Here is a 144,179-nt window from a genome sequence, read left to right on the forward strand (position 1 = left end):
CAGCCTGGTGGCCACTGGCAAGTAGACTATTTCGCTATGGAGCAGATGTACCCTAGTTAACTGTCAATCCCCCCTCCCACCCTCAAGTACCACCACTCTACCGAGATTTTTACTTTTACAGAAGCTTTCAAAAGCTTTCTTAACCTTTTGATAAGGACGAGGAGCCGCATTTTATTTCAGTTCAGCATTCAAGGTCCACCAATTCTGTGTGCTTACCTTTCAAACTTGTAGCTATAACCATTTTGTTAATTATTCCCATTCCCTTTTTTTTCACTGGACAACAATTGCAGCCTTAAACCTTCAGCCTGCAAAAGTTCCTTCTCAGCTTTTTCTTTTCATATTTGATTTTGAAAATAGGATTACCTTTAAATGAAAATAGGATTACCTTTAAAATAAATTATAAATGATATATACAGTAAATATATAATAAAAACCATATCAATTATAAATGATATATAAACGATAGCAACATTCATAGAAAAGCCCAATCTGAGCAGTGCCTCTCTATGTAATAGAATCATCACTGCATATGTTAGTAAGATAAACTTGAGAGCCAAACATGTTTTTTAATTTGTAAAATGAAGTTACATATTGTTTATTCCATACGAAACGTTCTGCCTCATACTGCTAAGTATTTTATTTAAAAATTCAATTTATTTATTTATCCTCCTTAAGTCCCTACTTTTGGATATTAAAGCACACTTGACAAATGACATGGTTGTATTTTTCCGCTGAGGCAGCGTCCTCGGTATCATTATGTCTACATTATTAAAATGTACGTTTTCTGTTCCTTGATTGTCCAATTATTTTCTCAATAATTTTGAGGAAATTTTTTTTTTCTCTTTGGACACTCCTCTTTTTTGGACTTTTCCTTTTTTGGGTTAGGTTCTTCTTCTACACAGCACCACCACGGCAGCCAGAAGGGCCCTGCAAACTCACTGCTCTCACTGGTACTTCTAGGAATTGTGTTCTCTAATTGATGTGGTGAAAATTTTATTTGGTTTTTATGGGATGAAGCCTCCCCTGTAGTACTGCTGAAGTCAGGGAGACTACAGCCACCCAGCTCAACTATTAGCCGATTTCGGGAAGCACACGGACACGCATCAGGACAAGAGGCTGGCCGCCCTACTGCTGCTGGTGACACGTTCCCGCCTCCCCGCACTCCCAGCTCCGGGTAGGCACAAGGAGGCAACGGAGAAGCACGGGACAACTCTCAACCACCTTACACCCTCTCAACACCTCAGGGCAGGTGACCAAAACGCGATGACGGCGCGGGCGGCCGCCATTCCGGGGGAAGCCGCAGGCGGCGCGGGGGCCTGTGAGCAGCGAGGCTGTCGCCGGCCCAGGCCAGCCGCCACCTGCAGCGGTAGGCGGGGGTTGCCAGGCAGCTCCGGGCAGATCGGCGCCTCCCCCGGCCACAAGCCCGACGGCGAGGAACCCGAGCCCGCATGAAGAAAAGGCGACGGCCGCGCCCCCTCCGCTGCCGCTCCGCCTCCCTCTGGCTTCCCTGCGGAAGTGACGTTAGCCGCTGCCGTTAACAGCAGCCGGAAGCGCCGTCGGGAGCAGTAAACAACCTCGCCGAGAGGCTGCCGCGCTTCCATCTTTGAGGAGCCGAAGCGGGAGCCGGAGCCCGCCGCGAACATGGGCGGCGTCCTGGGCCTCTGCTCCATGGCGAGCTGGGTAAGGCGGGGGCGGGCGGGCGCGGTGGTTCCCTACCCCTCCTTGCCTGTCGCAGGCCCGGGGGCGGCGGCCGGTGCTGTCCCCCCCCATCCCCGGGCCTCGCCCGTTGCCTGCCCGGGCCTTTGTCCTGCCGGGGCGGGACCGTCTCTGGCGCTGCCTTCCCGTCTCCTCAAGCGCGGGGAGGCTGCAGGCCCCCTCCCCGCTCGCACACAGGCTTTCTCCGCCCCGAGCGGCTGCCGCCCCCAGCGGCTGCCGCCCCCGCTCCGTTGAGGCCGGCCTGGAGGAGGTGGGCCCTGAGGCGCGCCCCCCCGGTGGGTGTCGTTCGTGTTCTCCCCCCCCGCCCTGGGCTTCTCCGGGGATCCCCAGGGATCCGCCGAAGCCGTCTCCGTGGGGCGATGGGGAGCTTCGGTACTTATTTAGGCAGGCCGGCCTGTCGCGCCGCTAGTCGCTGCTTAATGCGCGTTACTGGGGGCGGAGGCGTTACAGTGAAATTCCTCCTCCCCAAATCTGTGAAGGTGTCAAAAATCTAATTAAATGCTTAGAAAGTTCGGCGTTTCTTTCGGGAGAAGTAAAATTCACGCGTTTCCCTGATTGTAATGACTGTATTTCATTTCTCTTTCTTACGGGTTTGTCTTGAGCAGCTCCACCCTTTGTAGCATCTTTGTCTTATCGAGGCATCGTTTTCGCGCTGCACAGTAGTCTGCGGTGGTGTGTCACCATCGTCAGGTGACTTTTCTTAATGGGAAACAATAGTTTGAGGTGTTTTTAAAACTGTTAGCACCATGTATAAAAACACAGAAGTGAGAAGAGATCCTGCATAGCAGTCCTCAGTTGAGGCATTGCAGTTTTAAGGTTAAGTGATACGTTTTTCCAAATCTAGTCCTTATGTAAATAGACACAATCAGCTGGATTGTGACTCTTTAGACATTTGGCTTAAAATGTCAGTGGGATTGTGAAAATCTGAATTTTCCGTAGCAAAAATATTGTACTGTGCTCGGATTAAATGAAATTACCTATATTTAAACAGTTCACGCACACAACTTAGTGGTCTAACAAAGCCTCATATTGATCCAAGCTCCTATTTTCTGTGCTATTAATATATATGAACTTTGGTTCCCCTTGATTGATTGTACAGATTGATATTTAATTAGATAATACTTAACTCCTTAATCTCTTATACAAACTCTATGAAATGATCCTAGAATTGGTAAATTTGTATGAGCGAAGCTTCCAGGCCAATACGCATATAAATAAGCGACTAGAACACCGATGATATCCTGTTAACAAAGTACTGTCAGTTTTCATTTTGCTTTAGTTAACATTTTAAACACTACTTAATGGATCAGCCAGTTAGGCTTTAATTACTAGCTGAATATAGTTAACGTTAACATTTTTAATTATTGTCAAATACTAAGTGACAGTATAACTATAGGTTTTAACTCAAATACTTGAGTTAATACGTACTGGATTTTCAAGTGCATAAACAGCCTTTCTCATAAGTGGCTGGTGTTTGTAGTGCATGAAGAATCCCTCTAACTTGCTCTTGGTTTGAGTGTTTCTGTACAGAGAAATTCAGCTAATGATTTTTTAGATAAAATTATTTACATGAGCATGTAATCTTGTTTAAGTCAGATTTACTGTGGGTAACTAACCCTCATACACCCATCCCTTCCTTTAAAGTGCCCAAACAAATCAGGGAGATTTTCTGTGTGGTGGGTTTTCTTGGTGTTTTTTTTTTTCCCTCCTCCTTCCCCCAGGTGGCTTTTAAGTGTTTATTTTCTTTCCACTTATAAAACCATAGCTAGTCAGCACTTAAAGCCTCTAGCATAGTTCCTATAGGATAAATCTGCGCTGCTCTCCAAGGAGATGTCAGGATACACAGCATTTGTGGCTCTGAAAGAGAAGCAAGCTGTGAGGGTGAGGTAGCAGGGGAACCAGATGTAGCAATGCTTGTGGCAGTGCTGACTGTGGCACCGCCAGGAAAACTGCTCCTCTTTTGTCTGGGAAGACGCTGCTGCCAGTATTGTTTCAGCTGTGTAGCTTCTCTGAAAGGCTGTGTGTTGTGCCATGCAGAGCTGCCCGGGTTACCTGACCTTGCCTCATACCTTTATTTCTTCTCGATTTTTTTTGCGTGGTGTTACTGCTGGTTGTAGGTCTGCCCTACTGTGGGCTCATTCGGCAGTGTTTCAGTTTAGTGTTTTTTAAGAGTAAAGATGAGCCTGTTAGAGATGAGGGGAAGGCCTTAAGAGCACTGTCATCTCACCAGAAGCCTTCTGATCCTGGCAACCTAGATTGGTCAGGCAGTGCTGTTGTCACTCTGCTGGGTCTTGCCTCTATTGCACTGTTCTCTGAAATAGCAGAGCTGCTGCTTCTCTCACTTAAATATTCACTATAAAGGCAAAGATCTTGATTGAATCGGTTCCTTTAAGCATATGAATAGGGATGATGTAGCTAAAACCTGACTAGGCCCAGTGAGGGGCTTAGTGTTTTTGCAAATACTTAATCCAGTGTATAATAACTTAGTCATTACCCCAGTAAGAAGATTATGTTTGATATTAAAAATCTGTTTGGTGTGCATCAGGGGCAGTTGACTTTCAGTCAGCGCTTTTGTGGAGTTTTCTCTCTCCTCCTCTCTCCTGCAATATGCATCTTGTTATGTGTTCTTCCGGCAATTTACACTGTCCTAGAGATTGAAGTGACTAGTTTAGCAGGCATGAATTGACTTGTCTGCCCAGATGGGTGCTCCCAAAATAGGTGTGTGGGTCATCTTTTCATATTTGGCCTCAGTGAACACCACTGAGCTGCTTATTTTTCTCAAAAATGTGCAGGGATGTGAGTTGGTTGTCAGGTCCAAATGTTACTGGATGGCTATAGGTTTATGTGGTCATGACTTAGTAAATGTTGTCCAAACTTCCTTAAGAAAGCAAGCTCAAAAGTAGTTGTAGAGTAGCTCTTTGTCTGCATCTCTGACTAAGCTGGGCTGCACCTGGGGATTTACTATTAAGCTTTGATTGTGTTGTAGTATCTTAGTCTTTGTACTGTAGTATTTTTTTGCGGGAGACATACTCTGAATTTAGGAAGAAAGTAAGTGACACAAACTGTCCTTGACTCTTCTGCTGATAAACTTAATTCCATAGGTCAGATGTTCTTTGCTCTCTGTTCTTTTTGAATTCTGTTACTTGTTAGAAGTGTTTTTGCCAATAGTACAATAGTATTATTTTATTGGAATGTTACATATTTTGTTCTGCCTGGATAAAAGGAGGGAGTTGGACTGTAATGTGATTCCTTGTAGAAGTGCCTGACTTGCATAAACAGTATCAGTAGGTGTCTTGTTCAGAGACGTGCATGATCACGGCTTGTAAAGATGAGCAGTTTGGGGGCAAAATGTTTTAAAAGCTGGTGGTGGAGCTCAGACACTTAAATGAGGTATATTGCTTTGTTTGAGGCACATTGTTTCCCATCGAGGGGAAGACAGTCATTCAGCCACTGAAATAAAGTGGCAGAAGCCTCCCCTGTCTGTAGAAAAACGCATTCCTCTCTGTTCCCCTTGACACACTCAGGAGGAAGCTGCTTGAATTACTTAGGTATTTAAAAAACAATTTAACCCTGATGACTTTATGCCGGACAGTCCTTGCTGTAAATGAGCTTAGGCTTATGTTCTACTCAGCCCAATTCAACCTTTTATTCAAAAGTATCTTTAAAAATATTAATGCAGATAGAATTAGTTCGAGAAAGTAATTTTTTTTGAACAGACTAGACATATTCTTCACTAGGAAGGTTATTTGTGTGAGTGGAGGAAATACTGCAATACATTAGTACTGTAAAATCCTAATGCATTCTAAGCCAATATTTACTTTATGTTTCCTGCTTACCAAGCATAGATGTCCCTAATATAGTTGGTTGCAGTCATAGAACAGCCTCGAAGGACCAACCTTTCATGGGAAGGGGAGCCTAGATGAGATGATTTAGCATCTTGAAAACCTCCAGTGGTGGGGACTCTACCACATCCTCGGAGACTGTTCCAGTGGCTGATTGTTTTCACTGTAAAAAAAATGTCTGTCCTACATCGAGATGAAACCTCTCCTGGAATCAACACCTTCATAGCCTTTGTGCTATAATGATACTGAGTGGAGGAGGAGGTAAAAAAGGGCAATATATTATCTTTTACATACTGAAATAGTTATAATGAGAATCTACCTAGATTCAGTTTTTTAGCAAGACAAGTTTAATGGTGAAGTTTGCTAATTTAAAATGATTCTGTAGCATAGCGGAATGAAAATTCTTGGCTCCTCCATTCTTGGAAAGGAACACACTTACAAAAAGAATACAAGGAAATTATTTAAAAGACCCTGTTTGTGGGTTCAGCGTGTGGGTCTGGTTGAACGTGTAAGAACTGATAATCTGAGCCTTTTCCTGAGGGGTCCTCAGGAGGCTGCCGAGGGCACAGTGGCAGTCTGTCTGCTCTTCCCTGCCAGCCCTGGGGCCTTCCCTGTCCAGTCAGACTGCTGTCATTTTTGTTTGTCATATGACTAAACTTGTAACAACTCACTCTGACACATGGCAGTCCTACTGGATGATTGTCATGGCATTGGTCATGTGGCCATGTAACTGGTTATGTTCTTATGTGGTGTCTTTGACGTGGTGATTGACATTTACGGCTTTTGTCACATGGTGGAGGTGTCCCTGCATATGTGCTGGGGAAAAAGCTGGGTTTTACCACCATTCTGTGTCTTTGTCACTAGTTGCACAGTCTCTTGTAGCTCAGATAAGGCAGTGCTCACTTGGTAACTTTACTGTACCTGAAAAATATGTGGCCTCCAAAACTTAGCTGTTAACTGCTCTCTAGGATATGGTCCTCTAGGCAGAATAATTTATTTGTAAACAGAAAAAAAAAAATCCCAACCCTCAAACATTTTGATTGTACCTTTCCTCTTTTGGTTTAACTTTACTTGCGGAATCTTACCCTTCTTCTCCTTCCTGAATTGTCATTCAGCAAGTGTCAGAAAATTGCAACAGGATGAAGTTCGTTTGTGGTGGTTTTTTTGTTGTGTGTCTGGGTTTTTTTTGTGTGTATGTGTGTGTTTTGTTTTGTTTTTTTAATCTTCTCACCTGATGAAATGGCACTATCTGCTCCCTTTCCTTCTTCCCACAATTTTCAGTTTTAAGAGTTGAATTCAAGTGTTGAATTGTCCTAATTTTTTCCCTCATAGTGTTACAGCTGTACAGTGTTCCTATCCACTTTTGCCGTTGGTATTTGGTAGTGATGATAATATGTGTACTGTGTGTTTGCTTTGTTATTGTGGTTTGTAACTTTGTCATTTCATAAGTTAATTTTGCCATCTGACAGAGAATTATGTGATACATGAGTAGTTGCTAAATATGCAAAAATTTGCAACATAAGTTTTAGGCTATTTTACCTGTTGTTTGTGCTCCAGTAATGTTGATGGCCCCAGTGACAGTTGTGGCCCTACTCTGTCAGATGCTGAAAGTGTACCTAGATCCTAGTGGCACTCAAATTTTGTTTCTGTGGTGTATTTATTTAATCTCTGCAACTGTGGAAGGGAGGATATAGTTGCTAACTAAAAGCAATCCTTGCATCTTACTTAGCTGAAATTAAATAAAATTCAGGAGAACAAATAAGCCTGAATCCAGCCTTTATTTCCTCTGAATGGATAAATGATTACTTTTCACATTGCACTAATTCCACTGTATGATGGTATGTTAGGAAGCGCTGCCAAGATCATTAGGGGGCTCTGTAACATGTTGGAGTGACTTAGTCTACACTAGTGATGAGATGCACAGGAGAATCATTTTCCATCATAACTTCTGATGATCTAGGCAGCCTGGTTAAATACTGAAATCTAGTAATGCAAGACTCTTTAAAGAACTTGTTTTGTGTTTTGTCTTTCTGTCAGATACCGTGCTTGTGTGGAAGTGCCCCGTGCCTGCTCTGCCGATGCTGCCCCAGTGGAAACAACTCCACCATAACGCGGCTGATTTATGCATTCTTTTTACTTCTTGGTGTGAGCGTTGCCTGTGTGATGTTAATACCGGGCATGGAAGAGCAGCTGAAGAAGGTCAGATTACTTCTTTGCTAACATGTTGGTAGAACAAATGTCACAGATAATTGTAAACAACACCTTGAAAGCATGGGTTTTTTTTGGAAATACGTAATTTTGCTGTCACCTGTGCTTCACAGTCACCATTAATTTGATTGTAGAACAAATAAGCAAAGAACTCGTGAGACAGTCACTGCATAGATGAAAAGCAGTATTCAGGAATAAAGTCACACCCCTTCTTTAATATCTCAGAGCAGAAAAAATAAAATATTGTGTCAAACAAGAAAATATAATTTATATATGTTGAGATTTAAGTTATATTGAGATGCTTTTATTTGTGGCACTTGATTAATTTTGATTGCTGTTAATAAAAGAATGAAAAATAACCACAATCTAAGATATCTTATAGTTTCATTGTACTGTACTAGTTAAAATTCTATTTTAAAGTCTGCAAATGCATAACAAATATTTTTCACTAATGATAGTAGCATATTTTTCACTAAGAATAATAGGAAGTGCTTGCAGGATTTTACAGTTTATTATATGAAGATATGATGGTGTATGTAAAATCATATACACTATAATAGAGGAGAGCTTACAGGTTCACTGAACTTGGGTTGCATGTGCTTTGGTTCTGTTAGGCTTCTTTTTGCAGTCTTTAATTTTTTTTCTAGTAAATAGTAACATCTGTTAGGTATGCTTTTGATTTTTGTCCCCCTAAGTGATTCATCTGTAAATGTTTATTTCAGTGTAGCATAGTAACCATTATTATTTCTTCAGATCGCGCCATGCTAGTCACCTAGGAAGGAAAATTACAGCCTTCGGGAGTATGATTTGATTTCAAAAAGGTGTTACTGATGTCCTGGTATTGACTGGAAAGGATGCTCTCAGCTGTTTCATATGGAAGTTACAGATACTTCTAATTGATTGTGATGTTACTTTTTTTTAGGGAGGCTGTCTCTGCTTTAAAGAAATGTAAACAGGCTGCCTTCTCCTAGCTATGTCATGAACTTGATACTAACTGTCAAGTCAAGTTTACCAAGTCCCAGATCTTTTATTTATCCCTGGATTCAGATCAACAAGTGAAAACTGCATTTCTTTGAGAAATTCTGAAACTAATAACAAAAACCCCGACCTCGCTGCTGTTAATAAGATATATTTTTGGTTTTGTTTAGAATTTGCCTATGAGGGATTTTTTTCCTTGAATGTGTTGAATATTCTGTTTAGACTGTAACTAATAGTACCGCTCTTCAGTGTCATATTTTCTAGCAATGTTAATAGTTTGCGTAAAGTTACAATATTAATGAGTTATATATTAATAAATTGCTAATGCATATTTACTCACAGAAATATGTGATTTATAGATCACTGAAGTATCTTGTATTTATCACAGATTCCTGGATTTTGTGATGGAGGGATGGGAACAACTATTCCTGGTGTGCACGGCCACGTGAATTGCGATGTACTAGTTGGTTACAAAGCTGTGTACCGTGTGTGCTTTGGTATGGCCATGTTCTTCCTTCTCTTCTCCTTATTGATGATCAAAGTGAAAAGCAGCAACGACCCAAGAGCAGCAGTGCACAATGGGTAAGATACAGAAATGAGAACTGAGATGGGTGGTGTGTGGGTATGAGATACAGCTACTGTGAAAATAAAGCCTGTGGCTGAGCACACTGGTCAAATTTACTGTTCCACATACAGAGAATTTGATAGTGGCTAGAGGAGTGTTGTTGCAGTAGAGGGTATTCAAAGACATTAGAGTTTTAGACATGGCAGATTAATTTTTGTAAGAGGAAAAGATACACATGGCTGTCATTTTTCAGAGCCTGAATTATGTCAGTGGATAATCTGTTCAGAGGTTTCCCAAGATTAGAGGTTCTGCTTTTGTCCAAAGATGACAAAATTCAGACATAAATAATGGTGCTAAGTTTCATTCCACTGAGATGTTTTCATCAAATAGATTAAAAAGCCAGATCTGTCCTCTAGGAATTACGTTCCTCCTGACTTTGATGTTTTTAAGCGCTTGCTCTTTGCTGAACAGTTTTATTTTAAAGATGGTAACAGTGATATATAGGTGTCTATACACACACACAGAGATATCTAACATATCTCCTCCCCTCTGCTGGCTCTTCTTCACTCTTCTGTTCTGCATAAAGAAGAGTGAGTTACGTATTTATTTCCTGAGCTTCACAATACATTTCTTTTGTATTTTATTATAGTTAGCATTATCAGATGGAAGATAATAGTGGAATTTCAGCTTGCAGGTTGACACAAGTGGTATTTTTCATACAGGCTCAGCCTACATGTAATGTAGCTTCTTGAACGAGGGAGATGGAAATTTTTATACTAAGGCATGGCACTAGAAAGCATAAACCCATTTGTGCTGTCTGCTAGTGTTGATGGTCACAGTGATTGCTTAGGCTACTACTTCTTCAAGGTGATTATATTTAATGGAAGCTATTAACAGCTAAGCCATAAAAATTAAGAAGGCATTTTTATTTTATGTTCAGTATAATAAGATTAAACATTTCTAGCATAAAATGAGGAAAAATTTCAGATTATTTCTGTAGGGGAAAAGAAGATAATTAAGACTGAGCAGAATATTGCTTTGTTTACTCTTTTGTTTGTTTCTGTCTAAAGACTATGAGGCTGGGTACAGTATTAAGATGCGTTAGCAGCAGTAACTCAGTTCGGCCTTTCCCCCTGCCCTGCTTTGCTGAGGAGAGCATACTTGTTACAAGCAGGAGGAAAATGGTTCGGGTACATTCTATGTCAACACTTCGTGTTTTTTACAATAAAAGGCCCCTTTTACATGACGTGGTATCTCTACCTAAAACCGCATCTTAAGTGTTTGGGATCTTCTTGATACCCTTACCTGGAGTTGTGCTCTACAAATTTGGGTGCTATTTATGAAACCCATAGCAGTTCTCTCTTCTCAGACAATCTAGCATCAGCGCTAGGATAAACGGAAAAATGACACTTGTTAATTGTTACTGGTGGAATAATTAATAAAGTTACTTCCAACACTTCTGTAATAACTAGTTGCTTCAATAGTAGTATTCATTACAGGTAGCTTTATGAAAACCATGGTTTTATGATTTTTGAAATTGTGATCTTCAGTAGTACGTTGCAATGTAGTCTTTCTGTCACTGGCTTGAAATACTCAGAATATTAGGTTTTCCTTTTTCATACTTGCATACAAGTTAAGCCCAATAATGTGGTCCAGTGCCAATGTTCACCTTCTTTTCTTCTGTAACAGCAGTCAGAATGGTTTCTTGCCTCAGGTTAAGGGTAATAGAAAAAAACCAGTTACAGTGTATTCACGGGATTGTTGCTGGCTTGCACAGAATGCAAGGTTCTGGAATTAGAGGTCAAGTTTATACAAACTTGAATCTGTTCTTATTTCTACAATGGAGAATGACATTGACGTAAAAAAAAAAATAATTCCGCATGTGGATTCCAAAACTAATTTTAGTGGGATATGTATTACACCGTAAATGTTGTAAGTTAGTTCAGCTTTGTCGCGGTTTTGACCGGATTGGCCAATCAGAATGACACATGGCCTTCCCCCCACTCTCTCCTCAGAGAGGAGAGGAAGAGATAAGGAGATTTATGAGTTTAGAAGAAGAACTAAACTACTTTAATGAAAATAATAATAAATAAGAAAATAGTAAATAATAATAGAATAATAAAAATTAAAGAGAAAAAAGTATACAATATATACAAAACCGTATCATAGAATCATAGGGTTGGAAGGGACCTCTGGAGATCATCTAGTCCAACCCCCCTGCCAGAACAGGTTGCACAGGAACACTTCTGGGCGGGTTTTGAATGTCTCCAGAGACGGAGACTCCACCACCTCTCTGGGCAGCCTGTGCCAGTGCTCTGCCACCCTCAAAGTAAAGAAGTTCCTCCTCATGTTTAGGTGGAACTTCCTATGTTCAAGTTTTTGCCCGTTACCTCTTGTCCCGTCACTGGGCACCACTGAAAAGACCCTGGCCCCATCCTCCTGACACCCACCCTTTAAGTATTTGTAAGCATTGATAAGATGCCCCCTCAGCCGTCTTTTTTCCAGACTGAAGAGACCCAAATCCCTCAGCCTTTCCTCATAAGAGAGGTGTTCCAGTCCCCTAATCATCTTGGTAGCTCTCTGCTGCACCCTCTCCAGCAGTTCCCTGTCCTTCTTGAGCTGGGGAGCCCAGAACTGGACACAGTACTCCAGGTGCGGCCTCACCAAGGCAGAGTAGAGGGGGAGGATGACCTCCCTTGACCTGCTGGCCACACTCTTCTTGATGCACCCCAGGATGCCATTGGCCTTCTTGGCCACAAGGGCACATTGCTGGCTCATGGTCATCCTGTTGTCCACCAGGACTCCCAGGTCTCTTTCAGCTGAGCTGCTCTCCAGCAGGTCAGCCCCCAACCTGTACTGGTGCATGGGGTTATTCCTCCCCAGGTGCAGCACCCTACACTTGTCCTTATTGAGTTTCATAAGGTTTCTCTTTGTCCAGCTCTGCAGCCTGTCCAGGTCTCTCTATATGGCGGCACAGCCTTCTGCTGTGTCAGCCACCCCACCCAGCTTGGTGTCATCAGTGAACTTGCTGAGGGTGCACTCTATCCCCTCATCCAGGTCATTGATGAATATATTGGACAGGACTGGACCCAGTACTGACCCCTGGGGAACACCACTCGTCACTGACCTCCAACTAGACTCTGCCCCTAATCACGACCCTCTGAGCTCTGTCTTTCAACCAGTTATCTATCCACCTTACTGTCCATTCATCAAGCCCACTCTTCCTAAGCTTCCCTATGAGGATGCTGTGGGAGACCATGTCAAATGCCTTGCTTAAGTCAAGGTAGACCACATCTACCACCCTTCCCTCATCTATCCATCCAGTCATTCCATCATAGAAGGCTATCAGATTAGTCAGACATGATTTGCCCTTGGTGAATCCATGTTGAGTACTTCTGATAGCTTTCTTTTCTTCCACATGCCTTGAGATGACGCCCAGAACAAGCTGTTCCATCATCTTTCCAGGGATGGAGGTGAGGCTGACCGGCCTGTAGTTCCCCGGCTCCTCCTTCTTGCCCTTTTTGAAGACTGGAGTGACACTGGCTTCCTCCAGTCCTCAGGCACCTCGCCTGTTCTCCAGGACCTTTCAAAGATGATGGAGGGTGGCCCAGCAATGACTTCCACCAGCTCCCTCAGCACTCTTGGGTGCATCCCATCAGGGACCATGGACTTGTGAATATCTAGTTGATCACTCACTTGATCCTCCTCAACCCAAGGGAAGTCGTCTTCTTTCCCTGTTACTTTCCCCAGTGCCTGGGACTCCTGAGGGCTGGGCTGAGCAGTAAAGACCGAAGAAAAGAAGGCATTCAGTAACTCTGCCTTCTCCGCATCCTCTGTCACCATGGCTCCTGTTTCATTCAACAGTGGGCCCACAACTTCTCTGGTCTTCCTTTTGCTTCCAATATACTTGTAGAAGCCGTTCCTGTTGAGCTTGACATCCCTGGCCAGGTTTAATTCCAGGGTGGCCTTGGCTTTCCTTGTTTCATCCCTGCACGCTCTGGTGGCATTCTTGTAATCCTCCCAAGGGGTCAGTCCCTTCTTCCACTTATTGTAGACTTCCTTCTTCCGCTTGTGCTTTTTCAGAAGCTCCCTGCTCAACCGTGCAGGTCTCCCGCGTCCCTTGGCCAATTTCTTTCTCTTAGGGATGCACCGATCCTGAGCTTGGAGGAAGTGGTCTTTGATTATCAACCAGCTTTCTTGAGCCCCTTTGCTTTCCAGAGCCCTAGCCCACGGGATCTCTCCAAGCAGTTTCTTGAAGAGGTCGAAGTTAGCCCTCCTGAAATCCAAGGTTGTAATTTTACTTCTTGATATTTTCTGCGTGGTACCCGTGATCCTGAACTCTATCATTTCATGATCACTACAACCTAGGGTGCCCCCAACCTTAATGTCCTCCACCAGTCCCTCTGTGTTTGTCAGTATCAGGTCCAGGAGTGCTCCTCTCCTTGTTGGCTCCTGCACCACCTGTGTCAAGAAGTTATCATCAATGCACTGGAGGAGCCTCCTGGACTGTACATGCCTGGCTGTGTGGTCTTCCCAGCAGATATTGGGGTGGTTGAAGTCCCCCATGAGAACCAAGGTCTGCGATTGCGAGGCTACCTTCGGCTGTCTGTAGAAAGACTCATCAGCTTCCCCATCCTGATCAGGTGGCCTGTAATAAACACCCACAACAGTGTCCCTTATATTTGCCTGTCCCTTAATCCTCACCCGTAAGGTCTCGACCCTCTCTTCATCTGCCCCTAGTGAGAGCTCGATGCATTCCAAATGCTCTCTCACATAGAGGGCAATTCCACCACCACACCTCGCAGGTCTGTCTTTCCTGAAAAGGACGTAGCCATCCATGACAGCATTCCCGTCATGTGAGCTGTCCCACCATGTCTCAGTAATTGCAATGAGATCATGGCCCTGCAACCGCACACAGATCTCCAGCTCTTCCTGCTTATTCCCCATGCTGCGTGCATCGGTGTATAAGCATTTCAGAGAGGGAGTCGTGTGTGTAGTTTTGACCCTTGAGATGTGGTGTGCCTTCTGGCTTTCAGAAATACTGGCACACTGGCCCACGAGCGCTGAGCAACTACGCCCTGGCACCTTGCCAGCAAGCCCAGTACCGTCCCCACCCACCTTCAAATCTAGTTTAAAGCCCTCTCAATGAGCCCTGTTAACTCTTGTCCTAGAACCCTTTTTCCCCTGGAAGTCAAGGTGTTCCCGCTGGTTACCAGCAGGCCAGGTGTTTTGTAGATCAGGCCATGATCAAAGAACCCAAAGCCCTACCGATAGCACCAGGCTTGAAGCCAGGCATGGATCTGCTGGCTCCTCCTATTTACCCCCTCGTCATTCCCCGCAACTGGGGGGATGGATGAGAACACAACTTGTGCTCCTGATCCCTTGACCAGGTGTCCCAGGGTCTTGAAATCTTTCTTCATTGCCCTTGGACTTTTTCTTTTTACCTTGTTGCTGCCTACCTGAAAGAGCAAAAGTGGGTAGTAGTCTGAGGGCCGTACCAGGGAAGGAAGCATCCTTTTCATGTCCTTGACCTGGGCCCTAGGGAGGCAGCAGACCTCCCTATGTACCGGGTCCGGTCTGCATATTGGGCCTTCTGCTCCCTTCAGTAGGGAGTCACGTGTGACAAGGACCCGTCTTTTCTTCTTTACCATAGAGGTTTTAATGTGGGGGGAGGTCTGGCTAGACATCGCTGACGCCTCCAAGGTAGAACTATTGTGCTCGTCATCATCCAGGTTCCTCTGCAGAGCACTGTACCTGTTAAATAATAGCACCTGGGAAGATGGGGTAGTCACAGAATCACAGAAACTTCAGAGTTGGAAGGGACCTCTAGAGATCATCTCGTCCAACTCCCCTGCTAAAGCAGGATTGCCTAGAGCACATTACTCAGGACTGCATCCAGGCGGGTCTTGAAAGTCTCCAGAGAAGGGGACTCCACAACCTCCCTGGGCAGCCTGTTCCGGTGCTCTGTCACCCTCACTGTAAAGAAGTTTTTCCGTGTATTTGAACGGAACTTCCTATGTTCTAACTTGTGCCCGTTGCCCCTTGTCCTGTCACTGGGAACCAATGAAAAGAGTCTGGCACCATCCTCCTTCAACCCACCCTTTAGATACTTGTATGCCATAATAAGGTCTCCCCTCAGCCTTCTCTTCTCCAGGCTAAAGAGTCCCAGCTCTCTCAGCCTTTCCTCATAAGGGAGATGCTTCAGTCCCTCGATCATCTTCATTGCCCTACGCTGGACCTGCTCCAGTAGTTCCCTGTCCCTCTTGAACTGGGGACCCCAAAACTGGATGTAGTATTCCAGTTGCGGCCTCACCAGTGCAGAGTAGAGGGGGAGAATGACCTCCCTCGACCTACTGGCCACACTCTTCCCTATGCAGCCTAGGATTCCATTGGCCTTTTTGGCAACAAGGGCACATTGTTGGCTCATGGATAATTTACTGTCTAGTCGCCGGGCTGTCTCGAGTGCGGTGCCTGCGCCGTGCAGGAACTTCCTGCCATTGTCCCCTGTCCTCCAGGTTACCACCTTCAGTTGAGGTGCCAGCGGATAGGGAGTTCTCTGTTGCAGGGGTTCTGTCTGCCTGCTGGGTTTCTGTCGTGGGATGCAGGATTTTATTCCAAGAATCTATCTCCCTCTTGCATTCCCTGATGCTTCTCAACCTACTTACCTCCTCCCTGAGCTCCATGACTAATCGGAGGAGATCCTCTACCTGGGCACATCTCCCGCAGGCGTGCCCATCGCTGCCATCCGACACCTGCGTGAGAGCAGGGCACACCCTACAGCCTGATGTCTGTGTTCCCACAAGAGTTCTGTCTGAGAGGCTGCATCATACCTGGTGGTTGTGGATCTCATGGATGCCACAGTCTTCTTGCGAGTAGTTACCATTGCTACCTGGCTGGGTTGGCAGTCTTTCAACTCTATCCTGCGCGAACTGCTGTGCAGACTGCTGTGATTGGACTGGTGTGTCACTCCCTGTTTGGCTGCCCTTTTCTCCAGCCCAGGAAGTACACCCTTGTCATGGTGCTCCCGGGTGGTTCTGCAGGTGACACCCAGGGAACGCCCACTCGCTGCTCGTTTGCCCAGTGTGTAGCGACCTGGTCCCAGGATGATGGGATCCAGCTCCCAGGATGATGATCGCATCACCAGCAGACACAGGGAAAGTCCCAGACTGGAGTCAGTGACGGACAGGAGCTGAATTCCGGACCTAGAGTCAGGAATGCTTGGTTCGGGATCAAAGGCAGACGAACAGACAGGGTCCTCCTCAGACGTCGGCCATTGAAGAAAGAGCGAGCCAAAGCAGCCTTGCCCCTTTGGTCCCTCAGCTTTTATACTGAGCGTGATGCATATGGGATGGAATACCCTGTTGGTCAGTTTTGGGTCACCTGTCCTATCCGCTCCTCCCTGCAGGTGGGACCTCTCTACGCTTCTCCACTTCCGACCCTCTAACGGGGCAAACAGCGAAGCGAGCTGACCTTGGTTGTTATAGCAATAAGTATGAGCAAGAGCCTCTGTGCATACCGTTCCTTGGTATAATCAGGTCTTATCACTCTGGGAGTGAACAGTTTCTGAACAATATGCTGTTAATTTCAGACTTCAGTCAGTTAGAAGAGGCACAGCTAAAAAGTAAAATTACAAATCAGAAAATTGGTTCTGTTTTACCTCAAACCAGGACAAGCTTTCAAACTGAGTTTAGTCACTTCTCTGTATCCCAGTGAATTCTGCCCTTCTGTAATCTCACATAGTTCCTCTCCACGCCATTAGAATTTATTCCTCTGGTCACCACCACCCAATTCTAACAGCCAGAAGGAGAGATTAAACTTGCTCGAAGTATAGCGGAAAGAAAGGGAAGGGACAGAAAACTTGAAAACTGTGCAAGGTTTGACATTGCAGGGGTGTGGTACGTGTCTTTGTGCTATATTCAGTTTTGAAGTACATGTAGATGGTACTGTGTCTATATTTGGAGCTGGCTGGCTGTCTGATCAGAAAAAACAATCTTCACTTTCTTGTAGTTTTGGCATAACTCTTTATTTAAAGTTCCGTATGCAGGGTATATTTGTACATAGTCTGTATTTGGGTGAGTTTGGAGAATGGATGGATGGAGATGGAAGAGATGGAAGATATTTCCTTATCTCCTTTCTAGGAAACATCTGATCTGTTTTGTTTGGCCATGAGTGTGTATTTTTTACTGGGGAAAAGAATCCAATTCTACTGCACTGGAACAGGGACTTAGAATTTGATTGTGTCTTTTCTGTGAAGGATAAATCCTTTGCTTTTGTTGTTGTGATAAAACCTTATGAGATGTAGGCCTAAAGAGTATGAAGTTAGGTGGGAAGAACGCAGGCTTTGGTACATCTCTCTCTCTTGTAGGAAATCAATCGAGACTAGTAGTGAACTCCAGCATTACGTTTTCTGTCATTGTAGGCACCAATCAGATCTTCTACCTTTTTTTGGTTTTGATATGAAGAACAGTTAGGTATTTTTTTAACCCCTTTTTTCTGATATGCAGGCAGTTTAGTAATCTCACTGCTCTAGTTAAAAACCTTTTAAAAAAAAACCCCAAACCCCTCACAATTATATTCCACCATAGCTTCAGATGTAATACGTCAATGAGATATCTCTGGGAAATGCATCAAACTCTGTGTCAGTCTAGCACAGTTTAAGCGTAGCTTTCTGGAGAATAAAAATCTTGAGCAGATAAAATAAGATTTTTATCCTACTTCAAAAGAAGCAAGTTAAGAATGAGTGATTTACCAAAGAACTCTTAAGGATGTGCGTTTTATGTACTTTTGAGTTTTTGTGAACTAGATCAGACTTCAGCAGTTGCCTGACTTTTTTTTTTTTTTTTAAATTTCTCTTTAGATTCTGGTTCTTTAAATTTGCGACAGCACTTGCAATTAGTGTTGGAGCTTTCTTCATACCAGAGGGACCATTTACAACTGGTAAGGGAATATTATCTTCCACTGTATCGTGGTGCAATCATAACTGGTTTTAAAACAAAACTAAATGCATGCTGATGTTTTACATTTTTATTGTAGCTGTGTAACTCTTCAGTGTTTAGGAACATTAAGACATGGCTGTAAATTATCTGTGGTTCTGAACTGGGTTTGTTTTATTTCTTTTCTAGTGTGGTTTTACGTAGGTATGGCTGGAGCATTCTGCTTTATTCTTATTCAGCTGGTCTTGCTTATTGACTTTGCCCACTCTTGGAATGAATCTTGGGTTGAGAAAATGGAGGAAGGAAACTCAAGATGCTGGTATGCAGGTAAAGGACTGTACTACAAACAAGCTCTAAATTTCATTGTGCATTATGTTAAATATGTTATTCAGTGAGTAATATGTTTTACCAGAGTGCAGAAGGGCTGCTTTGTGCATAAGTATTGTATTCTCAGATGGTGTAGTTCAGCTCCATTGTGTTGCTGTCCTTTTGATGTCAAGTTAAATAAGGGAGGGGGGCAGCAGCCTCTGAGTAGTAAGATCTAATGCCTGGGAGCAGGGCATCAGTTTATGGTAGCACAGCAGTGGCAGTTGTAGGTTTTTGGTTTTTTTCTTTTTTTTCTTTCAGCCACAGGGTTTGCTACACCTCAATGCTGATTAAAAATGAAGTAGCCTGCTTCTGCTTCATGTTGAGCATAGGCATCTCAAATAATTGTTTTTTCTTCCTGTCTGCCAGTCGATCATTCTTGGAAGGTATATGCTGAGTCAAAGGCTGAGATGGTGAAGAACAGTACAAGTGATCTCACAGGAGAAACGATACGTTAATTTTAATAAAGTGTTTCAGATGTGATAATTTAGGTGTTTCAAAAGACAGCACAGCCTGTCCTCATGCAATGGCCACCTCACTCTTTAGTGTTTTTAATAAGATGGAATTTGGACATAAGATTTTGTTTTTCTTTCTACTGGAGAAGTAATCCCTTAGTTTCTTTTTTTAAGGTTTTAACCAAATTGTATGTAGTATAATTGTATTCCCTCATGCTTGCTCTTCTTGGTTGCTGTTACAGAACTGGAGAATCAAGTATGGCTTCAGGCTTCCCATTTATTGTGTTCTTTTTTTTTAACAGGGTATTTATTGAGAGGAACTGATTTCCTTTATGTTTCAGCGCTCAGAGCTGCTCTCTAATTCCGTCATTGTATACCATATCCAAAACCTGATAATCATGCAATATTATTTCAATTTTAATACTCTCCCTTGTTAACGAGTTTAACTCTGTTTTTGTCTCTTTTCACAGCTCTGCTGTCAGCTACAGCTATCAATTATCTGCTGTCTCTAGTGGCTATCGTCTTGTTTTATGTTTATTACACTCATCCAGAAGGTTGTTCTGAAAACAAGACATTCATCAGTATTAATATGCTGCTGTGTATCGGTGCTTCTGTAATGTCAATTCTGCCAAGGATTCAGGTATAGTTTTAATTCCATTATCTTTTGTTTTTTCTGTATTATCAGTCCCAGAAACCTGTAATATGATCATGCCTGAGATCATTTAATTTCCTAACTTTGCTATTTCATGACTTCTTCTATAGGAATCTCAGCCAAGATCTGGTTTGCTGCAGTCTTCTGTGATCACAGTTTACACAATGTATTTGACTTGGTCAGCTATGACCAATGAACCAGGTAAGTGTAGTAGCGATACGTGGCTTTTTGGGTAACCAGTTCAGCAGTAAATACGTAGAATACCAAGTTGGAAGGGACCTCAAGGATCAGTCGGACCAACCTTTCCTGGCAAAAGCACAGTCTAGACAAGATGGCCCAGGACCTTCTCCATCTGAATCTTAAAAGTGTCCAATGATGGGGAATCCACTACTTCCCTGGGGAGATTGTTCTCATTGTGAAAAATTTTCCTCTTGCGTCATCAGAATGTCTCTAGGAGTAACTTGTACCCATTACCCTTTGTCTTTTTCATGTGACTCATTGTAAAAAGGGAGTCTGTCTTCTTTGTAGTCACCCTTTAAATACTGGAACGTGGTGATAAGGTCTCTCTTAAGCCTTCTTTTCTCAAGGCTGAACAAACCCAGTTCTCTCAGCGTTTCCTCATCTGGCTGGCTTCCCAGTCATTCAATCATCTTTGTCGCCCTTCGCTGGACCCTCTCCCACCTGTCGACATCTTTTTTGTCTAGCGGGGACCAAAACTGAACACAGCATTCCAGATGTGGCCTGACAAGTGCTGAGTAGAGTGGGATAATGACTTCTTTATCTGTGCTGGTGATGCCCTTGTTGATGCAACCCAGCACGCTGTTGGCTTTCGTTGCTGCAGCAGCACACTGTTCATTCATGTTGAGCTGCTTGTCCGCTAGGACCCCCGGGTCCCTTTCCACAGAGCTGCTCCCCAGCCAGGTAGATCCCAGCTTGTGCTGCACGTCTGGATTATGTTTTCCCAGGTGCAAGACCTTACACTTGTCCTTGTTGAACTTCATAAGTTAGCCCACTCTTCCAGACTGTCTAGCTCTTCCTGCAGGGCAGCTCTCCCTTCCAAAGTGTCCGCTTCTCAGTTTGGTGTCATTATCAACCTTCATCACTTGATCCCATTTTCCAAGTCAGTTATGAAGACGTTAAACAGCATTGAGCTCAATATTGATCACTGGGGACCCCACCTGTGGACAGGTTGCCAGTTTGAAAAGGAGCTATTTACCACCACCCTCTAGATGTGGCCTTTCAGCCAGTTCCCCACCCGCCACACAGACCACTTGTCTGGACCGTAACACATCAGTTTCTGCAGCAGGAGGCTGTGGGGAACTGTGTCGAAAGCCTTGGAGAAATCCAGGTAGACAATGTCCACTGGTCACCCCACATAAACTGAGCAGGTTACTTTGTCATAGAAGGCGATCAGGTTTGTCAAGCATGGTTTTCCTTTGGTGAATCCATGCTGGCTTGTCCTAGTCACATGCTTCATTTGACTTGTGAATGGTCCCCAGGAGGATTCATTCCATAACTTTTCCACGGACTGAAGTGAGACTGATGGGCCTGTAATTTCCTGGATCCTCCTTTAAGCCCTTCTTGAGATGGGGGTGACATTAGCCTTCTTCCAGTCTTCTGGCACGTCCCCTGATCTCCCTGACTTCTGAAAGATTATGGAGAGCGGCCTCACAACATCAGACAGTGCTCCTAACGCTCTTGGGTGGGTATTGTCAGGGCCCATCGATTTGTAGGGGTCAAGCTTCACATAGTTCACATACCAACTCTTCCTTCACTGACGGTGGGTCTGTGTTTGCATCAACCTGGATTGCTGTTCCCAAGGCCTGGGCCCCAGCAGGGCTGGTAAAGACAGAGGTGAAGAAAGTGTTGAGAACCTTTGTCCTTCCAGTGTTGTTGGTGACTAATTCACTCTCCTGTTTAACAGTGGGCCACTGTTTTCTTTCTGCTTGTTGCTTATGTACCTGAAGAACCCTTTCTTGTAGTTTTTTGACCAATTGGCCAATTTCAGTTCAAGCTGAGCTTTTGATTTTCTAGATGTATCTCTGCGTGCCCTGGCAATGCCCTTGTAGTTCTTAATGGGTATTCAGCCACTTTTCCACCTCTGGTATGCTTCTCTTTTGGTTTTGAGCAGACTTAGAAGCTCACAGTTAAGCCAAGGGGGGGTCTCTTGCTCCACCTACTTCCCTTACCTTTAAAGGGGATTAACTGTTTTTCTGCTTCCAGGAGAGCATTCTTTAAAAACTCCCTGCAATCCTGTATTCTCCATTGAGGCTTCCCATGGAATCCCTCCCAGCTGAGCTCTGAGTGAGCTGAAGTTTGCTCTTCTAAAATCTAAAACCTTTGTCTTAGTACTAACTCCACAATATTGTGATCACTGCAGCCAAGGCTATCACTAACCGAGATGTTATGGAGCAGGTTTTCTTGGTTTGTGAGTAGCAAGTCCAGCAGTGCCTCGTACCTGGTTGGCACATCCAACATTTGTATGAGGAAACAGTCCTCTGCTCATTCCTTAGCTCCTGGAAGGCAGCACACCTCTTGTGATCCCTGTCAGGACAGCAGATGGGCGCCTTGGTGCCCTTTAACAGTCACCCACTACAAACACTTGGTTCTTTTTGTGGTATCCACCCGTGTGCTTCTTGCAGACCTTGCTCGTGGGTGTCAAAAGCTGTTAAAGCTTCACATTTGGTTTTGGTTTTAACGCTGGAGGGTGGGGACTGAAGCAGACTCCTGGTTCTGTGGGTCATCAGGGTCCAAGGTGCCTCATTCTCTGTGCTGTCCGCCCCAGGAGCATGGTTCCCAAACCACTTATCTATCTCCATCTCAGCCCCAATGATACTGTGCAGCCTTTTAACTCTTGCCTGTTCTCCAGGAGAAGGGTCTGGGCCCTCGTTGCAATCTGTCTGTACTGAAGTCTCCTCCTTACCAGTTCCGTCTGGGTGGTAGTGTCAGACATCTCAGGGGCTTTCTCTCCAAAAGCACTGGTTTAACTCTGAGGCGAGAGTTGATTTCCATTATCTTCACCTTTTTGCGAGGCAGTGTTAGGATGGGATACTATAATGCAGGCAAGTTATAGGTAGGACTCATTAGTTTATGTTCTCTCCCCCCACCCCAGCTTTCTGTAATAATACTGAAGAAATAGTTCTTCTGAAGATAACATGTTTTTCACTTGCTCCTGTGCTTATCATGTGGAAAACTTTCTACCAATTATCTGTAGGATTGCACTATTCGAAAGATGAGATTTTGCAGATTACTACAATTCTTCTAAGGTGTCTGGAAGGTTCATCTCCTACCAAGTGTCAAGTTCTTACCTGGTTACTGAGATGCTAATGATTGCATTTTTCGGAATTGAGGATTTTTAAAAATCGTTAATATTTTCAGTGTGTCTTGTGTCTGAAGACAGCCGAGCATCTCTAAATAAATAAATCAATAAATCCATAAATTCTGGTGATTAAAATAAACTGCTAAATATTGATTTTTGGTGTTTTTAATGTGGTCTCTGATGCTTTTATCTTAATTATGGATAATCATCTGTGCTTCTGTATAACAGCATAGATGAGAATGGTATCTAATTCCTGCACTAATTATGGGGAAATAAGCTTGTCCGCTACTTTCGGCTGTTTCATCTGTGTTACCTGTGGATGCTGTGGGTTGGGAGCTGTTGATAATATGATGCTGACTTTGTAGCATTCTTTTCCAACTCTGAGAGAACTCTGGTACCCCATCTCTACAGAGTATTATGTTTGTCAAACTTACTTTCTGGCGGTAGAATTTCTAAAGCTTAATATGCAGAGCACTTTTATTTTGTTGCATCTAATTATATGAGATGGAACAGTGAAGCAGTTGATGCAGATCTTATATAAGTTTAAAATCCTTTTATCTCTGCAAAGAGACAGATTTTTATGCCACACTGTCATTTGCCTGCTTTAGAGAGACTGTAGGCTAAAATTAGATTCAAAGCTTTTTTACTTTGAGACTGTCACGGTCACAAAGTTCCTTTCTATTCCTGTGCATTCAGTGTGGAAGTGTACTATTAAATATTTGTTCTGTTCTTGTTTTATGTGAGTTCCAATGTAATTTCCCCCCATAGACAGGCGCTGTAACCCGAGTTTGCTGAGCATCATTGGTTACAACAGCACCACCATTCCAACCCAAGGCCAGGTAGTTCAGTGGTGGGATGCCCAAGGAATTGTAGGACTGGTTTTGTTTTTGCTGTGTGTTCTCTATTCAAGGTAAGATTCCTTTAAAAATACCTATTAACTTGTATTACTTCCCATTTTCAGATACTAAGTTGCATTTATTTGGGTAACTGTACTGTGTCCTTTCCTGTCCAATGCAGCATCCGCACATCCAACAACAGCCAAGTTAACAAGCTGATGCTGACCAGTGATGAATCAACACTGATAGAGGACGGAATGCCCAGGAGTGACGGCTCCCTTGACGATGGAGATGATGTTCACCGCGCCATAGATAACGAGAGGGATGGAGTTACTTACAGCTACTCCTTCTTTCATTTCATGCTTTTCCTGGCTTCACTGTATATCATGATGACACTTACCAACTGGTACAGGTATTTACGTTTGATAATATATTGTATTAATAAGGAGCATACAAGACGCTATCTTTTGCTGGACAGGGAGGCATAAGTTGTGTGCTGTGAGGAATGTAGGTCTGACAGAACTTCTCAAGGGTAGTATACTGTTTGATCTGTATTAAATGAATTGAAAATTGGCGTAGCCAGCCTTGTTCACAAGTGCCTATCATAATTTCTAGGATAATTCTCATGATTCACTAGACTGCTGAAATACGTCCTGCTGAAGTGAACAGGATAGAGTCTAAAATTCCATAACAGATAAAAATAAGTAAATACCAGGCCCATGTCTGGTACAGAAAGCTGCAAAAAGGAGAGATAGGAAGTGTTACATCGGCAGGTTCAGGGAGAGGTGATCCATCCCATCTACTCAGCACTGGTGACACCACATCTGGAGTGTTGGGTCCAGTCCTGGGCTCCCCAATGCAAGAGAGACTTGGACATAACTGGAGAGAGTCCAGCAAAGGGACTGGAGCATCTGTTATACTAGGAAAGGCTGAGGGAGCTGGGGCTGGTCAGCCTCAGGGAGATCATATCAATGTATATAAATACCTGAAGGGAGGGCGCAAAGAGGATGGAGCTAGGGTCTTTTCAGTGGTGCCCAGTGACAGGACCAGAGGCAGTGGGCACAAACCGAAACATGGGGGGTTCCCTCAGAACATCAGGAAATAGCTTTTCATTGGAAGGGTGACTGAGCACTGGCACAGGTTGCCCAGGGAGGTTGTGGAGTCTCCATCCTTGGAGGTATTCAAAAACCATCTCAGCGTAGTCCTGGTTAAGTTGGCTTTAGGTGTCACTGCTTGAGCAGGAGCGTTGGACCAGATGACCTTCACCAGGTCCCTTCCAACCTCACTCATTCTGTGACAGCCAGGGTCTGGTGGAAGGAAATTGGGCTGTCTGCTCCCGGAAAGAAATCCTCACAATAGAATAGTCCTCCTGTGTGTGAATTGTTACTATGTTAACAGCCTGAGCAGATGTTCTTCAGAATTTAAAAAAAAAAATAAAAAAATTATGGTCTGTAATAATTTGTTAAAGGATATTTTGTATCAAAACAGCAACACCAGAGAAGTGTTCCCTTCAAAAGTAACTCTTAATAGATAATCCTGCTGTGGATTTGATTTGTGGCCCTGCTAAGCTCAGTATGACATCAAGATTATTAATTCTAGGTGGTGTCTTTTGGCAAGGTGAAATGCATTATTTGTGTAAGTGCTGTCCAGTTCCTGCATTTCCACAGATTTGCTTAGAGATTCCTTGTAATTTTTTCTGCTTCTTGACAGCTTCTCTTACTAAATATTTTTTGGGGCTGCTGTTGCTTTCCACCTTGCTGTGACACCAACTTTCGGATGGTGTTCTTGTATAGATTGTTGTGAACTGATGGGAAGAAGGAGGGTAGAGATGTCCTTTGAGGTGTGGAGCTGAAGTGAAAGTGATCCACTGTGAAAACAGTGTTGAAGAGTGGCTTACTACACAAAATATGTCATACCGAAGCAAAAATTGCAACTTATCTCTTTTTCCCCCTCCCCCCCTTCTTTCACAGTCCGGATTCTTCTTATGAGACAATGACCAGCAAATGGCCGTCTGTTTGGGTGAAGATATCTTCCAGCTGGATTGGCATCGTGCTGTACGTGTGGACTCTGGTTGCTCCGCTGGTTCTTACAAACCGTGACTTTGACTAAGCTGTGCTGCTCTCTAGGGATATTGTGCTTGCTTCACCCTGTCTTTGAAACAAACAGTATTCCAGAGAGTAGTGCAGTTGTAAATACGTGTGTGTGCGCGCGTGTGTGCGTGTGCTCTCCATGTAGTATGCCCTGCTTTATTCTGCATGATTACCGTGAATCATGTCTTTTGGCAATTCACTAAATGACTTTTTCTAGCTGAGCTCAGTGACAATTGCTATAACAATGGTTTTCATAGGATTACTCCTAGATTGAGTGCTTCAGGAGCATTAATGTAAGATCAAGACCTTTGGAAGTAGGGTTTTTTTCCCCTCAATTGCATTAAATAGTTGTAGGAAAAAAAGTGCAAGTGTTAATTAGGGTGACAAACCAGTATTAGATCAGGCTTTGCAAGCAAAGGAAGGGGCTGCCTTTGATCCTTGTTGCCTTGATTCCAAAGTAAGTCTTGAAGTAAGCATTCTTAGACTCAAAATTGTGTATGTTGGAGTTCATTGGACGTCTTGCAGCATTTTGGCACTAAAGCCTGACCTGTTCCTGTTTGGAGGACAGTGCTACCTGTAGGGCCTGTGTTCAGCGGGGAAACCTGCACCTGAAGCTGGAGGAGCCGATGTCCTCCTCGGTGCTGCTGGGTCCGGTGTGTCCCATTGCAGGCAGGAGGACAGACACCCTGGGGGGAAAAACATCCTGGTATCAGATGCTCAGAAGCATGTTTTTAAGGCACCTGTTTACAATGTGCATCTATGTATTATTATTTTTTTTTAAAAAAGTAGTTTAAATGGGATAGCTGTGCTGTAATTTATTGCTGTTTTGTGTGCCACTTATTTTCTTGGCTAAGCTACAATCATGGAGCTGCAAAGAGCCAAGTGGTGGAAACTGTGTAAGCCCTTCAGAGGAATTTTTTGAGTATTGTGGTTAAAAAAGAAATTGAGGGAAAGGAGCACTGAAATTACAGTAACAAAAAGAGGCTTGCGTTAACTAAAGCTTCAATAAAAGTGTTTCTTAATATATTTTGGGCTCTAAATTTTGAAATCTTTTGATGTATTAGGTATTTTGCTTGTTGTCCATTGCCAGAGATGGACTTGAGCCTAGAAAGTCTAAATCTAGGCATGAGGTAAGACATCAATCTGTTTGTTTGATTAAAATACGGTATAGTTCCTGTGCAGTTATGAAATCCTAAATGCTTTTGTGCTTGCTGCTTTGTAACCAAAGTATGTAAGCTACATTACATTATCTCTCTGTTACTTGCTGCAGCTTGAGACTAGAGCAGCCTGACTGGGAGTGACCCTAGAACCCTCAGCAGATGTCGTGCTGATTTGTTACCGTGGTGGTTAGACCGTTACTTCCTGTTGCTAATTATTCTCTAAGCTTTTATTTTAATTCTGCACCTAAACACTGATATTTTCTGCAAAAGTCTGACAGGTCAGTCAAACTTGAGATGGCAATGGAAGGAGGATTAGTAAAGACTTGTAATAATTTTCAACATGTTGTTACCTTACTAATAAATAAATTTGGATGAAGAGGTCCAGTGGCTTTTGGTGTCTCGTACTCCTGCCAAGTGTGTGGATAGGGCTTAATCTTGTCTTCTCATCTCTCTTCCTGGCATGTTTTGTAGCACTTGTCATCTGAGCAGTAACGGCTGACAGTGATGCCCAGGGCACCTGTAAGGCAGTTCCTGGTGCTTTGGGAGATCACACGTAACCCCCTGTATGGAGTTTTCTGACAGTTCTTCTCTTTCTGCCCTGTGCAACCTCCCTCTGAAAACACAAACACGTGTCACGCTTGTAAGGGCATTCCCACTGCATCGTGTTGCACTGTCTGTGTTCAGTTTGGGTGACACACCCAGACACCAGCTTTAATACAGCAGCTCCTGTCCCCTGTAACAAATAGCTAGTCACTGCATTAGGAAGATGAACAGAAAGCTGGGTCTACAGATTCAGCTCCTTGTACAAGTGGCTAGGCTGCTCCTTTGAAAAAGGAAACTTTGGCTGTGGAAGGTGTTTTTCCTGTTGCCATGTGTGAAGTTTCTCCCTTCAACAGGAACATCCTACACACTGGAGCCTCTCAAACCTCCCCATCTACAGCTTTGAGGGCAGAGAGGGAAGAAAACTTCTATATTTAGTTACAGTTTAACTTACTGTTTATATTAAATCAGGAGCTGAGGGCGAGATGATTCAGTTACAAGTGAGTCAGCTGCACCTTCACCTAGTGTTGTGGTAACCCCTCTGGTGTTCAGCTCTGTGATGCAACTACAGTCACTTCACTTAATAAACACAGAAGGCTTTGCTAAAAGCAGCAATGAAAGCACACCTTTTGAGTAGCAGAGCTCTTCCAGGGGAAGGAAAGTTACAGGGCTGTGCCCCAGCTTGCAGTAAGAAAACAAAGGAGAAAACATTCTTTTGCATAGTAGTAAAAGAAAACAGTTTGCTGCATTAACTACATGTGTTGGAGGCTTATAAATAAACCTTGAAGTTTGGAGATCATGAAACTTTGCCAATAAACATGCATAGCAGCAGCCCTCATTGCACAGCTACTCAGGCATGAAAAACACAAGCTGTTAATTGACATCCACTAGGCATGTGGAATAAGAGGCAACTCCTAACCAGCATCACACTTAAGTAACATTTATTTTATCAGAGTAGATGGTCCAAGTTAAAAGTACTCATGCAGTCAAGGGGCCTGGTGGCTGTAAAGAAGAACTCTTCCCCAGTTTGTGCTATGTGTGAGCACTTCCACTGAAGTGAAAGTAAGGCAGAACCAAGATTTAGCAAGGTACAGGCACTTTGTTCCCAGTTTAAGCAGGGAAAAAAAAAGCCTACATCAGGTCCTGGTCCCCCCCACCCCAAAAAAGCCTCATGTTTGTTAAACAAAATGTTGTAAAAAATAGAAAAAATCCAAGATACAGAAAGTCAGTGCTCCCTAACCATACACTACTAGTTTACGTCATCATATGTAGACCAGAAGTATAAGAAATCATAAATCAAAGCTTACTATTAACAAGTGTTGCGTTACCTGGGATATTTAGCGATATGTGTAATACCAAGTATTTGACAGCAGCACAGTAACAGTCTGACTTGGTATTGCCAACCGTGTCCAAGAGCCTGTCTAACCCTGGGGTTAAACAACTGCTTACAGGAAGTAACACAGGAAAGGTATTTTAGATCCCACGTTATCTGGTTACATAAAACAGTGATTTACAAAAAAAACTCATATACCAAACAATATTCTAAATAAATAGTTCATCTTCATGACTATATACAGAGTCCCCGTTACATTAGTTATCCAAGAAGGGCATGTCTGTGTCCATGGGCGCTGGGGCAAGTTCACATAGATAGAAGAGCGTGGCTTCGCTTGCTTCCGCCTCTGTCAGCGGCTCCAGCCGCACCAGTTTGCTCTGGGTGGGCTCGGGGTCCAGACTGCTCTCCAGGAGCTCGTCCACTTCCAGGGGTTTGTCTGCAGAGGAAGGAGTTTCGGCTGTGGAGCTCCCACTCTCAATGGCGGAGCCTGGGTTCCCATCGAGGAATGCAAGGAGTGGAAACGCAGTGTACTGTATGAGCTGCTTATCTAAAGGGGAAAAAAATCCCAAAACATTATCATCAGTTCACATGCCTTTCTATGTGCAGAAAGAAAAAACAAAATCCAACCCAGAGAATTTATTTAAAGAATAACTAACAGAAAAGATTATTGGTGCTAGTGTTTATTGAGTGACTAAAGAATAGTTACATTCATGCATAACATTTGTTCAGATTCCCTGGCGCAGTGCCAAAAAAACCTAAAACCCAAGTATAGTAAGTATTTTGTTTTGGTTATTTGCTTATCAGCGTGACACAAAACCTGACAAAGAGCAAATAACTGAGATGGTTTTGAGGACAATGCTAGTTCAACTGTTAAAACTGTTTCAACAAAACACTACAACTAACCTGATTTAGGCTTAGAAACTTGTGTTTCCTGTGAAGCCGCGGGACCAGCATTATTCTTGGTAGTTTCTATTCCCTTTGTCTCCATCTGGAAACAAAAGCAAAATCTTTAAGCATGTGTTTTAAGCCTTTTACAATGCCACTAGAACACAGATGACCAACTATTAAAAAAAAAATAAATTTTTATTTGTGAAGGGATGCAGTGGTATCCGTTACCCATACTAACAGACGTTGGCTGAGAAAAGGTGAAATGGAAACACAGGCTTACTCAAGCAAGAACCAAATCTAATGCTCATAAACGAACAGGACAAATTCAAAGAGTTAGATCTGCTTATTCTTGTGTTTCTTTTCCCACCAGACGACATGGATGAAACCATTCTGACAAAGTGTGTACCATGTCTGCAAGTACTAAAATCTTAGAGGATACACAAGTCAAGAGACTGGTACAATGTAAAGGCATTGGCCTCAAGGCAATATGAGTTTTAAAGGACATTATTAATTAGTGTGCTTTTCCCTTTTCTGTTTAAAACCCAATCAACAGGATGAATTCAGCTGCAGCCTTCCTATTCTCATGGAAAGCTTCAAAGCCAGAGCATGAAAAAAGTGCTATTATACCAGTAAAGAAAACAGTGAAGGATGAATCAAGTTTGCATCTCCCACTACTGTGTGCATGGAACAATGGATTTAAGACTTACTTTGGGATTAGTGATATGATCTGTGGGATTCATCTGTACGGAGCTTGTAAAAAGCTAAATAAGACAAAACATAAAGTTTTAGGTATCTCGATGCTGTTATTACAAATACAAGAATATCACATCTGCATGTGTGAGAATAATCCCTGTACTTAATGTTTTCACCCTCTATTTGGATTAGAGTTTATTTACAGGTAGTTACCACTTTTGCAAAGAAAACCTAGTTTTGGTGCATAATGGCTTAGAATTCCTCGGTCACAAAGGAAACAACTATATTACATCTAACTTAGACTAACATGTTTTGCGGCAGGAATCTTAAAATACTGATTCCTTCTGCATGGAGAATTCTGTGTACAATAAGGAATAACGCATCCTGATCATCAAGTTTGCAAGTGCCACCACGCTGGAAGAAGTCATCAGCCCATGGGAGAGGAGAGCTGCTGTAAGAGGGATCTCGGCAAAGTGGGAGAGGGGCCAACAGCCACTCCATCAGGTTCCACAGCCAAACGCTTTGAGGACACAATAACCTCATGCACTGGCCCCGGCTGGGGAACAAAGGCACAGGACAGGGAGCAGCTCCTGGGAGAGGGGACCTGGGAGTCGTGGCCTGGTGTTGTCTGCCATGGGCCAGCAGCAGGGCTTTGCTAGAGGGAGGCAGGCTCTGCTACAGGCAAAGCGTAGCCAGCAGGTCACTGGAAGCAACCGTTTCTCTCTGCGCAACACCTGAGCCCACTTGTGGAAGAGTGTCCAGTTTTAGGCCTCCCAGTACAAGAGTTTTCAAATTAGAGGGCATCCAGAGGGCCGCAGATGTTTGGGGGCTCATAACACCCAAGAGGCTGAGGGAGCCTGGCGAATCTTGGCTGGAAAGCACAGACGAGGGAGGGTTACTGCACTCTCCCAATGCTTCTGAAGAGGTGTTACGGAGAAGACAGACTCCACAGAGGTAGGCTACGGACAAAAGGCAAGAGCTACAAGCTGTGGCAGGGAAAATTGTGACTGATATAATGAAACTCATCACAAAGAAGAGTCAAGCACTGGAACATGCAGCCGAGAGGCTGTGGAATCTCCCATCATTGGAGATTTCAGAATTTGAGTCAAGGTCCCGAGCAACATGATACAACTTTCAAGCTGGCCATGCTTTGAGCAAGGGGGCTGGACTAGCTAACATAACACACACAGGCCCCTTACAACCAAGGCCATTCTACTTGACATAAATCTGAAGAGAACGTATACATACTCCTAAGAAATAACCTGAAATGGCAGAGAAACTTGTAAAATAAATGCCAAGAGTCTTTCTAATCCCAGTTCATTGAGAAGACCACAGATGATGTGCTGAGCTATTTCAAAGCAAGAGTATTAATCTAATTGCTGTCTGAGTTCAGGTAGCAACAAATATAAGCATTGTTTCATTAAGAAAGCCATTATTCAATCAAAAACTTAAGCATTCACTTGAGCAGTGGTGTAGCACTGAGAATTATACCAGTGCCCCAGGAGCACATATTTACAAATATTTGTAACTTTTCTTTTTTAAATGGGAGAAAGGAGAAAAAAAATATCTGTTGTGTTTTAAATCAATTTTAAACAGTAACAACCCACACAAATACTTTTTGTAGTGTATTACCAAAATACTTAAAATAAACAGTGAAAATTACATCAACCAGGAGATCTGGATCTATGCTGAACTGTCGTCCTGATAACATAGCTTGGAAGTCCTCTAAACTGCAGTCGATACTGTCAAGATAATCCAGAAGTTCCACTCTAGAAGACAAACAATATTTTATTGCTGTATCCCTTAACAGAAGGAAGAGAAATCCACAATTAAGCTTTACACAGATGTACTACATGCATCTAAAAATCTCCACCAGAACGAGAACGAAACAAGTCTTTCATTAGAAACAACCTCTGGAAAAAAATGGAAACTTTTAGCCTCTTTAGAGGAGAGCCCAAGTAAAGCAGACAGGGTGCTCCGAAACAGATACCACATCAGCATAACACTATGACATGACATTAGCAGAGATGCGATTCTTGCACCCAGGTAGCCCTAATGAGTCCCATCCGCCTGCAAGAGCTACACGGATAAATCCTGTCAGTTTGAACAACGATATCCACAACATTACACTGTCAGATTATGCACCCCAACTCACTCACTCGACAACAACAACCTGAGGTCCCAACTTAAAATAGAAGGATCATTAGGATCTGGCTAGAATAAAGGTGACCTATAAATTTGAAGTTCTCAATAGAAACTACTATTCAGTTATTTTTACTTCAGTAAAACAATCAGTTCTAATACTTGAAAAAAACCAAAAGACCAGGCTACTCACTTTCCAAGAAGATTTATATTCTGTGAAATTACTCCATTCTCATTGAGTATGGAATCCATCATTGAGACCGGATCTTCTGCAGTTAAAGCTGACTGGTTATTCAGCTGTACAGCACTTGACATCAGTGGGCTTGTACTGTCACTGACAGGGCTGAGGGGATCGTTAGCTGGGACAGCAACTGATTCGGTGCTTTTGTCCCCTTGAATTACAGGGGCATATTCTTCTTCGTTATCATCTTCCACAATTACAATATCGGGAGAATGACTACAGCTGTAACACCAAACAAATGAATAAAAGCATTGTGTAATGTAAAACATACACTCATTTAAATTGGTGCTATTCCACAGGTTTAGTTACTTCTCATTTCAGTCAAGATACTAGAAGGAAATAAACTTTTCTACTGCTTTTTAGTACATAACACACCAAGATACTCTCAGTATCTTGCACTGATATGGTGCTGTACTGCTCAATACAGTTAATGCAGCTCAGCTAGTAGACACTGTGTGCTAGAACACAATTGCAACTACTAAAAAGATATATGAACACTGATATTTTTTACATTAGAAACAACTATAAGCTCGCATATAAATGTAAAGTATGTACAAACTAAACCGATAATATATATGCTATTTTGCATCTTTCCTGTTGAACAGTATCAACTCTGGAGCATCCGTAACACAAAGGATCTCAGTCAACAATGCTGTAACTAATTGACCTTGTTATGTAGACCAGGAAAGCAATCTAAAAACCAACGTAGAACCTCAAATAACTTGCTTTTATCCATATTCTGGTTTTCTTAACCCTTAAGTAGCTGTAATTGTGCTGCCTTTCTATTGCAGCCTTATCTTAATGAAGCTTTTCTATTAGAGAATGCATTTCCAGACATCAGCTGAAAAAGAACAATGGTACTAGTTCAAGTATAAGCTAGAAATATCTAATTTTTATTCCTTGAGGCATAATACAGGCCCTATCAACACAATGCACCTCAGGAAGAGAGTTGCATCTCAATCCCTGGACCAAGTTTCAACTGCTCATAGCTGAAAGATGAACTACTTCTGCAGTGCTAAGTACAGACAGGAAGGAACACAGTCACAGAATATTTGAGACTCAAAAAAACCTCCTGATATTAACTGGCTTAATAAATTTCAAAGACCACACCAACACTTAACAGACAGCACACGCAAATTTTTCTCCGTAACAGTCTGTAAGAACAGGGGAAGTCATACCTGTCTGTATTCATAACCAAAAGTAAGAAGACGTCACTTGCTCTGTCTTTGGACAAGTCGTATATTTAACAAGAGTGCAATAACACTGATTGCTTCTCACTAGTTTCTATCCTCCACATATTAAAACTCCAAAAGCCAATTAACTATTTGGAACAAACCCAAAGGTCAATAAATCAGAACCTAGTGTGAATTCACAGATGAAGCTTCTGTATGTGCAAGAGTACTGAATAATTCTGATCACTTCATTAAAAAAAAATTATCCAAGATATCTGAATTACTGCGTATTATACAACACTGAAAGCCAATTATCTATATAGACTTCTAGAGACTGCTTACTTGGAAGAATCTGAAGTGGTATCTTCACTTGCTTCTGGTGTAACAGGAAGATTTTCTTCATCACCCATGGGATTTTCTTCATCACCCACATCCTCAGTGACATCATAAATAATGATGTCATCTGAAATCTGTTCCCTTTGTTTTAAGCCCTCATTTCTATTCAGAGGTACCTAAGAATTATTTTAAAAAGAGTCAGGGGACAGAAGGACAATGAGCTTCAGCATTCTGGCAGTTATCATCGTATCTTACAATGCTCCAATTCTTATGACGTGCAAGAGGTTTCCTACAACTCAGAGACTACAAACTGTTTGTATAGGTCTACATTTAATAGAAAAAACACAGAAATAAATGAACAAGCTAGAGAACAACAGCTACAGAAAGAATTCCAGAATCCCAGAATGGTAGGGGTTGGAAGGGACCTCTGGAGATCATCTAGTCCAACCACCCTGCCAGAGCAGGGTCACCTAGAGCAGGTTGCACAGGAATGTGTCCAGGCAGGTTTTGAGTGTCTCCAGGGATGGGGCCTCCACCACCTCTCTGGGCAGCCTGTTCCAGTGCTCTGACACCTTCAAAGTAAAGAAGTTCCTCCTCATGTTTAGGTGGAACTTCCTATGCTCAAGTTTGTGCCCGCTACCTCTTGTCCCGTCACTGGGCACCACTCAAAAGAGCCTGGCCCCATCCTCCTGACACCCACCCTTTATGTATTTATAAGCATGTTTGGCATGCTATGTTTGGCATATGCTACAACCATATGTTTGGCAAATGCTGCAAGCATGGAAATAAAAGTATACTAGCACTGTCAGCAAAACCAACAACAAAGCTGTGACAACAGGACAACACGAGAACTAAAAATATTAAAGCAGTGACTGCCATTTAAATAGTACTTTGTTTTAAAGCTATAATTCTAGTACTATGCTACAGCACTCATTCTAATGATTTCCCCACCAACCATTATTTGGACAGCAGAAAATAACTTTCGGTGGCCTGACGCATTCAAATGGCACAGGAACTTGACATGATTTTGCTGGGTTGGATGCTGCCTTGCAGAGCAACACGCTGGATCCCTGTCACTGTATGGGGCTAGGGGTGCCTAACGCCCAGAGATACCAACACAGCATACATATGCTAACGTACTTCTAACAGCACCATTATTAAAAGCAAACTGCTTTCAGTAGGATCACATCAAGCTGTATTTAATCTACAAGTAACTGGCTTATACATCCTTATATTGAAAAGTGATTATCAACACTCGGCTTCTGAAGGAAACACAACAGGGCATATCACTTCTAAAAGTTGATACCTCTCAGTACACAGCTATGTTTTGTTCCCATAAGACAAGCTACTTCATCCGTCTGCCACCCTCCACTCCTTCCTTCATCATAACAAAGAGTACGCATAAAAGAAAACTTACATGATGGTTACTGTCAGCTGGTTCTTTCACAATTTGTTGAAATACATTTGACTTTGTAGGTCCATTAGTGTTCAGAAGTAGAGGCCTAAATGAAAAAGAGTAAAGGAAGTAAGTCATTGCAGAACTAATTCTTTGGGTTTAGTCAACAAAACATGTCAGTATATTGACTGGGCAGCAAGTTTTCAAGACCATATTTACCTCTTGCGTTTTAGGCTCACTAGTTGGTTATTCTGCACCAAGGTAACAATAAATTGTACAATCTGTAAGGAAGAGAACACTTTTGTTAGTCACTCTACTCTGTAATTGTTTCTCACAGAGTACCAAGATACTTTACGGCAGACAACTTGAATAATAAAAATCTATATATAAACAGCAGAACACTTATTTTGTGTAGTAATTCTCATTTAGAACTGTTCTGAAGAGTTAAAAAATGTGGTAGAGTAGAAAACACTGCTGGTAATATCTAAAAGGAATAGTTATTCAGCTGTCTGAGAAAGGCTTTTCCCATAGCCGGCAATAAAGAGTAGGCTTTTACACTACATCATACAGTACACAGAAAAACATCCAGTAGCTCAAAGAAGAACTCTAATAAGCAACGACAGAAGGCACTAGGGATGTTGACTGTAAATATAACATGCATCTGTAAACAGTGGTTCTGGTGAATGGCATTTTTGTCAGACTCAGAAAAAATGATACGGACACTTAAGAGTATTATTAGCTGCCTTTCCTTTTGTAATGTTAGACTTTCTTCCCTTATGTTTTAAATTTAAAGATTAAGTGCATTAACCTGGCTTCAACAAACTGGAGGAAAAAAAAAAAAAATCAGTAAGACTCTTTGCTACAAGGCTGCTTTCAGTGTTGCTATTTCTGATACATTAAGAAAAATAAACAAAATCTGTAAACTCTTTGCATTTACATCCGTTTTGGTAATCATAAATCTAACTGTTAAACTAAGCTAAGCTAACATAATCAGCGTGTTCCACTCAATGATCTATTATTCTTCTGATAACTCCAGAAATATACAATCAGTGGGTCAGTTAAGTGGGACAGTAGTGAATTTCCAATACAGAACTTTGCAATTCTCGCAGCGAAAAAGAGTTCTTCCTGAGATCACCCAACACAGAATGTTAGTCATCCAATTCCTGAAGTAATAAAAAAATGGCTGGACCATTTTTTAAGGATACCTTAATGAAAGATGTATGACGTTCTTGAACCTCTTTCTTTGAAAATGTTTACAACAGTTTGGCCTTATCTTCTGCTTATGTGGTGAGAACACTGAATGTTTCACAAAGATTTGTTCACCATACACCAACCTTTACCCCCCCCCCCCCGTGGAATAATTACTAAATTGGCCAAGAATACAAAAATACAGCATTGTTCACACATTAAGGAAAGTCATAAAATCAAGAGGCTTCTGAGGTAGAATACAGCCGCAGCTAGCACACGAAGAATGCAACATCTGTGATTCCCTGTACAAGGTTGTTTGCGAAACTACATGAGGGATGGAACGGAATACGCTTGTTCCGTGGCCTTCCCTTGTGACGAATAGCAGATATGGGGACGAGATGGTACTACGGAACTGATAAGCGGCCTACACGCTACCTGAGCCAACATTTCGTCAAATGTTGATGAAATGCTGTCCTTTTGTGCGAACTTTGCTCACCACAATGTACCAAAACACACCTCCATCCCGGAGGCTATCCGCCCCCGAGGTGTGAACACTCCTCCTTGAATACATTAATCATAATAAAAGTACGTATGACTAAAGTCACTCAAACTCCACTTTGAAGATAAAAAAATAATATAAAAATAGCCCAAGAGAGAGGGGATGTCAGGGAAGACACCATCGCGAAGAATTCCACCGCTGATTTCCGGGATCAGTCGACGGGCTGAGCCTCTCTTCCCCCCCATAGGGACGCCTTTGGGTAAGACTTCGATTACACCGAGCGCTTTCTCGGGGACTTAGAAATTTCTCTAGAGAATCTCTGCCCTACATTTATAGCCAGGCTGTATCGTTTATAATTTTGTCGCGCGTTTGTATACTTAGCAATATCTTTATTTGCACGTGCTTTGCAGACAGTGTATTTATCACCGGCAATCCTAAAGAACCTGTATATCTGTTGTTTAAATAAACTGCACTGTTTAAGTAGCTAGTCGTTCCGCTTTCTCACTGAACGCGACCAAAACTACAGAGAGGCCGTGCTAGTTCAGGAGCACGACTAGACTGAAGGTGCAGCCCACTATTAGTGTATCCAAATCGTAGTAGTTTAATACATATTAAACGCGATTGGACTGATAGTGCTGAATTGGGCATCACTCAGAATTTAAACCTAGCCGCACCTAGCCTCCCACCTCGGTGAGGAGTGTTAGAACGCAAGGGGGTTTATCTTCTGCCAAAACCGCTTGGCCCCGTTTCACGCAACACCCCCCCCCCCGCATTAAAAAGACATACCACAGACTACAAAAAAAAAAAAGAGTGAGGACAAAGTAAGGTAACATGCAGCACAGCATTCCTAGTTCAGAAGCACTCACTCACTCATTCGCATATGACACTTGAATGAAGCCTTACCTTCCGAATAACTTGCTGCTGTTGCAAGTGTTTTGCTCTCAGTTCTGCCACTTCCCTCCAAAGTGATTCATTCTCCCTGTTTGAAAAGGATGGTCAAAGTCAAACTAAAGCTAAGTTTTACAATATTTACATTAATCATTTTTGTTAAAGATTAGTTGGCTTCATTAAAGCTCTTTGAAATGTGTTTTTAAATTTGGGGAGTAGGCAGGGGGGGAAGTCACACAGTCATCAACCTTCACAAATAATTACAAAATGGAGACCCAAACACAACAAACAGCCTGCAGAGAATTTCCAGCCCCCTTAAAAAAATAAAATAAAAAAAAAAAATCCCCAAATTTGGCAATAGTTATTACACATAGGTTCAGCATTTAAAAATTAACTATTTTGTTTCCTTTCCTGTAACAAAGTTACCTTTTCCTCTTCCTTCTAGTAATTAAATCCTAAGGAATTAAAGAAAAAAAATAATAACAAATCAAGTGTACAACTGGTCTCTGGCAGTAGCAAAGGACCAAACAGCATAAGAATGTTGCTTCCTCCCACCACGAAAAAAGAGAGTTCTTCATCTATATCAAGCCTGTTTGTCCTCCCTCACACTCCTCTTGTTAGATGCAAGCCACCTGTCAGCAACAGTACATCCACCTTGAAAGCATCTTTACAGAACAAGCTCTGAAGTCACACATGCAGCTGTACGTAAGCCTAACAGTTGCCTCTATTATCTCCAGTAAAGGTGCATGTTAGGTGCTAAAAAATAATAGGAGCGCAGCAGAGATGGCAGTTTTCATGAAACACTGCCATTTTACAAACCTTGGTTGTTCCAGTACTCACTGGAGTCCAGTTACTGAGACAGTATAAAAACTGCTGTACAGTGGCCCTTGCTATTGTATCCATGAACCTCCTTGTTTCCAACAGCATAAAGCATATTAAGAAGTAAATAATGAATACTGAAAGCTTCAATGAATAAGGAAAGACAACATACCACTCTCATCTCTTTTGCAGTTTAGTTTTCAACACAGATGTATGCCAAAAAAAGAGGAAAATCTCTCCACTGGTGTTAGTGTTTTTAGGAAACCTTAAGCTCAGTTTTCAGAAACAGCTGCTTATATGCAGTGTGATGAAGCTTATTATTCACTCCTCAAATTGCTCCTATGTCCAACATACAATTTAAGAGTACAGTTCCATAACAAACTTAACAAATGAGGTCAGAGATTCTGAATTTTCTCAATTTCTCACCAGCTTTATTAACATATTTTGTTCTTCTGACTTAGTTTCGGTTTCTACCTCAACCATTTTAAACTCAAGGGACAACAATATGGATGTCAAAGACCGATCATTCTTTCTTCTCATCTCTACAAACTATCAGGTCGTTAGCAACCAGATGTCATTTCAGCCAAAGTCAGCTCTGCTCTGGGCAGGGGTTTGGACCTGACAGCCTTCTGAGGTTCCTTACAACCCAAATTCCTCTATGATTTGAAAAAGGTGCTTATGAACATTTTTCAACGTTTTTACTCTAGACTGCACAGATTTTAATAAAGACTGTTCCTAGACAAAATAAGTTTGCCTTTGAATTTTCTACCACTCGAGTAACTAGAACTGAAGACTAGAAATGACAGCATTTACATCTTAAAACTTGAACTAATCAGTGACCTCTGCCAGAGAGGTACACAATCATTTACGTTCTCAAGTTAACATAAATTAAGGAGTCCTGAGGTTGAGTTACTGTTGAGGTGCTGTGACTTACAGTGCATGAGCTTATGCTCATATATCCTGTCTGTATCTACATACCCTAAAGTGTTAAGTAATTTGTGACACACATCTCTCTCATTGTTGAGAATAAATCGTAATTGCTAAATAGGAAATAACGATATTCTAAAAATACTCTATTTACATTTGGATTTTAGATTCTGTACCTCTGTCACTGAGGTAACTAATGAATTTCCAAATTAGATTTTAAATAGATTTTCACAGGCATTAACTCTTCTGCAATTTTTAGCAGTGGGGGAATGAAGAAAACACCAGGAAAATAAAAAGCAACAAGCAAAGACATAAACTGTAGTAAGAAAGTATTATAAGCAATTTGCATAAACCAAACTCTGCCTCAAACTAACACAGTAACTACTTCAAACTTGAAGATGTAAAACAGCATACCTTATGCTAAGAGCCGAGTTGAATATTCAGCCTCAGCAGCATTATGGAACTATTATTAAAGATGTTATTTAATTGCCCACTACTACACAGTTTTCCAAACACCAAAACTGCCTATTAATTTTAGCGATATCAGAATATTAAATTTTTAATGCAATTCTTTTATTGAAATTTATTTTCCTGAAGCACTATTTAAAGTTAGGCAGTAAGAAATCAAGAGACATCTAAAATTAGGTCTTTTTCTGATATCTATTACCAGAATTACACAATTTTAGGGATCAGTTGTTGATGGAGCAACTTACCTCTTCAAAGCAGATAATCGAGATTCGATAGTCTCTTGTTTAATTTGCACCTTTTGAGCACTACTTATTATTTTGGAGAGATCTTCCTGACGTATCTTGTTTTCTTCAGGTCTTGAAGAAGAAACCTTTAAAGAAGATTAGAATCCAGAAACAACACTTTCCTTTACTCAACTACTAATTTTTTTTGGTGATCAAGTATATTTTCTTCTAGTGTTGATAAACTATGTATTTAAGTTAATAATAAACCAAGCATCAAAATAAAAAAAATACAGAAACACACAGGATTTTCTTCTTACAGCTGTCGCCCCATTAGCTTTAGCTGTTACAAACATTTGCATACATTCAGATTCTCCAGGCATCCTCCTAACCGCTCTACTTCATCGTAACTGCTTCACAACCACCCAGTGTTAATGAGTACATCCCTCTCACCATAGTTTAACTTGCCATATTTCTATTCAATATCTATACTCCTCTGGCTCGAAGTAATGGCAGAGCACATTTCAGAATCACATTTAGAAGCAAAACAAACATGTTTGTCCCCTGTCTTCTTTGGTGGAAAGTTTAATGCTTAGTAGCTTTGTTCTGAAACAAGCTACATAAACAAATGGATTGTTATACTACTAATGGTAAAGTCAAAGCATGCTCTGCCCTTCTTCTAATACCCATTTGCAAAATGTCTTATTTGTGTAACTCGCTCATTTTTGCCACCTGTGAAACTTGCTATAGTGACAGCAAAGCAGGTTATATAAAGTAGCCTAGTTAAATCCCCCAAAATATCTTTAAACAAGTCAAGATATACATGACAGCAGTGCAGCTTGCTTCCCCAAGCTCCAAAATTATTTGCACTCACAATCCTGCAATTAAACTTGACACAAACTTTGCTATTCATTCATACATACTAGTACAGGTTTTCCACATACTGAGTTTTCACTGACCTTCCTTTTAATGTGTTCCAACAAGTCTTCTCGGCCCTGCTTAAAATACGGGTGCTGAAACTCTACTGGACCATCTCGCTCCAGTTTGACAATCCCAGAATCAACATGGACAACTTTACGGAAGCCATCTTTAAAATAAGAAAAAGAAAAAAACCCATAACTCTCAAAACCCATATTAAGAAATTCAAACTATGCTGTTCCAACTATCCTGATACCAGTTTTGAGGATAAGACAATATCCTAGTTGCAGAGAACACGGGGTCACTGCTCGAAGGAAATTGCCTATAACTAAACACGTACAGGATCTAGAACTATGCTAGAAATCAAAAACTTACACATGTTCAACTGTCGGACAAAGCTTGCCATGTTGTTGTGCTTGAAGTACTTGGGAAGAATCTCTTTTGCGAACCTTTGTTCATCCAACACCAAGAAACTCTGGCCATTCTAAAATGAGAGAGACACATTAAGCTACTTAAAGACCGTTGTAGAAAACACGCTGCACTTTTAGAATTAATCACCAGATAGGAATGTTTCCTTTGTGCACGCAGTACGTAACTGATCTGCTTGCCTACAATTTTCCACAACAAAAGTGTACAAAGCCTGCAGTTGCAAAGCGACAGAGTATTATCAATTTACATGCCTATCCATATTTGAAGGGAAACATCTCTATTGCTACTCTTTGCTTCGTCAGAAAGTGAATTAATTGTCTACCAACAATTACCACAGTTTCACTACAGGACAACACTGCCAATTTTCTACGTAGCTTCGAAGTATTGGGAAGGAATCTAACAAAGAGACTGTGCAAGGGGTAAAAAAGCAATGACCATCTGAGAGTCCCTTCTGCTTTCCAGTATACAAGCATGATTAATTTGATAGGACTTGTAGAGCAGATGGAGCTGGCAAAGAGCTGAGCGGGTCCACTGGGTTTTGGGGTTACCAAAAAGGTAACCACCCAAGGCAATATCCCTCCTCCTCCTGGGATGCCAACTGCAAGGGAGAACTGATCTTTTATTTCATCCACAAGCTTTGACTAAAATAGAAGGCTCAGCTCTTTGTTCTTCAGTGACTGTGCTCCATTAACTAAAGGACAAATAATTAATTGGCAGAATCCAAATTAGCTACTTCAAAATGGTGTAGGTTTTGTCTGTACATCCACAGTACTCTCACCCTGTATTTAACAAAAAGCCTATCATCTTTGACAAATGTCAACAGTGATACTGCATCTTCTTAGAAGCCCTTTAGTTCAACAAGTCACATTTGTTTCTTACCCTTAAATGCCAGCTCTATGATCCCAAGAAGCCCAGAAAACCAACCGTGAGACTACGTGAAAATCCTTGCCCAAGAGCTTGTTTATGACAAACTAGCAAGGATTGACAGAAACAGGATATATAAACAGCTCACCACTGTATGGATTAGGAGCTTAAAAGTGAGGGGAGGGTAGGAAGATGAAAACTTCCCAGTAATGCCTGCCTACCTCCTGATGAGAATCAGTCAGCAGAAGGGAAAGGGGAAGCAAAAGAAAGGGCAGGAACAGATCATCTTAGCCAATGCATTAATGAAACTCATCAGCTACAAGTGCTCAAACAGTACTACAGTGACCTGTGACGCCAAGAGACAGCTTTCATGTGGCCTTCACTCTATAGTCACTTTGACATTGTTCAGACCTAGAGCAGAAAAATCTGGGAAACACATCTACTAGTTCTTGGTGCCCTGACAGTCATTTACAGCAAAGCTGCACAGTTGCCTGACTTGAACTCACTGAAGCCTTACTACATAAATACTGTATATTATGTAGTATTGTATATATAGTATACTATACATATATATAGTGTGTGTATACATATGTAATATCTATATTACTGTACTAAATAAATTCACATCCTAGTGTTGCTGACTGCAGCATACAGCAATCTTCCAAGTACTTCATTTGGTACTCCTTGTATGTGTTGCCATGGACAACACATACCCATGGCTTCACCAAGATACGTATGCAGGGAGATAAAATTTGGCTGTTTGGTTTCAGATGGCGCTTATCCTTACAGTCTAAGGATATGGATTTGTATAGGAGGAAAGTGAAATATTATATTAAGTGTACTCTTCCTTCCCTGTTACACTTGGTACACTTTCCATACCCCATAAGGTTGACATGGTGTATTTTTAAAAGACGTCATCACTCATGTACTAAGTGATCCCAATACCTTCCCCCCCACAAGAACTGCTGAACGCTGGTAACATCAACTGTGATTAGTGGATCTTCCTTCCACAAACAGCCTTGTAGAATCTCAAACAATTAGTCTTTATTTTTAATTAAGAAACTAATACCTAAGGATACCTAATAGCAGCCTTGGTGTGCTTGTGTAAGGTGACAAAAAAATGGCACTTCTTAAGCTAGACAACATCTGAATCTCCATATAGCCCTTAGCACCCCTCCTCCAGAATAGAGAAGGAAAAATAAATCAGAAGGAAAAGCTGCTGTAATCTACCAAGTCTACCAGCTTCCTTCCTCAGAAGTTCTGGCTGAAGCTACTGGTAACTCATTATCAGTAAAATGTTTAAGATGACATTTTATCGTTGCTTGAACATTTAAAATAAACTCAGCTGAGACCTGCTATCTCAACACCACTTGAAGAAGTTGATACAGCTGGAGAACAGGCTTTTTAAAATATAAGTTACTTTATAAACATCTAAGAACTAGAAAAAAAATGAAATTATTAAAACTGCTTAGCATTTATCATAAGAACTAACAATGCTAACTGCAGCAAGCTTGCCAGCCCTTCATTACTTTGTAAGAAGGTGGTTATTTCCTGCCTTCCATTATAAGGCACTTATAAATTTTGTGCTCTGATAACACTTCCTTATTATTCACTACAGCAGCCTGCATTTGAATATAAAGGATTCAAGACTGAAGGACATCCAACCCAAGTTTTCCAGGTTTTTTTTTTGGAAAAACAATCAAAGGATATACACATGGCCACCGTACACGTTTAACCTGCAGCTCCCAGGAAAGGGATCTCAGTTACTGAAACAAAGAGGCAGATCAACACTTGTGTGTCGTGTCGTGCGTCCCCCCCAAGTCACTACTGACGGGTCCCCAGTTTCACTTCCTCCGGAGAGATGCCCGCGCTCCATCCCCTCCACGCCGCTCCCCAGCGGACACGGCGGGGGGGGAGAGGCGGTGGTTTGGGGGGGATAGCGTGTGCCCGCTCCCGCAGGTGGACCCCACACCGGGCCTGACGCCACCCGAGAGCAACAGTTGTCGTCCCCACGTGGCCGGCCGCCCGCCCGCCAATGAGCGCGGGCCGCTCGCGGCCGGCCCGGGCCCCGCCGCCCCTGCGGGCGGCACACGGCGGACCCGGACCCGGCCCGGGCCCGGCCGAAACGCCGCTCCATCGGGTCGGTGTCACGCGTGGAACGGCGGCCCTGCCCGTTTCGCGTACAGAACGCGCGAACAGCCCCGTTTCCCTACGTTCTCTCCCACGGCGGGACGCTGCCCCGCAGCCGCCGGCTCTCCGAGGGCAAGCCCTGTTATTTACCGACTCGCCAGCCCGCAGTCCCCCCACTATGGCTTCATAAAAACGGCGTGTCAGCGCTCCGCAAAACCCGGCCGCCGTCGGATCCCCGCCCTCGGCCCCGACCGTCTCCCGGGGACACCCCAGCCTGCTGGGTCGGGGCCGGCAAACAGCGCGGCAGCGGAAGAGGACGCGCCTCCCCCCACCCCCTCCCGCGGCGGGCACCGGCGCTCCCACTCCCCAGGTACCCGCCGCAGGGGCTGAGGCCGGCGAGGCGAACCGGCCTCTCCCTGGGCTGGGAGAGCCGACACGGCGCAGAGCGGCCGGGGGGCGACTGGGCAAAGGCGGCGGGGCGCTCCCTCGGGGAGCCCGACCGAGCCCAGCACGCGTGCCCGGTCTTTCCGTCCGCCGCGGGCCCGGCGGGAGGCCCGGCCCGGCCCAGCCCTCCCTCCCAGAGCAGGCCCCGGGTCCCCGCCGGAGGAACGGGGACAGGACAGACGGATACACGGACGGACACGCACGACCTCCCGCCGCCCCGCGCACGCGGGCGATGGGGGGGTTGGGGGCAACGGCCGCGCCCGCACCTGGCTCCAGGTGATGAGCTGGTTGCTGGGGGCCTCGCCCACCAGCGCCCACAGCTTGCTGAGGAAAGCCGGGACCCCTGCGCCGCCGCCGCCAGCGGAGGAAGAGGAGGAGGGCGGCGGCTGGCGCTGGGGGGGCTGCGACGGCTGCTGCTGCTGCTGCTTCATTGTCGCTCGGGAGCCTCCGCCGTCTGCCCGGGGGAGTGTGTGTGTGTGCGGGGGAGGCCGGGCCCGCCCCCGCCCCGCCCGCGCCTGCGCACCAGGAGGCCCCCGCATGCGCGCCAGCCTGCCGCACGTGCGCCTGCGTACCCACCCGCCGCCTTCCCCCCCGCGCGCTTTACATAACGGCCCCCACGTGCGCCGCCCTCACGTGTCACAACAGCGCGGGCCCGGCAGGGAGGCGGGGCGGGTGCGGCCCATGCAAATATTGAGGGGTCGCGGCCCAATGAAGGGGCGTCTCTCGCTGGGCTGGGCGGGGCTACTCAGTGGGCGAGGCCCCCGCTCGTGGCGCGGTGCTGCGGGGCGGCCGAGGCGATGGCGGGGGGCCGGCCGAGCCCCCAGGCCCTAGGGACGGGCTTCCCGCCGCCTTCGCAGAGGTCGGGCAGGAGAGAGCGGGCAAGCGTAACTGGAGGTAGTGGGGCTCGTCGGTGTCAATCGCGTTGCTCTAGGCATGCGGAGGGCTGCTAAGGTGTTCATCAAGCCCCCGGCCCAGCCCCACACAGCTGACAGGATGAACACCTACTGTATACATATCAGCTGTGTAAATTGTTAAGGGCAGTATTGCTTCCATATGGGTCCCTCAGCTGGAGAAAGTTTGTGCGATCCCTTCCCTTCAGAAAGTGTCAGACATCCAGAGCAGATTGACACTGCGCCAGACTCAAAGCCTCAGCACCATCCCCTTCGGCCTAAGGCACGGCTTCCATCTTGGCAGCTTCCTCGCCAACGTAGGCAGAGCTGGAGACACCTCATCTGTTATCCTCAAGCTTCTCATGGTTGTAATAATAATAAGAATAAATAAATAAATCTGACTTCAGGGTTTTCAGGTTCCTCAGTTTGATGTCATTTTCAGTGAAAATAAGTATAAAGTTGTTCAGGTTTTTCAAAGCTGGTTGAAACAGTCACTTCTGCTGCCAGTTCTCTCTCAGCAGTCTGCTCTGGCCTGTGACTGGGATCCGGGGAGGGCAGCAGAACAGGTTGGCAACTTACAGGTGCAAAGAACATGCATTTTTAAAGACTACCCAATCCTATGTTTTCAGAAAGGTCTGGTAGAAAGGTCAAGAAATACCCAGTCAACTGAAGAACATGGGCACGCATAGCACAGTAAATCATTATGTACATGACCTAAGAAAAAGAACATATAATAATATAAGCACATGTACAGCAGAAACATCCAAGCTATCTAGAAAGAAAGTCTGGCAGTCCCTAAGCAGACCTTCTTGCCAAGGCAAGTTGTGTTTAGACTTCAGGCCCATTGGTTAGAGAGACTCTGAAAATAAACTGATTTAAATCAAAAGGATACCTCTAGAAAACTAGTTACCTTAATGAATGGTAAAATGCAATAAAATGAAATTGTTTCCATACTCTACCAAGTATTTTGCAAATTTAATCACAGACTTAATGGCAACTAATTTTTAAGAAATTGTTCTATGGAAGTAAAACTAGTATTTTCACAACAAATTCTCATCAATTGACGGTATTACAGATGTTTTATCTTGTTGAGAGTTCTCAAAAAAGTCTCAAAAGAATCAAGGTCAGCTTGATCTGCTTCAGTTTACAATGAGAAGAAAGTACAATGGCACAGGAAAAAAAAATTGAGAACCTTTCGCCTGGTAGCCTGCAGGAAAATGAATTTTACTGTTTCCATTTCAAGATGTGTATCACACAGCTTCTCTTTTCTCTTAGCGTTGTCAGGCCACAACGGCCTGTAACAAACTCGTTGACTGATACTCACTAGACCATTCCTGAGAGGAGAAGTCACAGTTACTAAGTTTATGGCTTAGCTTGTCAGAGTCAGCATTTGGAATGATAAGACTTAAAAGAATGCCTTTTAAATTTAAGCACAAGTATACAGTAATTGTCCAAGTAACTTTTGATCTTGTCATACGTGCAGCAAGCTCCTAGCACGTTCCATTTATCTAGCTACAAATGCTAGATAAGCAGAGCGAATATGGTTGTGATTTAATCTGGACGCAGTATTGCCCTCCATCTTACATTTGTTACTTACAACATACATTTGAAAATAGAAGTTGACTTGCAGAATTGTTGGGCAATATTTCAAATTGTGCTTGTAAATGTTCAATTATTTCAAAAGGTAAAATGTTATATTGATAACTTTTGCTCAGCCAGAAGTGGAACCATGCACTTAGTTTTTTGCATTTCGCTAGTAGCTTGAACATCGTCTTGGTGAGAAAGACCATTGTATAACTTGATTTCCAACATCTTACAGTTGAAGGAATTCTTTTAAGCTTTCTTGCTAAACCTCTTTTTAGGAAAAAAAATTTCTTCTGAAGCCTTAAGGCTTAATAATTGGAAGTTATTAATTTAATACTTAGCATAAAGTGTTAGCTATGTACAACTCAAGTAACCCTTCAATTAGTTTTTTATTATCTTACAATGTCTGAGCACAAGGTAATTGCTTGCCCATGTTCATGAAGCTTCCCATTAATGTTATTTTACAAGTCAGCAATTGTAGAACTCACCAGTCTTTAACCCGGAGCTGTTTGACTTCCCAGTATCTTCATGAGCAGTGCTATCAATCATCTTTTTCCCCTATGCAGTAAAGTTTCCTCCATTCAGCTCGCAGAAATCTGGTAACTATCAGTTTGAGACAGGTCAAGCTATTTAAATCTTTCACAATACAGGTCTTGCCCTCTCCTCACCACAAAAACTTAACAATGTAAAACTTTTTGGGTATTGTGAGATGTTGGGAATTCAGAATGAACAGATCTCTTCCCATACCCCTCAACTAACCCCTCGAGCCCCATCAGATACTGTTCCTCCCCTGCCTCGTCCCCCCTGACCAGTGCCCACAGTCGTCCCCCCCTGCCCATGCAGGAGTTCCAACTAAGACCTAGTGCTCGGGGACTAAGAGTGCTGCCAACAGGGAACATCTCATTTCCAACACCCTTTCTTACAGCTTTATCATAGAGAGGCTACAGCAGCAGCCGCACCTCAAATCTGTGCAGGAAGCCAAGGGAATAAAGCTAGGTATCTGTTCACATCACTACCTGTTTATTTTGACATCGCATATGCTTGGAATCACAACCGCTACTGGTCTTTTTCGCTCATGCTAGATCATCAAGCAAACCGCACAGCAGTCCGATATTCTCTTAAAGGAGCTTTGGCCACTGATAGTCCAGCTTTGATGTGGTCTAAGAAAAATAATTTGGGATGGCAATTCTTTATTCTACGGCATACTTACAAATAGAGGTCACAAAACAGCCCTCATGTAAAAATACTTTTCTGATATGAACTTCACCTACCTTCTCTCACTTTCTATTTTCTTCCACTATAGTGGGATCTACAGCAAGGGTCAACAGCCGCGCTTTCCTTACGGGCTGCTGCTATGCCTGAAGTGCAACCTGTGTGAATTCCTGTTACATCAGACCCTGAGTAAAGCCTACAACAACTCCCCAAAGAATACCACTCTATAGATTTTCCTTAAGACAAGCAGCATGATGCAAAACAAGCAACTGAAAATCACAAGGGAGCCAAAGTTAGGGTGACAGATTTCAAGGTGATACTCTCCTTTTTCTGTGACCACTATTTGTCCCGACTAAAATGCACGACATTTGAAGGTTCTGGCAACAATAAGGTAGTAAAGAATGACACAATCATCCTGTAACTCTGAGAGTTACATGCTATAATTTATGTTTCAGATCCAGTTGTCTTTATTGATTTGTCTATCTTGATCCCCGTGAAAGCAAAAGACAAATCAGTCACTGGGCTTGCATGTATGTTTCCCTTGGAACAAACACAGAAGGCCACAAGTAAACCTTCCTGGAATGTCTGTAATATCAAATACTGTGCATGGCACTTCACAGCCAAATTCGATGCAAGTCTTCCACCTCGAAAAAAGGTATTACGCCATTTAAATAACTGGAAGTGCTTCTAGGAGTCCCAGCTCTGCACATGTTAGGAGCTGCTTGAATTAGAAGTGGCCCTAAGAGACCTAGCTTTAAATTAATCCTCCTTGAACCTCGGACAGCCTTGGAGATTTCTATGTTCATGATGAAACTGGCTAGAGTAGGCAAGAGAGCTTCTGAAGAGACTGTTCTTCCAAAGCCAATATCCTTTCAGTTAGCTTTTTGCTGTCCTTGTGCATCTGATTGAAGTACTGTTCAGTTTTTTTAATAGCGAAGTGATTAATTGTCCTTCTTTTCTCCACATGCCCTGCAGGAAAAGCAGATGGCACAGTCAGCACACCGGATATCTAATAGACAATGATACAATAAAGACTGGCAGTAAGTTTTAAAATTAAATTATGATAAATGTTGCCCACAGTATATCTAAAATTAAGCTATGGTAAGTGAAACTCACTTCCATTCATGACCAATGGCTTTTTTTCTTGAAAGGAAAATTCAGACCTACGTTCATATTTACTACTAACCCTTCGAGATAGCTTGCTATGGAAATGGCACAGAAATGGTATCCATTTCTTATTTGCTTATGTATGAGGAATATGTGATTTAGGCTTTTCCTAATTAGACAAGATCCTCTATACTCCATCAAAATGCTCAGTGTATCTTAAAAGACTATTTTCTCGTACTATGAGGAAAAGAGTTATAAACTTGCAAAAGGTGTATTTCAAACAAGCTAAGATAGCATTCAATTAAATGCAGTCAGTGTCTTTAAAGAATTCCAGTCTTAAAATGCTTGAAGCCGTACACGACCCCCCTTGCACACCCCTTTAAAAAGGGGACCAAAAACATACCCAAGTCTAAACCCATTTCTTAACATGCTTAGAATGAGTTCCAATTCAGGCCAGATTATCTGATTTTAGGGGTTTTCTGCAAAGTTAATCTTTTTATTGAAGCTTTTGGAAGAATGGTAGATATGGGGAAAAAAGGAAAGAGGCTTCATAGGCAGCACGGCTGGCAGAAAACTTTACCAAAGTTTTAGAGCAGTTTGCTGTGGTCATGTGTTGGTAATTGTGGAAAAATAGTTCCTATGGTAAAAAACCCCTAAGCATATGTGCTTATTGGTTATCCAAACTCAACACTGTTTTATTACAAAATGAAAAGCAGATACCACAAAATGTTAGCACAGTTTTCTCAAGATTTCATTTCTTCAAGTAGGATTTCATAACATAGATGTTATGAACATTATAGCAATGAAGGGCTCATAAATCAAACCAAGTAAGGCATGAAAAGCAGATTTTATCTAACCTGAAGCTAGTTTAGCAAGCACATACTACATGATTTAGTTATTCAAAGGCCTCCATTTCATGCTATTTCACTTTAGGACCTCCTTAACATAACTGTTCTGCCAGCTCAATTCCAGAGCTTCGAAGAACATCCCTTGCATCGGTTTACTCTTATCAAAAGCACAAAGCACAGTAGAAATTCTTCACAAAGTACCCATAAGCAACTTTAACCATGTATTTGACATGTAAAATTAATGGTGTTCTTATTAAGTTTTAAAATTAAGTTTATTTTCAAGAATAAATTATATTAGATTAGTCTGCTTCTTAAGGCCATTCAGAGATATGATTTGAATGGACAAAAAACACCTGCTCTGTGGTTGTGCAGTCTGTCATGTCATATCTCTCTCCATGCTAATGGCCATTTAACAATCTCTTCAGGATGTTTAAAACTGGAAAAACCTCAGACTGAAAACAGAACACAGCAAACTGGTTAACCTCAGTCTAATTTACCTGAATCTGAACAGGTGGAACTGTAATCTTCCATGTCTGTGTCTAATCCCCTGTTGTTCATTGCTTTTTCAGATTCCTGTAAGTTTTTTTAAAGGAAAAAATAAATTACTTGATTACCAAAAATGTGACTGAAATTACTAGTTTTCTTGTATTGTGAGATACTACGCAAGGTAATGACTTGCTGTAGTTTTCACAGGATTCTGCTATTTCCTTCCCAGTTTGCTTAAAACTACTGCTGTAGCAGCTACACACCACAGTTCACTGGACAGCTGGTGACTGAAATGCAATCTATGCTGCAACTGCAATTGCAGCTGTCATCACCTTTGTTTAGTTAGTTAAATGTAATAAAGCTATTTTTGAATTTGCACCAATGTTTTTTTCCTTGCCAGGCTGCTTGTTCTTCCCCACACAAATTGGCTGTTATGCTGAGAGCATATGTCAAAAAAACAAAAACAAAGAAAAGGACAAACCCACAACTGGTAGTCTTCTGTATTTTGCAGATGTAAGAACTAAATACAGACAGAGCATCTGGACTTCACCGTTCTGGCAGATTCTGTCTGTGGTTTGCACATGCTTGGTGCCTTATCCTGAAACTCTACAGTAGCCTCAGCAACGTATCACTTCCTCCTCTTCTCTCCTCTACGTAAGAGCTACAATCACATCCCCAAAGTCACCTCCTTTAGGGACATTACAAATAACAAATTAATATTTCTTTAATTTCCCTACTCATCATTAAGGTCTGTCACTCAGTGCTGAGGAACAAGTCTCAGGCTATGGTGCTCTGTATTAGTGACAAGTACTATTGTCATTATTGGGAGGGGTGGCTGACACACCAGAAGGCTGTGAAAGCAGCTCTACAGAGAGAGACCTGGGAGTCCTGGTGGACAACAAGTTGACCATGAGCCCAGAAATACACCCTTGTGGCCAAGAAGGCCAATGGTCTCCTGGGGTGCATTATAAAGAACGTGGCCAGCAGATAGAGGGAGGTCATCCTCCCCCTCTACTCCACCCTAGTGAGGCCACATCTGGAGTACCGTGTCCAGTTCTGGGCTCCCCAGTTCAAGAAAGACAGGGAACTATTGGAGAGAGTCCAGTGAAGGACTACGAAGATGATCAAGGGAATGGAACACCTCTCATGCGGAAAGGCTGAGAGACCTGGCTCTGTTTAGCCTGGAGAAAACAAGACTGAGAGGGGACCTCATCAATGCTTATAAATATCTCAAGGATGGGTGTCAAGAGGATGGGGCCAGACTCTTCTCAGTGGTGCCCAGCAACAGGACAAGGGGCAACAGGCACAAACTGGAACACAAGAGATTCCATCTCAACATAAGGAAAAACTTCTTTACCCTGAGGGTGGCAGAGCACTGGAACAGGCTGCCCAGAGAGATTGTGGAGTCTCCTTCTCTGGAGATACTTAAAACCCACCTGTATGCGTTCCTGTCCAACCTGCTCTAGGTGACCCTGCTTTGGCAGGGGGGTGGACTAGATGATTTCCGAAGGTCCCTTCCAACCCCTGCCATTCTGTGATTATGAAACAGAATCTGTACTCTAAAGCTGTATACTAAATTCTTCTTTTACCAAGTTAGTCACACACACAGAGGACCACTACGACGTTCCACTTGCAGATTTACTAGTTATATTACTAAAGAAGCCCCATAAACATAATAATCCCTCCCCCCGCCAAGAAACAAAGCCTCTTCCCCATGATACTGTTCAAAAACTGCTCTCCTCTTCAGCTAGGTGCTGCTCCTTCAAAAACAGAGAGAACACTGCAAGCAACATCAGGACATAAAATGCTCTGGTTTGATAACATTTTTCGCTCCCTACCCTCCGCCTACAATGCCATGTTATTCAATCCTTTCCACTCCCTCCCTGCTGTGTTACCTCCTGCAATAACTATTCCTACTGCAGTAACTATTAGATTAAGACAAATTAGATTAAAAAAAAAAAAACCACACACACACAAAAAAAATACCTTAAACACCTGGGGGAGAGTAAGTTTCTAAACCGGTTCTTTAATCCAGGTAATTCAGATGCAAAAGCAGTTGCATCATCGCAGCTGAAAGAACGGTCTAGGAGTGGATGTAAAGAGCAAAGAAGCTTGCGTTAGGACATATTATACCTTGAGATTCTCTCCTCCCAGTGAAGGATTTATGAAGAGGGGTAAAGTATAATAAAAGCAAGACAACTCTGTTTTCAAATACTTTAAATCATAGATGAAGCATAGGTTAAAGCATATTCCAAGTGCTTGGTATTTTCCTGATCAACACAGACACGTGCCAAAACAAAACCTGTGTCAACAAGAAAAAGAAAGTATTAGAAACAATATGGCCTTGGGTTATAAGAAATCTCTTTATGTAAACAAACAGCAGGTAAAAGAATACAGTATTTTTTCTTACTAGATGTTCTTGATTTTCACAACTTCTATTCTGATGTCTGAGCACCCAATCTGTATTGGATGGATATATTCCAGAAAGAGAAGGAAAACCTGAGTGTAAGCTGTGATAACACAATGCATAATTTCAGCCATGGAAAAACCATACTTTTAAACCAGTTTTCTTCAAGTTTGTTTTCACTGCTGGAAAAAAAACATAGGAATTAAATCCGAGCACATGACAACTCTTCCACTAGTTTTAGAAAATACCTTAAGTTGTGGAAAAAAATCAGGGATACTTCCCATAGTCATACCCTTGCCCAGCTTAAAAATATCACTGGTGTGCTGCCTTACTCTCACTTTCTCACATGCTTCCCCTACCATTTCCAGGTAAGTTACATCTGTTCTGAGGCCAGAAGAAAGATTAATTTTTAAGAGATTCATCCAATCCCATAAACTGTCCCCTTAGCAAGCCTTTACACTTAAAAGATTTTCTGCCCCTTTAGTTTGCCAGTTTCCCTAACTTTTCAAAATCTTGGTTTGTCAAGATACTCTTTCCTCGTTAGTGAGCTTGAACATTTTTATTGCAGTTTGCTTTAGTCTGTCCCCGCCTGAAGAAGATCTCAGGCTTAGGATCTTTATTATACTGACTGGTTTCTTTTCACAACCATGCAGCAGAGTACTCCAAGTCCAACTGGGCTAAAAAAAAAAATAATATCATCTTCAAAAACAGTTGAAAATTTTGTGATTACTGCTATAAAAGCTATATTTTTAAGAGGACAATTAAAATGGCGTTATAAAGCGAAGACTAAATCTTATTTCCTGTATGCCTCAATTTCTATTGAAGCCTGCAGGAGATATTGTGGAAGTAAAATGAAAGCTTTGTTTGTGTAATAGTTTTAACGCTATACTAAAAGCAAAAGCAAAACACAAATGTACTCAAACATGCAGCCAGGGTAACCATCAACAAAATACAGAAAAAACACCCCATTTCTCTATGCCTACAGAGCTAAAATTACAAGTCTGTTGATATTTCATTTAAAGTTTACAAAAACTTGCTGTTAGATCTGTGGAGTTTTGCTGGAAAAAATGAAAAAAAGCCAACAATTTTAGAACCTGGAAATTGCACTTTGTAACTATAGTTAAATCATGATGATGTAACTTGAAAACAATCACTCTCTCTTGTAGTGTGTACATAGTTGCCAGGTGACCACAAAGCGCAGAGCTTTCCTTTCAAAGGCTCAAAGGCAGGGAAGGCCACAAATCTGACTTACGGGCTCTAAACTATGGTTTGCACAGGATGACCTTCTGTGAATCCTCATTGTGAGGAGGGGGTGTTTCTGCTTAACATCCATAGGACAGCGCTACCAAAACCCCCTACTCCTGACCCCTGGTAATGTGGTTAGCATAACTAATGCCATTTTTTAAGGCAGGCAGGCAGTGAATAGGTCACATATTTGTTCCCTTTCCCTCATTAGCAGCCCCTGAAGTATGAAGGGGGCTACGAACCAAGTAGACACACCAAACCGACTTCTTCTTCCCCTCCCTACCGGCCTCAAGGTTCCTGGGCACCAGGACGATTACTCCCTTCTCTGTTGGCCTTGAAGGTCCCAGGCACATGGCCAGCTGGGTTGATGAGCCTGAGGAAAGTGTAACAGCGCACAGAGCGCTGTCTGTAAAATCAAGCAGTTACAAGTCTTTAGTGGGAACTTGGACCCAAACTGCTGCTGCACAGGCAACCCCCCGTGACCAGGGACACCTCCACTGTCGCCTGCTTCCTCCCAGGATTGAGGGAACGACTTGTATTCTTTTATGATTTTTCAAGTCGAGATTATGATTGTTATATTGTACACCAAACCATGTCCTAAGATTTGACCCATGCTGCAGAGGATCCAGGTGATTAGAAATCATAAATTAAGTCGTATTATAAATCCTATATAAATTGTTTGGTTTACGCTATTTATAAATCGTACTATATTGAATCTCCTTTAGGAATCCTGCACCATTCTAATCATAAATTCTGTGCTATACCAATCATAATATCCAGTTAAGAAAATAAAGTTTTAATTATTACTACAGCTTAGTGCCATCATCATTCTGTTTGGGATCCCTAAAAGGAACCCGTCTGTCCCCTTAGTGTCGGGTGACACAGGTGTGGATACATCAGGACTGAACACGTGAACTCAGTCTGCACATACGCCATATATCTCTCTACTAAACAGTAGGGATGCCCAAGTCTTAATGGAGACCTTTCTGACTGGCCCAGCCACCTACTTACTTTCAGGAGCAGGGGGACTGCAGACCAGTCACCTCCTGCATCACGCATGTGCTGCAAGTTTAGCAGCTTCCCCCAAATACCAGACTTACTTTTTCTGCACAGAAAGCGAACAACATGCTCACCATACAACCAGCCTGAGAAGTTCCCATGAACACTATTTTTACTATCAGCCCACAGTCAGCTCAGTTCTCCAGGAAAATACTGTTTTCGCTGTTGGCATAGAATAAAACAAAGGACCAAGAGACTTTCCTCTCTTCTCCAAAAGATGTGGCAGCACTCTGGAAAGGCAGTAGTCACCTCAGTAATGCACCAGTCCACATCCTGCCCCAAGCTGCCAAATCACTTACGCTAACAGTTGAGCCTTCCAGATTTAGTGTTAGTTGTAGGACTGCAGCTTCTGACTCATCCTCACTGACAGGACAGCTGGAGAGGTTAAAGACATCTGACAAAGGCATTTTGAGTCACCCTGCTACCTCAAGTATAGAATCAGTGGGACTTCAGTCAGCACCTAACCCTTTAAATACCCTTTTGAGATAACTCACGTAAGCTAGACACTGCTATACTTACTAGCACGACGGTTTGAAGAAAAGGCTACATCATAGAGGAAATTAATATTAAGGAGGGTAGACGGACATGCTTTTACAAAAAAATGTTTGGTTAACTCACCAAATTTTGCATACTGACATACCAGAAGTGGCATGTTATGCACAAGTATTTAAGACTTGCTTTCCCAAGCATTCTGACAAAGAAGATCTAAACCTGGATACAATGCTTATTTGAGTGCTGAAGGGTTCTGACTTAGTATCTGTCTTGCTGACTCAGACGAAGCAGCATCAGTTCTGCCTATTTCTTCTTTCTTGATGTAATCTAGGTTTGTGCCAGTGATATGGTGGTTTCTGCTCATCCCGCAGCAGCTGTTGATGAGAACAGTATGCCCATTTACTAGTACAAAGCTGTCTAAACCGACTCAAACACAGGACAGGATTCTTACCTAAAAACCTTCTCTACCCTGGGGTGGTGGTGGGGGAAAAGAACTGTGTTAGAAAATGCTGATACTAAATACAAAAGTATTGCTACATACAAGACCGCGGGTGTATGCTGCTCTACTACTTAGATACTGATCTGGAACTGGTAAAGAATACAGAGATATTGCTATGAATCAACTGTTTACTTAAGATATTTTTTTAAAGTTACACATAGGCGTGACAGACAACACTAATTTAACTACTGTTACTGAATGAAGCATGCCATATACTGACAACAAAAGATTTTAATTTTTTTTTCTAAAAAAAGAATAAAATTATTTGTTGCTGTGTAAACGAGTAGAGGACCGATCTTAAATCCAAGGATTTGTACCACAGATGACAGGACTTAGACGCTGACACGCATTGTATATGCCTGGCCAGTTCTGTTTACTATTTTATCTCTTTTCTAAAGAGTAAGCCTCCTAAGGCAAGCTGACAGAGCACTGGTAAAAATGGAAAGAACCATTATATCTAGCCCTACCACCTGTTTTCCCTTTTTCCACTGTGGGATCACAAGATCTGGGACTCTTGCTGAACAGCAGTTTAAGTTCAAGGCTCCGGCAGAGCAAGCATTACTCCCAAAGTACGCTCAATAATCCCGAGGAGCCCACTGTTAAAGATGCAATTTGGGAACTACAGGCAACTGTAAGTTGTTAGTATTTTTAGATCAATAACTGCTGACTTAAAGCAAGAAGAGGTGGCAATCTCTGCTGCTTTGCAAATATACAGTGTTTTATACCACAACATCCAAAAATGTTTTGGATGAGGATTATACAATGAAAATCACACACATCTCAGAAAATATAACTTACTTAGCTGAATTGTGTCTAACAGGCATGTATCCTCTTTTAGGTTCCTTCATTTCACAATGACTTGGAAAAAACACTCAGTTTCTCTCCAAGTCTGAGAGAACTTTTTTTACACCATCTGCCCTAATCACAAGTAATCTTTTGATCTTTCCTCTCCACAAGACACTAGGCATTCTACATGAGAAAATTTCAGATTTATTCCCAAAGATGCTCTCAACAAATATGACAAACACTGATTTTAGATTAAAAGCTCCCAAATAAGATTTTAGTTAAAAACCAGAGGCTACTTGATTGTGGGGTGGTAGTAGAATGTGTTCAGGCCAAATACACAAAATTTTATGTTTTATTTTTATTGTTAGTGACTTAACACATCAGTATCTTAGCGTCATCATTCGATGTACTGTAAAAACATTTATAGGCAGATGGACTGCAAGGAATGTGAACAAGGAAAGCCAGCTCATGCTGTAGGGAGGAACACATAGTTCTGGCATACTAAAAATAAAAAGAAAGCATTAACACACCATATGCTGTGCAGCAGCAAATAGCGTTATTTAGAAGCGTTCCAATAAAAGCTAATGACAGCAAAAGTTCAGACCTGCTAAAAAAAACTAAGGTGACTTAAGTCAGCCACATGCTTCATTGCATAAAATAAACACGAGTTTTATCTAACAATTTTCTTTCTTTCATTTTACACAAACCTTAGGGTAACATATGCCCAGTTAAAGAGTTTTCCTTGTTAACAAAGTTACTAACCGTGCCAGACAAGAGTTGAAATGCAAGGGGTGAAGCAAATTTTGGTTTGTACACAGCCAATGACTCTCTGAAACTGACTTGTCTTACACCTCAGTTGGGGTATCTTTCCATGGAGTACGTTCTTTTTTAACCTCTGTGTTAGTTCTGCTGCGCAAATGCACATTCTCTCTCAAGCTGTATGAGCACAGCAGTAAAAAAGGGAGAAGGCTTTTACTAAAGCAAAGTATTTTCTTCTAAGTAAACTTATTTGTTATCATAAAGCCACGTAATTTCAACTCAAGTAATGTTTGTTTTCAGCATTTTTGGAAGCCACAACATGGGTGCCTCTGTGTGAAAGCATAGTGGATAGTCAATAAACAAGCAATTTTTTCCATAACTTTCAACTGAAGATAGCAACCAGGACTGGTTTATTTATTAGAATGCATCAGTTAATGATCTTGCAACTGGGAAGAAGCCTAAGGAGACTCAGGAGAGTTAAATCTTTTAAGCAAAACAAACACTTCAAACTGCCACACAATAGACAATGTCTATTGACTGTCGCATGGAACTGCGTGAAAAATCTCATAATTTAATGACACCACAGCCTTGTGCAAATCTTAATCTAATTTTCACTTGGTTTATAAAATGGTGGTAGCTTCACATACCCAGCAGCAGAGATGTAAAATCAGTTAGTTACAGTCTGAATTCTTCAGGACTGGCAGCAAACTTCTCAGTCTCAGCCTTGTTGAAGTGCTCACTCATACTGTTAGGGTAACGAGCTCCAACTACAGGAGTGTACAGATGGCAAATCACTACATTTTCTTAAGTTTTTGTTCTGTTCTCTTGGTGTCAAAGCACAACAGAGGTCTTCCTATGGACTTATTTGGTCTTCTGCTTTGTAGCAAAGTAGTTAAAGCATGGAATCAAAACAAGAAACATCTGCTCAACAGCTGTAACTCCAGCCCATCAGAAAACGTGGAAGGAAATGCAATAGACTTAATTCTATATTAAAATGCTTCAGGAAATTACCGTTCTGCAGTTGAGCCTGTGAGGTAACCTGACATCAGCAAAAATAGAAGCCAAGGATTCAAACAGCAAAAATTTCTATAGGTATATTAACGGTAAGAACACGACTAGGGAAGATGTGGGCCCCCTCAGAAAGGAAACGGGAGAACTGGTGACAAGTGATATGGAGAAGGCCGAGGTCCTCAACAACATCTTTTCCTCAGTCTTCACTGGCAAGGGCTCCAGCCACACTCCCAGAGTCACAGAAGGTAATGGCAGGGGTTGGAAAGAACTGCCCATTGTAAGTGAAGATCAGGTTCATGATCATCTGATGAACCTGAAAGTGATCAAGTCCATGGGACCCTATGGGATACACCCACGGGTACTGAAGGAACTGGTGGATGAGGTTGCTAAACTGCTCTCTATTATATTCCAAAAGTCATGGCAGTCTGGTGAGGTCCCCACTGACTGGAAGAGAGGAAACATAATCCCCATTTTCAAAAAGGGAATGAAGGATGAACCAGGGAACTATAGGCCAGTCAGTCTCACCTCTATGCCTGGTAAGATTATGGAGCAGATCTTCCTGGAGGCACTGCTAAGGCAGAAGAATAATGAAGAGGTGATTGGGTACAATCAACACGGCTTCAGCAAGGGCAAATCATGCCTGACAAACCCGGTGGCCTTCTATGAGAAGGTCACAACATCAATAGACAAGGGGAGAGCAACTGACATCATTTACCTGGACCTGAGAAAAGCCTTTGACACTGTCCCGCATGACATCCTGGTCTCCAAGCTGATAAAATATGTGTTTGATGGACTGACAATTCAGTGGATAAAGAACTGGCTTGACGGCCGCACCCAAAGAGTGGCTGTCAATGGGTCCATGTCCAAGTGGAGTCCCTCAAGTATCAGTACTGGGACCGGTCTTGTTTAACATCTTCATCAGTGACATAGACAGTGGCATAGAGAGCACTCTCAGCAAGTTTGCTGACGACACCAAGCTGTGTGAGGTGGCCGACACGCTGGTGGGAAGGGATGCCATCCAGAGGGACCATGACAGGCTGGAGAGGTGGGCCCATGCCAACCTCATGAAGTTCAACAAGACCAAGTGCAAGGTCCTCCATCTGGGTCGGGGCAATGCCAAGCACTGATATAGGCTGGGCAGCGACTGGCTTGAGAGCAGCCCTGAAGAAAAGGACTTGGGGGTGCTGGTGGACGAGAGGCTCAACGTGAGCTGTCAGTGTGCACTAGCAGCCCAGAAAGCCAATCATATCCTGGGCTGCATCAGGAGAAGCGTGGCCAGCGGGTCGAGGGAGGTGATTCTCCCCCTCTACTCCACTCTCATGAGACCCCACCTGGAGTACTGCGTCCAATTCTGGAACCCCTACTACAAGAAAGATATGGACGTGCTGGAACATGTCCAGAGAAGGGCCACGAGGATGATCAGAGCGCTGGAGCACCTCTCCTATGAGGACAGACTGAGAGAGTTGGGGTTGTTCAGTCTGGAGAAAAGAATGCTCCGGGGAGACCTTATAGTGACCTACCAGTACCATAAGGGGGCCTACAAGAAAGCTGGTGAGAGACTTTTTAGGATGTCGGGTAATGGTAGGACTAGAGGAATGGATTAAAACTAGAGATGGGTCGATTCAGACTGGACATTAAGGACAAGTTCTTCACCATGAGGGTGGTGAGACACTGGAACAGGTTGCCCAGAGAGGTGGTGGAAGCCCCATCCCTGGAAGTGTTCAAGGCCAGGCTGGATGGGGCTTTGAGCAGCCTGATCTAGTGGGAGGTGTCCCTGCCCAGGGCAGGGGGGTTGGAACTAGACGATCTTTAAGGTCCCTTCCAACCCTAACAATTCTATAATTCTATGAAAACACTCTTAAGCATATTCTAGAAAGGCACATTTAAACCAAAAGATGCATCGTTCAAGTTTGTTAGATTTTACCTGACGGGTCTCAAGTACTACTGAACTGTCTGAAAGAACTACAGTTGATTCAAAGCAGCAAACAATGACTTCACAAGTCTTTGTTTAGTTCCAGAAGATATATTTCATTATCATCTCAGATGGAAGTTTCAGAGTCCACAATATATGTTCATTCTGGTATACCCATATGCCGAATACTCCTTAAATTCCCTTTTGAAAACTGTAACTAGAACATTTGTTCTTAATGCAACACAGGAGTTGCACTAAGATTGATGTTTGCACTCTTATCAGAAAGGGAGCTGAAACAAAAGCAACATTCCCACCTCAGACCAATACTGAGCACAAGCTGCCATTGTGAAGCCTTTCCTTTTGCCCATGGCAGAACTCCATTCACATTCAGTGAGAATAACTAAAATACATGCGTGTCTCATGACTCATTCAGAGCAACTGTTGGACCACAATAACTGACATCCACTGAACACTTTGCCCTCACCACTGCCTGCTTCTGCTTTAACTCCACTTCCAACACAAACAGAAAATCCAAAAAACCAAAAAACTCCAAGACTCACTTTTCAACTCATAACCTGCCAAGTGAAAAGGAATAATACCCTGAGAATCAGCAGGCTGTAAGGAAGAAGTCTCCACAGAGACAGAAAAAGGCTCCCTTTCTCACCCTTGTTCCCATCAACATAAGGGACTGGTCCCAGCCCCCTTGTATCTAAATAGAGCTTTTAGAAGTTCCATTTCTTTTTCTTAATTCATAACTAGAGTAGGCCAGACAGGGAAAGAGGGCAGTACACCTTTACGAGCAATCTCATTCCTCCTTTCCCACATTCAAACACATGGAATGCCTGCTAACCCTTCCCAAAATACACTCCTGCCCCATGTAATGCTCTTCCTTTCTCCTGCTACTTTACACATTTTTAAGTTCACGTTCTTCGAATAACCTAAACTTAACTTGGGTAATTCCTTGTGTAATAAATTAAATAGGGACGTTCTTTCTCAATATTTCAGATAAAGCGTTAAGTAGCGTAGCAATACTTAATGTAGTATATCTTTCAGGAAATTAATATTTTTCAAATGAGTCTAATAAGAAAAGCTAACTCCTCAATTTCCACGTATTGAGATTAGTGTGCTAACAGTATAGTGTGACTACTTAGATATTTTTCTACCACTTTGAGGTTCTCTGTCTCAAGACTGAACAAATGCCATTTTAGCACTGCATGATATTAACTTGAAAGCTTAAAACCAACCATATTCTCAAGAACAGCAATTTAGAATGACCATATGTAAGTAGTAAGAATTACTGTCATGTAAGGCATAATTTCAGAGTGCCATGAAGAATATGCTTTTTTCAATCAGATATCTGACCCTGAAAAATACACATCAGAACACATTAAAACTGATAGGGTTAAGCTTTTTTATTTTTTTTCTTTAACTTTAGAAAACCTCAAAACAGTAAGACTACCCAACAACTGCACTAGGGGTGCAAGAGCACTCTTACAGCAAGGCCCCAGAAGTTACTCCATACTTTTCAGTTGTATACATTCCTTACTGCTTTCATACAAAATTATTTACATCTCACATTGGTAATAAGAAAAACAAATACCCTGTAAAATCTCCATTATCAGTGTTGTTTTAAAACCACAAAATTAATGATGTTTATCACCAAGCTAAAAAACTAGCAAGAGTTAGAGCTCAGAGGAAAATGAAAAATCTCTAAGGGTGTAGAGAAAGAATTCCCTTAGGAAGGGCTGAGTAGTACTGAGTCTATATTAACTAACTACTAAGCTCATTGTATCATCTACCTATAAGCTACGAATTCAAGTGTAGACTGAGTGTAGCTCCAGCCATGACACAGCAAGTATGTGCTGAACACCACTGGTTACTCTAGAGAAGAGCTGTAAGTCCTTGGGGTTTGTGGTAGAGCAGTTACTGGCTAAGCACACAGGAAAAAGAAAAAAAAAAAAAAAAGAAACATGAGAAATTTTATGGGAGTTTGAGACCAGTTGTTTTCAACCAGTGTCACAAGCATGTGGATCATGAATTACCTTTTAAGAGACCTGCAAAAGCTGGCTGGTAAAAACAAACCTAAATGTGCTAATATTGCAAGTGCTGTATGTGTATGTTCTTATTTATCATAATTTTTTCAGGAGTTCCATTCAGAAAGCAGCTTGAAACAGATTTAGACATGGACTTCAAACACTATGAAGTTTACTAAGTTAAAAAAAAAGTTCTGAAAAGGGTTGCCCTCATTTACAAGCACTTGTATAGAAGTATGAAATTTAAATCAGTGAAATAGCTATGGAGCACATGATTTGTAATTAAAAGGCCATTTCTTTAAGTAATTGCATATCACCTTATGTATGTATCTTGCAAAAGGAATAAAAAACTACTACTCTCACATTTATATTATTTCAATATCAAGAGAGGAAGTGTTTCCTGGACTGGATCTGACAAAAAGAGACTAAAATTCTAAGAGAAATCTACAGGAGATACCGTTTTAATGACACGTATCAACGCAGAAAAACACCTGGGTCAGTTGTTTTCAGAAAGTTAAGTTTTACCATGTTTCACTTACTGCTTTTGTGGCAGGCTTAGAGTTTGACTATAAGACTGTAATGCAACATCTGGGGATGGGGGAGAGTGTGAACAAGAGAACAGACCACTTGCCACTCAACAGTTAATAAAAAATAATCCTTCCTACATCAGCCTAATTCTACACGTTCATTCATAATCAAGACAAGCAACATGTCAGAGTTCTTGTTTGCAATCATAAGACGAAAAACTCAGAACAATGATGTGGCATTAATTATATTAAATTCCTCTTTCTTAAGAGTAAGGATGCTGTGACTTCTAAAACAAAAAAATACCTCGAAGAGATTGTGACATGAAGAGTACTGATACTCAGTGAAGGTAAGGATAATCTACTGGTAACTGACTAAAATTCATGTGATTTATCGTGTTCAAGAGCCATAACAAAAGCCTATAGTAGTTGGAGAAGGCGACAGCTAGAGGGATATAAAATACTTCCCCATTCTTCTACAAATTACTACATTATCATAATTTCAATAACATTCAAAGCGCACTGAAACCTGCCTCTTCAGATAATCATTACACAACTTGGGGAGTGTCTGTACGTTTTGCTAGAAAAGTAAATGCACAGTTTATGAAAATTTATACATGATGGGCCACTACGGCTATGTCTTCTGCTCTTGAAAAAGAGGCAGTTTTCTCAGTAACTAATTAGATCACAGTAACAAAAATAATAAATAATAATAATAATAAAAAAAAAAAATCAACTTACATACCGGAAAGCCATTAGCCACTACATTGTCAGCACAAACCTTTTTATTGCTAATGGAATAGTATAAAAACCATCACAGCAAACACCCATGACAAATGAGCCTTGCTGGCTCTTTCTTCTTCATCAGATTGTAGCTTCTTAGCTACACTGTAGCTGCTTAGACAAGATACATCATATTGATACTAGTTATACACACACACATACTCATTTATGAGAAGAGGAAAGATGTTAAATATTCCACCTGAAATACCTCAGAGTAACCGGGTATAAGTAAGGAATTCTGAAGAGTAGAAATTTAAACCACTGCTAGATATTCTTACTTATTTAAACCAAAATTTGTCTTAGAAGTCCACACAGCTGGCAGTTACAGGTGGACACCAGTATACTCCTCAATGTCAGAGGTACATAAATAAGTTGGACATAATCCCACAATTTTAAACTATCTAAAGTTTTACGTTTTAGCATGACTCAGTAGCTACGGTTACTCACCGCCTCAACAGAGCTGTTGATGCCTCATTTGTTTCTGTTTAAGATTGGTACCTTCCTTCCAAAGGGTTTTTTTCCCCCCCTGAAAATTCAAGGAAAATATTTTAGTAGATCTTAAAAAAAAAAAAAAAAAAAAAAAAAAAAAGCCCAACATTGAAAGAAAAAGGGTGAAGGGAAACTGGGATTTTGTAAGTAACACTGAACTCCTCAAAACAATCATCGAATGCTTCCTTCATCATGAAGTAAAACCTATTTACATGAAAAGAGAGAAGATCTATGGAGATAAAACAGGGTAAGTGATCATTACTGACACATCCTAACACTTTATTTGTTAAGCTGCTTTTGAGTTTAGTTATTATCTCAAGCAGGATACATAAAGCAGGCATCAGAAACAGGTTTCTAGTATCCTTCACTTAGTAACTGAAAGGCAACAGTAAACGTCATCCCATGAAGCATTGTGTTGCTCATGAACACAAATAAGTTTTAAAAGCAAATACACATAATGATAAATTACACATGCTTATACCTGAAGCATGGATGACCTTTAGGTTCCCAGAGTTACAAACCTGGGTCTCATTTATTAAAAACCATGCACTAAAGTGATGTTGAAAGATGCCAGAGCCACTGCAAAGTGAAATTTTCCATTTCAATTTAGACAAGTTAAATTTTCTTTCACAATTTACTTAAAGAAGAGACCATATTGATTAAAGCGGACTTCATCACTTCTTGAACATAAAACCCTACACCTGAAAAGTGCATATGGCAAACGAGAGAGGGAGGAACTGGAAATAGTACACAGAAGCGCACGTTGGTCTGCCTTGGTAATGGTCGCCATGTTGTTGCATCCTTAGATCACGAAGGCTGCAAGTTAGGCAATGTTTCTATGAGGAGGTAATACCTTTTATTAGGCTAACTAATATAGCTGGAAAAAAGACCTGATATGCATCTGGGTGCATAAACCCTCTGAGGCAATGTGTGACCAAAAGCTTGCATGGCACCCTGTCCCATTATAAACCAGTCTAATAAAAGATAATTACTTCCCTCCACCAGCCTCATCTGATATATATTATTATACCACATGCAGTCTCTGCAAAGAGGTGATAGTGAAAAATCACGATACTGGTTTAGCAACCGTCATGTACCGTCATAATACACAATCCCTCAAGACTGTTACAGCACTTCATCAAAACGTCATGAGCAGCAAAAAAGCTATGCCAAACAAAAAAAAAGCCCTCATATGCAGGAAGACAGTACATTCAGGGAACTCCCTAGATGGAGGGAGCAGCACCCTACTTGCTTATTTTAAGTGTGTAATGCAAAGCTATGGAAAAAGGCAACAGGAGGAAATTTAATCCCTGGGAACAGGTAAGAACCTAATTATCATGGTGGTATTTATTAAAAGGAGTTCCTATATTACAGGAGCTGTTTCTCTTAAAAAAAAAAGAAATATCATGGGAACAAAAGTTAGCCAACAATCCACCCTGAACAGGTGAAAAGAGATGGTGCTTCACCTGGAGAAGCAGAGATTACAGACATCCAAGCTACTCAGGCTGACAGCCTTCTGAATTAGCTTTAAAGGTCAACTCGTCAAGAAAGTACTCAGAAGCCCTGAGAAGGTCTCAATGAGGTACCCCTCTTCAGTTGTCTCTGTGGCTTTCACCAGCAGGAGCTCTCTCAGAAAAGCCTCAAGTTACACAAGAGCATGTTAGGCAATTTAAGTTTCCCAACTTTCTTTTACAATACAGGATTTAAACCTCTGCTTAAGAAATGTGTTCTCATAACACAATTGCACATCAGACACAACTGCAACAAGCATAAGGCACTCCAGGCATACTACATTTCAGCCACCTTCAGGCATCTGAAAAGATGACGTCTAAGCTAATGACTCAGATTCAGGAAGCCAAAGACATCCTAAATGGTACTTTATCCCATATTAGAAGAAGGTGACTGAAGAGATTTAATTTTCAAACTAGAATTCCTCAGTTTAGCAGATAGCTTATTTCTTCAATTGTCTACCCTGCTAGATACATGAACACAACGAAAATTATTAATAATTTGGTGAGTACTAAAATCCTAACATTGTTAAAAAATGACAGTGCCAGGAATCTCAAGGTTCCTGAGTGCCAGGACGATTACTCCCTTCCTTGCTGGCCTTGAAGGTCCCAGGCATGTGGCCAGTCAGGTGCTGCTGCTGACCCTGAGGGAAGGGTAACAGTGCATAGAGCGCTGTTATCAAGCAACTAAGAGTCTCAAGCGGGAACCTGGACTGTGAGACCTGTGAGCCCCCCAGTGACCGGGGATGCCTCCAATGTCATCTGTTTCCTCACTGGATTGAGCAAGTGACTCGGATTCCTTTATAGGATTTTTCAAGTCTAGATTATGATTGTTATATTGCACAGCAAACCATGTATTAAGATTTGACCCGACCTGCAGAGGGTTCAGGTAATTAGAAATTGTAAGTTAAGTTGTATTATAAATTCTGTATTACACTACTAATAAATTGTCCTACACTGATACTGCTTGTAGAAATCCTGCACCATTTTAATAATAAACTCTGTGGCTATACTAATCATAATAGCCGGTTAAGAAAATAAAGCTTTAATTGTTACTACAGCTTAGTGCCATCATCACTCTGCCCAGGATCCCTAAAAGAACCTGTTTGTCCCCTTAGTGTCAGGTGACAGAACAGGAGAAGGAAAATGAGGTTGAAGAACCAGAAGAAGCAAGCTTGCGCACTTCTAATACTCACATTAGCTGAAACAGGATATTTAAATTCCAAAATGAGAGCTGTTTATACAGCTCTTTAGACACAGATGCTAGATTTGCAAGAATTGCCAGCATTTCAGGATCATACACAACTGTGCCTTCTGAGACAGTACAGTTTGTGTGTTTATGTCTTTTGACATTTTTAACTGAAGATAATTTATTAGGTTGCTCACCATGAAAAGTTTTCTTGTACCACAGTGCAAATACTGAGGACTACAGAAGCTGTAGTCATACCGTCTGCAACCAAAATAACTTAATAGTAGCAATACTAACTGATAAAGGCTTCTCATACCTTATGAGGTAAGTATGAGTAACCAAGAGCCCAAGACTAGAACACATCGGTATCTGTGAGATATCCTAAGACTGAGTAGAAGTATAATATTTAAAACCAATGAACAAATTTAGGATATTATTACCTAGAAACATAAATTGAAGTTATTTACTTTCCTTTTTATCTTTCACAGCAACTTTTTTTCAAAAAAGGACAGGAAAGGGATGCTGGTGCTTGCCAGAACTGCATTGTTCTTGCTCAGTGAAGCCCAACTCATATTGCATAACTTTATGAAAGTAATTTAAAATGAAAAACAAACACAAAGTTTTAGTTAAGTGGCATCTCTTTGTGTCCAAATAAAAAGGCAAAACAATACAGTTAAGACTTACATTAGCAAGGACAACAGTATGTTCAGCTGTCAAAATTGGACGTGGATGTGGCCAAAGTTCTTATGACCTTCTGTGAAAAAACTGAAGTTTTTCCCCAAAATGGGACTGGGAAGTGAGGAAAGAGGGGGAAGGAGAGAAAGAAATCTTCTCCCTTCGGCCTTTGAAGGTCCTTTATAAATACTCTAAAGTTTAAATGATAATTGAGGTTTTCAAGTTTGGACAAAGGCCCAAAGTGAAAAAACTAAACACCTCCCAGCCACAAAAGCATGCCCCCATAAAACCTTTGGGCTGTATTCTCAGCTTCCATAAGTAGATACTACCCAGATGCTCAGTTCAGGTAAATTGCACTACACATATTGAGACCCACTGAGAAACTACTATAAACAAAGTCTCTAATACATAAAAGTTCTTCAGCATAAGACTAAATAACTCAATTCTTAGAAGAAAAGAACAACTCCCCTAAGCACCCTTCCCGCAACAAAAAAATCCAAACTTACAACTGAGGAACTGAAAAGAACAACAGTTCACAGCAAAGAAAACTTAGAGAATATTATTTGGTGGCAGAAAACAGTAAGAGGAGAAAGTTAACAAAGGAATCCGTGGGTCTGGAGGGAACTAGCAGATGAAGTTGCCAAGCCCCTAACCATCATATTTGAGAAGTTGTGGCAGTCTGGTGAAGTTCCCACCGAATGAAAAAGGGGAAACATATCCCCCATTTTTAAAAAGGGAAAAAAGGAAGATCCGGGGAAATACAGGCCGGTCAGTCTTACCTCTGTGCCCAGCAAGATCATGGAGCAGATCCTCCTGGAAACTCTGCTAAGGCACACGGAAAATAAGGAGATGACAGCCAACATGGCTTCCTTAAGGGCAAATTGTGTCTGACAAATTTGGTGGCCTTCTACGACAGCGTGACAGCGTTGGTGGATAAGGGAAGAGCAACTGATGTCATCTACCTGGACTTGTGCAAAAATTTGATGCTGTCCCATGTGACATCCTTGTCTCTAAATTGGAGAGACATGGATTTGATGGATGGACCACTTGGTGGATAAGGAACTGGCTGGACAGTCGCACTCAAAGAGTTGCGGTCAATGGCTCTGTGTCCAAGTGGTGACCAGCGATGAGTGGAGTTCCTCAGGGACCGCGATTCATGTCATGTTGGCGACATGAATGTTGGGATTGAGTGCACCCTCAGCAAATTTGCAAATGACACCAAGCTGTGTGGAGCAGTCGACATGCTGGAGGGAAGGGATGCCATCCAGAGGGACCTTGACAGGCTTCAGAAGTGGGCCTCTGAAAAACTCATGAAGTTCAACAAGGCCAAGGGCAAGGTCCAGCATGTGGGTTGGGGCAATCCCATGCACAAATACAGGCTGGGCAGAGAATGGATTGAGAGTGGCCCTGAGGAGGAAGACTTGGGGGTGTTGCTCCTGAGAAGCTCAACATGAGCTGGCAATGTGCAGTCATAGCCCAGAAAGCCAACTGCATCCTGGGCTGCACCATTATTAGTGTGGCCAGTAGGTCGAGGGAGGTAATTCTGCCCCTCTACTCTGCACTCATGAGACTCCACCTGGAGGACTGTGTCCCGCTCTGGAGCCCTCAGCACAAGGACATGGACCTGTTGGAGGTGGTCCAGAGGAGGGCCATGAAGATGATCAGAGGGCTGGAGCACCTCTCCTATGAAGACAGGCTGAGAGAGTTGGGGGTTGTTCAGCCTGGAGAAGAGAAGGCTCCGGGGAGACTTTATAGTGGCCTTCCAGTACCTGAAGGTACCTACAAGAAAGCTGGGGAGGGGCTGTTTGCAAGGGCATGTAGCAATAGGATGAGGGACAATGGTTTTAAATTAGAGCAGGGTAGGTTTAGATTAGACATTAGGAAGAAATTCTTTACTGTGGGGGTGGTGAGGCACTGGAACAGGTTGCCCAGAGAGGTGGTGGATGCCCCTTCCCTGGAAGTGTTCAAGAAGCTAGATGAGGCTTTCAGCAGCCTGGTCTAGTAGGAAGTGTCCCTGCCCACGGCAGGGGGGTTGGACTAGATGACCTTTAAAGATCCCTTCCAACCCGACACATTCTATGTTTCTATAAAAATAAATCCATAGTGTTGATAAGACAGATCTCATCAGACGCAAAGTGACCTATAATGCATTAATAAATTAGACTGTAGATAGGGTATACAGTAAATTAGGAAACACTACATTTTTCTGCAGAAAAATAAGAGGAACAATCATCTGATTGACAGGTTCACAACTCAAGCCTTAAGACCAAAGCAAGTACTTTTCAAACCAGAAGTACATATGCTTTAAGCACTGGGCTTTGAAGCTAAAAAGATGAATCTTGCCTTTGCTTCTAATCATCCCCTGTAGCTGTGCTCTGAGATACTACATCTGATAACATACTATATTAAGCAAATATAACACAACTACTGTAAATCTGACAGAAATGCAACTAAGATGACCCAATGTATTTTTAGGGATATAGGACAGACTTTTACAGATTCCAAAATCCCAGATTTCAGCATACATGAACTTAATCTTTACACAGGAAAAAAACAACCCACACAACTCAGAGTAACAGAGAAAAACAGACAAAGTAGCAAGGTGAAGGCTAACATTAAGGAAGACAGGGCAGAGAAGACAGATTTTTCTTAACTCTTCATTAATAGAAATTATCTGAAATACCAAAGTAATATAAAATTTTAAATAATGCTAAGCCATTTAAAAAATTGAGCTAATTATCTATTTTCATTCTTAGTTTCTGCTTTTTGTCAGAAAGTTTAGCACAGCTTTCCAAACAACACGTTGCTCTTCCCACCAGTGGAATTGCTGAGCTATTGCTGAGCAAATTGCTGAGAATTTGCATGACAAATGCCCAGAATGCCAAACCACTAATCCAACAATTTGGGCCCTTATTTGAGATCTGTTTTAATAAACACAGTCTGCTTTCAGTCTTTTGAGTCACAAGAACAGGTTTAGGCTTGTACAATTTAGTTTCTTAAAAAAAACCCAGTATCAATCACCATTCGATCCAATAGTCTTTCCATGCAAGTGCATTCAATTTTCCATTCCTAGCCCTTGGCTTACATTTACATAGATATGACAAGCATCCCTTTCCCATGAAAAATTTCTCTTGGGGCAGGTCATAATTTCTTAAAAGACAAAAGCAAACTAATCCTCACCTTTTCAATGTGGAGGTTAAATTACTAGGCTGTGCTTTCAGTCTTCTTGACATTATACTCCAATTCTAGATGATTACTTCCACTTTGATTTAGCACTCCAATTGAGAATAATGGGTGTAGAAGCACTGAGTGCTTTGGCTACATTCCTTCCCGTGCAAGGGAGTCAGACAATAAATACTAGGGCATCCTGTTAGTCTTAGACTGTTCTAGGAACTGTTATGGACAGAAAGTGGAGAGAGTGCATAAAATTGAAGATCTGCTTTTTAAACTTAATCAGTAACTCGACCAAAAGTCAAGATGAACGTACTTCAAGAACAAATCAAGTCAGTAAGCATTTAAGTTAAGGCTTTTGTAGGAACTTCAGTACAAATAATCTTGATTTTGTAATTCAGTTTGATCATTTTAAACCTTCACAGAAATACTTACTACCATCACTAACCTTTGTTATTGATTTGTCTTTTTAAGCATATTCTCACAGCAGAATATTTAACTCAAAAAAGATATCACAGCCAAAGACTGATAACTGACCCAGATCAGCTCCCTGACGGACTTCCCTGTGCAGCCGGAAGACCCTGGAAGGCCATGCAGGGTCAGCAAAATGTACATCAAGTCACTTCACTTGCAACTCACCTGCCTGCTTCTCAGCTCATTAACAGCAACTGGCTTCAGGTCAGAGTGCTTTCAGGGGCTGGTTCTGTCACTAAAAGGAGCCAAGCAGGTTCTTGAGAGGTTAAGAGATGAAGCTTTAACTGATCCTGTCATCACAAATAGAGAAATAATAGGGAAGTTAACTCTGGTCCCTGAAGCTCATTTGGACACACTGTGCTAAAAAACCCCAAAACACCACAGACTCACATCACAACCCCAAAACTACAATTAATGAAAAAAATACACACGTGAAACAGAAAGGAGCGATGGAATAAAGATTCAGAGAGATGTCTATACAAAAAGGACATTCTAGGCAACTTCTCCATCTCTCTTTAAAGAGAGGATTCACATTTATCCAGTGGATCTGTTATGGATCATAGTGTTCCATACTTGTCGTATTAGCTGCATATTTACATGATGCACTGAAACTACCACACCACCACATCAGACAAGAGCTTGTAAACACCACTAACTTGTAACAGACATCTTATTTAAAAGATGCACGGAGGGGGCAAAATACATTTAATTTACAGAATAAGCCAAAAAAATAACATTTTAAAAGCTGAAAAGCTTTTACTGACTCAGGATTTCACAACTCTTTCAGAATTGAAATTTCTTGTTTCACTTATTTTAATCGAAAACTGTTAATATTATTTAAGCCTACACAATACTTCTGCCATCATATGGTGTGGTTTCTGGAATCAGAATAACTCAGTGGCAGTATTCTATGAAATACCTGTTGGTCAAAGAAGCCTTCATCTGCAGTTCACAACTGGACAGCCTCTCAAAAACGGAGGGGGGCAGAATCTAAATATTTTTAATCTAAATATTTTTGACTCTTCCCCTCTAGCACACAAAAGTCTGGAAAGACAAACAAAGGTTGGCCCCTGTTTTTTTAACTACCATCCAGAAACAGCCAGCCTGACTTTTGAGTTCTAAGTGACAATTCTGAAAGCTACCAAATTAAATAAACCCCACACAATCTAGCCATATATAGAGATACACTCCTCACTCATTCTGTCTCAAAAGACATCCAAATAGGAATCTCTCATACTTGACAGGTATCATTTTCTTTTAAAAATACAGAGAAGGATCAAAAGTCTCAAACCCTGACATCTAAAGTACCATAAAAAGCTCTCACGAGCAGTTATCAAGTTTCTTGGAGTGTGAATGGCAAGCCCTCTGTATAAAGTCTTGCTCAGCGAGACATAAATTCGATACTATCCGAAAATAACAAATGCACAAACCCAATGCAATGCATTTAATTAACAAAACCGTGATAAACCACAGTGAGATTATTTACTGATACAGTTGTGACATTCTTGCCAGGCATGGATTAAAAAGTTGTTTTCAGCCACAACTGTCAGTTTATCACTAAACAACCTAAATATGACAAACACCTATAAGTCACAGGCTTCATGTAAATAAAATTTCCACATTCTTTCATGATGGCTACAGTCCTTCCCAAGAGGTCCTTCAGCTGAGGCTGTCTATTCTGTTACACTGTTCAAGTCATGCATGCCGCAAAAAGAACTGTGCCTCACAAGCATACAAAGACTCTTCATCGTATCCCAAGTGACCTAACCCAGGCATTTAACAGATCAAACAGACTCCATGCTTTTCTTGATGAGGTTTCTTACAAGGAGCTTCTCTGCAGGTTCGTACTCTTCCTCTGTCCTCTTTGCCACAATTCCTCCCTCAGCCTCTGATTTCCCTTATCTGTCCACCTGGGTTGCTGCACCTGACTTGAAAGCACTGAGACACTGGGATCTAAGCAGCATGCTCTGGATGACTGCCCACCTGACTACTGCTTCTTGCAACAGTTAAGCTGCTCGATTCCTTCCTGAGGTGGTACAAGTAATCTGTGACTTTCTCTTCCATGAGGGTACCAAATTTTATAAGACTTGGAGGACCCTGTCCCTTTTCAGGTGTCACAGGAGTGCAGACGCACACATATTGTGTATAATTCATAAAGGCAGAGAACCTTCACAGATCAGCTGTTGCCCATGACAGACAGCAAAACTGTTCAGCCACAGATGCCTTTAATACTGTTAGAATCATAGACTGGTTTCGGTTGGACGGGACCTTAAACATCACTTTGTTCCAAACCCCCTGCCGTGGCCAGGCACATCTCCCACTAGATGAGGTTGCTCAAAGCCCCATCCAACCTGGCCCTGAACATTTCCAGGGATGGGGCATCCACAACTTCCCTGGGCAACCTGTTCCAGTGTCTCACCACCCTCACAGTAAAGAATTTCTTCCTGATATCTAATCAAAACCTACCCTCTTCAAGTTTGAAGCCATTACCCCTTGTCCTATCACTACACCCCCTGACAAAGAGTCCCTCTCCAGCTTTCCTGTAGGCCCCTTTCAGGTACTGGAAGGCTGCTGTAAGGCCTCCTTGGAGCCTTCTCTTCTCCAGGCTGAACAACCCCCAACTCTCTCAGCCTGTCTTCATAGGAGAGGTGCTCCAGTCCTGTGATCATCTTCACGGTCCTCCTCTGGACCACCTCCAACAGGTCCGTGTCCTTCTTATGTTGAGGGCCCCAGAGCTGGACACAGCACTCCACGTGGGGTCTCACCAGAGCAGAATAGAGGGGCAGAATAACCTCCCTTGACCTACGAGCTATACTTCTTTTGATGCAGCCCAGGATGCAGTTGGCTTTCTGGGCTGTGAGCGCACATTGCCGCCTTATGTTGAACTTCTCATGAAGCAACACTCCCAAGTCCTTCGCCTCAGGGCTGCTTTCAATCTGTTCTCTGCCCAGCCTGTATTTGTACTTGGGATTACTGTGACCCTGTTGACCCTAAGGAAGTTCTAAAAAAAAAAAAAAAAATACCAGATTGAGAAAGACACAAAGATCTGTATTATAAAGTGTACCATTGCTGCATTTCATCCCTAGTACTTAAATTCAGATGTCTGGATTATAGTTGATTTGTCAAGACACAGCTGAAACCGACCAATTCCCTACCACTACTCACCAAATTACTCACCACTACTCACTTCCATCTTTTCACCTAAAGAAATCATGTAAGAACGCTCGGAGCCCTTTGCTATTTAAGGCATTAGAAAACAGTATTTTATTTTTTAAAAAAAGAATCATCAATGTGCCATTATTACTTAAACTGACATTTAATCTAAAGGTAAGCAGCAGCCTCAACAAAAGGCTCTTGTTTCCATATTAATGAAAGTAATTTAATGCTTTTTTGAGAACAGAATAAAATTGACAGGAAAAGATAGCATACATCTTTCTCAAGCCATTTTTGTCAGCCTCAGTCATAATCACTTGGTCCTTGCTAGAACATTTTATTTACTCTCTGTGATGCCTTCCAGTGTTCATTTATCCTGAGACACAGGCACATACACAATCCACAGCACTACCTGAAGACAGCCAGTACTCTTGCACAGCCTTCCTTTCTAAAGTGGCTGATTTGGGAAGACACATCCTAGTTTTAAACTACAGCCAATCCTCACAACAGGCTGCTAAGGATTAACACCAGGCCCTCCTACATACATACCCAAACCACCACAGAACTTTGCCAACGCATCTAGGCATCACCTGCGACCACTCTCTTGGCAGCCATAAGCAATCAATGCACAAGGCAGAGGAAGACTTCGCTACCAACACCAAGGTACCTGAGAACTAGCTTGGAGGCCCCAGCACGCTGCCCCACACTAAGCCTACGGGACAGGGCTTCCAGTCTCACCTGGCTGAGGGCCCCCCGCGTAACTGGGAGTTATTTAACCCCCCCAGAGAGGCAGACATCACAGTTTAACCCAGGGCCGGGCAGAGAGGCCGAAGCCCTGGCTCTCCCCCACCGCCTGGGCCGAGTCCCCCTCACCTCACGGGTGGGGGGGGTGGGGGTAAGGCGCCGTCAACGCTTAACCGCGGGGGGGGGCACCCCACCGGCAGGGTCCTGCATCCCGGGTCTCGCTCCCCGCTGAACCCGCCGGCTCGGGGACGCCCAGGGCCTGGTGAAGAGCTGGGGCACAGCCGCGCCTCCGTCCACCCCACCCCGGAGGCCTCCCGCTCCATGGACACCAGGCGGAGCAGCAGCGTAGAGCGCCTGAAGCTCCTTCAGACATGTTGGTCTGGGGCGGAAGTCCCGTGACTCCTCGCTCGTTGCCGGCAGAGGTGTTTGCCCTCAACCAAGATGGTGGAAAACGCCAGGGGTTGGCTTGTGCAGTTCTTCCCGCTCCGTTTGCCGCCTTAGGGAGGCTGTTGTCCCACCCCGCCGCTGGGCTCCGTTGGCAAAAGGGCGTGTGGCCGTGGGGTGGCCTGCGGCCCGTGAAGGGGCGAGAAGGAGCCCTCAGCTAGGCCCGGCTGCTGCGCGGCCTCCGTCCCCCAGGCCCAGCCCTGGCGGAGGGCCAGCCGGCCGCCCCGGTGTGGGAGAGTTTAAGGGCCGGGGGAAGCGCCAGGTTGTCTTCCAGCTTGTGTCACACAGAGGAGTGGGCAAAGAGACCTGCCGGTGTCACACGTCAGCGTCCTGCCCTCTGGTGGAGCTATTACCTGTCTCGGCGGCGTTAAAAATCAAACATTTGTGACTGGTGGCATCACAACCTCCATGCTAAGAAGAGCGGCACAATGCAGCCCGCGGAAAACTGTCCGTGCCACCGTTTTCATGAATTTAAACACTTTAATATGGCAGAACAAGTCACCCATACATAGCAATTAGGAGTTTCAGTCCTTGAGCTTTGTCTGGGAATGAAGCTGCACCTTGTGGTGTTTTTGCAGAGCGCAGCTGGTAGATGTGTCCATGGTGAGGCAAGGAGAATGATGGGACTGCATGACCTTCCCTGCTTCTATGAATTAATTTTTCAGGATCAAGAATCCTGCTATCACATTCACATCTTTATTTAAATAAAAAGCATATTTCCTGGGGCCTGGAAGAAATATTTAACTAAGGCATGTTTTCCTCCTTAAGTCAATTCAGGAAAAGGCCAGCACACAAAGGCAGCGATGGAGGCTCCCAGTGTGTGTGACTGTGTAGAGCATTCGAGTGACAAAAAGGCATGTGCTAGACTCAAGCTGCTTGCAGCTATTAGAAAGAGTAAGGTTTAGAATCATAGAATGGTTTAGGGTGGAAGGGACCTTAAGATTACCTAGTTCCAACCCCCTGCCATGGGCAGGACACCTCCCACTAGACCAGGCTGCTCAAAGCCCCATCCAGCCTGGCCTTGAACATTTCTAGGGATGGGGCATCCACAGCTTCCCTGGGCACCACCCTCATAGTGAAAAATTTCTTCCTGAGATCTAATCTAAATCTGTCTTCTTACAGTTTGAAGCCGTTACCCCTTGTCCTATCACTACATGCCCAGGAAAATTACACTGATAGCAGTCAGACGATACATGTAATGAAAGAATTTATACCTAATGCAGTGTTGGGGTGTTGGATGAGATTAGAAAAAAACCCAAACTGATGTATTTTCATACTCCTGAAAAGGACTAGCAATAATTGCAGTAAGATATTAGTCTGGATCTCAAAGAAATAAAATACTGGAATAGCCATGGTGAAATTTTAAATCATGACACAGAATAACATCATGACACACAAAAACGTTTTGCTGTTCAAGGAAGAAAGAAAGAAAGTGCGTAATGGTGAGATACTAATGTATACTGAAGTGGCGGCAGACTTTAGAGGAAGAGGAAAAAAACTGGGTTTGTTCAAATTCTCTGTAGAAAAAATTAAAAGAGACTGTATTGTATCATGTTTGGTATCTGCTGAAAACTTTGACTCTCATTTGGTTAGGGGGTGTGTTGAGTACCTAATATTATTAGAAAGATAAGTTCGATGAAGTGGTTAGGCGTGATGGCTGGATTTCATTTCCCAGTATAGGCTGGAGAGCAAAGTTATATTACTAACAGTGGGTCACAGTTGTTCCTAGTGAAAGTTAATAGACTTCTTCATCAAAGAGTCTGATCTGAGAAAAATAGTATATTTTATTAAACAAGCTTTTAAAAAGCTGTTACGATACCACAGAAAAGCTGTATTTATTTAGTTGAAATAAAATACAATAAGAAACAGACAAGTATTCAAGGCCTCGTTTTCAAAAGGGTACATTTGGAGAAATGTAGTTAAATATTAAGAGATGAGAAGGAAAACCTGTTAGCCACCTGTGGATGATGTGTCTGGCAAAATAAGTTTGGAAACCTTTTTGAGAGGATGAAGAACTGGAATATTGTACTAGAAAATTAGAAAAAATTGCACTAAAAAAAAAAGGTAGTTTTGAAAAACAGATTGGTAGGAAGTCTTTGCATGACTGAAAACCACAGGCGTGTACTAAAGAGAGCTGAGGGGGACTCTGAGAAAGTGTCTCTGGGCAAAATGAGAAATTTTTCTGTGAGTCCCAGGATGGGGTGGGCGCAGATGAGGCATGCAGGCACGTGTACGGTCAGCAGCAGTGGCCACTCCTGCAGCAATGTTTGTCCCAGCTTCTCCAACAGCAGGTGACTCCTGTAATTTCATGGCACGAAGTAAAAATATGACGAAATGCAAAGTCATGTATTGAGGGATCAACTGCAAAACTCTCCTGTAAAGTTAGAGCTCATTTGTAGGAAATGAATGTCCTGGAAATACCAGAGAAATGTGGGATGACTGGGACTCACTGACACGATATGGGCCAAGAAAACAACAGAGGCAAGCAGGAGAAGTGTTTCTGAGACTCAAGGAGATGCTGAAGCTGGTTATATACAGGACTATTCTCAAGGGAATGAGCTCACTTAAAAGACAGATGTGATCATCTGTGTTCAAAATCAGGTGTACAAAGATTGTGGTTTTACTAGAATTTCTTAATTTGTTTAAAGATGATAAACCAGAACCATTTGTGCTTTTTGTCCTTTCATTTCAGAGGAGATTTTGTACATTTCAATTATGTGAAAATAAATCAATTTTCTTTCTAGATTTCTTTTATTCAAGGTGGAAGATAAAGAAAACGTTCTTTTTTGCAATTAAAGATCTCATGTTGGATGCAGACATTGGAGTTCAGTGTTGTATCAGAAATAACCCTCAAAACCACAGGCCAGAGTGAACCCTCTTAAACTAAAGAGGTATAACATACAAGACATTTCCAAATTAAAATCTTTCTGGGTAAAATGTAAGCGTGGTTTTAACATACGCCTCTAGGTGGTGCTAACGTTATTCCAATGGTCAAAGTCGCCGTTCTAAGAAATTTCAAATACCAGTGAAAACATTTTGTGCACAGCTTTTGAGTAGAGGGAGGCACATCTCTTCAGCAGACCACATATTGATGATTTGCAACTAAGAAGAATTCACACACTTAATTTCTGGTAAATGAATCACCCATAAATCTATGTTCAAATAACATTTAAAGGTCTTGTTCGAACCCACAGAAGCTAGTAATTTCAAAATGGAGTTAAAAACCCATCTTTAAGCAAATGTTGAATCAAAGAATTGTGGCATGTTGGATATTTGCTTGCTCACTATTGGGAGCTCCATCTTACACAAGCACTAATCTAATGACCGAGCTTATGTTTATAACATATTACAGCTTGCCATTTTTATTTTACCTATATGCGGCATATAGTAATTCTCATGTTGTAGAATCGGTAGCACTAATGTCCCAGCTCTGTCTACCAGCAGTTCTCAAGGCCTTTGGGAAAGCAGGCACTTGTAAGCCTTTAACTGAGTATTTTGGTGAGAAAGCAAAGCAAAACTTTCTATGGGAAGAGATTTGTGCGCGGTTTGCAGAAAATTGAAGGAGCTGGCATTATTTTATGCCTACTATAAAACAGTATCTCTTCTCTGATAGGAAATAAAATGTGATTATTCATCCAGCCATGTTTCCTTTGGACTGTAGTGTAAAATTTCGACATAGTTCAGGATACTTTTTCTTCCTCCTTCTTCATTCACACATACTTCACTTGGCAGCCTAGGTTGCTTGGCATTCTGGTGCTTACTAATAGCTTTTGGATACTGAAAAGTGGGAACTCACTTCTGAGTCGTCATTGCTGACTGATAATTTTCTTTTTCAGCATTGCAATTTCCAGTTGAGGCAGAGTTCAGGGACAGGCTGTCCTGTAGCTCACCTCGATGCTTTATTAAATTAAAAGGAAATCTATCTGAAGCAGGTGGCTCCTTTGTGGGGTGATAGGTAGTCTGCACAGCCTGGTGGGAGAGGAGGCAGCTGGGTGGTAAGGATGGGCCTTAACCTTGCCACCTTCTGGCACCCCAGCAGGCACTTTGTCCTCTGTCCTCTGCTGGTTGAGTGCAGCGGGGACAGGCTGTGAACCCACTCTCTTCCTGGCATGAACCTCAGTGCAGTGCTGTGCTACATCTGGTTTGAGTCAGGGTGAGCACTGAATGACCTCATGGATTCTGCTGGGACTTGGGAGTACAGTGATATCAGGGGAAATCTTGGTTTCTCTGTGGTCAATATAGTAAAACTCCACAAATTTCTCCAAATTTAATCAGAAAAGTCTATTTAATAAGGGGTAGCCAACTCTGCTGACCTGCAAATTGCATGTGGAAGTCTTTACATGACTGAAAACCACAGGCGTGTACTAAAGAGAGCTGAGGGGACCTCTGGGAACATGCCTCTGGGCAAAATAAGAAATTTCTCTTTTGAGTCCCAGGATGGGGTGGGTGCAGATGAGGCATGCAGGCACGCGTAGGGTCAGCAGCAGTGGCCACTCCTGCGGTAATGTTTGTCCCAGCTCCTCCAACAACAGATGATTCCTGTCATTTTATGAATACTGAACAGACAATAAAGGAAAATTATTATAACCAGAACAACAAATATTTCATTTTGCTCTGGTGGGGCTCAGTTACTTAAATTTGTTTCTTTTCTTTGCTTTTCTTGATGGTTTTATTTTCTCAAGTACATTGTCCTAGGGCATCCGATCTGAAATCCACCAAGCATTTGTCATCCCTTAGGAATCTCTTTTGGATTAGGTGTTGTGCGCTGATGGAAAAACAATAGGACTTGAGGACAGACGGTGCCTTGCAGGGCTGATCCTTTAATTTGTAAGGCAACACAGACATGTGCAGTCAGCATGGGTCTTAGTGTGGTGAGCTAACCACATAGGTAACACAAATTACTCACTTCTTATGGGTAATTAACCTGCTAATTATTCACAAAACATTTTGCTCTGTGGCGGTTTCGTAAGTTGACAGGAATCACCCAAGCTGAAAGAAACCTTTAAAAATTCTTTTTACCGTTGCCTCACTTCATGTCAAGTCACATCATATCTCAGAAGAACATTTTTGTGTATACAATGAGGTAATAGTGAAAAAAGAAACTCCTTCCTTCCATGTGAATGCCAGCTGTCATTTCAAGTAAGCAGAGATACCCATCTATGTGAGGAATAAAGGAGTACAAAGAGTGAGCCTTTGAAGAGCATGTACCTGTTCCCAATTTGAGTTTTAGTATTTAGATAAGTTTAAGATCTAAGTTTTAGATAATGTCTGAAACTTAGATCCTGATTCTACAGTTTTATGCCTTAGAATGTCTTTTTAAAAAATAAGAGAGTTTCTTAATGCTTGTGTTTTCTTTAGTCATTTTTTGCTTATAGTATTCTACAAAGGGTAACCTGTGTGCCTTTTATCAGTGCACTCTTGGTACATATGGGTGAGAAAAATGGTGGACGATACCTGAATCTTCATGAAAAAGTTTCTCTTAAGATTTTTTTAAAATGGGATATGCTTAGCAATAAAGCCAAACCCATAAAATTAATCTTGGATACGCTTATCCCTTTTCAGGAAATAAATTGATACATAAAGAAAGCAAAATGTCTTAGGAGACTTTAGGCTGGGATTCTCCAGAGAATCTAAGGGAACTGGAACCCACTGAAACTCAATATGGGCTGTTCTGAAACCCTCACCTTTAGGCTTATGTGTCATAACTATCTCAAATACGTCATTGCTTGAAAAATAGCTGTACGTTGAAAACCACCATTCTTTCCCTTAAATGACAGATTGTGAATATGAAGATTTTTAGGAACTGAAATGGTACATGCACTGTAACTAAGCCATAGGGATAAGACAAAAGCTCCTTTCCAAAATAGTGAATGGAGGACAAGGCAAAGCCTTTTAACATTTGTTAGTTCATACTAGACCATTTGTCCATCGTTGCTCTGTTGCCTTTGAAAATGGCAGTTGTTCTGATGTGCTGGAGTACGGACACTCATACCCTAATGCACTTGGGCAATCATGAGATGCAGTGAATTACCAGCCACAGGGGAGAAAAAACACCTTTCAAGGCTCTGTGCTCATTACATTTTCTGTGGCAGTGTCAAAAGTACTAAAATTAGCCAAAGTATCCTGAGTTTGTTGGATGTGTGTGCTTGCCTTATGCTGTTTTGGTATATCAGGCAAGTGATGGGGATCATATTAAATGTGGTTTTGTTACAGTCATGCTGATTGAGTGGCAGTGCCTTTTATAAAAACATGCTGATCAATGTCGTTGATATTTTGTTCTTTAAATTGCTTTCCTTTATCCTAGATTTTAAATTGCTGTTCAATTAGTGATTGGGATGAAAATTTCAGAATTATCACCTCTATGCTTTCTACTTAGGGTCAAAAGAATTTCTGTATATGAAATGGAACTGAATTTTAACTCTCATTTTGATCATGTCATTCAATCTTTTTGTTCATTTGTTTTTACATTATAGTGTGCTCTCTGAATTATGCATTCAGGTGAGGAAAGGATTTTGCCTGTTTCATGGATAAACAGGGAAAGGGCGAATAAGATTTCTTGTCTTTACCCTTTCCTACTGTTTTTCAGCGTTAAGAATGTAGAGATTCATAACAGAAAAGTTAAGAATGACATGAATGACAGTGTTTAGATTTGAAAGTACTAGAAAAATGAATTAAAAACAAACAAGAAGAAGGGATAAAAGAATGGCATGTGTTGATGGCACCCAGATTAGCAGCTGGTAAAGAATAGAGCACATTTACTTCCACCTTCTCAAGACATCCTGACCAGGAAAACAAAGGACATGCTAACATAAAGGACAGGCTACATGCATAAGCAGAGTCCAAAGAATAATAAGGAAATCAGCAGTGTTCCCTAACAACTTACAGAGGCCTTACAGGATGGAAATGGCAAAATATCACCATTCCTGTCAAGCTCTAATGGGTACAAAAGGCACATTAGAAAAATAGCACATGGTTGCCACTCTTAGAAGACAGATGATGTGATGAATAGCCAGTGTCCCTTGTCCTTGTCACTGAATTGACCCTGGCCAGACAGGGCCAGCGTGTGGATGTGAGAGAATCCATGTGAGTGAAATCAGGTTTTTTTTCCGTCAATATTGCTTATTATACAGTTTCACACTGAGCTTTGTGCAACCAGAATATTGCAAAAAACCTACCTAGTTTGTGGCTGTTCTCGGATCCATAGATATCCAAGAGATATAGATGAACGACAGAAACTGGCATGCACAGTTATTTGTACATTAATTTTTTCCATCATATAATGTGACTTTTGTTAACACTAGTGTGAACATTTCAGCTGCTTTCAGAGTTAGACACAAGTTGTCTGAGAATATCACACAGCCTATAGGATCACGTAGAAAGTGGAAGTGCAAAATTCAAGTTAGGCTCTGAAGGTTTAGAAGATCCCGAGTCTTTTTACTGCATGTTTGGTAGGGGTTTGCGTGCATAATCCATTCAGTTTCACTTCATTTCTTTGCTTGTATCCTTTGCTTGTATTTATATTACAAAGATCATCAAAAATATTGTAAACTTCAGCATTTAACATGTCAGAAACTGAAGATGGAAGCTAAACAGCAATTTATTTCCTTAATAAGTAAGTCTACCAAAGACTCTTCAAGGAATCAAAGGGCCAAGCCAGTTGACAGCTTAGGGATGTATACCCAGGACAAGTCTGGAGTGCAGTAAGTTCTAGAGATGCTTTGCATTGTGCTCCTAAAAGACAATGAAAAGATTCTGGAAAACAAAGGCGATTATTTTATTACCAAAGTCCTGCTCAAGCAAATCAGGGTCACAGAAAATTCGACTACTTTGACAACTTCTTTCAAGAAGTTGTTGCCAGTAGCAGTTTGCATTTGCCAGGTATGCTGGGCTTTATTTTCTTGAATTACCAGAAGATGAGAAAAAAGTCACAACAATGGTCTCACTGTTCTTTCATTTGTACGCTTTCTGACATTAAATAAACAGGCAAGATGGAAAAGCTGAAAACAAGTTTCGGCAGAGAAAAAATGGTTTGTTTTCTTTTCTATATTCTCTTCCCTCCTTTAAGACAAAGCTGAAACTAAAAGATACCAGTTGGGAATACTTTGGATCGTTTCTTGCTAGGTGGATGGCGAATTACTGTGGATGAATTTGTCTGTTTTCAGAAATGGAAAACATTTTGCCTTTTACTGAGGTCGATATATGGTGTTCATTTGAACTTGAAAGCATTTGACAATGAGGCTTAAAACACAATATAGAGATAAAATACCAAGCATAACCATATTACAGTGCAGTTGTTGACTTCTCTGTTGAATGAATAACACCTAAAATTTCCCTTTCGTTTGTTTTGAGCAATTATATTACCTTCAGAGCAGGTATGCTATTTTCATGATTTATGACTTTTGTAATGTGCACTGGTGATTCTTATCAGAGTTCAGGAAGTTTAGTGGAACACTGTACAGAAGGGTAGGGGTTGCTCATACAGAGTAGGTTGTAAGAATAAACAAGGGATTCATGATCTGACCTTCTTTTTAGCATCAGCTGTAGAACTTCAGTCTGTATTTCTTGCATCAAGACCATTACTTGTGATGGAGTGAAAATATCGGATGACCTGGGAGTTAATATTTGTACAATGGGGGGAAATTAATCTCATATAACTGTAGATATTTACAGCGCACACATCTGCACCTGCCTTAGTCACTCTCCCCTTGTGGAGAAAGGAGGCAAATAAACACTTCTACAGCGCAAGTCATCTAATTTATTTCAGACATAAGACTCTTGCATGAAATGAGTTATTCCCAAAGTGAATGGAATGTAGGGAGAAGGCACATTGCCTGGTATTAACTTAGCCTTGAGGTCTGTTGCCCACAGCATAATCTATATGCCAGTCATCTTCTCTCACGTAGGAGAGATTGTTGTCAAAGGTGCCTAGTGACATTTTAGATGCCCTATGGCATCTTTAGAGGCTTGGTCTGTTTGGAACAAGTCCTACAAGATGCTGTCCTGGACAGGCAGCTGGGGCCAAGTGGGATACATTAGGGCATCTAAAATGACATTAGAGAATAAACTAATCCTTTCCTGTTTATTTCAGTTTATTCTGCTTTTGAAAGGTTTACTATGCCTGCCTTCAGTTGCTCTTCTAATTTTGTCCATCTTCCCTGGCCAAGGGTGTCTTCCCTCATTGTTCTTGTTGCTCTGCTCTACACTTGTCTGGTTCTTCTGCATCTTCCTTGAATTATGTTTGAGAGCTGTACTTTATACCAAAGCTCTTGATGATGTTGGACAGAACAGAAGGATGCCATTATAAATCTTGCAGTCTATAATCCTAATTAGAAGTCTTGTCTGTTTTTTACCTTTTTTTTTTTTAATTTATTATGGCAACAGCATGATGTTGTTAACCCATGTTTAGCTTGTAATTCTTTATAACCTTCCAGTTAGTTTCAGCAGAACTGCAACTTAGCCAGAGGTTTCCTATTCTCTGTTTCCAACAATTTTTTTTTTGATTTTTCATACCTGAATAACATTTCACTTTTCCTGAACAAGATAATTTTTAAATTTTTATTTTGTCCTCTAACATGGTTGCAATCCCCTCCACCTTTGTGTTGCTGATATTTGTGTTAAGTGTACTCTGTATTGTATCGTTTAGGTAGTTAATTTACATACTGAATGTATTGCATCCAGGAAAGACCCTTACAGAACTTTAGTTGCTACATATTTCCAGTCTCAGTGCCACACTAGAATACACTCTCTAGGTTTGGTTATCTACCAATGCTCTTCCATGCTTCAGACATTTCGTCTAGAATATGTTTGGTAGGAACAAGTAACCCTTACAGAGCTTTAGTCACTACATCTTTCCAGTCTCTCAGTGCCACACTAGAAAATATTCCGTAGCTATTGTTATCTACCAGTGCTCTTCCATCCTGTGGACATTTCATCTAGAGTATGCTTGGTAGGAACAAGTAGGAAACTGAGGCTTTGCTATTACATTGCCCTAGAAGGAAACTAGAATAGTTTGAAACAATGTGTTCTTGACAAACTCCCACTCTCTTCGTCTTCTAGGTACTTAATTATTATCAAATGTTGTTTGATTTCTGAAACAGAACTGAAGTTATGTCAACGCAAATCTTTATCTCCTTTTTAAAGATAGGCACTATTTTTTTTTATTTTCTGGGCCTCTGATGCCTCCCCCTTCCTCCAGGAGTTCTCAGGAATAACTGCTGACATGCTGCAGCAGCCTAGTTTGCAGGCATCTTAGAAGCAACTCTATAAGGCCAAGCAGATTTGAAAATATCTGACTTATATGAACATCATTTCAAGGCTATCCCCCCCCCTCCCATTTTCTTCTTTCTTAGTCGGGGGATTGTAAGCTTTGCCTTTTCTCATCTTACCTACCAGATCTCTTTGATCTGTGGTGTCTTTGATCTGATGGACACTTCATTGGGAGTCATTCTTGAGCAGTATTGCTAACCTTGACATTTTCCGCTTACAATTTTGAATAAATAATATTACCTTTGGGTTCTTCTGTTTTCTTTCTTTTCTTTCTTTTACCTGTTTATAAGCTTTTGGGTAAGGAGACTTCCTTGCTAGGTGTGTAACTTTCAATGTCCAAAGCAGAGACTTTGATGAATCCTGGTTCTTCTCCATTTACTTTTGTAGAAGGCAGAAACTCTTCTCCTCCATGCTCTTTACAGGCAGATGCAAATAAGAAGATAAAGATGACATGTTTAGATCTTCAACTGGATTTTCTGAAAGATGATCAGAGAAATTTGTTTTACCTTAGAAGTACATCTTGTTTATATGTGCAGGGTTGGCCTCAGCAAGTGGCCGAGTACCCACACAGCCCCTCGGTCACGGCCCCAGCATCAGGATGGGGGAGAAAATAGAAGAACAATAGAATGAGAAGATTGTGGGTTGAAATCAAGGCAGGGAAGTAATCTGCCATTTAATCTAAATATTTGAGTACTGATTTGGATATTGGGAAACACATGCAAAAAAAGACAGGCCTTTAAAACATGTGTCCTCCCTCATTCCCAGGCTCAGCTGCATACTGTCAGTCCAGACTCCTGTTATCGCCGCAGATTGCACTCAGTCCCTTCAGCGAGGCAGCGAGCAGCGCAGGAAGCACTTGTGGTCAGGACATGGTGGTTTCTCCTTCCTCTTCACTCTTCTGCTACACTCAGGTGTGGGTCTCCTGTGGGCTGCAGTCCTTTTGGGTGTATTTGCTGCGCCATGGAGTGCCTCCTCCTCCCCTGACTGTGGTGCTTTGTCTGCTGTTTCTCCTGATCCCCTCCTCATCTGCTGTTTCCCTCATGTTCCCTCCTCCTGCTCCAGCATTTTCTGCCCTTCCTTACACAGGCTTTCCCTGAGGCGCCGCCATCTTGTCTGGGGGGCTGAGCTGTGCCCTGAGGTGGGGGGGGTTGGAACCGGCTGGAACCGGCTGTGTCTGGCTGGGGGCAGCCCCGGCCGCTCCTCACAGGGGCCGCCCTGCGGCCCCCCACTGCCAAAAGCTTGCCATGTACACCATGTGTACACCATGTGTACACCCTATACGCATTGTATTAGATACTGAGGGGCCTAATGTGAGTGCATACAGCTCAGTGAGGTAAATACTGTCCCGAATGGGGCAGTGTCCTGTCACGGAAGCTATTTTCTCGTTAACAAGCTCCTTGGAGATCACAGCCTCCATTTTATGCCATTGTATTTCTTTGGGTTGTTCTGAAAAACCCTACATGGAGTTTTTGGAAGACCAGAGACTTGGGTTTCCTCTCAGTTTTGGAGTGTCGTCGTTCTCTTCAGGGATGACACCTGCGACCTGCGCTGGTGAAACTGGGAGCAGAAGTAACTCCATAGACAAAAAGTTAGGATCACTTTGCTCAGGGAGAAGAAGAGTGAGAGGGGATGTTTGTGTTGCCTATAAAGACAACAAGCCAGTAAATATCAAGAAGGAGAAAAATCGTGTAAGATGAGTGACAAAGTCTGGAGGAGCACAGATAGATTCACCCTGGAATGGAGAAGGCGGCCTCCCACCGTCAGAGCCTGATGCTCTGGAATAACCTGCTAGGGTAAGTAACGCAGACCCAAACCCACACTGCTTCAGATTGCATTTCTGAAAAGAATAACATGGCAGGGTGTGATGGCACATGTTTGGACCCGAGGCTTCCTTTCCCAGCTTTGTCTTTTATTGGCTTAAAAGGACTAGGAGTTAAAGGAGCATCCCATGGCTCTTTTTGCACAAAATGCAGTTTTCACATTCATTAAATATAGACGATTGTCTAGATAACTCCTTTCCAATGCAAGTTTCTTTTGTTTCGGATTTTCAGTCCTGTCGTCACAATCTTTCAAGTTTTCATAATGAGCAGCTGCTGCGTTTTTGCGTAGAACTTGTTTCTGTGCAGAAAGTTCCTGATCATGCAAGCTGCTAAGCTCTGCTTAGTTTCGGTAGTGAGTCCCTGAATGGGATTTTCATGCAGTGCTTACTAGAAGGAGCTTTTAGTTGCTTGGTAAACTGGCCATCACATTTCACAAGTGATTGAGCTATCTATAGACAGTCCTTTAAGGTAGACCGAGCTAAATCTGGACACTGTAAATAATAGGACTGCTTTTCTACTCATGTTGAGAGGACAATTTCCAGTGGAGATTTAAATCTATGAGAAGCAAGAACAAAGTGAACCTAGATACGTCTTTGAAGGGCTATATGTCCTACATGAAGAGTTCACATTTTGGTTGCTGTTGTCAGAGGTGAAAGAGTGGGAAGAACCTATAAGTCCTGCAGATTCAGCCATTAGTGTCTCAGACCTATGAAAATTAAATTATGCCATCCATTTTCCAGATACCTAGTATAGATACACTGAGGAAATGGCCAGCATGATGCTAAATTATAATAATTTCTTGCATTACAGGTTGTAAAGTTGGAGAAATACATTTGAATTTATCCCACATTCAACTTACATCTGGTTAGGGCAAGAGCAATGAGAGCTTAAAGGCTAACAATTAGGTTTCATATATCCCAGAACCCTAGACCAACAGCGGCTAGTTTCCCAGGTGAATCTATTAAGTTTGTTTCAGTGCAGACCTCTTTCAGTGGAGACCTCCAAAATAAAAACAGAGAATGGATATTAAAATTGTTCTGGTCATACTTTTATGGAACACAGCTTTGCTTGTAAGCACTGGCCATGATTTACTTCATTTTATAGTTGCATGGCCTTTTCATATCCCATTTGCTTAGCTGCCTGCCTTCTTCCAAGCCAAAGTGGCTGCATTTCAGTGGTGAATACTTTCCCGTTTGAAAAAGGAGAAAAAACAACAAACCCAAAACATTTTGGGATCATTCATGCTGAGAAACAATGTAAATATAAAAGTGCTTTCATGACAGCTAGCTGGCTGTGATGAGAAGCTAAACAAAAACATTTGAATACAAAATATTCTCAGTGACATAACTTCCTTTCAGTATTTTTTGGAAAGATTTTATGAGGACAAAACTAATTTTTGTGGTCAATTATATGCTCTTATTTTAAGTCTAACTGGATACAGAATTATGCAACAGAAGTCCTTCTGTCTGATTCTTCCCAGACCTTGGCAGGAATAAGCTTACTGGTTACAAATTTTCAGTGGGGCAAAAAAATCCAGTGAAGTGAAAACAAAATACTGCACCTATCTACTGAGTACAATGGCTTATCAATAAATAAAGTGAGCCCCTTTCTGTGAAAATATATGGAAAACATACTTTGAGTGTGATTGACATTTATTTGCTCCTGTCTCACTGATTTCATGGAGTTTGGCAGAGCAGGCTGTGTAGTAGTGTGATTCATGGTGTGTCACACTTTCATAAATGAAAATGTTGTAATATATGGATTTCCTCTGATGGTGCCTACTGCCACCCCAGTCTTGCTTCTTTTCCTGAATCCTCTAATTATCCAGTACATATTCATTTTCATCCTACCCAAGGTAAAAATAAGCCATAATAAATTACATCACTCAGAATAATATGGATTCACAACTCTTTTTTTTTCAGTTGTCCTGGACCTTCCTCAGGGCTATTGTAAACTTTTCTACCAGAGTAATCTCATTTGTTCTCGTTTCTGTACTCCTCCGCATAACAATCACTGTTACCATGATTTATGGTTACCACTGTTGACAAGGAAGACCTTTATCCCCTGAGTTTCACTACTGTGAGCAGAAAGATTATGCTCCATTTTATATTCCTCAGCCACGGGTAGGTGTGCTCAGTGGGCTGAACAAAGCTCTGAGAACAGTGCTCAGTTTGGTTTTGTTCTGCCTGCCTTTAGGCAGATCATTGCCTTTTTAGATCATTGCCATTTTAAGAGCCATGTGGAATTAAAATGATATTTAGGACCATGTTGTGAAGTCTTTTTTCAAGATGAGTTATTTTTGGGAGTAAAGGTGTTAAGAATAATGATGATAATGATAAACTCGATGAACTAAGAAACAGGGTAGCTTCATTTTCGGAGAAACAAAAATAAGATCCCAAACTCTCCTAGCATAGTGCTGGATCCTTATTGCGAAGCCCACAGCCCAACTCAAAACTCCACGCCCAGTGAATCTGGTCAGTGGAGAGAAGAGTTTCACTGGGAGAGGGACAGCAGCTCCTTGACTTCGGCTTGCTGCACTGGGCTGCTGGGGTGGCTTTCACTGACTTCGACCAGTTTCTAGGACAGGGGCTGTAAATAGCCACAGAAAGAAAATGTTTATGCTTGACCAAATTAAAACTTTACACAATGGGCCATCAGAAAGGCTGAAATATATAGCTACTTGTATTTTGTTTTTACTTATAAAACTAAAATTGACAACCTAACCTCTCAGGACACTGCGCCACTATGCAGCAGCAGCAGGAGCAAACACATTTTAAAGACCGTTAGGGAAAGCAGTTAAGCAGAGATTTCTTCCTATACTCAGTCTTTTTGCCTGTCACCTTGTGTTCCTTCTTATGTAAGGATTGTCTAATCTTCCTCCTGAAGTGTTCGTGCCTTTATTAAGGTTTTATGCTGACAGTTCTCAAGAGTTATTGGATAACTCGGCAAGACATATGTACAGTTAATTAGAAATGAATGCGATATTACATCAAAAGGCTTCAACTGTTAAGTTTTAAATGGTTATAATTAACTTGCTCTTTGATTCTGAGCCGGATTGACTAAAGAGACAATGAAGGTCAATTTCCGTTCACTTGAAAAAATAAAAAAATAGAATGGCCATTAATTTAAAAAAACCCCAAACCCTCAATTGTGAAGCTGTTCAGTTATGCTGTACTGCCTTGATGTGAAGGCAAGGCAATGAAAATCCTTTTAATAGGCACTCCTGTTATCCTTTATTATAAAAATACAGAGTCCGATTCACTTGATATGGGAAAGAAAAAGGAGAGTCTGGTCAATGTTATTTAGTCAGCTTTGTGCAGATTTAGATTGGGTTTTAAGACTCCCAAGCTAAGGAAGACTGTTGATTTTTATGTAGTACTTTTTCAGGTGATAATCTATAGTAAGCTTTTAGAATTTGCAAATATAGCCAGTGATAGTGGTTTTATTTTTTAAAAATTACAATTTTCAGTATTTCAAAGCAGTACTATTTTATTATCTAAATAAACATATAAACTAGTTTTTCAATATATATGTAAAATTGAACCCCTCCATGCTCAAAAGCCCTCTTCACCACACCCTGCATGCATAAAATTCAGTTGTTTCCACTAGAGGAAATAGGATGCTTGGCCTTTTGCATTTTTTTATCCATGTCTTTTGGATATATTTATTCCCTGAGAAGTAGGTACTTTGGTTTGAGATTTGCTTACTGCTTTGTTTAATCTTGAGGAGATGCCATTAGCTCCTTTGACATCACATGAAAAGGGCAAATGCAACACATAATCACATCATTAGGACAAATACAAACACTATTATCCCTCAACAGTGGAACAGAAGGAAAATACAATGTAAACACTAAAATATTGACTGAATGCTTATCAAAGTCTGCGGTTGGTTTTGAATCTGGCAGAAGCAGCTTGGCTGTGCAACCTTCTTAGTTATTTCTGCTCTCCAAGTAATGCGACAGCCAGAGAATCTCTGTGGGTGGCAGCGGCACTGAAATCAGCAGCACAGGTTGATTGCCTGTGCACGAGTATTTTTAAGACTGTGTCCTTTAAAACAACACCGCTAAAAGTTTGTTCACATTGCAACAGAAAATGCCTGCACTCCTGCCTTTGCTATCAAAGGTAAAATGAAGTAAACAGAGCCTATAGCTTCTGATCTATCCTGAATGCCAAATTCCATAGTGCAAATTATCCTGTATACAGTACTTATCATCAAGTAGGATCACGAGATACTTGGAAAATTCTTGTAGCAACCTTGTGCTGGATTTTCATGAGCCGATTTCCCAGGGCTTGAGGGAGGGACTTGCAGGAGATGAACAACTGTAGCCCCAAGCCCTTCCCAGGAGAGGAAGCATCCAAGTCTGGAATTTTTTGGTCATATGTTTTGGTGCTGTGGGAAGGTGACTCTGGATACAGGGGTTCATAAAAAAACATGATGGTATAACATTAAGATCTATAAACATTTTTGGCAGTAGTCTGTACATTATTAAAGTGAAGGTACTGCTGAAAAATGTTGAAGGACACAGCAACATTGTACAGCGTTGTAGGATAGGAAATCCACAGTATGACTATGAAGGAAACGAATTTTTAGGAAAACAGAATACCATAATTATCCAAACTTGAATCTTGCCAGGGCACTAGAGTTGACATATTTGCAGGGGGATATTTTATGACCATTAACAAAAATTTTTTCACTCCTATGCCTCATCCGCTAGGCAGCACTGGGTCCTAGCTTGAAAGAAATCTTAGTTTCTCTGTTTAGTATGTGAGGAAAGTGTTGCTCATGATTTCACTAATGTTTCCTTTGACAATCCCATTTGAGTTTTGAGATCCAACAGGAAAGAAATCTGAGCCAATACAACCACAGGTTTTTATAACTTCTTTGCATATAATTTTCTCATGTTTTAAAACTGAGCTCATTGCACCTGCATTACAATTAAAATACCCTTTTTTGGCTATTTCATAGATGCAGCCTGAGATTTGTATCTAGATCCTTATTTAGAGATCCATTTTGTATCTCAGAAATCAGCAGTGGGAAAACTTGACCATTCAGTGCTATTAATGCTGAACTTGTGGGGTTTCTGCATTCAGATCTGAGCCTGAATGAGAGCTCAGCAACCTCGTCCAAGTCTGACAACACAGAGCTGAAGCTGGAAAGACCTGTTAAATATCAGACCTTTCTCTTTGTTCTCACAGGAGCATGCCTTATGAGTTCAAGTGAGACTGAGGGCTCCCTGGCAGTGGCCTTTCTATTGTGGATCTTAAGTAAAGCTTTGGTTTTCAACTGTCTGCCACCAGATTCACCTCGATTCTTACTGGGGCAGGTGCCACAAACCCAGAACCGCAAAGCTTTCTGACTGTATGGGCAAAAAGCTTGGAATAGCACCTGAGAGAATATCTTGAGCAATAGGGAGTGTTAATAGGCAAACAGATTTCCTCTGGAAATATATGGGTTTTTTTTCCTTTTTACTTGCTCCAGAGAAGTTTCTCTCTAAGAAAATGGCTTCATAGTACTTGGCAGGTGAGAATGGCCCTTAGGAAATATATCTTCTGATTGTGCTAGCCTGCACATATTTGACTTACTTGTTTTCCTAGGAGGACCAGGGCTGGAAGGGGAAGGCTTTAGGCAGCCTATTTGCATGCTTAACAGAGGAATAAATCAGAATATTTACAAGAGTTTCTAAATCAGACTAATCGAATTATGCTTTTTCTACTTTTGCTCTGGAAGTCTCCTCTCACCTAGAAGGTGGAATTTTCAAAAGGTTAACGAATAAAATTATGTGATACCAGTATTTTGTTTAACAGGCAAAGAAATTATAAAGCTGAGGATTAACTAAGTAAAAATAATTTTAAAAAATGGTAACTAGTTGAAGATTTTAACTTTGCACAGCATTTCTCCCCCTTTTTGTATGTAGATGGAAGTTCATACAGCATCCTTTTGAATTAATCTGTCATGCTTTATGTATTTATGGTGTGTATGTATATGTGTTTATTTATTAATTTTAAAATGTAAATAGCTGTAAATATTGGAAATTTTAATGCACTGTTCATATTTTAGATGATCTTAAACTCTTTCACTTATTTTCTTGTTAGTTGAGTACATTTACAAAGATTTTATTTCAAAATTTATTGTTTCAATACACTTAACTAAAATCTGAGGTAACTGAAAATAATACAGTGGCTTATACAGTGTATAGTATGTAGTCATCTGGTGCTCTTAGGGGTCTACATGTTTTAGAAGAAAAAAGGAAAGAAATTGTTTGCAACTTGTACCCATGTTACAAAAACTAATTTGGATTGTAAACTGTGCTGCAATTTAAAAATCAAATTAATTCTTTAGGATCTGTGCATCTTGTGCATCTTTTTGCACTTCTCACTCTGCATTTACTGGACAGTAACTATAAAATGCATGCTTTTTTTCTATCCTCATTCATGTATATAGCATACTATATAACAGTTATTTTGTAGAATGAGGAGGTTGGTTGCAAAGCTCATAACACGGAGCTTACTTCCTAAAATAAGGGAGAGAACAAGGTAAGGGCTAAATTCTCTTTAGCTTAAGATCAAACTCTCCTAGGGTTAAGCTTATTTCTAAATGATATAAATCAAACAGAGGTAAGCCTTGTGCCAACTGAAATGAGCTTTTGCATAGCTTTTTATATCAGTTTAGCTAAATTAAATGCAAACCTTAAATAAAAGTGTGTAACTTTCCATCTAGACAACTTTTGGCTGAGTATTTTGTTGGCCCAATATGCTAGCAGATATTTACTACTTTTCTCATTGTTATCCTTAATTTGTAGCATATTGTGTCAATGCAATTTATACTTACATATCATATAAATAGCTTTTGTGGTCTAGCATGGCGTATACAAAGCAATATGCATGCTAAAATAGATTATCCATGTGTGGCTAATTGCAAGAGAGTGCAACACAGATATATCATTGTGTGCTCTTTTAATTAAAGATAGGAGTGAAATGCACAAGTGAAAAAGAGTGAAGACATATAGTCAACACTAATTTTATCTATTTTGTATTATTTGTTGTGTCCTTTTAATATTCTCTAGTTACAGGAATCTGTTAAATTAAAGATAATTCATTTAGGCAAGTTGTTAATCCTGGAAATGCTGTGGAAAAAATTTTTACATGTCTTCCTTGCAAGCAAAGGCTTACCTTGAAAAAGGTGATGTAGGACTGAATTTGAGAGCATTCTTGTAACACTGCAGTTATGTACCTGCATACCACTCTGGAATTCCATAGTTTCAGGTTGGAAATGATAATTCAGTGTTTCTGTGATTGTTTCAATAAATGCAGTGTACTTGCTCGGTTTTGTTATGTAGAATTCATGTTCTTTGGACAGGACTTTACTTGCATAGTGATTTTAACTTGCTTACCAAGGCAAGAACAGAAATCTGCAAAAACATTGATGATAAAGAAAACTTTACCTTGGCAACTATCAAATACAGCACTATTTTTTCCTGCAGACTAGATTAATTTGCTAATACATACAGAATTGCAGAAAACAATTGGTATTAATTATCACACTAGCATTACAGCAGAAAGATTAAAGGGCAAGCGAACAGAATGTCCTGCTTGCTGTTACCATGTTCCTCTTAGCAGTGTCATATTTTCTAATAACCTGGAGTAAGAGGAAAAAAAAAAGGAGACAATCCTCCAGCTTATTGTGAAATGTCTGTGATGATAGTTTCTCTTGCAGCAAAGCTTTTTAGTTGTGCATAGTTCATGACCTTTAGCATATCTGAACTGCAGATAATGTAAAGATTAATAGTTGATTTAGTTTTCATTAGATTAAAAACATGGTGAGAGAGATTAGTTCTGCAAATCTGGTCACTAAGAAAATTCATTAACCCCCTCCCCCCTCCAAAAAAAGAAGGAAAAAAACACCTCTTTTTTTCTTTTTTTGTAGCTGAAAAATGTTTGGACAGCAAACTGTCTCTACAGTGGAGAGAGAGTCCTCTGTGGGAGTTTTGGCAGTCTGTGGTATGTGTCACTCCTCTCAGCAGAGCCAACTTTAGATGCTCTCTTAGATGAAAAGTCCATTCTGGAGTCATAGAGCATCTTTCTGTTCTGGGAAGCTCCCCAGAACAGGAAAGGGGATGACGTGCATTCACCCAGTCCCGGCTGCGGTCTTAGACCTCCTTGCATATCGCTGCTTCCTCCTCTTGGCCTCCCTTACCCCTTTCCATGCATGGGGGAGACCTGCAGAGAAAGCAGGGAACTATGATCTCTTTTAGGTGTGCAGCTGGTAGAGACAATACGGATATTTACAACGTTAAACCTAAATACTTCATGATATGGAGAAACCTTTCATGATATGAGACCCTTCATGGTATGAGAAACCCTTCATAGTACGAGAAAACTTCATGATATGCAGAAACCCTTTCCCTTTGCTATCATTACTTTACCTTTGACTAAACTGATAATTTTTCAGTATTTAATTAGGTGTGCAGAGCTGTTAGCTATCTATTAGTGCCCGTTTCAGTGTAACTTTGTGTTGTGTGTGACAGATTGCACATCTTTTGCAAAAGTTAAGCAAAAAAAAAATTGGCAGCTAATTTTACTCTAGATGCAACTGCTAAAGTCGTTAATTGCCCATCAGATAAAACTCTGTCACTTGGAAAATTTTGCTAGACTAGATGTCAGTGACAGGCTGGTGCTGTGTGTGCATGTGTAGAAAATCCCATCAAAATATTTTAGCTACTATTAAGAATATGGTTGGGTAAAATGCATTTAATTAAGTCAAAAGTATTTTCTTACTTTCTGTTCAGATACGCAGCACTCTCAAATTCCTACGTTCATGTGCTCACTGCATCTCTTCCCTGTTGGGGCGGTGAGGAGGTCTCACTGCTTAACGGTATGGGTTATGCCATTGGATGAACCCAGGTTTGCAATGTGTCCTCATCTCACCTGAACATCTGCCTCTTGTGCATGGAGCCATGCTGCTGCCACCATCATGGCAAAGATCAAGGCCTGACATCTACAAGGGAAGGACGAAGAGGAGCCGCTGATGCAGCTGGGTAACCAGAAGCTGGAACAGGCTCAATGCCACATGCTGACGATCCTGGGGAAAACAATTTCAAACTCTCCGAGATGCCATGTGGTCTCTGAATCCACTGCCAGAGCTGTGGCTGTTATCAGTCAGTATCAGAAGGAGAACTTAAGGAAATTTTGCAAAGGCAGAAAGCACAAGCCTCTTGAGCAGTGGCCCAAGATGACACATGGTTGGGCGACGCATGCAAAATGAGCACAAAGGCAGTCTGAGACCAAAAAACATCGACAAAAGGAACAAAAAATTATACCCTACCCAGAGGTTCACTGTTGGGGCATAAAACTGCTGCATACTAATGTTCTTAATTATTTTGAAAAAATATTTTCTCATTAAACAAAAGTTTGCTTTGGGGGAGAAAAGGATTTTCCCAGCTGGTTCGTACAGCAAGGAAAGGGAAACTGTGGCTGCACAGACCCAGTGAGGAAATCTGCAGAAGGACATTACCTGATATAAATGCAAAATGGGAGAAAAATCCTGTGTATGGAAGAGACAAGGAAGAGATAAAACTGATGGTATTAGGCAAAAGCCTGATTAACAAGAAGTGGAGAACAAAACTGGGACAGTCTGGGAGTCAAGAAGAAAGGGCAGGTAAGATCGTAGGTGAGGCATATTTTGGAAAAAAGTGCTGGGTTTGGGAACTTGGGGAACAACATCTGTAAGCGGAAGTCTGAAGTCTGTAAGATGACATCCAGACCAGAAGACATTTAGCAAAGGAGAGGGACTGGGAAAAGGCATGCTTCTTGCAACAACGCGACTGAGCAGGGCTTAGAGACAGAGAGGCTCCCTGGAAGAAGAGATGGGGATGGGGAGACCTGAGGAAAGCAAAGCAGTAACGACAAGGATGTTCCAGATTATGCGTCGAGGAGCTGGTTAGCGGCGGATGTCTGTAGGGAAGATCAAGAGGTTTCAGCCCTGCAAAAAGCACATGTGGGTCTGATTATGGAGCTACACGCTGCAATTCGGGCTGGTTTCTTTTCAGTTTTTGTTTGTGGTGTGTTGTTTTTCTTTTCTTTTAATCTGGGGCATTACACAAAAATAAACTGTCAAAAAACGTTACTGAAGTTGCAGTTTCCACTAGCTCAGGAGCCTCTGTAACACGAATCTCTGTAACATGAATCTCAGTGGCACAGTTCATGTTTGCTTATGGAGTCCCTGTACCATCAGACACCTAGGGCTTTACCAAGGCAGCAGTTTTATTTTACTACTTGCTGCTGAAGGGGTACCAGGTACCAAAGAAAATAATGGCTATCCCTTTTGCATGAATACGCATATGTATATACATACATACATACATATATAAGTTTGCATATATATGTGCATATATATATGCAGAGAGGGGAAATATATGGTGATATAGTTAATATATTTTTTCATTTGCATCATACATGATGGCATACAAGGGTTTGCACTCATTCAGATTAAGAATCTGTCTGTCCTATCAAGGAGCATCTGCTCTTTGACAGTGGCTGTAGCAGATGCCTATAGAAGAATAATCAACTATACAGTCATATTATACTGTCTCCCTCCTTCCCAGTTTTCAGTTTCTAGTGATCTATAGCTCAGAGATTTCCTGTGCTGGAGAAGATATCTTAGTGTTTAATAGCCTATGATGGATTTTTCTTCCCACCCACAATATCCTGTGACAACGAGTTTCACAGTTTATAAAATTGTGTGTGAGAGAAAAGATATCCCTTTACTTACTTGTACCTGCTGCTTGATGTTTACTAGCTCCTGCCATATGAGGCACACTGAAAAATTGTTCCCTGTTCACTATCTTCCTGCCATACTTCAGGATTATTCAGGTGCTTGTCATATCTCTATCTCCATCGCCTCTTTTACAGACTGAAAAGACCAAGTCAGTGTACCTGCTTGGTACCCTTTGGTTGTACTAGTCACACTTTTCAGTGAGATATTATCATCTTACTCAGAAATAAAAAATTTACATTTGAATGAGATAAGGGAGCTTAAAAAAATCCCAATAAATTCTCTTAAGTTCTGACACAAAATACTTTTTTGAGTATATACCACATAGATACCACATTTTTGAGTATTTTTGAGTATATGCCACATAGAAACATGATTTCAGGAATGTTCAAAACAGTTTGCAAACTTTTTATAAGACTGATTCACCTATGTCTTAGTTAGTATGGCTCCATATATAAAAAATTGAGAGGAACCTTATAACCTCTTCCTTCTCTTCATCTAACATCAAATAATTCATTAATATTTGGAAACGTGACAGCTTAGAAATCTGATCTAAGAAATCTTGTTGGTCTACATGCAAGAAACCCATGAAACAAATGGGATAAGCCATGCCTACAAAGGAGAAAGCTGACAGATCTTGTCATGACCATTTTGTATACAGAAAAAATACTCCCATTGTTATAGGAACAAATCTACTAATTTCTAATCTTTACTTACATGAATTTGGGAATGCAGATTTCATAATGGAAAGAAAACAGTAAATATTCCTAATGCCAGTTTGATTACATTCATTTATTCATTAATGTATTTGTTTTGATGTTCAAACTGTCTTTTTGAAACTATGTATTTGATTTTTCTAGTCATGATTTTACTTAAATGAACAGGATTTGAAGGTAACAGTCTCATAAACACTTGCAGAACTGGAAGAATTTGTGTATATGGGGAATCTTAGAGATAAAATCATCATAAGAAAAGGCAAAACTGCTATGATTATATCCCAGGAAAATAGCACTATACAGTTCCTACAAGCAGTATGTATCTATGGCTTTTCCTTAAGTTTTAGCACGGGTAATGCTGCCAGGATTTTTTAAAAAATTATTTGCACTAACTTTTCTCATAGCACCTTCCTTTAGCATGCTGGCCAAATGCTTTCCTTCTTTTGCTTTGAGGCAATCCACTATTCCCTAGAGAAGGGCAAACCAGAGCCATTGCATGTAATTTGAGTCTTACCCCTAGGATCTTGCTTTTATTAAAAATCACCGCAGTGATTTTTAAAAGTAACAGTAATCGTAAAAAATCACTGCAGTAACTCTTTTGTAAATGGTTGGTTTTTTTCTGTGTGTGTCAATTACAGTGTATGGTAATTTTATTTTAAAATAGAATGAAGGCAAGGGGTCCTATGAAGATGTTAGGTCACTGGTCTCCCTCTTAATTTTCCAGTCAATAACTAAGGGGAAAAAACTTCCTTGGAGCAGTTCCTCTCCAGCAACGTGTCTTCCACAACTTGGTTCAGAGGGTGCTCTAGGAAAGGCTCAGCAGGCAGTGATCCAAGATGCACCAGGATGGGGAGAAGGTACTGAACGCACTGAGCAGCTAAGCGTGAAAACAATATATGAAGCTTCTCATATCACTCCTCAAGCAGGTGTGTCGATAAACCCTACATACACTTCTAAACTGCATGCAATCCAAACTGCTCTTACAAGTGTTAAAAATTATCACTGCTGGAAATGCTTAATCTTTAGATCAAACAGAGCAGAAACATTAAAAATGTTTGAGAATTAAATCCAACAAGAAAAAAACCCAAATTATGTTTTCCTTTATGTGGTCTGCCTACTATATTGGTGTTGTGAACAGTTGTGTGGAAATGAATGCAACACAATTAACAGCAACGCTAGAAACATTTCTATACTACTAGATAATTAGATTTTTGGGTTTTTTGTTTTGTTTTGGTTTGGTTTTTTTTGAGAAATTACTACTTCATGTCTCTTTCTAATTGTAGGTGTGGTTTCCAGCCAAGTACTTGTCAAGTATTCTTCGTGATAGCAAATTGCAGGGTACAATTCTCTATGGAAATTTCCTCTAGCTTAAAGCCAATTTGCCTACTCTCATGCACATGAAGCTAAAATAAGATACCTATGTGCACACACCTTTTTTGTATATTGGTTTGTATACAAAGTAAAATCACACAGGATTTTCCCATGTAACAGGTAACAACCACCAGAGAAAACTGTTTTACTGTAAAGTACAGGGTGCTTAATGTTCTTTCTGCACTAAGAGCAGCAGCAGACAGAATTGAGATATCATCCCACAGTAAAAAGGGACACACTTCCCCTGTGGCAAGCTTTGCTGCATCATAGCAAAACCACCTTTCTTTTAGGTTGCTATTTCTTATTGAAATGTGGGGTGCCATTACAAGGGTAATTTATAATCTTTTGGGGAAATGTATAAGGCAGGATGTCAATATACATTTAGTGGCTTTTATTCTCTGTCATCATGAGTTTTACTTGGTAGAAATGCCTGTTTCCTAGGCAGATAAAGAACTTCTGACTAAACAGTGTAGAGCACCACCTAATCCTGATTCCTGTCTCTGGTGAACACTAGTCCATTTTCAGTGAGATGTGGAAAAAGATTAAGCAGCTCAGAAGCTGACCTGCTGCAAGGCTGAATGTGTGGCCATGTTGATTTTGTTTATCTTGACTGGACTATCTCCTTAGGAACTTTATTTAAAAATACTTTGCAATTTGTTTCATCTTGAACAATGCTGAGTTAGCATCTGATAAGGTTACAGCTGCCTAGAGTATGCTGATATAAAAGACCCATAATTTTGTTTCTCTGAATGAAATCAGACCGCTATGTTTGTGTAACTCCAGTTTTGGAGCTAAAAGGGGTTCAGGAGCAAAGAACACTGAGCACAGTGGTGAAGGAAGTCTTAACAGGACAGGTATAGAAACCACCGAGCTTTGGCAGAAAGCTTAAGTTTCATTGTTTAAGTTAACAGAGAAGGTGAATCACAAGAAGGAGTAAGTTTGGAGGACATTCAGCATATGTAATTTTTAGTCATAGCAGGATGAGAATGCCACGTAATTCTATTGCGTTATTTGCCTCTTTTTTAGTAGTAGCAGCTATCCACAATACTGATTTATTTGTGTATGTTCACCTTACGTATGAGTTCCTGGGCAGGGTTAATTGGGAATAATTAGGCCTCCTATCGTTCTGACTTCCCATACAATTTAATTAGGTTTTCTTTTTCTCTTGTATGTCAGAAGCCTTTTACGGACTGAGATCTTTGATGTGAGAAAAAATCTCCAATTGCTAAAGCATACTTTGGAATTTCCTAGTATGTTCATGCCAGCAGTGCAATTTTATCGGTTTTACTAACAAAGGGTCTTTAGCCTGGGTTTGAGCAGCTACACAGCACAGTAGTATATTTACTAGGTAGCCATTGCTATTTCAAAGGTAGTACATACAAGGGAGGATGATAGACCTTCCTACGCACTAGTATGCTTTGAATTTTAAATATGAGTTCTGATGTTTACGTATTTGTGGTGCAGGTTTGACTGATTCAGGCTGTTGAACACCCGCTCTGAAGCTTCATTTGCCACTTTCTTTCCCCCAGATGTGGGTGATCTTTGGATATTCCATAAGTACATTTTTGTATTTTAAACTGCCTCTGAAATACAAACACTATACTCTATCCACTGGTTTTTTATTTTGTAGTTACATGATGAGACTTACTTTTATTTGTGGTGCACGGACATGGGTAGTTATCAAGCACAAAGAAGACTTACTAGGGAGGTCTTTTAGTGTTAGATGTTAATAAATGGCTTTCAGTTCCATCACCATTCATATCTCTTAGCCCAACAGACCGGAAATTTGGAGAAAAGCCTCTGCTTTAACTACAAATTTAGAGTTGCCAGGTGTGTACGCAGACTTGGACTCAGTGCCTACAGTTGTACAGGGTGTACTCATTTACTAGCCAAAATAGGAAAGATCTCGTGCCCCTCCTACTTCCTTTCCTTGTAGCTTTCTCTTTTAGGCTCCCATTGCCTACCTTGTTCTAGTTCTGGGTGTCATTTGAGTCAACTTATCTTACTAATATGGCAAATAAAAATGTCCATCTGTCTTAATGAGTTGTAGCAGGTCATGGCAGGATCCAGTGGATGCCACATCCTGTGCAGGAGACACTGAGTCGTTATGGCTAGGAGAAGAGGAGGAAGACGGGCCAGAAAAGGAACAAGGTTGCAGCCTCCTTAGATAGGCTCATTTCTACCTATGAAGCCAATGTCAAGCTTGTTCACTCCCGACTAATCCAAATGAAAGTCCAGGTCCTTCTCAGATCCTCAGCCCAGGCTGACACATGCTGCTCACATGCTGAGGTCTGGACAGAACAAAAATCTTGGCAACGCTGGCTGAATCCTTCCTGCTGCACTCCCTCTTTCTAGAAGACGGGAGAGATGAAGTGCCAGATAGGACAGAAATCTCTACCTACAACATAAACTGCCAAGAATACAAAAAGTAAAATTTTAGCATAAAGGGCAGCTCTTGTTACCCTGCCTCGTGTCCAGGGTAACTGGTAACTTTACTGGTCCAGATTGCACTCTATCTTGGATACTTACTAGATGTCTCATAAGTGCAAAAGTTGAGATCAATATAGACATCTGGGAAATCATTTGTGAGCTACTCAGAGCTGCTCCAGGGATCCAGCATTATCAGGTACTGCCGAGCTACAGCTTCTCTGTAAGGGCAGACTGTCTGGAAAATGGGGCAAGCATGCATCCCTCAGACACACTGGCTGTGCAGTCATATTAGCAAAACCGAGTCTGCAGTGTTTCTTTGTTCAAGCAGAGAACATTTACTGCTCTTTGTGGGAACAGATAATTGGGGAGGAAGTTCTGCATCATAAGGGGCATTCTGAGAAGATTCTTGGGTATGCTGTAGTTGATTTTCAGGGTGGTGCGTAGAGACCCAAGTTAGCCTAATGCTATTCTTCTGAAGTTTATAGAAAGCATATTCAGTGACTGGGCCAACATGATATATTGATTTTGTTCATGTGTTTCTGTTTATGGTGACTGAAGCTGGGATTGTGGTGATATAGTTCCAAAGATCATTAATCTTCTAGCATCTTTTTTGTTCTTTCCTTCTTGTTCAAGTTATAGATCCTAGCTGTAGATATAGCTGGAAAATGGCTGTCAGAATGGAATACGATAGGGAGCTGCTGGAAAGGAGCCATTGCTGTGCCTTGTTACAGATTCAGAGCAAAAGCTTTCAAAGAGCATTCATCCAGCATTCCTGCAACCACAGTGTGTGGCACTCCTGAAAAGTGTTTGGATGAAGGCATCTGACCCACCTACTTCACTTGTTAAAGGACATATTGACTACAGGGTTAAAGCTGGTGTGAGGAAAAGAAACCAGTGGAGGTTGATTTTAGTTTTGCTGGGTTGAAACAAAGTCAAAAGGTCTTTTGCTTAGTCAGAGCAATTAAAACACAGTAAGCCAAACAAAGCACAATAACGAGTAAAAAGAGCTGTTAACTTGTCTGTGATTTGATTCATTTGTTGCAAGAAATGGAAATAAAACTGAGAATCCACTTAGAAAATCAGACGTTTAATTGTTCGAAAAAAATAACTGTTAAAGCAATCATGAAACGCACGTGTCCTGTGAAGGACTCTAATTCTAATTGCTGTGTGTATAACTCCAGCTCTGAGTGTGAGAGATAAATTTAAGTGAAAGCAGTGCCTCTGAGTGGAGTGTTTTGATCCAGGTGTAAAAAGGGATCCCGAGTTATCATCTGTAGCTGTTTCCTTGCTGATGCCTCTCACAGTGATGAGATTGCTCCCTCGCACTGCTGTATGACTGAAGCTTCAGGTAGATAATGATTTAATTACTCAGTTTTTGGATCGTTGATCAGTGTCATTCGTCTAGGATGTGCTTTCAGTAACTCTGTGTATTTACTGGGTTGGTAGATATATGCACATGGGCTGAACTCTGATCTGTTCAGCTGAGATAACAGCATAGTATCAGTCTGTAATTAATACACTCACTTGTGCTTACTATCTGACTACAGAAAAAAATAAATACTGTTCCTAACAGTGTTAGTATTCATCCTTCTCTCTGAAATTCCTTGAGTAATTTTGTAAAGCCTATGTTCTCAGAAAGCAAACTGCAAGGAAAAATTTAAGAAGTTTCCTAAATTATATTCTTTTGTTCATAATATAGTTTGAAAGTTTTATGGAACAACTAGATAGTGTTGAAGAACTTTAATTAGTTAACTTTTTACTTAGCAGCTTGGTTATTTCTGTCATTTTGTTGTTTCATTGTATATGTGGCAGAACCCAGTTACAATCTTCTCATTCCAAAGCAATGTATTTGTAACATTGGAAAACTGCTGGGAGCTGTGATTTCGGTATGCTTGAGTATGTGAATGGATATAGCTATCCATGTGTCTGACGACTGTTCTATTCACATTGCATTTAACTGTACATCTATAATCTACTCAAATTCCCAACGTCACCTCTGTTCATGGTGGCTGTGGAGGTGCTATTATTGCCAGGAGACTGGAATATGCTTGCAGCGTAGCTACTGCGCATAAAAAGTGCTTTGTGTTTTTCACTGACAAGAACTTCAAAAGCGTGGCCCAGAGAAAGATAGTGTCATTGAGAGCTTCTCTCTTGGCATTTGGAATATTTTTAAAGTAGAAAATGATATCTCCAAGCTTTTGGCAGTTTATCCAAATATTCCATTCAAGGTCACCCGGGCAGATCTTGTGCACTTCATACCAACTCGCTCAAGCTGAAATCACAGGGAGGTCCACCTCTTCTCCAGGTCCCTCAAGTGTATCTTTCTTCTGCTGGGATTTAAACCATTAGGGCAGTTGATTTCTCTGTCTTCTGTGGAGAAGTTGAGTGAAGATACTTCTTCCGTCTCTGGTATGGTATGTGCTATTTCTGATGTCTACATTGTGGCAGAACAGCCAGCTTGGAGTGAGTGGTTCAGAAACATGGTTAGGACTAAATAAATGTTCCCATGTTCAAATTAATGGCCTGGAGCTTTTTCCTTACTCTGAAACTGCTTTTATCCTAACAGAAGGAGTAGCCAATAAATAGGTTTGATGTATGGCACCGAAGTATAGTATAGCACTGTAGCAGTAAATTGTAGCAGAGTACATGCTAACAAACACAGTATCTACAAACTGATGGGTTTTTATGATTGTTTACTGTAAAAAAAACTTCCTGTAAAGAGACAGGCAATGCTTTTGTTTTGTTTTAATTTTACTATAAGAATGGATAAGGGACAGAGGGCGCAGCTTGTCATTCAGGGAGTGGCAGCTCTTTAGCCACCTCCTGTGTGAGCAAGAGGCAAGGCCAGCTCTGGACAGAGGCAAAGTAGTCAATCACTTGCGACAGCAGGCTCTTGACAGAATGACTCTGGATCCCTAACTGCATCTATCTGTGTTAGAGACAGGGAAAATCAAATTTGCTGGTGTCAGACAGCGGTGTCAGAAAATGTGAGAAGGCAGCTGCTTGGGGGAACATTTACTATTCTCCGACCAGGAACAGCAGGATCACAAGCCCAGTTTCCTGGAGTTTGCTGACAAACCTGTCTTATCTCTCACCTGTCTGTTTCAAGCAACTCAGTTTCAGATGGGGTTCAATTTTTGCTAAGAAACTCTGAGAAGCTAACTCTGGCCTGGGGTGATATTTGGCTTGCGAAGCTGGATGTGACACAAGTACAAGCATGCAAACACACGGGAGTAGGAAAAAAGAGTAAGTTCTGTTCATAAATCATTCTCATTCGTCTGCCTTATAAATGCAGGCAAAAGAAGATCACTTTATATAGGCAACAGGAACCTCTAACCTTTTGGTTAAAACACCTTTCCCAAGGCACTTTCTATAACTCGTACATCTATATTCCACTCATAGAATCATCACAATGCATTTCTTTCAAAAGTCTGTGCTTGTAAAGACATGAAAATTGCCTTGTCTAAAAGCTGTCTGGAATGCATGTTTCTGTCTATTAATATATGTCCATTAAAATATTTTTTTCCAGAAGAGTTATGCAGAAAAATAACTTTATTAAATGGGAATTGAGACTGGATTTTAAAAGTTGTGTTTTTAAAAAAGGAATCTCTGTCTCTCAAGTTGTTCAGAGTTGAACTTTTAAAAGAATTTCCTAAGCACTGAAAAAGTTGACTCTAAATCCTGGTCTTTCCCTTACTTTAAAATAGATGTTGTCTGCCTGCATTTTTTGAACTGCAGCATGTTTCCTACATAGTTCAGGTGCACCTCCAAGGCATCTCTGTTTTTACTAAGAGAGGAAATGACTCATCAACTGCTATTCAGCAAACACTATGTGGACACTCTGAGGAAGCATTGGCGTTCCCAGCCTCCCAAACTAATCTCACAGTGGTACCCTATGAAACAATTATCCTGTCCCATTTGTGAACTATTCAAGAAGTTCCCCCATCTCACCACTTCAAAGGGTGTGGTGTATGTCTTGTGACTGTCAAGACAGATGAAGATTTTGTTATATCTCACAGAGCAAGAAAATTTGTCAGCAGCCTTTAAAATGTTTTAGATGTAATGACAGGACCTGAACTGCATCACTTACCGGCCTTGGAACAAAGTTTTGTTTGTACATGAATTGTTCTGAACCTCATTTTAAATATGAAATCAGCTTGGTTGAACCCTCATGCACACTTTTTGTTGAGACAGCTCAAGATATTAGAAGAAATGCTGAATTGAGCAACTCATGGGTTCGCAAGACTCATGGGTTCACATTTTTGACTTTGCTTTTCTTCAGGCATGGAGAGAAGTCTGCAGAAGCCATAGTATTTGCTTCAGCTGACAGTGAAGTGCAGATTTCTTGGTTGTATGCAAAGCATATTGGTATACTCTGCAAACACTTACAGCTTCAGTTGACATGGTATTGATACTTACACAGATTTCTTCTTGTTATACAATTATGGAAATGAGCCCAAAGGATGCTTAATCAATGACTAAATAACAGGGCTGAAATAGTGGTAATAAGAGCACAATATCCTTACTAAGTGAGCATAGTCAGAGAGAAGCAATGATAATCGTGAATTATAAACAGGTGCTCTGGAGTACCACATCATTGCACATTTTCATACTAGGAGAAAACAATCCTTTCATGTCCAAAAGTAAAGATGCAACAGAAGCAACTGTTCTTAAACTGCAATCCTAACATTACTACAATCTTAACATACAGGTGGCCTTAATTTTTTGAAAATCATTGGATTAGCATGCTACTTATTTCTTGGAACAATAAGGACTTCATTTATTTGTAGTAGGGATAGCAATTTTAGTAATATTTTCACAAAGAGTCTTTTGCACGTTCCCCACCCTTATAATCTTCCTTGTCTGCAGGTTTTCAGTCTGTATTTATGAATTTATTTTGGTGTGCATCCACTTATGTATTTGAATAAGAGGTTTTCTACATGTATATTATGTTAGGGCACTTCCTTTACTCCCTTCTCCAATGTACGTACAATGTGTGATTACTTGAGGTTTTACTGGAGAAATGAACTTTTGAAGACAGAAGTCATGTTTGTTGCTTATCATGGTCCGTATTCTATGTGCATCTATGGCAGTAGGTCTGAACTCATTCCTCTGACAGGAATATAGTATAATATATAATCAACGTTTCAATCTGAAAATTCAGTATTTTTTAGAAAGAACAGAGTTCCTCTAAAATAGGATGCTATATTAGCTGCTGAGTCTTACAGCATAAATGGCATCAGTCCTTGGCGCAGACCAAGCTGAGAAGAACTGGAGGCAGTTTTCATCCTAGCTATGAGTTCCCAGCTGTGCTGTCAAATAGCTACTACCTTTGTGTGAACTCTAAGGACAACAGAGATCAGTGAACCACTAGACCTAGCTTAAAGGCATAAATAAGAAGTACTTCTTGCAACGTACAGTCGTACCTTGGAACTCAGAATATTGTGGAGGCCAAAAATACAGATGGATTCAGAAAACAACTGGATGAATTAACGTAAAAAAATTCCGCTAGAGCTATTAACTGCAAAGATGTGGGTACAGCTTCTGTCTTATGATGTCCTAAGAAGCATGTTTTCACAAGCTGCAAGTTTAAGTATCTCCGAATACTTTTTCCTTATAGCCTTTTCCTAGATAACACCACTGATCAGTTAGAGTTGGGACGTGGAGCTACACTGAGCTAGGCTGTGTCTAGGTAGACCAATATAGCCACATTTGAGATACAGGTGACTGCGCATGTCCCAAACATTCTCTTAAATAACAATCTACATGATGCACCCCAATTGTCCAGAGCAGAGTAATGATAGTAGTTAACAAGAGACATGGAAATTCCACTAATTTCCTGGTCAGGCAGTCAAAAGCTGGAAAGTATGGAAAAAAAATAACAGCGTGACATGGTACCAAAGGCAAATAAACAGTCTTATTTGCACTGCTCGCCTGGAAGGTGTTTCCTGGTGTCCTCGCCTGCAGGTTGTCCTGTTCCAGCCCCTTCCTCTAAGATGCTCACCTCTCACCCTCACCCCAAGGAAGAAGGAGGATGGGGTGGTTTCCTAGTGGGCTCACTACCAGGCAGAGCTGTGGGGAGCTGGGGACTGGCCCTGCTGTGGCGTTGCTGAGGCAGGGGCGGATGGCCGGGAGAGCTGAAATGGGGTACAGGGCTGTGGGCAGGGTGGGAGGAGCCCCAGGGGCCTGGGCAGGGACAGGTGTGCCCTTGGGCCCCGGGCAGACCCTTCACTCCATTTCCACAGGGTAGGTTAGCTCTGGACTCCACATGCAACATTTTCTCACTAGGAATCGAAAGGAGTGAGTTTAGGCCATTTTAATGGGCACTGGCTGACTAACAAAAAAAGCCCATACTAATAAAAAACATTGCTGAAATAATAATAAATAATAAAAAAGTATTGCTGAAAGAAAAACCAAGAGAAAAACGCTTGTTTTCTTGTGTCCTTTTCCAGAAGGCAGAAGGGAAAGACAGAATGGAAAAAACTGAATTATAAACAGCACAGGAAAGATCAGCTCAAGGAGCTGTTGAGAGAAAGGAATTTGAATTATAAAGAACTAAAAAAGCCACAGCCCGCTTGCCTGAAGTGCTGGAAAGGCCATGCTGTTCTAGGGTCAGAGGTGGCCTCAGGCAGGAGGACACATTTGCTAGTGTGATCCACCAAACTTGCTGGACATGTTTAAGCTGGAATGGGCCACCAGCTTGTCCAGGTGCTGGGGAGATCCCCTCCTCCACAGGGGTGCTGGTGACTGACCATGCTGGAGATTAGACTGAGGTTTTTGACTCAGGGAAGACATGGAATATGGGAGACAACTTCTTGAGAGAAAAGCAGGTGACCAAGAAAAGGAGCCGGCTATACAAGACAAATTAGAACAGCCATCTAGCCTATGCATAATTCCTCAGGCAGTATGGATCCTGTATTTTTTACCTCAGGATAAAAACAGGGATGATGTGGAGATATTTCTAAGTGCTTTCAAGAGGAAGACTGAATTAAAGTAGGAGACTGATGGGAAAACGTAGTAATATTTCTTTTCGTGTTTCCTTATTCATGGAAAAGGCCTCTAGATATCGCATGGCTGACAGTGTTACGGAATATAGTAGTGGACTGCTTCAACTTCCCTTACTTAAAAAACTGGAAATGGTTTGAGATGGTACCCAGAATGTTTACGAGGAAATTTTAAGGAACTTACGAAATAGGTTGATCTTGAAGTATTTTAAATTAGGAAATTACTTCTAATAAGTATTTAACAGCTCTTAAAGAGTTCTACATGTTATCAGAGCTTCAGATATTTATGCTTTATGCCCGTATTAACTAAATTCTGTTACAGACCACAAACTAACATACAAGTAGCTTGTAAGATGTCCAGTAAATACTTGGAGCTCATTTCCATGTTTTTTACTGAAGGTTAAGAAAGCATGTTATCTATGCAGAGGCTGCAACAAGCAAAACCAGTAATTCTAGTGTCACTGTGAGGTCCATAACACATAATTGTCACCAGCAGGCTTATCCACATTAAAATGGAAGTGCCAGCTTCTGTTTGTGGTTTTGCTGTAGGATATATAGTTCACAGGCTTTAGTTACCCAGAAAATGGAGGTCCCACACTCTTTCAATAGCGAAGATGTGTTCTGAGAAAATAAGCATGGGAGTAGTCATAACTAACTCTAGATGCCTAAACAGTAGAGACTCACTTCAGTTGCCTAAGTGTAGGCTTCTATGCAATTTGTGACGGCATCCAGTGTGGCTGCTGGCTACCACACCAGAACAGAGTAGGCTTCTTATACGTCCCCTGTCCTATCTGCCAAAGCCATAGGATGTGTACGATACCCTGCAGCAACTCAAATCTTACTAGATGCCAATGTTTAAGCAATTGAATTCAGTTCCAGAGAACTAGTCTAAGCAACTCATCTGCGGTCTCTCTATAGGCAGGGGAATTCTCTCCTTACTTTAGAAAACAATAATGAAAATGATACAAAAGTCAGTCTCTTTAATCGTGCTTCAAAGCCTTTCTGTATTGTGGAAGCTGCTCCTCAATGGGCAGGTCTCCCTCCCCTGAGATGGGGTCTGAGGTAGATGTAACATTCCCTCTCTGGAGATGCAGATCTTTCTCTTCTGATATGGTAGAAGATAAATGTAGAAGAGATCGCTAGCTTAGCCAGCAAATGCCCGTGTGAGCTAAGTGTAGCCTTAGACACAGTCTTAAGCTGGAACAAAAGAGTATGGGCAGTGTGACAAGGTGTGGAGAGAATGAGGAATTGCTATCTAGGTAGAATGAGTAGGCCTGGTGAACTCGAGGCAGACTGGGAGGAGCAGTGTCCTGTCTGTCTGCAGGAAACCAAACCATTGCATTTAGAATCAGCACCGCATTTGCTGAGAATACGAACCTCCTAGTAGGACCCTCGCTCCATGGAGTAGATTCTGTACTGAGCCCGCTCTGTAGGCCAGTTACACTGCCAGCGATATTACAGCCTAGCTAGTTTAAAATTAGCCTCTGTACGTATATGTGAGCAGGATATATTCTTAAATGAAGCACTGGAAATCTCCCCACAAACTGATTGTTAACTCTGCTATTTATACTTAGAAGGAAAATTCACACTACTGTCCCAGCTAGTGAATAGAAGGTATTGATGATGGAATTTGGTCCCTAGGTTCTGCTACATGAGAGTAATGTGATTACGCCTTAGTAGAAATGGTGGCTGCTCTGGGAATTATTTTAAATCAGATTTTGAATGTTGAGGTTCCTGAATGGAAACTTATTTTATGTTATCTGAAGCAGAACAATGATCCCTCCTAAGTTTGTGTTCAATTATTTTGCTAAGTGCAATTATGTGTTGGTGAGCTACCACAATTTTAATAGGAATGCCTTGATACTTTTATAGAATTTACAGGATTATCAAAATGAAATGGTAAGTGAACAATCTGAGCATTTGCAATTGTTCATTGTTAAACTGACTTCTGTCCTAGATATAGAAACTAAAATTAGTGCTATTTACTCAGGCTTAACACCCGACATTACACTTGCAGGAAATGATAAGCTAGAGAGGAAGAATTCAAGATGGGGGGTAATCTTTAAGCAAAAATACAGGGGTGGGTTGGGGTTTTTTTGGAAAGCCTAGTTCAAAGAGTATGTAGGCATATAATTTGGGCATGCAATGCAATTACCAGAAATAATTTAAAATGGGTTACTTCACTTGAGTATGACTCTTTGAAGAATAAATAGTAATTGTTTTAAATGCATAATTACTTTAATATTGTCTCCTTTCAGCAAGTTGCAGACTCCTAGATTAAGCTCTAAGTCCTGTGCATCTGTCCACTCAAATTCGGTTTATTCTTCAGGCTGTCATAGTTCCATTATTAAACCCCTTGAAGCCCTTTGATGTGTTCCTGCACATAAAAAGGCTGGTGCAGTCTTTCATGCAGCCTGATCTTTGCTGTGCTAACTTTTTTTCAGCACAACTGAAGTCTGAGAGCAAGTTAAAGTCATCATTAAAAAATCCTGCTAACACGAAATGCTGTATTTTAGAAATGTATTTATGTCCACATAAAAAGTTTTTTGCAAAGCCCTGTATGTGAGGCTGCAGATATATTTCTGATTTTCAGAAAGAAATCCAGTATTGGAACTTGGCTGTGTTTCTTTGGAAGGCACAGACTGCTCTCTGCGCTGAGCCACAGAACAGCGTGCTTTGATCTTATAGCTAAGTACGGTGCTCTGAAGCCTGTTGGGAAGCAGCGCTTGGGATTTATGTAGCAGGTCCTTTTTGGACAGTGCTGTGAGTACCATCTTGTGGACTCTGAGGTCCTGACCATCTGTGGCATTCAGCTGGGCTCTTGATCTACACCACCAAAACAACCTTGATTGGTTGCTTATTTTTTGCCTGATTTGCACAGGGTGACAACCATACCCGTGGCACAATTGTCTTTCTGCTGTCCTGAATCACAAGTAAAGGTTCTCTGTGCTATTATGTACCGAGTGTATACAGACATCCCACTTCTGTGCAAATACTTAACAACGTAAATATAGCTGGAGGCTTCCTTAAATCTGCTGTATGTCCTCTCTGCTTTCCAAAAGCTCCTCTTACGGATGGCTCTGTAAGGCTTTGGCTGGTGAGCTGCTGAGATCTTGACTCCAATGGAGTCACATTGCCAAGAAGCTGGCAGAGAAGAGCATTCACATCTCAAAGCGGAGAGAAAAGGCTTTCTCATGGATAGTTCCAGTTTCTGCCAGATCCCTAAAATCTGTACAAATACCAGAGGAATCCAGGGAGTTTCTCTGAGGTGAGAGTGAAAAGAAAAAAGAGGCTGTTCTTTTATCACGATTTATTTGAGGAAAAATTTCCTTTACATTTTTCTTCTCCTTGATCTTGCTCATGTAACTTTTAGCTATTAAGAAATCCACGCCATCTTTTTAATGAGCAATAAAACATGCTGAACTCCTTGTGTTAGCCCAAATCTGATCTGAACAACTAATTTCTAGTTTTCTGCAATCCCCTGTCTCATTTCTGTTGTCTTTCACCTCAAGAGAAAGACTTCTTAAAGCCGATTAACAATGCAGAGAACCCACATGTGCTTATTCTAATGCATTTTATAAGCCTTTGTTTATAAGAAAAGAACATTGTACAGAATAGTGAAAACTAATAGAAGTTAAGCTCTCCAGGAAGCATGGTCATCATTTATTCTGTTCTCTTTCTTACAATGCAAAGTTATGTTTTATCAGAACAGCCTGTAACTAAGTATTATTGACACAGCACTGAGACATTCATTGTTTCTTGCCTTTTCCTCTGGTTTACAGTTTTTGAGAGCGCATTTTACCTCCATGGGGGTTCTGCTAGTCCTCAGTTTGGTCCGAAGGTGGCAGCATCTTACTTCAATAGAAAGTTTCAATCCTGTTTGTGTTGTGGCTTGATCCTGGTATTGTCTAGGTCTTCTACATTAGACACACTTTTAGCTAAGCAAATGAAGACGTATTCTCTGCTTGCTTTCTGGAGCAAAAAGCTTTCAGTGTGAGGTACAACATCCCCAGAAAGTCTGCTAATTGTCTACAGATAACTTTCTATGTATGGTAATAAAAGCAGAATAACTGAATACTTTTCTGTTTGCATTTTAATGCCATGGTAATACTGTTACAGAATGCCTCTGACTGCAGCTACCACTTGCCCCTGGTACAGTGTTATAGCATGTCTGCTGTGACAAACCCTTGGGGGGGACGCTCATTTTCTGTAAATTTGAGGTCCCCTTTTAGCTACTCTGTACCCTCCAGTGCTCTTTGGATTTTGGCTGCTTATCATGTCGAGGGTGGAGGGGTCCGTATGTGCCCTTGTTATCCTGGATAGAGTTATTACCTAGGCCAGTTACACCTGGGTAAGGAGTTGACAATTTTACAAACTTCTGTTGGAAGATGGTTTTGTGATCAAAGTGCCTGGGGACTGAGATGCTGCTGGCTTCCCCTCCTGTCGTAACCTTCCCTTGTGAATTCAGGCCACTTCCCTTGGGTCTGGGTGCCCCACTTTCCCAGTTTGGAGGAGAGATAGCAACAGTGTCGCCCACACACCTTTTTTTCTGTCCTGCCAGATTTGGCTGTAGACTTTGCGGACAGGAAGCTTCTCTCCATCATTTGGCCAGGGACTAGCACTGGGGTGGGAGGATGGTTCCCCATCGAGACCAAGCAGGGTTGTCATTATCACTGTAACATAAATAATGATTCAACACCCACTGAGCACTTTAGTCCTTCACTAAATGGGAGGGAGGGGGAAGTGCAGGCTGTGCTGCTGGGGTCAGGCTGGGTAGCTAATGGTTTTTTAGCCTCTCTGGTAAATCCGTGTCTGTAACAGCACAACAGTTTCTCTAGCTGTAATACATCTCCCTGCTTCTGCTTTTTTTATTTTTTTTTTTTCCACTTGAAATGGCACTGCTGAAGACCTTCATAATGGCTGAATAGATCTAAACAATAGCTGCACTGACCACGCCAGCTCGACAAGGCTGAATCACATACAGCTTATGCTTCAAGATCTGAGTTCAGAAGGAAAGAAAGTGGAAAATGTTTTGTGCCTCTGACCTCTCAAAAGTCATCTTCTTAGCAGCTCAGATCACTCTTCAAAATTATTCTATTACTCGTCCAGCTCCCTGACATCTGTTTCATCGTTTCCTGTCCAGGCAGTAATCCAAATAACCAAAATAAATATTTTTTTTTGAAGCAGAACACCTTGTCTGTAAGCTTGCAGGGATGACAAACCACAGTAAATACTCCTGATTGTGTGAAACTCCATCATTACAGCTTGAAAATCCAACTGAGAGGAGGGACAAGGTAAAGATGTGTGTTTATAAGAAGCAGTTCGTTACTGAACTAAGAGTATGTGGCATACCACATGTATCCCTATCAATGACATCGCCACTGTCAGTGGTGACGTCACTGATAGGAATATGCCGCTGATTTACACTCACCAGTCTATATAAGGATTGCACTCTGAGAAGCAATAAAGACAAGTATGAGTGGATCAATAATTTGTCTTGATGCTAAATTACTTGGATGATAAAGAGTTGTCAACACGCTAGCGTTATGACTCGAGCTACAGACAGTCAAAACATCAGCTGATATTGATAATTACAGAGCTACGACAATAACACCAGCTGGGGGTCTGCTCTGTTAAATGGGCCCGGTGCTGATCTCATTTGCTGGGACAAATGTAAATTCATTATTTCATTGGAGTTACTTGGAGTATTGGTGAGCTCAGAATTTGGCTGACTATCCATTACTGATTTCTGAAGCATCATTTTACAACATTAGTTGCTTATTCTAAAAATCTAGGACTGTGGGTAAGCCATCCACCACTGCTTTGCATTACCTTTTAGTAACAGGATTCCCAGATTCCCTGGCGAAGCTAACAGTAAAGCAGTAAAGATTATATTTTTCCAGAAGTGTGTGGAAGTCCCAGCGATGCTTTGGGTCGCAGCTTGTCCCCTGCAATCATAGATGACCATGCAATGGGCCTTTTGCTTGTGCAGAACAGTCCTGAAGACACACAGCCTTTCCTCCTATACATCTCCAAACACTTTATGAAGGCAGTTAAGCATTATAACTACATATACAAGACCTATTTAAATAGCAATAAGCCATAGTAGGCTGAGAATACTTAGTCTATTGACACACGTTACTGGTGGCTGAATCCAAGACTGCTTGTGATCCACCTGGTAGATATGCCAGTAAGTCTCTCACTACAATTTGTCAGTTCATTGCTGTTGAAGCACACAGCAAATTACATTCAGCCAGAGTCCTGGGAGTAGAAATTGCAGTCGATATTATCTATCACAATTGTGGCATATCCTCTAATAGTGACCCAGCAGGCACTGGGTGTTTAAATTAACTATGATGCATTAGCCTTGAAGATAATTAACCTTTTTAGATTTTTTTAAATTCAGATACTTGTTCGTACATGCAACATAGGTCTGTGATATACTGCAAGAAATTTCTGGAGATTGCCCTGGCAACATACAGAGAGCAAATGACAGTGCCTTGTGCTTGCTGTTTAATGTGAACAGTTCAAGAGGGTAAGGCCATTTAGACTTCATTGAAAGGATGAAAATTGATTCTGTTTGTTCAGTGTGCTTCTGTAATATGTGGTGTAGGCTTGCTCCCTAATAAAGGGGTTAGTTTTTCAAATGGGTAACTTTTTACAAAGTAAGCATGGCACATGTGAAAATGATGACTGACAAAGTACAGGCAATTAGGGGACTGATCTGGCTCACTTAATCATGAAAAAGTTTTGATGATTTGGTGAACCTCCAAGATACGTGGCACATTTTGAGGTTTGTATTCCTGACCCTTCCCACTGACCCTCTTCCTGCCAGCTGCAGCGATCCACTGTTCTCAGTGCATGAATGCAGCTTCTCTTGCTCAGAGTCATGGGGTAACTCTGTGGGCCAGTGCTCCCGGTCAGCAGCAGTCAGCAGAAATGGCTAATGTGGTTGGATTGCTCAGCACTACATCCAAACAGACCCTGTTGTGTTAAATATGGCTGCAACAGGGCTCATGTTACATGGCATCACTGGTGGCCTCGGTTTGTGTGACTTAAACTTGCTCTTATTCTTTAAATTCAGCTCAGGACAATAAAAGGGATCATTAGTGGGAGAGTGGCCAGTGAGACATGCTTGGTGGAGACAGACAATAATTTAACTAATGTTGAACTTAGAAACAGATCAGTATCTATCTAAGTCTATATCTAAGTTTATGTATATATATATTGAAGTTAGTTTCACAAGGGGAAGAAAGGGGTTTTTTGACACCTCTTATTTTGATAGATTCTACTGTGCTTTGTACTGAATAGCATCACTAAAGGACCTATAATATATAGTTGTCCAGCTGACACTGAAGCAAGAACATTCTCACAGGGAATTTTACTCAATCTTGTTTCTTAAAAATAATGGTGAGGCAGGTGAATACATTTTTAGAAAACCCAGCAGATTGTACTGCTTTGCTCTATTAAATCCCTTAGCTTCTGCCAGAATGTCTCTGAGAAGCAGCAGAACTTTTATATGAAGTATAGTAGTGACATGAGGGTGCTGGAATGGAAACTTCAAGCTTTTATTTCCACATGTCACCAATTCAGTGCCTGACCTTTGATAAATCCCATAACTGCTGTACAACTCAATTTTCCTTCCAGTGGCCTTGCCTTTCACCTTCATTAATTCCTGAAAGGCTGTTAACGCTTCAGAATCTTTGTCTGAAAGGTTTTAAGGAATGTGGAGCATTGTAGTAGGCAATAATAATAATAATGATGATAAATATCTAGTTCATGCTTGTATCTTTTTACTTGCTTTCTTTCTGAACCTAAACCACACCATTTTTATATTTCCCCCTCTTTTACTTTCTCCTGAAGATCTGTCTTTCTCCCTATCATCTAAAATGCACTATTCCATTGTAAAGCGTGCATTCTACATTTATTCTACAATTTCTCATATAGTCCTATATGGAATTTAGCTGATAGATGCATTTGCTAAACAGCGTGCAGTATTATCATTTGCCACAACACAGCATCCATCTGGGGGCAATCAATGTATTTCTACACATTTTTTTGCTTATATCCAAGTAATCTTTTATGTTTATCATAGCTTTGCATTTATTCGAAGCAGAATTGGGTAGTGGAAGTACCCTTGGAATTCAACTAAAGCACAAAAAGTTATTTCTGTGTTGAATCCTGTATGTGAATAAAAATTCCCCATATCGATGCTCTACTCTTATAAAACTGGAATTGGAAAGAACTGCTGTATGTTCCGAATTGCAAAGTTGATGTTTCCTGATATTGCTCTTTCTGTGGCTGTAGTTCTGGCATCCAGGGCAGCAGAAACCCAGGGGAAGGTGTGATAAAATCATAGTTTCTGTCCTTACTGTGTTTTCAAAGAAGTTTTTCTCTTAGGCATTCAATTCCTAATTATTTAGACTTTTTTTTTTACAACTTTTAAAAAATTTACTTGCGAATGGAAAAATCTATAAATTCCAGGGAACTGTTGTAAAGTGTGCTCTCTGCTAACTGAACAAAGGACTGGATTGTGTTAAACTGTTCATGTGAAATTAATGTTATTTGTTCCCTTTTTGATAACAGGAAAACAAAGAGCTAATTTTTTTTTTAAAATCTCTTTTGTATATTTATTTGTAAACAGTGCTAGAGGCTGTATGTCTCTCTGTGTAATACAAAGGTCCATAACATAATGATATACAGATAATATCCATCCATATGAAAACCATCAAGTATATTGGAAGTCTTTATAGTGATCTAAGACATGGAGTGGGTTATCCAAAAGTATCAATAAAGTGCTCTCTGAAATTGAATTGAACCATAATTACATTTCTCCAGATACTGTCTATAAAATCTGTGCCTGCATACACAAGCCAAATACACATTACCAACCCAAACTTCACAGTCATCTCTTCGACCATGTAAAGTGCATATTGTGCTTTTTGAGAATTTTGCATGTATAAATCTGGTTGTGTGTTTAGAAGTGTGCGAAATTGTGCAAGTGGCTCTCAGATTCTACTTGCTTATTTCAGATAGTAGGGAACAGGCCATCACGTAAAAGATTAAGTATATATTCTCTCAGAAATGCAGATGAATACATTATTTTTCATTTATGGCTGTCAGAATATGACAGTACTCTTGTCCTCTTATCACCACCAAACCGGACCGTTCCAAGTGCTGTTTTCTCTAGAATGCCATGGCAGGTCTTAAGTGTAAATGGGACTTGTCTCTTTACTCCTTTTTGATGGAGTGCATTTGACATAGGAAATTTTGCATTAATTGTTACTGTTACATCACTATTTCTTTTGTAAATGCAGGGCATGAGCTGTTGGCTTGCCTAGTTGTAAGTTGAATTATGCCTCAATTCTGCACACAGTCAGGAAACAATAAATGAAGAGGCCACAAACACAAGCAGAAATATATTTTGTCATTTTCTGAAACTTTTTTAAAAAAAGAAGTAGCAGAAGAAAAGACTGTGATAGCGTAGGAAGAGAAGACTGTGAGAAAAAAGAAAACAAAAAGGGAATGAAGTGTAAAATATGACTCTAATGAAAAATTGCTTTCTTTAGATGTACATTTGCTTTGAAATCCATGCTGGGTCTCTTAGTACCTGCTGAGCTTAGCTTTAAGCCCTGAAGCTATGATTTAAAATAATATATATTTGCTCTTTCATCTCTGTACTCTATTGTATCAATTTCCATGAAAACACCTGGAAGGATTCTTAGAGCTCGTCATGAACTCTGACTCTAGAGATTTTCATCTTTAGTTCCTGCTGTGAACTGATACTACACATGCCACGATCTGTCTGTGGTTTCTTTCTAATCTTTGGTATAAAATGTAACATATATCACAGGAACCAGTGCAAACACATTCACCTGGCTAGCAGCCTTTTACAAATTTGTTTCCTTTTGAGATTGCAATCTGAGCTCATTTTTACTTAGAAAACTGATATACAATGCTGATCTCAAAAAACTTGGAATTTCTAAATCCAGAAAGTTTAGGCATGTGAATCCATTCAAAGTTTGAGTACCTAATTTCCAAAAGTATTTAAGGCTTTAAGGTATCTTTTCTTTTTCTTTCTGCCTTTTCTTATTTTTCTAGTGGTTATCAGGGGGCCTTTCCTCTCCATGCCAGTGACAAGGACCTCAGGCCCCTCTCTTTACCAGATGCTCATATTTTTCCATTGCAAGGTCTTCATTGACTGAAAACCCACAAAACCTTCCGAGACTGTTTTGTAAGCGAAGGAATATTGATTTCACTCTGAATTAGATTAGTCACTGGTCTCCTACTGTTAATAGAGGGACAAAGATAAAAGCATCCTTTAGAGAATATTATGGGTTACATTATGATGATTTTGTCAAGGATCCTTAGTAAAATATGTCTGGGTATCATCCTCAGATGATATATAATAATATTGCAATACAACTCTACAGTTTTAGAAAGGTGCTTAAATGTCACTCCTTTTCCATAAGTCTTGAGAAATAGAAAAATTATGCAACATTACAGATTCATTAACTGAGTCACGGTCCCAAATTGAACAGACAGTCTTTAAGATTTAAGTGAGGAGGACTTTTTCCACACTTGTTATTAATTTTTGTCACATAACTTCCAATTCTTTCCAGTTCTTCAGAATATTTTTAAAAAGAATTAAACAAAAAAATCCAAATTCAAACTGAGCTCTAGGGTGACGTTATCAGGGAGAGTGATACTATCAGCTATATGAGTCAGTCAGCTACCAAAGTAAATTCATGTTGCTAATTTTGCAGAATAAGAGTCGTTTTTTGAACACAAAAGGTGCCCCGGCTTTATGAAGTTTAGGCTTTTGACTGCAGTCTTTTGTAAGATGTTTTGATGAGATGGATGCTGAAATGTGCAGGAAGAATCTGTAGGACTTTTGAACAATGTTGTACTCATCAGTGCTTCTCTGTGCGTGAAGATAAGGCCCCTTGGCATTTCCTTCCTTATCCTGCATTAGGAGGAGTGTCACCAACAGGTCGAGGGAGGTGATCCTTTCCCTCTGCTCAGCGTTGATGACACATATCTGGAGTGCTGGGTCCAGTCCTGTGCTCCCCAGTACAGGAGAGAAACGGACATGCTGGAGAGAGGGCTACAAGTATGATGAAGGGACTGAAGCATCTCTCATAGGAGGAGAGGCTGAGAGAGCTGAGACTGGTCAGCCTGGAGAAGAGAAGGCTCACGGGGATCTCATCAATGCCATGTAAATAAATACCTGAAGGGAGGATGTAAACGGGATGGAGCCAGGCTTTTTTCAGTGGTGCCCAGTGACAGGACCAGAGGCAGTGGGCACAAACTGAAACACAAGAGGTTCCCTCTGAACATCAGGAACACTTTTTCATTGGGAGGGTGATGGAGCACTGGCACAGGTTGCCCAGGGAGGTTGTGGAGTCTCCATCCTTGGAAGCTGTCTGGATGTGGTCTTGGGCAACTGGCCGTAGGTGGCCCTGCTTGAGCAGAGGGTTTGGACCAGATGACCTCCAAAGGTCCCTTCCTACCTCGACCATTCTGGGATTATATGATCCGCCTCCAAAATTTGGACTAGAAATGGCGGAGGGATCTGAGAAAGGAAAAGACTCACACTCTCTCCCCTCAGAGAGTGGAGAGAATCAAGAAGGCATTCAGGCTCTGCACTGCAAGGCAAGGGCAGGGGTGGCCTTGTCTCCTTCCCAGGTGGCAACTGATGCCTCTTGCTGTTGCAAACCCCAGCTAACTCCCACTGTCACCCATCTTCTGGCCCAACAAACCTCATCTAAACCATGCTGCTCCCCAAAACTCCTCAGCTTTCAAAAATATAAAAGGGCCCTGAGTATAATTTGGCAATGTCATCAGTTCCTTCATAATTGGCTGCAAAAAGACACTATGATACGCCATCTTCCAGGGGACAGAGTCTCTCCTTCCCAGCTCCAGCTGTTTCCATGGCTGAGCAGCAGGGGAAGGCAGGAAAAGACCCCAAAGATCTTCTCCATTCCCAGATCTGCCAAATATAAAGGTCTGGGCCCTATATGGGCAGCCACTGCTGGCTTCATCCTTGACTCACAGGAGAAGCTGGCTGTGGCTCTATATGAGAGCTGTATGTGGCTCTCAGAAGGTAAGAAGCCAACGCTAAGCTCTTAAATCTGATGCTGTAGGAGATCTGTGTCTGCTCACACCATTCTGTTGGAGGCGTGTGCACCATACTCCGTTGGAGTATGTGCACCAGCACTGCAATGGTTTGTGAACTACCAGTATAACCTGGTTTTTGGTGGCAATTTTTCTCTACACCTTCCTAAAACCACCTTATTTAACAAGGTAAATATGTCAAAATTGAGACTGAATTTCTTTTATGCGACTTTAAATTAATGTTGTACAACAGTCTCTACAAAATGCTGTGTAAGTTGGTTACTTAGGGCCTTTTTCAGAATTTTTGCTGTAATCCTGGCAAAACCTTAGTCTGGATTTTATGTAGCCTCAAATACCTTAATCAAAACAGAGCATAGCAACATTATGGCTATCGCCAGAATTTGAGGAGTGGGATTTGCTAAGCAGTTTAGTGATATGAGTCCCATTAAGCCACTTGTTACCACTCCCATAGCCACAAATCCTCAGGTCTGCTTGTAGAGCTAGGGAGTCTCCACTGAGTTTTGGGGTACTGCAAAGGATATTGTGGTATTACTTTACACAATAATTAAATGCAAACTGAAGAAGAGAAACCTGCCTGTGTTCAGTAATAGTGAATCTTCAGATCAATTAGGGGGATCTGTCTATCACATATTCTTTGTTAGCAATCCAGGTTCCCTATAACTGAGTTTATGAAATGAAAACAGTTCTGTCAAACAGGTAAACAATTTTTACAGTCTCTATCCTAAAGAAAAAAGACACAAAACCCCTCTAGTCCCTTCAAATGATTTGCAGGGCACTGGAAGCACATTGGCAATCAAGTAATCTCGGTGCCTTTAGCTGCACTTTCTGCCATCTGGAGACAGAGTGCCTAGAAAGAGTGAAAAGCACAAAAATCCATTGTCATTGTGTAATGGGAACAACTTTGTGTCTTTAGATATATAGGGAGAAATAGTGGGTTAAATAGCACAGTAAATGCTCATTTTTAAGAACAGTTGAGTCAAGCAATGTAACGATATGACCTCTACTCACAGGTTTTAATGTTGGGAATCTCTCAGCCCTGGCTATTCCTGCAAATGACTGTTAGCAGCTGTAGCAAACTACCTAATTCTGGGAACTGCGAGTTACTATTTGGTGTCATGAAGCCTGAGCAGCTGCAGAGAATTACTTAGCCTGGAAGTGAGATGCTTCTTCAGGGATTGTGTTAGAATTGTGCTTTTTGCTGTTGCAGTCCTGGAAGCTTCCTGGTGCTGTCCTGACAAGGCATCTTGAGACCCACCTCCAGCAGAACATCACTTGCTAAAGGTAAAAGCCATTTGTTAGTTTTTTCTGGATGTTACCAGCTTAAATGCCTATTAATGGCAGATGCAACTGTTATCTGTGGACTTGACATATTTTCCAGATGTTCCTGGAAAGCCTTTTTTTTTTCTTTTTTAAAATAAGGCAATTATTTAAAATGTGAAGTTAACCACTGGGGAAATACTGAATTTCTTTCAAAATCTTCATATCTGTTTATCATTTGGGAAAATATGAAAATATGCTTTAACTGAAACACATGGAATGCTTTAATCAGACAATACAAGTTACTGGCCTCAGAGACTGGATGAAATTTTCTGGCAAAAGGGGAGACTAGATGACCCGCTGGTTCTTCCAGGCTTCCCGTTCTGTTAATTTGCTAATCACATCTGTGGGATTAGAAGTGTGTTTAGAGAGTTATGATGTCCAGACTATTTGTCGTGCTAGTTTAGTAACGTCCCAGTCCGGGGGAAAAAGAAATACAGCTCACTTGATGTCCTCCAAGCACAGGAATTGTCTGATGTCTTTTGGATTAGTTCAGCCCGTGTAGTGATTAAAAGAACTTATGTGAAGCTCAAAAAAAGTTGTTTTTCCTTCAGTCTAGCAACTAGCAATCACACTAGTGGGCCTAATTCTCTGCTCTGTTATGCTGTAACCCTGCTGGTTTCAGTAGAGTCATGCTGGTGCTGAAATGATTTAAAGGACCAGTGAGTGAAACATAGCAGCTGAAACATATAGACTATACAAAAAAGCTTACCAAATCTGGAAAGTTGATTGGCAGCTTTTTCTTTTTTAAAAAAATTATTTTATTTAAAAATCTGTTATTCCAGGACGTGGATGCTCATGTTGTGGGACTTGCTATAAGAGTTACAGAAACTGAGGTCTGGACTTCTCTTTCCCTTGGGCATCTGTTTATCTTTCCTTCAGTTCATGATTGTTCCTTCCTCTCAGGGTATTCTGTGGTGCTTTGTTCAGTACAAGGAGGCTCCTGCCACTTCCTTTGGGCGATGTGAACTTGTCTGGACACCGAAAATGAGAAAAGAGAGTACTTTCCCTGCTTTTATTCTGCTTTGTATTGACTTCTCTGATTTGAATGTTTTTCCACATATTGTTTTTCGTCATCTCACACCCTAACAAGATATTATCATATAAGATAGCACAATCTGTTATGAAATACTTAGGGCTTGCCAGCAGTTTTTATTTGATACTTTAATAATGATCTTTAGGAGAGTACTGGGAATTGCAAAGAACAAAGAATCTCCAGATGTCCTAAAAATGTACGACGTAGGATTTGCAGAATATTTCTCTACTTGAGAGATTTCTAATTTTTGTTTGGAACAGCACAGTCCTGCGTTACCCTTGCCTGAAGTAAAATGAATACAATTTCGTTTACAGATTGTCTCTTAGATTAGCCCTGTACCCTGGATGTGTCTGGTTTATTACTGGAAGTGCACTCCTTGCTACTTCTCCTATTCGCTGTGGTTCTTGTAAACCTACTTTAACAAAAATGCAGTATCTGAACTTAATTCTTTTTGCAGCTCACCTTCCTCTCAGACAAGGAAATAAATGTCAAGAAACTAACTATAAGGTTTTGGCATATGTCTGCTGAATGGCAAGCTAGCTCTCAGCTTCAATATTTTGTGCTATTTGAATTGTGCTGTACAGAGTCACATGCTTTAAGCTAATTGCTCCCATGCAAGAATTGTAGGAAATAGAAAAGCGAAGTTCCTGTGGTGAGTTTTTTTTGATTTTTCTGGGGGCTGAGCTGAGCCTGAAATAGAAAAATTCCTTCTCTACTCTGGTTTTCATCTTTAGTTTCATGTCTGTCTGGTTTTTTTTTCTCTTTTTTTTTTTTTAAATCACATAAGAAAGATGTATGTGAACCCAGTGTGTTTCTCACCATTAGATCAACTCAGGTGTCATAGAAGCCTAACCAGTAGAAGGGCCATGCTTGACCAGATACTGTAGAACATATAAGAACAGCAATAAGCAGATTATTTCAAAGAACTAATTTATAATTCCAATGTTTTCTTAAAACACATTCGTTTAGACGTATCTTCTCACATGTCACCAATCCTATCTTTGCAGGAGTGATGGCTGTTGTTCTAGGTGATTCTGTCAGTGGAGTTCCCCTGCTGGACACATGATAATAGGAAAAAATGCAGAGAGGTAACAGCTTAAAGCTTTCCCCTCATCGCTTATTAACACCATTTCAGGAGAGGCTTATCTTAGTTTCCTGTTCTGAACCTCCGCAACTTCTTTTCTCACTTACGTTTGGACTTTTGGTAAAGCTGTTACAATCGGTTCACATCTTTATTTGTTTTAACATGAATTACATTCTTTCATTTACAGGGGGGAAAACCAATCCTGTAGCTCTTCATGTTGGGCTCCTTAACAGTAGGGAGGATTTCTAATGTGTATTTTACTTATTTTTTTAAAGATGTACCTATACTCGAATGTTCTAATGTTATTTCCAATAGCTTATTCTGTTTCTGAACGACTCTCTGTAAGGACATGCTTTATAAATAGTTTCTTTAATAATTTTAATTATGCAGCTTTAGTCTGTGATTTGACGATGAACTGCATGGAGGCACAAGGCTTTGCCTACTGCAATCACAGATTATGGCAGTCACAACAGTTTAAATTTCTCTTCTAATTAATGATAACATAATTTTCTAGTTACCCCATAACCTTATGGTCATTCATCTTAACTGTTGTTTTTAAGTGTTTTTAAATAAAAAGATTGCAGTCAGGAACCCAATGCTCAATGTTATAAACTACTATGCTATTAGGAGGAGTAATTTGTAAACTACTCTTTGGAAGCTACCCATCCCCAGTGCTGCCTCCAACATTTTCTAGTGCTGCCTCCAACATTGTGCTCAGCTCTGGTGAGCTGGGTAATCTGTGGTACAGGCAAATAGTTTAGGTGTATACTGTCCTATCAACCTAGAACCAGACTCCTTGCCTTTCTGGAAAAGGGCGGGGGGAAAAAAAGGGAAATTTCAGAACAGAGCAGTTTACTCAGATGAAATGAATATGAGTCAGGATGATCACTTCCTTGGAAAACTGCTCTTGTTCTTGACAAATTCAGGATGTAATTTGCCTTTTGCTGAAAAAATGCCAACATAACCTCTGTTTAGAAGATAAAAGGGTTGGTTTTTAACTTACAGGAGCTTAGAAAATAACTCATATAATAGAATTTGGGTTTTTTGCACCTAAGTCTATCTGCTTATAGTTGGATATATCCAAGTAGCTTGTCTTGTTAGGATTGTATGTATTACATTTATAGAAACGTCTTTCATCCTGAAGGATCCCAGTGTGCTTATGAATACTTGCACTCATTGCTAGAATGAATTGTCTTCTCGGAATAAAGAGGGAGGTAAGTCTAAAAGTCGAAGCGATAAATCTAGAAGTATTATAGACAAGAAAAATAATGTATTGGGTTTTTTTTCTTTCCTCTTAGAAATTCAGTTTCACTATTATGTGTGTTAAAAACACTTTGATGTGCTCTTCTTTAGGGGACCAATGTGCATACATATACCTGATATGAATCAATTTTATTTGTAGCTCTGTGCTGATTGGAGTGAAAGTCTCTGTGGGAGAGGGAAACTGCAGCTATGAAAGGCAGCCACAAGGCTTCCAGATGCTGCACTCTTGCTTAACCAGTAATTAGTGGGTAATTTCATGAGTTACTGAGCGAGGCTGATAAGGTGTGGGTTATGCGGGTGGTATAATGATGTCTTCTGGGCTTGGAACTCATACTTCTGTCTGTTCTTGTGTTTGGTTTTTTTTTTTTTTTATGGGGGATATAACTCTGTTGAAGCTAATTTTGTATGGGTGTTCTAATATCCAGGTGGAGCACATGACTGAGAAATACTGTATAAATTTAAAGTAGGAACAGCTTTAAAGAGACAACAGGAAAGAGACTACAAATGTGTTAAAATCTTGGGGGCTTGAGGGTTCTGGACCCTCAAGTTTTGGAAATAGGAAGGTGGAGGTGGTGAAGAGTAGTGCAAGGAGGCTGAAGAAAACCTAGGAAAGACAGGGAAGTGTGAGGTTGCTTAGGCTACAGCATATTTCAGAGGAAATATAGGTGCAGAAGAGTGTGCTTGAACATCTAACTACTTTTGAAGGAGGCTTCATTCTGCAGGAGGAGGGAGATTCTTCTTGAATTCCACCAACCTGGGAGGTCAGAGGTGTGGACAGCCTTCCTGTTTTGGGAAGGAAGAAGGTTAAAGATACCAAAGGAGCCAACTAGAACAAATCTTGTTGCCTCAGGTGTGGAGTCCCCTATGTTTTGTGTGTCTTAATCGGGTTGTGCCCACCATGCTGGGAAAATAATGTTTTATGGTATATCATAGCTTCTGTGCTGCATGACTTTAATATCCTAAATTTGTAATTTAGAGAACTGAGTCAATAACACTCTCATCTGAGGTGAATTTGTGTGTTTACCTTGATCATCACAAAAAGGGTGTTCTGTCCTTCTGTTCATTCATATAGGAAATGCTGTGAGTCTTGTAAAATTCCCAACTATGAAATACAGATCATTCCAGGAAAAAAAGACTGCGAATCCAGCAGAACAAGTGGAAACTGCTGAAAACATTAGTTTGAAAAACACTGTTGTACCTCTTCAAAAGCATTTAGAAACAATTTAAATGATTAATAGGTTCTAAAAAATATTTCCTATGGTTTTCAGATATTCCTTCCCTCTTGGCCCTTATTATAAATTACTGTTGTTGTGTGAACACAATCTTTACTCCTTTGAATGAGTATATAGAACTCTTCTGCCCTAGTCACAGCCTTCAGGATATTGCAGATATTGTCATGGAAATGGCTTATCGTTTTTCATAGAGAAAATTCTGCCTCCAGGGTGCTTAGTATAACCTTATTAGTCATTACATGGGTGGAAGACTTTACTGAAATATTGGTGCTGCTTGAAACGGATATTCTTATAGGAGCTAATACTATCTGCCTTGAGGCAAGCATGCTAGAAATATCCTCCGTAATTCTTGATTAGTAACTTCCATCATACACTATTCTGGGAGGATCCTTTTCTTTTGGGATGAGAAAGGCAACCCTTTCAGAGTGTTACAGCTATGGCATGAGTGTCTCAGATTTTCTGCTCCTGCTAAGCCTCTTCCTGATGGATACCAGTCCCCAGGACCCTTAGTTGCTAGTAGAGATGGGCCTGAACCAAAATTCTGAGCACAAAGCTTCTCAGGTCCAACGAAGCTCTACTGTACCAGGCTTCTGAAGTTGAGGCCTTCGTATAGCTGTTGATCTTCCTCTTTAGGAGCATGCAATACTCCAGGTAGCAGTAACTGAATTAATTAGGACTAAATTAGCAATTAACTAAAATTTTGTATGGCCATGTTAAGGATTGTCTGTGTTTGCCATTCACTAATAATAGCTATGCTTTTCCTTGGGCTAATGAGTGTTTGAGTGATTGAGAGTCTAAGGGGGTGTCCTGCATGGTATCACCATTCATAGTGAGCATTTCCAAATGAGGAGAAGGAAATTATGTGTGTAGGTGTGTCTGGCACAACAAAAACACTTATTGAGGTCTTAAGAAATCCTGGAAAATGCTATCTGCAGTAGGATTGCCCAGATAGTCTGGGATCTTCTGAGGAAAACGGGGCTTTGTTCCGTCTGCATCCTGGGGCAGCAACGCGCATGTTCAAAGTCTGTAAACCAGCCTGTGTATCAGGCCACTGAAGCCTAGAGGTTGCTTTTGCCAAACTTCAGGCCTTTTTTTTAAAGTCTGTTTTGCTTTGAAGTTATTAATGTTATACAAGGAGATTTCTGTGTCTCCACTGTGGTCAACGGTTACAGCTTCAAGAATGACAACAGTGAAATACCATTTGTACAAAAAGTGGAGACAGGAAAAATACATGTTCTTTTGCAGAACTCTGATGGACTCAATTTACATAAAATAACTTGTTTTGTGTAAATAAATAGGTGTAAGGTGTAAATGGGGATGGCAGCACTTTATTTTTGGGAGCAAGGATCCTGAATTAATTTCCCTCAGTATGTTCAGTGGCAAAAAGGAAATTATAGGCAAAGCCAAAAAGAGAACTGGAATTTTTTGTTCTCAGTGAAAACCTCAAGGATTAAAAGCAAAACTCCAAAGCTTTTCATGAAAGTTCAGGGTTTAGAAGTGGGCCATTTATCACAGAAGAAACCATGTTTTTGAACGGAACATTGTGTCTGGCTTAAAATCATAATGAATGATGGGGACAAACCACTTGATTCATTAGGTACATAGTTCGCTTAAAAACCTGTCCTGTTCCTGTGTTGCTGAAATCACTGAAAACATTGCCTTTCATGTCAGCAGACCAGGACTGAACTGTAAACCACAGAAATAACTTATTTATTTAGGAGATGCTAAATCTTCAAAACACCGAGCAGTTTCTGTGATATACTGAGTACCCTTGTTTCCTGCTAGCTTGTAGGGTTAGCCCCAGCATTATGAAAAACTGACTGTTATGTGGCCCCTCCGTTTAGGAACCGCTGATACTCTCCTTTGTTGCTTATCAGTGTAATTTTTTCCTGAAATACTCTTGTGCTTTCTCTCACCACCGTTCAAGCACTGGAGGATTTCTCCATAAGATAGGATCACAAGGTTAAAAGGGACCTCCTGACCCATTGAATTTAGAGCTCATGAGAGCAAAATTTACATGTGGGAAAAAGAAAGCTTTTGGAAGACATCCTATTGCCGCCATTCTCTAGAGCAGGGCTGAAATTATGTCTGCTCTTGCAGCAGTACGTTTTACAATGACCCTCATAAACTTATTCAGCTTCCTTATAGTCTGGTTTTGGTCCTACCAACATGGCTGCAGAATCTGCTGACTCTACTGGCTGGGGAGTCTCTGCTGATCTCCAGCCTACAGCTTGTCCATCTTCTGTACATTTGTTCATAATCCGTTGTTGTCCAGTTTAATAGCTATCCTCTCTTTTATCTCTGTCCTCATAGAATCATAGAATGGTTTGGGTTGGAAGGGACCTTAAAGATCATCTGTTCCAACCCCCCTGCCATGGGCAGGGACACCTCCCACTGGACCAGGTTGCTCAAAGCCCCATCCAGCCTGGCCTTGAACACTTCCAGGGACAGGGCAGCCACCACCTCTCTGAGCAACCTGTTCCAGTGTCTCACCACCCTCACAGTAAAGAATTTCATCCTAATATCTCATCTAAATCTCTCCTCTTTCAGTTTAAAACCATTCCCCCTTGTCCTAGCACTCCACTCCCTGATAAAGAGTCCCTCCCCATCTTTCCTGTAGGCCCCATTCAGGTACTGGAAGGCTCCTGTAAGGCCTTCTTGGAGCCTTCTCTTCTCCAGGCTGAACAATCCAAACTCTCTCAGCCTGTCTTCATAGGAGAGGTGCTCCAGCTCTCTGATCATCTTCATGGCCCTCCTCTGGACCAGTTCCAACAGGTCCATGTCCTTGTGCTGAGATAATGTACATTTCAGGCAGCACGCATATTCCCTCTCAGCTTTTTCGCTGCTCTTCTAAACAAACTAAAATAATTTAGTTCTTTTCTTGTAAACAGAACTGTGCTCAGTACTGTAGATAAAGCCTCAGCACTGCTCTGCACAACAGCCTTAATACTTCCATATCTTATCTAAAAGTATCTGTTTAGAATAATTTTAAGGACCATGTTAGCATTTTTATGGGCACATCATTTTAGTGATGTTGTTCTCCTTAAAAGGAATCTTCTGTCTTCATTGTAGCCTGGGATGGTACAGTTTTAACAGAATCAAGGTTTCATCTGCTGCCTTTACGTTATTTTTCACGGTACTGTCATCTCACAACTTGTCTGTTATGTTTTGACGTTACTTAATATACCTTGTCATACTTCTGACACAATCACACATCCTTTAATTCAGGAACAACCTTTGTTGGGGCCTTTCAATACTACTGTAGCGTTATCCAAAAAACCAAATAATTCATGAAGTACGTATGGAACAGAATAACCCAGCTCTTAGCTGCTGTTATTTTTTTCAACAGTGTCAGAAGCAGAGGACTGGTCTTTGCTAGAATGCAGAAAGAAACAGAAAGAACTCAACAATTTATGCATCCTGAGACCTCAACACCACCTGGACTTCCTTTAAAGCACATGAAAATACTGCTTAGAAAGGGTGAGAAGTCAATTTTCAGGATAAGGAAAAAATGTGAGAGACCACAGCTAAGTAAATACATGGAAAGAAAGACTAGACACCAGGGGAATGGACATAAAAATGTGGAGGTACCTCAAAGGAAACCATAATCAACAAACAGAAAGAGAGACATTGCTGGAAAAACTTTGCAGTTCCACGAAATCTTAGCAAGCCAAGCCACAAGTCTATAGTTGTAGCAGCTGTTAATTTCACAGCCATGGATGACATGGCATTTGAAGATACACCAGCAAAGTACAAAAGTCGAGTGTGTATCTATTTTAATAATATGGGATTTTTTTTTTTTTAAAGAGCAATACTTTACTCATTGCAAAATGCTACCTAGGGAGAAATGAGTTATCTATTTAGACTGCGGACATACTGAGCATACTGGCAGTAAACTGTGCTTTGTAACTCCTACTGCATAGTGTTATTTTATTAATGAAGTGAACCTCGATGATATTTTAGAATTGATTACCTCAGGTAATTTAGCATGCATAATGATTCAAACAATTTTAATTCAAACAAGCTACAGGCCAGCGAAGAACCATTCCTGCCTGCTGTGTGCATATTCAGGACACTATTTCAGTAGGTCCTACTGTGACACAGGAGAATATGTTTTTCGCTTGCATTTTCTTACCAGCTGGGGACACATAGGATTTCCTTCGCTTTTTTTGATTAGGGAACTACTCTGTTGCTTCTCCTGGCTCCCACTGGATAGAAGACACCTGGCATACGTCCATCAAGATCAGCCTTAAGGTCAGCTTCTAGCCCACCATTGTACCCTTTCCACCCAAGTATAAAGCTTACTTTTGCACTGCCACCTTTAATCCTTTAAAGGTGCACTAATAACAATTCCACCATGACCCGTTCCTGACTTCTGGTCCTTCTGCACTCTGTATTTACTGCCTATTCTCCAGAAAAGAGTTAGGAAGCTGGAGAAGACTGATTCTTAAAAGAGCTTAACAAGACAATAAAAATAGCCTCTAGAAGGCTGATGGATACTTCAAGCTAAGATACGTATAAAGTGGTTCTGCCCAGTTGATCGTGACTGGTCAGGGTCACACCTCAATCTCTGTGGAAGCTTACCTTGAACTGCTTAGTCCAAAGTCTATGCCTTGCAGTAGAGCTTTGCAGCTATTTCAGCTTTTTTGGATTAAACCTAGCACACACAGTAATGCTAAAGACTGCTAGAGTCAGTCTGTATTCTTTCATTTCTATGCTAAGATGAAATGGAAATCATCAGTTTTCAGGAGGTGATGGAGCAAGTATTAACCTAAAGTGGTCACTGTAGTTTGAAAAGCAGAGTATGAAATTTGGGAAAATAAATGCTGCAGCACAAATGGCTTCAAGAATATCAAAGTCAGGTCTGCCATTGAACAAAAGCAATATGTGCTGGCTCTTTCATCATCTGATTGCTTAAAAAGGCCATGCTCTGGGACTGAAAATTAGTAACATCTTGAAGTTCTTGAAGCTGATGATATAAGGGAAACTAATTACGTCTGAAACCAATACCAAACTATTTTCAGTTAACGTTATCTCCTATTCTACTTCAAAGGCTGAACCCTAAACTGACTCAGAATATATAGTGAGGCTATCTTTGTAAAATCTCTCATTTCTGTTGGAGGAAACACGATGGACTTAAGATACACACACTGTCTGTCTGAAGCATTTGCAGCAGATATTGCTGTTTGAGAATAGTACAGGTGTACAGGGAGGTCAGTCGCCTGACTGACAGCTGTTTGTGCGTATGTGACATTGCTTTGAGGGTTACCATCCTCCCATGCTGTGCTGTCCTTTCAGAAAGCAATGCAACTCCAGGGCAGGACCCTGCGGCATCTCCCTGGAGCAGCTGATGACATTACCAGCACCTCTGCAGAGGTGTGTGGTTTTGCACTGCAGAAGAGTCTCTGTCACATAGTTCCTGCAGTCCCTTCCAGTGGCACCTCCAGCGGGCGGGGGGTCATAAAGCAATCCAGCAGAAGCAGCAGCATCTTCTAGTGCTTTGGTCATCTGCAAAGCAAGTAGGAGCTTTTGCATCCAGGGACAGAAGTTGTGTAGGTTTGGAGGACATGTACACATAGATCCGATCCAGAAGGGGAGAGGGGAATCACAGCAGGTATAGGTAATCTGCCGAAGTCTATTTCACATCTTTAACCAGTCTTTGTATTTCTGAGCTCCTGAAATTTTAAGTCAATCATTCTGGTTTTGATCAGGGTCAGCTTAACTAGTTTCTTTATAGAGCACATATGGACCTGTCACTGGGCTGTTTAACTGACACATTTACAGTAATCATTCATCTGGCATGCAGCCATTAGCATATAAAACACTAGGTCTGCAAAGTTAACTTTAATAACGATATATTAAAAATATTCAGCAGACTTCCCCACCTTTTTCCAGAAAAACAGTCTGTGGGCTATCAAATTTGCTCATAATTGGGCACAGCAGATGAACAGCAGCCATCAAAAGCCACTCTGTGACCTGCTGGAGAGGAATGTTTCTTTCTTTATTGATGGGGCAGCTATTTAGTTCTCTTTTTTTTTCATGGAGTGGTGAACTGGACTGGCCAAGCTTCACACCCACATAAGTTTCATTTCTGTATATGCCACATGTGACTGGTCATAACTAAAACACAATCACATTCCTTGTTCCAAGGCTCCTGCTGGCACAAAACCTTTGCAGTTGCACAAAACCTTTGCAGTTTTGCGTAGGTTTAACATAAGGGTATGGGGTTTGCTTTCCAGATGCATTACCTGAATACTTTTGTAATATTTGGCAACCTCTGGAAGTGCAATGCTTCATTTTTCCTGCGGTATTTCGTGGCTCCTGGAGAAGTCTTCTCCCATCATTGTTAGCATTGCCATACAGACTCCTTGTGTTTCAATAGAACTGTCTTTATTTAGCACAGAAAACAGGTGCTTGATGTTTCCATTTCTTTCTTGTCTTCTACTTACTCAAGTAATCGCAAGCTGTATGTGTAGCAAGAAGACTAGAAAGTATAGTACGTGTAGCTGAATTGCATATCAGCTGGATTGTACTCATCTCAGGTAAAATGTTTTGATTTTTAAACTTTCCAGTAGTAGCAATTTGTGCTTAAGGTTCAATAAGGTAGGTAATTTTAAAAAGCTTTTACAAGCACTTATTTTGGCAAGACTGTATGTGCAGAAATTGCTAATAAAATTTCAGTGGCCTTAATCAACCCCATATACAATGTAATGGTGAAAAATAGCATGGGAAAAATATTCATACAGAAACATTTTTTCAGGCAGACTTTCTTCAAATAAAACAAAACTCTTCTGACGGCAGAGAAATGTCTGATCTTTCTTTACAAACGTGGTGAGCAAACTCAGTTCAAAGTGCAATCTTGTGCTCATTTCTAGATACTCAAATGTTTGCATAATTGGAGAAAGATTAGGGACAAAAGCAAAAGTTGCTAGCCAAGTGTTTTTAGTTTTGAATCCTTGTTCAGAGAAAAATGTTAAATCACTTTTGCAACACTACTTGGCAACTACTTAATTAATGCATGATTGAAAATCTACTACAAGGGGTAATCATTCAAATGCAATAAGTAGCTCTTTTTGTATGAGCTGTTCCTGCATTTCTTCCATGCTTTGATGAACAGTGGAATTGTTGACATTTAAAGTGTCCTTATTGCCATCAGATTCATATAAGTAGAAATAAATAAAACCCTTTTAACCTTGGACTTGTTTTTTCAGGTTCTCTACAAATTCAAACAGACAGTAGGCTACATTTTTGAGGTTTTCTTTGTAAACATACTATCTATACACTGACTTGTTGAAAACCAGCACCCTCTCTCCCCAAAATAAAGCAAAATACAGTCTAGACTCTGGAGAACATTTAAGATGTCTGAGAGTTAAACTTGCATGTAAGCAAAAAGTATACTGACGAAATATTGTTTATTTCTGATAGTGCTTGTTTCTAATGCCTGTATGTTTTTATGTTTTAAAGTTAACTGTGAAATCATACTGCAGAAGGATCTGGAGTACTTAAGTCCCATCATGAAATATGGTGCATGAAAAAAAGTTTGATTAAATTAAGGCTGACAGGTCTATTTTGTAATTAAGCTGGGTGGGGACAAAATTGGACGAGACGGTAGGATGCTACCCAAAAGAGGGGCTGCTTGGTTTTTAATAACTGACCCCTGACAAAATTAGAATTTGCTGAGTAAAAAACTTAACCAGCTAAAATACATGTCTAGGGAGATTATTTTTCTCTGGCAGTATGAGATTTCAGATTTTGTATGAACCTGGGAAAGCTTGGTAGATACGGGTGTATTCTCTTGACCATTTAATAGAAGGTCAGTGAAGCTAAGAACAGGTCTAGATTATGTTTGTGTCGCTCTGATCTGCTCAGCCTCAGGAGGAGTGCAGCCAAGCGAAGTGCCATAACTACTGCTCAGATGAAACCCATCGGGCGAAACACTGGGGCTGTGAGCACAGATGGCTTGGACAGTGTTTTGCCACCTGTATTATCAATTTAAGGGAGAAGTTGTTAAAGGCACACCTAGTTATTGGCAAGGTGATGCAGAAAAATGTATTTAGAAGGAAACATGAAGGTCACTTGGGGAAAGAAAAATCTGAGAAGGTCCAGAGAGATTTCCTGCTGACTTCAGTGAGCAGTGACATTGAGGAAGCTGTTAAACCTTGTCAGAGACACTGAAAATACAGGCCAAGTTGAGCCAGACTCCTCATATTAACCTATAAAAAAACCTGTTCTCTTGGAGCAAGTGTGCATAGCTTTGTTGTGTTAGCTGGAAAAATGTGCGTAGTAGTTCTAAATTAGTTTGTTTCATTACTGTAAGCTAATCTTACCATGTTGGATTGTACATATCAAATGATTTTTGCAAATTGTATTACGCTTGAGATGGCAGACACTGGAAACAGGATATAGATTCATAGGCATGTTTGCAGTCAAGCATGAACAAAACAGATAATCCTAGAAAAAAAAAAAAAGCCAAAATAAAACATCATTTTAACATCCATGAAATCACTATCTGGCCACTACCTCATATTATAAAATTTCAAAATACCGACATTGAGATGTAGTCTATCGCCTATTATTGACAGCCAGTTTGACTGAAAACAATCAAACACTGAAGCTGTGAAACATTGAACAACTTATAAAGCTAGTAGCATTGCCCAAATGTTGCTTTATTATTTCTGAAATGGATTAGTTAGTTTGTACGGGTATCTCTGCATGACATGGTCTTTGGCCAGGAAAGTTACTCAGAAATTACAGTAACTCTGGTTTGAACAAGAGGGGCAAAACAGGGAAATAGTTCATTTAATAAATGCTTTTTTTTTTTTTTTTCAAACAATACAACATTTTTCCTTCAGCTTCTCCTTCTGCGTGCCAAGAGGCTTCTTTCAGAGAGAGGGAGAAGAAAAGTACAGAAAGGACACAAAGCATGTGAACGCAGCAGGTCCCTCCAGCGTTTTGTGCAGTGCTCAAAGTACAAAGAAAACACAAAGTGATGAAGAAACAGGGTCTGACTGTTCCCGCTTTTCATTCCTGAATTTAAAACAATAACCTGGGGCAAAAGATTAAGAAAGAAGGTCAGATGGAGAGTCGGAAGGAGCAGAAGGGCTGGTGGTTTTAGAGACATCTCACTTTCCCAAAACCAGCTGAACAAATTACTGCGTGCCTCTGACTGAGCAGCAAATTATAGAGACTCGAGCTGGATCTCTGAGCGCAGCTGAAGTGGTGCTTGCTTTTCTGAGCCAACAAAATGCTCATTAGCTTGTTCACATTTGTGAGAGTGGAGCTGGGCTGGCGCGATCGCTGCTGGAGAGGAAGGGAGAGCGGAGCAGGCGAGGGGGAGGGAAACCAGGGTCTTCTGCGAGGGGATGTCGGTGGGAAGGGCCGACAGTGCTAGGTCAGCATTATTGGCCCTGTCTCCCGCTCCATAAAGGTGACACATATTCCAGCCAAACTGGAATTTGGCTAACACATCCTTCCTTGAAGAAAATACTCAAATAAAAACCAAACTTGAAAATTGCTAGTATACTTTGCTTTTTTTTTTTTTTTTTTTAAACAAAAACAAACCCAAAAAACCTGTGGCAAGATGCTGAGTGCTGACAGATTAGAGAAGCACTGAAGACAAGTCCATTTGGCTGAGTACACTGGGGACAGTATGCCTATTCTTAGAAATTATTATCCTAATAATTATTGCTAAGTACTTTAAAACGATGTATTTTGTGCTAAATACAGGCTCAGTGAGCTCAGTGGTGCCTAGAAAGGGAGGAATACACAGCTTGTATCCTGGAGTTTACAGTCTAAGACTTTATCATTGCAAGACACAAAGCAATAGGAAAGATGAAAGATTTGCAGGCTTCACTCTACGTTATCAAATTACTCCAGCTCAGAGCAGCGCTGCAGTCCATTGAAATCAGTTAAGAGTCTTTCTGCTCCATCCACTTTCCTGGGACGGGACCCAGGGGATGGCTGAAGGGATGAAGACTTCTGGGGCCGCTGCTCACCTGGGTGGCTACCTGCCTCCTCCCTCTGCTCCTCGCCTCTCCCAGCTCTGGCTCTGCGGCAGCGCTGCAGGGAATCAGGCCAGCTCTGCCCGGTGCTGATGAGGCTTCGGGAATTTCGCTGTCTAAGGGAAGAATGTTGTTATGTCTAACGTTTAATGCAGTGCTGGCACTGGGAGGCTGCAGGCAGATTTGTTTATTTGACAGGCTCTGCTAACTTGACTTTCTAAGGGTAAAAAGCTACACTGCTATCTGGAAAGGCTTCTATAGGAATGGATCGACCGGTTGCAAGGGTCACAATCACTGGGAGCCAACGGGGCTGATAAAGTGTGCCCTGGCCAGAGTCTGTGCTCCAGCTTAATACCAGTGTGGCACGGGTCTAACACAACCACCAAATTCAGTCCATTCCTGCAAGAGGCTCGAAAGGGCAGAGTTTACTGTACTGTGGGTGATTTCCCTCTTTCAGAATTATATTGGTAAGGTTGAGCCTTCATGGAATCAAAAATGCCAGTAGCCTCCATGATTAGCTTTCGTATTATTTTTATGTTACATGAAAAAAAATTCTTGTTCCTTCCGGTTGTGGAGTGATACTGGTTAAATTATATCTTAAAGTGAAGAAATGCTTGCAGATAGTGTTGATGATTCAGATGGTTTAGAAGACAGACTGTTGTTTTAAGAGCAGCATGTGCTTGTTCAGAAGACACCCTCAATGCCATCAAACATAACTAACACTGACCAAAAAAGGTATTTCATCTCGAATTTGAGAAAGCATAAATATTTGAATCCAAGCAAAAACATAGCTGCAATTTCAAAAAGCCAGTGGAAGAACAGCAAGAACCATCATATCTGTAATCGAAACTTTATAAAGAACCTTTAATACAATAAATATCCATTCTGTTTATTGAAATTAACTACATGGGCTATGTCTCTACTAAGGCCAGCAAGGAGAGCTGATGATCTTTGAGGTAACTGTTACCAAAACTTCTTAAGAACTAGTTCATCCCAGGAAGGACTGCTCCTCCAAATCTCGTCGTGCAGGTATTACAAATTGCTTATGACATTAGGAGACACCAAGAAGGCAGAGATGGAGCTTGGGGCTGTGAACAGGCACCAGGACAAGGATACCAGAAAGCAGGATGTGAAGAGCCAGAAAGTAAGGACCAATGCTGAGCAGGGAGAAACAGGGTCCAAGGCGAGAAATCAAAGCAGCGAGCTCCAGAACCTCCTGAGAAGCCTTTTTGCAAGACACCCTCCTGCTCTCCAACTGCCCATTTTGGAAGTAAGGGAGGAAGGCTTTACTTTCCCACTTGTCCCCAGCCTGCTCAGGGACCCTTTGCAATTTCCAAATTTTTACTATCATCTACGTTGAAAAGTGTGAACTGTAAAGAAATAATTTGGTCTGGGTCTGTATTTAACAGAAGTTTAATGAACTGTCAGTGAACCTGGCCTATACATTGAGCTTGCTGTGCTCAAGCCTAGTTTCCATGTAATAAAATTGTGTGCAAAGCCATGTATTTTTGGATATATGAAAATACTTTGCAGATAAACATGTACACAAAGATAAACACATACAGACAAAATTCTGTGGAAAACATAACGTGTCCTATATAGTATGTATTTGATCTACAGTAAGTACATTCTGTTGTATTTATGCTTCCTATGCTTAAATGAAAATAATGATATGGAAGAATTTTAAGCTTTGGTCTCAGTTTCATCTCCTCAAGTTTCCTGAAACATTTAAAATTGTAACTGGAATCTCATGCTTCCTATGTAAATGTAATTTGGAACACAGGCTAATGGAAATGTAGTTAATTTAAGCCAAAGATTGCAAGGATTTTGCGATATCTAAACAATATGAAGGAGTTGAAGTCTTAGGTATTTAGTCTCTGAGGCAGCATGTAAGATATTTGCTCCTATTATGTGATTGTCACCCTTCTCATTGACAGCAAACAATTTTATTTGTTTGTTTAAGAATTTCAATCTGTTAAACCTTTCAAAATGAAACCTGCTACTAGTGACTTGTCACAGAAATTCAACAAAGTAAAAAAACCTTTGTTTTGCATATCTGATACTACTGAAGATTAGTCACCTAATGTGATTCATGCACAGTGTACCGTGGATGATGAAGTCCCAGAGTCCTCAAAAAGAAAAAAAAAATTAAAAAATCAGTATGCCTTTGGAAGATGTACAGCTCCCATCCGCCATTCAACTTTTCTCCTTTTCTTTCAGGAATAAAAGCAGCAACTTTGCTTCTCATCATCTTTAAGTGACCTGACTCTACGCTGCTACTAGTGTCTGCTTTTTCACAGGACAAAAATCTCTCAGCTTTTCTTCTCACTTTTATTGATTATCTATCAGATTTATTGCAAAGTTGTATCTGACTCATGTTTTTGTGGTTTTGCTGTAGGATAACCACTTGGGCAGAAGCACACAGCCCAAAAGGCAAATGAAGCACTATGTTCATCAGATCCTCTAGGGCATGGGGACTCTGAAAAAGTAAATGGTTCGGTTTTCTTGTAGGCAAATATTGCCTTATGAGTTTTATTATTTTATTTAGATTTAAATCAGAGATTCCCTTTCTATAAGTGCTCCAAGGCACATTCAATTCAAAAGCAAAAGTCTTTTGACATCACGGGGTCTTGAGCTAATTTTTATAATGTTTTCTTTTTTTCATTTTTAATTTTCATTTTTATAACCTTTCTTTTTTTCAAAAGATATGAAAAGGTGCACCAAGGTTAAAGAGATAACAATCTAATAAGGTGTGATGTCAAAAGCACCTATTTTTGGTATAATTAAGTCACACTGAATTTGGTCCTCATTTAAATCAGAGCAAAATTAAACCCATTTTTGGATGGATGTACAGAAGAATTACAATGCTGGAACTGTTGAGAAATTTAGGCAGGACAATTGAATAGTATCAGGTTGGAATTTGGACATTTGTTTAGACTAGCATTTTTGCTTATCAAGGGTACCATTCACTTCTCAGTTCCTTTACTTCACTATTAACTGCTCAGGTTGGGCTTTTGACCTAGGAATCATAATTCCGTTGCCTTTAATGATTTGCAGCTCAGCACTTGAAGTTCATGGTACATAACTCATAATACTGATAAGAAGGTAGTAAAAGCATTTTTTAAATGCTACTGGTTATCTCATAGCAAATTTCCATTTAGAGAGAGTCACGCAACTCTGTTGTCCTCTCTCATTTCATTTGCGGACCAGGTAGAGATCACACATAATTAAAGGCATGCTCATGCATGAGTTTAGCAATAATAAGGCAGCGGTTGTGAAATGTATCTAAAACTTCAAAAGATAAGGTCCCAGATGAAGGCAAACTTGTTCGCTAAAAAACATGTATTCCTGATATGTGTTGGGCTGACATATTGAGTTTGTTCAGGCTCTGATGTCCAAATCAGTAGCAGGAATGGAGACGGAGCCCGGGCTAGGAAGTGATGCTGGGAGGGTTGGTGTGCCTACCTACAAAGCCAGTGTTGACACTGGTGCCTTGAGGTAATAGGAAGGACTGGAGTTTGTACAGAGGTACGATAATTCATTCCTTTTCCTTAGTGTTTATTATAAAAATGTGCAAGTTCAAGTTGGAGACTTGGCACACTCCATGTTAACAATATAACAACTTCCACTATTGTTTTACAACAATAAACACTTCCGATAGTAAAAAGCCATATTTTACCAAGAGATTCCGTGCAGTATGACCTATGCATTGCAATGTTTCTTGAGAGAAGCATCACACACAGCATCCTGGCTATTGCTGCAGCGGTCACCTCCATAAAAAGCATGAAGGTCAGGTAGAGTGAAAGTGAGAACTCTCCTACTTGTTTAGAAGAGCTTTACCATCTGTTTCATTTTGATTTAAGGAAAAAAGCACCCAAGAAATCATGTTTCCTCTCTCATTTCATTAACGATCTGATTTTTCACACTGTAATAAAAATGAGTTATGCCATTCGCTGACAGCAAAGTTGATTTCCTTCTGCTGGACATGTCCTGGCTTTGGACCATGTACTTACCACCCCAGCTGTACAACAGAAGACATTATCCAATGTCTCCACCAGAGAATGCAGTAAGTGTGGACAGAAATGAGGGAAGGGGTGAAAAAGGGAAAGAGAGGGTAAACAAACACTATTTTACTAAATGTGTTTCAGAAGATTCTATGATGGAGATGTGGGTTAAATGGCAACTGGTCTTCACTTTAACTCGTGGTTGGGGGTGAAAGTGGATTTTTTAAAGTTGCCTTCTGTTTCTGTCTGCCATTATATTAATATTTATTGACTTTAATTTCCTTCTCCCTTCCAGAGCTAGCAGAGCTTTCCCTTGCCTGCTTGCCTCATGCAGCTGTCTCTTTATGGATGGCCTGCTTCTCCCCTTTGGTTCAGAGTATGCTCTTAGACAAGATTGAATAAATGCGGCTTTGCACATCTTTTCTTGTCCTCCTCCTAGAAGCGATTATGTCCAGAAGCTTGGCAGCAGAAGCCCAAGGATAAATCACCTTGTTTACCAGAGCTTCCTAGCAGTAGCTGCCTACTGATGGCCAACTCAATAGAACCATTAATAGGCAAAAGCCGTGTATTACCAGGCGTAAAAG

General features: G+C 41.2%; 2 protein-coding genes and 2 long non-coding RNA genes across 7 annotated transcripts; 2 read left to right on the forward strand and 2 right to left on the reverse strand.

The window, feature by feature from the left end:
- The first annotated feature begins 1,301 nt into the window (after positions 1 to 1,301).
- On the forward strand, positions 1,302 to 27,502 carry SERINC1 (serine incorporator 1). The gene is made up of 10 exons (XM_074580850.1): positions 1,302 to 1,680; positions 7,596 to 7,757; positions 9,133 to 9,326; positions 18,167 to 18,246; positions 18,432 to 18,569; positions 19,534 to 19,703; positions 19,826 to 19,916; positions 23,803 to 23,944; positions 24,052 to 24,282; positions 25,841 to 27,502. The coding sequence occupies exons 1-10, from the start codon at positions 1,642 to 1,644 to the stop codon at positions 25,977 to 25,979; spliced, it is 1,386 nt and encodes a 461-aa protein (XP_074436951.1). The 5' UTR covers positions 1,302 to 1,641; the 3' UTR covers positions 25,980 to 27,502.
- A 1,082-nt stretch (positions 27,503 to 28,584) lies between these two features.
- On the reverse strand, positions 28,585 to 46,225 carry HSF2 (heat shock transcription factor 2). Of its 2 annotated transcripts, XM_074580848.1 has the most exons (13): positions 45,923 to 46,225; positions 42,165 to 42,273; positions 41,831 to 41,958; positions 40,896 to 41,020; positions 38,452 to 38,527; positions 36,081 to 36,142; positions 35,883 to 35,967; positions 34,472 to 34,641; positions 32,910 to 33,179; positions 32,238 to 32,343; positions 30,589 to 30,642; positions 29,897 to 29,981; positions 28,585 to 29,540 (listed from the first exon to the last, which is right to left on the reverse strand). In XM_074580848.1, exons 1-13 carry the CDS (start codon positions 46,193 to 46,195, stop codon positions 29,251 to 29,253), a joined length of 1,833 nt encoding a protein of 610 aa, XP_074436949.1. In that variant the 5' UTR covers positions 46,196 to 46,225; the 3' UTR covers positions 28,585 to 29,250. The 2 variants fall into 2 exon arrangements, with proteins under 2 accessions (XP_074436949.1, XP_074436950.1); XM_074580849.1 differs by lacking the exon at positions 30,589 to 30,642 and having other exon boundaries at positions 45,923 to 46,217.
- Positions 46,226 to 48,585: 2,360 nt separating this feature from the next.
- LOC141741032 (uncharacterized) lies at positions 48,586 to 77,077 on the reverse strand. 3 transcript variants are annotated; one of them, XR_012586248.1, is made up of 7 exons: positions 76,691 to 76,987; positions 73,719 to 73,843; positions 72,965 to 73,089; positions 65,741 to 65,819; positions 53,770 to 53,866; positions 51,795 to 51,870; positions 48,586 to 50,311 (listed from the first exon to the last, which is right to left on the reverse strand). It is a non-coding gene; the product is annotated as an uncharacterized LOC141741032 (long non-coding RNA). The 3 variants fall into 3 exon arrangements; XR_012586249.1 differs by lacking the exon at positions 76,691 to 76,987 and adding an exon at positions 53,999 to 54,085; XR_012586247.1 differs by lacking the exon at positions 73,719 to 73,843 and having other exon boundaries at positions 76,826 to 77,077.
- Positions 77,078 to 124,802: 47,725 nt separating this feature from the next.
- LOC141740091 (uncharacterized) lies at positions 124,803 to 138,897 on the forward strand. The gene is made up of 5 exons (XR_012585879.1): positions 124,803 to 124,939; positions 127,019 to 127,099; positions 132,940 to 133,070; positions 133,768 to 133,844; positions 138,443 to 138,897. It is a non-coding gene; the product is annotated as an uncharacterized LOC141740091 (long non-coding RNA).
- Positions 138,898 to 144,179: the final 5,282 nt, after the last annotated feature.

Source organism: Larus michahellis, chromosome 3 (assembly GCF_964199755.1).
Source record: "Larus michahellis chromosome 3, bLarMic1.1, whole genome shotgun sequence".
NCBI classification, from domain to species: domain Eukaryota; kingdom Metazoa; phylum Chordata; class Aves; order Charadriiformes; family Laridae; genus Larus; species Larus michahellis.

What these genes read in the sequence shown, in the direction of transcription:
- HSF2 (XM_074580848.1), bottom strand. Translation starts at nt 46,195, where the DNA reads ATGCGGGGGCCTCCTGGTGCGCAGGCGCGGGCGGGGCGGGGGCGGGCC. An exon ending in ATCCAGATCTCCTGGTTGAT is followed by an intron (nt 30,643 to 32,237) that starts GTAATTTTCACT and finishes TGTCTTATTTAG; the next exon opens with CTTTTTACAAGCTCCGTACA. An exon ending in AGTTTCTAAGCCTAAATCAG is followed by an intron (nt 29,541 to 29,896) that starts GTTAGTTGTAGT and finishes TTTCCCCTTTAG; the next exon opens with ATAAGCAGCTCATACAGTAC.
- SERINC1 (XM_074580850.1), top strand. Translation starts at nt 1,642, where the DNA reads ATGGGCGGCGTCCTGGGCCTCTGCTCCATGGCGAGCTGG. An exon ending in TGGAAGAGCAGCTGAAGAAG is followed by an intron (nt 7,758 to 9,132) that starts GTCAGATTACTT and finishes TATTTATCACAG; the next exon opens with ATTCCTGGATTTTGTGATGG. An exon ending in CTCAAGATGCTGGTATGCAG is followed by an intron (nt 18,570 to 19,533) that starts GTAAAGGACTGT and finishes CTCTTTTCACAG; the next exon opens with CTCTGCTGTCAGCTACAGCT.